Source organism: Glycine soja, chromosome 15 (assembly GCF_004193775.1).
Source record: "Glycine soja cultivar W05 chromosome 15, ASM419377v2, whole genome shotgun sequence".
Lineage (NCBI taxonomy): Eukaryota > Viridiplantae > Streptophyta > Magnoliopsida > Fabales > Fabaceae > Glycine > Glycine soja.
Genome location: NC_041016.1, coordinates 10,762,468 through 10,884,430, shown reverse-complemented (window position 1 = coordinate 10,884,430; position 121,963 = coordinate 10,762,468). Strand labels below are relative to the sequence as shown.

The following is a 121,963-nucleotide window of genomic DNA, read 5'->3' as shown; positions in this document are numbered from 1 at the left end:
GATTCAGTCACAGAGTGAATAAAGAACAAACCTCTAAATCAATAATCAAATAAAGTTTTAACAACAGGCAGCTAGATTGACAGACATGATGGCATAGTTCAAAACAGAGCTAGCAAACGAAACTATTGACACACACACGCTACTCCCTATTCTTCAACATTGGTTTGCTTTGCTTTAACAGAGGAAATAAGAAATGAAACAGACAAGAAAGAAAAGAACATTCCCAGAATAAATAGACAACAGTGAGGGGTGGGCATGGTTTTTGGGTTTATGAAGATCCAAACAAAAACAACATTTATATCCATAAACAAAAAAAAATGATTGTTTTTTAATAGGAAAGAAAGAAGGTACTATAATATTCAAAATTCGAATAAAATATGTGAGTAAGCAGAAATACAATTATAACCAACTTCTCTGTAAAGCGAAAAAAAAAACACTATGGAAGCCGTCGCGCACAACCACCGTGATTCTGAGTTCGATACTCACATTCGTGAAACCTCGACCGTTCAACGCCGCTGCTCCACCACCATCCGCCGGACCGAAGGCCGCCGGAGATGAATTTAATCGGATGCGTTGGGGAGCGTGAGAGGGGGATAGGTTTTTTTGTTTTGGGAGCGCTGGATGCGGTGATTGGACTCCCCGGCGACGATGCGGTAGAGAATGTTGCCCAAAAGGCTGTAGTGATGTAGAGAATCTGAGTTCACTCCCATTGATGAGGAAAGTTCATTTCTAGTTCATTAGGAGAATTTTTTTCTTCTTCTAATAAGGCTAAAATATATGTTGAGGACTAAATTATTCTGTTTTAAAAGTTTAAAAATGATTATCTAAAGAATTTTTTAGTAATAATTTCATCTTTTTGTTAGTTTTAACTGGAACAGCGTTAAACTTGCGTCACTCGCCATTGCGGCTCCTCCGCCTCCCATGGCGATGCAATTTGAGGTTATGATTCCATAATCATGGAGAGGTTATAAATGTCGACGAGGTTCACATCGAATAAATTCGGTTCATCGGCATCATTCAGGGTGATCTCCACCAACGTGGGCGGTGGGACACTATTACCAATATATCGTTCCATGGCAAAAGAGCCGTAATTGACTAGCTGGTTAAGTGGGTTTAGCACCATTTGGATTAAAACTAACAGAAGGACAAATGTGTTACTTAATTTTTTTTTGGATTGCTTTTGGATGGACAAATGTGTTTCTAAATTTTTTTGATTGCTTTTGGACGAGGGATTTTAGAATTTTAAGAATTTCAATTGTTTTAATTTAAATTTTTTCATTTCTAAATTTTATTATTTGAGTAAGAAAATTAAATTCTTTCATTTTCAAAATCTTGTGTTAGGATTAAACAATTAAATTTCTAAAATTTCTTTTTTGATAAAATGATAAAAAGAAATTCTAAAAATTTTATTCGAATAAAACAATTAAAATTTTCATTTATAAAATCTTTTACCCATACTAAAATAATATTTTTTTTCACTTACAAATTTTAGCATGTATTCTTCTCCAATTATATATTAAAAATAAAAACTTAGAACTACATAAAAAAGGTATATTTTCCATCAAGAAAGAAAAAATATATTTTTCCATCATTAGTTTCATTTTAAAAATAAAAAATGAAAAATGCTCAAATATGTGAACATGAAATCCAACTCATTTCTAATATTCATTATTCATAAACTTTCATGTAACTATAATTTCATGATAAACAATCAAAAACTAGTTTGAATATCAATTATATAATCAAAATAAGAGACAATTTTGAAAGCTAAACTAAAGTTTTTAACTGACACACCGTTATATATAGATGTCCTACATACCTACACAATAACACAATTGTAGGTAACACTACACTTCTTCAATATTAAACCAAGACGTTGACACCAGCCTAAATGGGACGCCTAGACCGTCTCTAAGCAGTCACAGTTACCAATTCCCAATAAAGGTTTATTTCCCCTCTTTTTTCTGGATTTGATTTCTCTGCTGTCTCTTTTTCAGTTGCCCTTGTGTTGTCCCTTCGAAAATTGTGTTCATGAATTTTAAAATTCAATCACAACCCTCCAACTTGACTTAATGTTTTCTTTACATTTTAGTCGATGAATCTATAACTTGCACGCAGCCTCGCAGCTCGACTTCTCTCTTCACAGATAAATGAGTTATTCCCGCCTGGATCTGGCTTTCCGCCTAAATCAAAGCATCAAAGCAAGCGTCTTCTTCCACAAGCTAAATGAAGTGTGTATGCAAGAGTGGATTCAATTGAAATCAAAGGAAAACTTACTAAAACTTTTTATCTTTGTCCACACAAGGTAATTCTCTGAAACAATGGTTTTGTAGGTTCTTTCCAAAACCTTGTTTTTTCACTGTCATTCTAATTCTAGAAATGTAGATTTTGGGATTATTGTTTTACATTGGATAACGTTAATTGTTAGTCTTTGATTTGGGATTTTTCTTTTGCTTATTATTGTTTTACATTAATTTTTGTCATTTCTTTTGTTATCTCTTCAGCTTGTAAATTTTTGTAATAAAGCTTACTCAAAATTTATCTAAACAGGGTTAGGACTTTGGAGTTCCTAGAGCACAATCACAGTGGTTCCCATAGATTATATATATGTTTCCTAATTATATGATACTTAATTATTTTTTTATTGGAGTTAATTGATGGATCCAAAGGAATTGACTATCAAACTTGGTCTTGAATTCAATAGTTTGGAAGAGGCATAACTATTTTGGACGGATTATGGAGACATGAAAGGCTTTGGAGTTAGAAAAAAGAATTCAAGCAAGAGTAAGAAAGATGGTTCCATTACTCATTATAAATATGTTTGTTGTAAGGAGGGTGTACGTCAATCTAATAAAAGAGATCCTAAAACGACCAATCCAAAAGCTGAGACAAGAACAGGGTGTATGGCAAGTATGAAAGTTAAAAAATTCAATGAGAAATATAAAGTGATTGAATTTTTTGATGATCATAATCACCCACTCCATCCACCAGAAATTGTGCATATGTTAGCTTGTCAACGAAGAATAACTGAAAATCAAGCATATGAACTTGAAGTGGCAAAAGATGCAGGGATTCAACAAAAAGCCTCATTTGATTTGATGAGTAAATATGTAGGAGGTAGAGAGAATCTAGGGTATACCAGGCAAGATGCAAAGAATTATTTGAATTCTAAGAGGCAGTGACATATGACTTATGGTGAAGCTGGGTGTTTGCTACAATATTTCCAACAACAACTCATAGATAATCCCTCATTTTTCCATGCATACCAAATTGATTCAGAAGAGCAAATAATAAATATCTTTTGAGCCGATGCAAGAATGTTATTTGACTATCAATGCTTTGGTGATGTGATTTCTTTGGATACCACTTATTATACAAATGGAGATCATCGACCCCTTGCAATTTTCTCGGGCTTTAACCATTACAGAGGAAGGGTGATATTTGGGGTTGCATTATTGTATGATGAGACAATTGACTCCTTTAAATGGCTTCTTGAAACATTTTTGCAGGCACATATAAAAAAAAGACCACAAACTATTTTCATTGATCAAGACCAAGCCATGGCAAGAGCATTGTGGGAGGTTATATCAGAGACAGAGCATGGTTTGTGCACGTGGCATATAATGAAAAATGGAATTAAACATCTTGGCAATTTAATGAAAGATGGACCAAATTTCTTATCTAATTTCAAGAAGTGTATGTATGATAATGAGGAAGAAACTAATGTTGAAGCCTCATGGAGAACCTTATTATTGAAATACAATGTAGAAGAAAACACGTGGTTGAACTCCACCTACCAAATCAAAGAGAAATGGGCAGCGTGTTATATGAAGTATGCTTTTACGCTTGGTATGCGTAGTACACAACTAAGTGAAAGCATTAATTCAGATATAAAGAGTTGCACAAGGCCTAATTTGAACATCAAGCAATTTGAAAGGATTGTCAAAGAAAAACGGTATAGTGAGTTAAAGCAAGATTATGAGATGCGTCAGAAGTTGCCAAGAATGATCATACAAAGTTCACCTATGATTAGAAAACTTTCTCAAGAGTACACTCCTCCCATGTTCAATTTGTTTCAAAGGGAGTGGGATCTAATAGCTGCCACAAATATCTACAAAAAAAAAATGGAAGCTAATGGTGAATATGTGATAACAATGGTGGATGAAAATGGAGAGTGGAGAGTTAGTTATGAATCCCAAATTGAGAATGGAGAATTGACAATCACTTGTAGTTGTAGGAAGTTTGAAAAATGGGGAATATTGTGTTGTCACTTATTGAGAATATTATTCCGCAAGGATGTCAAGCTTCTTCCAAACAAATATATATTGAAGTGGTATACACGACAAGCAAGATGTGATACATACAATGATAATAGTGGGAGGTAAATTGATGTTGATCCTAGGTTGGAGAGTTCAAATCGATATAAGCAATTATGTGCAATGCTTATGAGATTGGCCGATGAGGCATCTGACTATCCGGAAGCATGTTCTTTAGTTTATCAAGGGGTGTTAGAGCTTAGCAAGAAAGTGGCTGAAATTCGATTAAACCAATCACCACATGGTCCTCATGATTCCACATGTGAAGCCACAAGGTATGCTATTGAGCCTTTGGCATCCAAAGGAATTGGATTTAAGAAGAGAGATGGTAAAAGGATAAAAAAAATAACCCTCTGAGAAGTTGGACTGATAATCTAAGGCGAAAAAGAAGAAAAGTGAAATCCATGCAACCATCAATTGTTAATGTTTATTTTAAGCATTTCTTTATTCTTTATTTCTTTTGTTGATCAAATTTAATAGTATGTTTGTAGTGTGGTATGTTAATTCAAAAACTATGATATATCAAGAAAGTCAAGTCTTGTTGGAAGCATCAAATTCAAACTCGTTGATAGGATTTGCTCATTTAAATCAACTATCATTACAAGAACCAACTTCTATTCTTCCGAAAGCATATACTCATTTAGTGTCTTTTCCACCTCAACCAAGTCAAATGAGTTTTACTAGAATGCTTGTGGTATGTATATCAATTTTAGATTACTACAGTTAAATATCAATTCTAAATTTTACTCACTTTTATTCTATTCAATTTAGGCTCAAGATGAAGACAACATTCCATCACCAAATTGGTTTCTCTGTTGTCCTACAACAGAGAAGCCAGGTCCCATTCCATCACTTGAAGCATTGGACTTTAGTCAAATAATCTCTAATGATAGAATTTGTCGAAGCCAGATCCGAATTTGTCATGGTCAATGAAGCTTTACCATATATTACCTTAGTCAATGCATTTCTCATTTTGTATGTTAGAAGTATGCAAGTAAGTATTTTGGAGATGTACATGGTGAAAAACATTTTTTTGTGTGTTATAAGTAAGCAAGTTAGTATATTGGAGATGTACAGGTCCTTTTTTTGTCTATGGTTGTGAAGCCAAGTCGGGCTGCGAGGCTGGGTGCTGCACAAATACATTGCACAAATATTTATGTGTGTTGTTCATAATTGGCTTCTAAAAATGTTTCAATTTAAAAAAAATCTACTTATTTTAATAAGTAAATCCTAACTTGGCTGCAAAAATATTTCTACGTGCTGCAAGTGAAAGAAACCATAAGTAAGCAAGTTATAGATTCAACGGCTGAGATTAAGTCAAATTGGAGCTTTTTTTGTCCATGGCTGCGAAGCCAAGTCGGGCTGCGAGGCTGGATGCTGCACAAATACACTAAAAAACTATTTTTGCACAAATATTTCTACGTGCTGTCCATAATTGGCTTCTAAAAATATTTTTGTTTTAAAAAAAATTCTACTTATTTTAATAAGTAAATCCTAACTTGGCTGCAAAAAATAATTTTGCGTGCTGCAAGTGAAAGAATCCATAAGTAAGCAAGTTACAGATTCAACGAATGAGATTAACTCAAGTTGGAGGGTTGTGATTTAATTTTAAAATTCATGAATACAGTTTTCGAAGGGACAACACAGGTACAGCTGGAAAAGGGACAACAAAAAAGTCAAATCTCTTTCTTCTCCTCTTCATCTCTTATACGTTTTCTTGAAACAATTGAAGCCGTTAACACTCTTAACTACTATATCAGAAAACACCCAATTTTCAATGTATAAATAATGTTGTGTGTAAAGTATATACACCCAATTTTCAAAGTAAAAGCAAGTTGAATGTATGATAGAAAACAGGCAAGTTGAATGTATGATCAGAACTTATTGATCAAAGCTCAAAAAGTGTTAACAATACTAACAACCCTAGAATGTTTTACCCAGATATTTCATTGACCTATTATGCTTAATTTAATAAATAAGCATGAGACAGAGCAAGAACAAAACCACCCTTGAAGAACCTAATGGCATAAATGCTTCAATGTAAGTCGTCTTATGTTCTCACATCGGTGTTCCAGAATATTTATCCTGGACGATATACAATCCCTCAAGCATTGAGTCTAATGACATAAATAGTGGTGGACCTATGTCTTTGTGAGGATGGATAAATGCACCTCCTCATTTTAATAAAATCACAAATATTTGTCTTAAAATTTTATATTCTACACTCCCTAATGTTTGAATTCTGTGATCCATTTTCATGTAAAGCTAAGCAAATACACCCCTCATATTTTAATAAAATCATAAATATATATCTCAAAATTTTAATTTTAAATCTCTTATTTTTATTTGTTTGAACTTATTATCCTTTTTTTTATCTTCTTATATCTTTATTTGTCTTTTTATCTTTATATATTTGATGACTATTATTAAATTTATTTTTGTAAATAGTTTGCTTCCACTGACACAAAGTCCTAAATCTGCCACTAGACGTAAATACTTGAGTGTAAGGTTGATATCCCGGGATATTCATGCCAGATGGGGTACAATATTCATTCACTCATCTTTGAGCCAACCAAAGGAAAGATGGTGAATTCAGGATTGCGTAGCTAGCTCATCTTCTACTTGTAAATTCAATTGAACAATTGTTGATAAAGTTATACAAGAGATTTTGTACGTTAAAATCGACCTTTGTAAGAATCAAGAATGACGACTATGAATAAGAATAAACTAACAATCGTGCTGGAATTTCTCTCATAGCATGAGTACGTAAGGAAAATCATTTATTATTTTGTATTTTAATGCAGTATCCAAGAGTTTCCAGAAGCACATCATTATCACTTGAATGGCAGCTAGCATGATAAGTTGATAACCTTTTAAGAAGAGTAGAGACAAGAAAAATGAGGGGGCAGGTGAGAGAAAAAAAGAAGTTAAGATATTAAGTGTAAAAAATAAGAAGAAATCATTTGAAGTTATTGTAACAAAGATGAAGAGGATTTTTTTTGTCTAACCGAAAACGTAGATGATGCGAACTTAGAGATGAACACATGGAGTGATGGAGGAACTTTTTGGTGTGAACGAGAGAAGAACACATGGGAGTGATGGAGGATTTTTGTTTGATCTGAACTCGAGAATTGACTAACACATGGAGGTTTACAATCCTATGTTGTTTGTAGTTTTAACTTGAGAGGGACTAGTAATGAGAAGTATTTTCACCTTTATAATAATTTTTTTTGTAGCTTATAATAATGTTGCTTATTAGACAAAAGCATTATCCTTAATTTATTGAGACAATTTTTTTTTGTCTTATGCTTTATCTCTCTTTGAATTGTACCTTTTTTCTGACTATTTTTAAAATTAAACGAACAATAATAATTTTTGTGTTATATATCCGATTTTTGCCTTTTGCAAATTGAATGAATCCTGTATTTGTAAGCAGTCGATAATATCAAGGGTCCTTGCTCTTGCATGTGATTTATTTACTGTTTTTATGACTTGAAGAGAATTATCTGCATGGCGCATTGATAAAGTATCTTAATACTAAAATTTGTAAAAAAAATACAAGACAAAAAGGAAAGGGATTAGAAATTTAGTTGAAAGAAATTAATAGCCTTTCTAAGAATTATAACAAGTATAGACTACAGACTGTGTTTTTTTTTCTTCTCAACTCATTATATGTTTTGATCAATATATTTTTTTGTATTTCTTTTTTCATAATCAAACTCAATTAATGTGTTTTTTTCAGCAACATATGTCAGTACTCAATATTTATTACCTTATTTCAAAAGAGAAATGATTTATACTCAATTTTTCAAAAACCATTTTTCCAGCATGTCCTTGAAGGCACTTAAAAATGGTACTGTGCAGCAGTTGCAAAACCAAATTTGAACCCGAAAGGTTTTTCTCCCAATTGCTCTTGCTAGAGACTTTGCAAGACCTCCAGTTCTATTGCAAAGCCCTCCGGAGTTAAAGTTGTCCTTGTCCAATTTGGTGGACGTTTTAATAATGCATTTGTTTCATGTAGAGCGGTCCATACGGGTGTTGCTACGTGTACTCAGTAAAATTATTGGTACACCTAACAATTACATAACTTTCCTGTTTTGTCCTTTTGTAAAATGGATACGGATTAACTAATCTGTAAGTCTTATTCGGATTAGCTAATCTATATCCCTTTTACTGAAGGATAAAATGGGAAAATTGCACAATTGTTGGGTGTAACAACAATTTTACTAAGTGCATGTAGCAACGTTGGTCCATACGCATCAACCTTAATCCTTCATAGATAAAAGTAAACGAGTTTCTATTGGTCATGCCAACGTTGCTATTGACTCCCATCAACATTCAAAAATTCTAAATATATCCTTCCTCATTTGGTATAGCGGAAACACACTTCTGCTGCACTAGTGAGAGCGCAAAAAATATTATGCAATGGAAGTGTGATTATATTGTATAATGCATGATAGAATCACACTTTCATTACTTTTGTTGTACAATGTATAATGGAATCACACTTTCGTTGTGTATCTTTTTTGCACCCCACTAGTGCAATAGAAAGTGTGTTTGTGTTATGCATCTGAGGTTGTTTATTGCACACCATAATCATGATTTTGTTGTGCAAATGAGGTAAAAAAAATGTTCAACAAAAACATAATTTTATTGCACACTATGCAATGAAATTGCAACACAACATAACAACAAAATCGCAAATTTATAACACAATAAAGTCATGATTTCATTGTGAGACGAATTCTATAACACAATGGAATCGTGGTTCTGCCAAGTTGTCCAAAAACTCAAAAATAAAATCACAATTTCATTGTACAAATTATAAAATGGAATTGTGATTTCGTTGTATTGACAAAAAAAAATACCGTGCACAAGAAAGAGCTTTGTGAGGTGAGGGAAATGACAGGGAAAGAGGAAAGGAATGGAAGAATGAAAAAAGGGAAAGAAGAAACAAAGGAAGGAAGGAAGAAAGGGTGGTGGGAAAGAGTGAGTGTCCATAAGGATTTTTTAGTTTTTGTCATGGGCTGGTAAACATTACATAGACTTAAATAAGTCCAAGGTCTTCTTCGTTTGAAAAAACAAAATCATTGTTGTTCACAAACTTATCCTTTAGGCTTTTGTTTGTAGTCCATGGTATTATGTGTGTGTGTTGTGTGTGTGTCATAAATTTTTCAGAGGATCTCCCTAAAAGGGATTATCCAAAAAAAAAAAAATAGCCTAAGGAGATTCTCATCTTTATTCACCACAATTACCCCTCCACTTATCACATTCTCTCTCGTCTATAATGATGACGTGTTTTTAAGTGTAGTTTTTAATCTAATAAAATAAACATTAACTCAGGTTTTGCACTTAATTAAGGACATAATCCACTTGCAACACCAAATTGTTTAAATATAAGATGAGTCAATCAACAGTGAATTTCTGCAACACCCCATGGGTATTCATATAGTCACTCGAATTGAAGATTAGGCACATTTTGAGGTGCCTCAGCGTGGCACATTAGCTTCATGAACTATTTGGCCTTCTGAAATTATGTCCAATTGGGGGTCGGATCCAATGAATAGGAGATGTATCTGGATACTGTGAAGAAACAAATGGTCTTGAGATGAATGATAGAAGCTGAATATGAGAGGTTGACTTGTGTGGCAGGTGAATTAAGATGTTGGACTTAGGTAGTCAAGTTAAGTGAACATCAAAGTTTCAATCACTGTACGGAGTCCAATATGTGAGTGGAGTGCAGCTAGCTTTTGACTGCATACACTCCATAGGACAAGGCTAGAATGTAATCGGTTGATGTACTTAGACACTAACGCGTCATAGGAAAAAAGATTCCTCCACCCGAGTTTGAGGGAGGGTGTTTCATATTAGCTTGTCAAATTAATTGCATAATTGTCGGCAAATTAATTCACTACTTATAATATAATTATAAATATGCCTCAAGATGATATTATTGAGATACTTCAACAAGACAACAACCAAATCCTCTACAATTTCTTTTACGTCACTTTCCAAGTCACGCATGTGGAGAAGATTGATGCCTCTTAAGTCAATTTTGACCCCATTAATTTCACTCAGTGTAACAGAAAATATCTATTTTGATTGTTTAAAATAAGAGCCGACACTATTGTCTAATTCCTATTATTCTTTATGGTGAGAGTTTTTATTGGCTATCCTGTGTTGCTTTTCCAAATGTCAAACATTTTAAGTGACTGAAGAGACTTGCGAGGGCCACCAACATTATAAAGTATGCCAACTTTTTGCAATTGTATGAATAATCAATGATCAAGGATCATTAAAATTGAACAACTTTGACATAATCATCATCTCATTCAAAATCGTATATATTATTTTCTCAAATTGATGAGCCAATCAATCAATATTGAATTATATTAGCTTTTGAGATTTTTCCATATTGTTGTCAATTAGTTTGTAATACCATCTTTTATTCTTTTTTAATATACAAAATCGATCATTACAATGACAGATGGAACGATGAGGTGCATTGATCCTGAAAATATGATATAGAATACGGAGTTGAACTTGAACAAACAACCAAAACAGCAGATATTTTATTTTATAAGTGTAGATTTGATTTTGGTATTTGAAAAACAAAACGAGCACCGACTAATAATGTCCTGTCAAAATGTTTCACCCTAAGATTTCTGAAAGAAATGTGTTGGTCGTGCAGAGTCCAACGCCCATTAGTGTGTTTTAGATTTTGGTCGACAAAGTTATAAATATAGTTTGAAATAAAGTTAATTACAAAACGACTCACTGAGTTAATTGAGTAAGATGTTTAAATATTATAAATTTTTTAATATAATTTTTAATTTTTATTGATAAAAAAGTTAATTTATATAATTTCACATCAATTTTGTGATTTTTTTAAAGGTCATATTTAATGAAAAATTATTCTATCTATAGTAACATAGTACATTCTAAAGAATAAAATATTGTTAATTTAAAAAGTGTTAAAATTATAATAAAATATATATGAACATATATATTATATGATGTACTCATACTTTTTTTAGTATGAGTATAATAACAACCAACACCAAAAATTATTAGACAAAAAAAATCCAATTATTTCTTTTATTTTAAGCAGTTTCATTAATTAAGAGTATTATAGTAATTAATTGATTTAAAACAAAACAAAAAACTCTCTTCCCTCCCCTCCCCAATCTCGCGTAACACTCCACGAACATCCTCTTTGATGATTTGTCTTCAAACTTCATGGACTCTGATGAGGTGCTTATAAAGTATGATTTCATATAATTAAATCCATGATCATTGTAACTGGAAGCATGCACGAAAGTCCTTTTATTTGCACCAGTCATGCCTTTTTAATGGACTCACTTTCCAGTTCTTAGAATTCTCTATCTAAGCTTCATTATTTTTTATTCCATTCTAATCCTGTTATGGATCCAATTCTTACAAATTGTTGCTTGAAGAAATGAGTAATTTGTTCCTATAGCTTCACGAACCATGAATACTGTGTAATGGAACATGTTGAATGATTTACTAAGAACAATTTAGTACAGTTTATGTACTTTAGAAAAATAATTAAGAAAATGAATGTTGTCTTTTTTTAGCCGGCCATTTCGATCGAAGCAAAAAAAAAATTATCATTGAGAAATAAAAAACAGAACAAGGAGTCAATAGGACTACAACTTTTTTTTTTTATCGAAGCCAATTAATACGACTATTTTTTTAACACATTTAAGTAAATCATTAAGCCAATTAATCTAGTTTAATGGTTTTGGACCCCATTCAAGTGAAAAATTACGATTTTCATGACATAAAAAAGTGGTTCTTGAATTCTAATATGTAAAAGAAAAAAATCTAAAACAACGAAATAGTAGTTTTTTTTATACATATAACAACATACTCATTATTTCCAAATCATTCTGATGAGATATACAATCAGGTGGATTATTGTAATATTGGTGATCATAATGAGAATCTGCTACCCATACAAAGCAAACCCTAAGATTCGGTAACTCTTGAAGTAAATTATGACAAGAGAAATAATAGCTCCAAATTTTGAACTGTCAAGTCGATTACTGACAGTAATTGTTCATTACCTGCTGACAATCGTAAAATAATGTGTTTTCTCTTGTTTAAAAAAGTGTTTTTCCCTTTTTTTTTTATCGTAAGTAATTTTAAGCATATTTGTTGGGTTTTTTATGTGCAAAACAAAAAATGCTTGGACTCAGATTTTGGAGAAATATTTTATCTTAGGGACAACAAGATTGTATATTGCCCAATTCGGACAAAAAACACAATGTCTTAAAGACAATAACTATTGTTACTCATCCTTATTTTTGGTTCATGTTAATTTATTTGACATTTGTAATAATAATATTTTAGGTAGGAATGTTGATGTTTCAATTGAGCACAAAAGATTGCATCAAATTGAATTGAAAATAGTTTGTTTAATTGGACTGAACTGAAAAATGATTTCGTTTAATTCGACGGATTTGAAAAATGGTTTGTCCAAATTAAACCAGACTATTTATTAAAATATAATTAATAGATTAATATATATAATATCTATAAAAATATATTAGTAAATTAAAATTATGAAAAAAGGTATGACAGATTTCTCGTAGGTTTTTTAGAATTCAATAAAATTTGATAAGTATTAAAATTTTAAAGTTGCATATTTTAAATTCAAACTTAAATTTCCACATCTTTTAGAAGGATGAGAAAATGAAGAATCAAACATGTTCTTAACTTTTTCTATTGTCATCCTAATTGATTGATAATCTTATCCGTTAAATATGAAGTTAAAGATTTCATTTTCATTTTTGTGTATGAAAAATCATAATCAAAAGAAGTAAACTTCTTAAATAATATCAAGGTTAACCTTGATAGAGTAATTCTTGATTCTCTATCCAGAAATACCTTAAATTGATCAATACATTGGTTAATAATGGTAAAAATCCAGATCTAGATAGATAAGGATTGGAAAAGCTTTTTTTTTTTTGTATTTCATGTAATGAATCCTTTGCATTCTTTAAATCAAATACTAAACAAAATAAATCTCTCTCTCTCTCTCTCTCTCTCTCTCTCTCTCTCTCTCTCTCTCTCTCTCTCTCTCTCTCTCTCTCTCTCTCTCTCTCTCTCTCTCTCTCTCTCTCTCTCTCTCTCTCTCTCAATATAAGCTTTAATAACAAACAATCTTTCTATGCGACTACGATTTTAATTCACAACCTTTTTTGAAGAGGTTTGAATTCACAACCTGTTATAACAAACTCACAACTACGGTTTCTAACTCGCATACAAAGAAGAGAGACATAACGAGACTTAAAAGCTAGCCACACAGAGGTTTTATGTCCTTATGTTTATGGCTTGATTAATTGTTCCAATTTTTGTTTCTTGGCACTACATATGGTCCATTAGATCGTAATCTGTATGTGGTCGTTCTGTTTCGTCAAAATTGACGCTTGACAATGAATGAGATTTTGCAATTGGATTTGAACTATTGGGAACTTGTTTCATTGTTTCCACTTTAGGGAACACAACAAGATAATGTGATCACTCTCCTCCTGGGTCCCTTTTCTCCCAATGATGTTGCGAGCATCAATGCACCAGAACAGTGTGATGGAATAACACAACGCCAGAAGATACAGACGCTGCCTTCATATCTATAATGCCTTCGATTCTCTAAAAAATATTGGCTCAAGTTACTGAGACCAAGTGTTAGCACTTAGCACCTACCTTTTCTTGTCCACACATAAAAATAGATTTTCGGGTGATATATATATATATATATATATATATATATATATATATATATATATATATATATATATATATATAGCTGCGTGCTCTTAATTTGTCTACACCATACTTCTATACACTTGTTTTCTTTCATGAAATGAAGCTGTAAGATATGTGTAGGTAACAACCATATATAATAAAGAAATGCTAAGGGTGGACACACTTGTCTGGAAGATCAGCATGCTAACTCGATTGGTAGCTCCAAAGATTTTAAATTGTGATAAATGATTATCGCAATTTATTCTATTTTTTATATTAATTGTGAGAAATTATAGACAAATATAATTGATTTATCATAATTCTTTTTAGTGCTATGACCACCATTCAAATTATCTTGATGGAGTTAAAATCACAAGTTTGCATACCATATTTTAAAACCTTGGTAGTGTGTAACAAATGAGAGAAACAAGTATATCCATTGACAAGCCTGAATTTGTAGAAAAGAACCTGAATTCAATTCCCACTCAATACATTGTTGGAGAAAGTTAATAAATTTTAAGTCTAACTGAGTTTTAGAATGAAAATTATTCTCATAACTAGTTGAAATGATCGAAACTTATAAGATATCAAGCATCCCATAAAAGAATTAAAGCTTCTAATTATAACTATTAAAAAAATTAAAAAAAATAAGTATTTATTAAATATCTGTTAGAAATACTTTAATCATAGAAAACATTTTATAAATACTAAAAGAATTATTGAGTCAAGGTAAATAATAGAAAAATACCAAAAGAAATTGAATTTCGAGCGGTATAAAATGTATGGCACCATAAATTAGTATGCGAATAATGCGATTTGATTTGATGGTTCTGATAAAATAGGATGAGATATATAGATTGAATCTTGCTGGAAATAATTATTTCAGGGGAAGGGGAAAAGTCATGTGTAGTGTAGTGTGGGAATCCTAGATGAGGCTTACTGTATAAGGTGGACAATTGTATCGTTATTTGATTATTTCCACAAGTGCTAGTGGTACACTCAAGTTATAATACCATTCAATTGTGCTTTTCAAAAAAATAAAATAGAAAAAAATCATATAAGTTATTTTTATTCTTTTTATGATTTTAGATAATTTTATAAGTTATATTAGTTGCACACCAATTGCAACTCACTTAACTCATCCATTATTAAAGTGGAAGGGGGCACTAAATTTTAATTTTCGATGACCAAAATAGAAGAAAGATATAAAAAATGAAAGGAAAGTAAAGATGGGATTTATGCTAAGTTATATATTTAGGTGGTGTTTTTAGCCTAGATTTTTTCTTGTTTATAAGCTACTTTTAAGTGGGGGAAACTACCCCAAACACTTTTTCATAAAAGCTCTTAAAAAAGTTAAAGAGCTTATTTTTAACAAAGAAAAGAAAAAATAAGGAGCTTGAAAAAAAGCTCCATTCCTTAATTTTTTTAAAGCAAAAGAGCCCTACATATTTCCAAGTAATATGTCACATTTTTTAAAATGCATTCCTCTTAATGTATAATTTAATTTAACAAATTATTTTTTATAAAATTAAATTAATTTTTATAAGTGTATTTTTTATTGAAAGAGATAAGTAGTTTTAAATAAAACTAAAAAATTTAATTTTTTATCAAACAACTTTTCATTTTAAATGAGTTTTTAAGCTAATAAAAATGAAAAAAAAAAGACAAACAGATTATACATTTTATTTTAATTTCTTATTTTTAGCTTAAATTTTAAAGTACTTATAAGTAAACAAAATGGGCTAAACATACCCTTAGTATATAAACATTCTATTTCTTATTTACACTAATTACTATAAAATATTATTTTATGTGTTCTATTTTTAAATATTAAATAAGATTTGATTTTTTTTACCTTTTTTGTTATTTTTATTGCTTATACAAATATTTGGAATTAAAAAATAAAGTGAAAATATCGATCAAAATTGTTTTTTAAGGATAGAATATATAAGAGGGAATGTTATGTACAATTGTACATTTTTTGTTATTGAGATGTATAATTGTAAATTGTGCCTAACGCTCGAATAAAAAAAAGATAAAATATGTTTTTTGTTATTATAAATATTGAAATGTTTAAAATTCATTACTTTTAAATATGTTTTTTGTCCTCGTAAAATAAAAAGTTATGCTTGAAGTTGGATTCAGAAAATCCAATCCTCCACGTCAATGTTAGTGGGTTAATATGTCAAGTTCTAGTTGACAAGTGATAAGGACTTGATATTGACATGTAGGATTAGATCTCTCAAATTCAACTTCGAATCAAAATATTACTTATTTACAAAATCTTATTTGATTAAAATGTCATATTTGGGTTATTTAAAAAGTCTTTTAGACCTAATAAGTCACTCTATTTAAATAAATTAAATAATAAATTTTTATTAGTATATATTATTATTATATGAATTTTTTATAATGTTTATTAAAATCATATATTTATTAAATATTAAACAGTTTGACCTATATACAAAGTCATACAAATAAATTTGTTGAAGAATAAATTGATTTCTCGTGTAAGAGTCTTACTGTAAAATTGACATTTAAATTAGTTACACTGACATTTGGATTAGATCTTAAAAAAAAGCTCATATCATATAAACAAATTATACTTTTTTATTTTATTTTAGAGCAACAAAGTTAACTCCATTCATTCATAATATAAGAGAAAATACAGTGTGGTATATTCTGGTGTGTATGAAGACCGACGAAAGATATGACAACTCTAGGAAAAGAGTGAGCAACCATATTAGTCTCTCTTGTGACAAATTACAAGAAACGTTTGAAAAAGATAAGAGAAGGTTCTTACAATAAGAAACTATGGTCATGGTTCCTACCTCTGAAACATCAGTAGAGAACTCAAAAATCCTATTCACAAGATTTTTACCTTATGTTTGGATCAGTAATTTCAAAATTTCAAGAAATTTGAAATGCCTAGAATTTGAATTGTTTTTATTTTAATTTCCTTCATTTTTCAAATGATATGTTTGGATAAATCAATTTAAATTTCTTCCATTTTAAATTCTTTATTTGGATGAGGCAATTCAATTTCTTCCATATGCAAAATTTCAATTTTATATTTTAAATAGATGAAATTTTAATATTAAACTTTATAGAAAATAAACACAATCTAATTTTGAAATATTAATTATAAAATATTTTCAATTTTTAATAATTTATAAATACAAAATATTGATAATTTTAACTATGATTGTTTTGTCTGACAACAACCAGTGATGTTTTTGAACCGACATCAACCAAGGTTATTTTTCGGTCGACCTCAAATAGGTTTTTATTTTTTGTCAAAGTATGTCGGAAATATTTGTCAGCTGACGTCAGTTGGGGCTATTTTTTTACTAACGTTGGTTGAGTCTATTTTTAAGCTGATGTTGACTAGATTTTTTTACCAACGTCGGTTAGGGTTTGTTTGGCCGACACCGGCTAGGGTCTTTTCGAACGACATTGACCAAGACTATTTTTAGTCAATGTCATCCTAAAAAATCCTAGCAGGCGTTGAAAAAAAAATCTACCCAATATCGGTTAAAAAATAGTTTGGTCAATGTCGACCAATAGAACCTACCTGATGTCGGCTGAAAAATAGCCTTGATCAATGTTGGACAAAAAACTCTACCCATCATCGGCTATAAAATAGCTTTGGCTGATGTTGGCTCAAAAATAGCTCTGACCGATGTCGACTGAAAAAATTCTAGTGGATGTCGACTATAAGAACCTAGTCGATGTCGACTAAAAATAGTCATGTCCGATGTTGGTCAAAAATATCTAGCTAGTGTTAGCAGAAAAAACCCTAGCCAACATCAACAAAAAAATCTAGTTAATGTGATTAAGAAATAGCTCTGGCTAATGTCAGTCAGAAAACCCTAGTTAATGTTAGCAAAAAAATCCTAACCGATGTCGGCTAAGAAAATCTAGTTGACATCAACCAAAACACCTTAACTAACATCAGCTAAAAAATAACTCTAGCCGATATTGGCTAAAAAATAGCTTTGGCTAATGTTGGCTAAATAAACCTAACTGACATCGACTAAAAAATCCTAACAGGTGTCTACTCAAAAGTTAGTCATTACTAATGTCAATAGAAAAAATCTAGCCAATGTTGGCCAAAAAAATCATTGGTCAACATCAACTGAAAAAAACTGGATGACAACGACCAAAAAAATCATTGGCCGACGTTAGCAAAAATTTCCCATGACTGACGTCAGTCAGAAAATAACCCTAATCAACATCATCTAAAAAAAATCTTAGCCGATATCGACAAAAAAATAGCTTTGGTTGACATCATACAAAAAAATTCTGACCGAAAAAACCTCGGCCAACATCAGTGAAAAATAACTTATGTCGATATCAGCCGTAAAAACTTTGGTCACCCGTAGTTGTAAGGGTTGAGCGAGAAAGAATCGCGAGCAAGAACATGAGTTAGAGTGGGTATCTCCGAAAAAAGAATTTCAAATTCTATATTTTTTGAGAAAATTTGAAATCCATCTATTTTTTTAATCAATTAAAATGATTCATAAAAATACCAAAAATTAAATCTCCTTTCAAATACTCTATCCAAACAAGTTATTTTATCATGAACCATTTTAAATTCCTTAAAAAAAAAATTCTCATATTAAATTGCTCCATCCAAACACAGAGTCCACCTCAAAATGACATGAATCATGTCCCAGTCAACAGCCCATTGAATAGCTTGGAAAAGACCAAAAGTTTCACCCCATTGAATAGCTTGAAAAAGATCAAAAGTCTCACCCGCAAGGACAACATGTGTACAACCTACCCATTTTCACATGGTTTATATATATATATATATATATATATATATATATATATATATATATAAGTGACAATTATTTTATTAGTTAGCAATTTGTTTAACATATAGTTTTATCAGATTGGCTTATTAGCTTAGTATCCTATCTAGAGATGGGTCAGTCTATTTCAAAATCTTAATATAAAATATGCCTTTAAACAAGTCACAAAGCCGACTGTTATTTTTTACATTTTCACTATTGTTTTTTGTATTTTTTATTATATTTTGAAAAATTCATTCTAAAATGCGGAATGCGAAAAAAAGAAAGAAAAAGAGTGAAGTCTTCATCTCCAATAATTACAAGGTATGCACAAAGCAAGTCTGAACCAAATTTCAAAAGATACGTTAAATCCCAATAGTTACACATTTAGAAATGAACCCCCCAAAAGCCTTGTGATGCAACTAACACATTGTTCTCTTTGGGCACCTGACATAATTTGATATTTCACCCAAACCATGTGACATTTGACCAATATCTCCAAACATCATCTCCAGAAGCTAAATGACACTCATCTACCCTCCACGGGAGTCTTTATCTCTTAGTTATATAATTTGTAGCACAAATAGCATCTCGTAATTTTTTACATGAGTTTAATGGGTATAACGTTTTTATATGGTTAACCAAATCATGTTTAATATGACTTTTAAATTAGTTATCACCAAAGTTAACAAACTTATTATTATTGTAGATAAGTGATTGGATGACAATATAAATATAAATATTCTATTATTGTGATGAATAGCCACCAAAAAAGACACATGATATCAAATTAATCTTTCAATTATATATTTTTGCTTCCAAATTTATTTTGGGCCAATAGCCTAATCCAACCCAAACATAGGTCTGGACCAAGACCTATTTTCTGGCAGGAGGGACCCAACTAATAGAAATATGAAAAATCATAATCCATCTTGAATAAATATATATGTCCTAATAATATATTCATAAGAAAATATGTGCGTAACATACCTCTGAATACACAGGACTACGAAGATATCCTCATGAAATTGCATTAACCAGTGGCCAGTGCCCACTTTATAGCGAAATCCTAACAAAAATAGGAAATTGGGAAAGGCCTCAATCAAAATGCAACTTTACAGCCTCAAACTATACTTTAGTGAATTGATAGTGCGGAGTCTTTTGGACCATCATACAAATTTCTTCCTAGTTCCAACCATGTGGGAAGGAAGATGAAACAGTGAATCATCTTCACGAGCAACACTGATTCAAAATTTTCAAATTAAACTCACGTCAAAGATGAATATAGATAATAAGCAGCATATATAGAAAAGTTAATTGGACTATATGGTGCAACTCCACAAACATTTTGAGCTTTATACACTGTTTTTTTTCTCAAAAGGAGCATAAAAATAATAAGGGGATTTTTGAGGATTTTTATGATGTCCACTCTTGCTCCTGTTTCCTTATAGTCGTAAAGCTAATAACACATGATCGCTGAGAAGGATCAGAAAATATTTCCTTTCTTCCTCTAAATGCTAAACTTTTAAACTTTCAAATCATGGAAGTTAACTTGATAGGATTCTAGACACTTATTCAATTAAAAATTGTGAATGAGTACAAAATAGCCACAGAAGACTCCCACGGTACTGAGATATATGAATATGCAAATGCATCTTTCGCAATTTATTGACACCCCAAGTAGTGTAGACACTCAAAATAGAAAGAGAGAAAAAAAGTGATTAATGAAATTAATCTTAATATGACAAGAAAAGGATAAAAGATATTTAGTGCGTATTACAAGATTAAGGTGTTAGCAAATCATCATTTGCTAGAGGACCACTAAGAGACACACAAATAATCACAACAAAAAGAATTAAGAAAAATGGTAATTTTTCTAGGTTTTTTTTATGTATCTTCCAACAAAAAAACTATTCCCTCCATTTCCTACGTTATTTTGTATAGACCAAAAAAACTTATAAATAGATAAAATAAAATAGTAGTTTTACAAAATCAACCTTAATAAATAGATAAAAGAGATTATTATTATTATATTTAAAAACTAAAGTGATATTTATTAAGAATATTGGTGAAAAAGAGTAATTAATATTACATTAAAAAGATAAATACCATTAAACAATTTTTTTGGATAATTTTTTTCTCAAATGTAATACTTATTTTAAAACTAAGGAGTATCTAACTTAGGATAAGTAAAAATAAGATTAAACAATTTTATAGAAAATAATTGGTTTAATTAAGAGTTGGTACAATATATTAATTACACCAATAATTTTCTACGAAGTTGTTTAATTCATCTTTATTTATTTGAGATAAGTTAGACAACGGGTGAAGATATAATTATTTATCAGCATTTGGTTTTTAGAGCAGAACTTATTTAGTAAATATTTTTTAGAAATATTAATATCTTGCATGATACGTTAAAGATTTATTAATTACTAAAGTCCACAATAAATAAAAATTAATAAAAAAATGTTTATCAATATCACTTTGTTAAAAACAGAGCTAGCTAGTGGAATGATTCCACATACACAGTATACACTGATTTGTTGTCATTAGGTACAGAACAGAACAAAATATGGGAAAAGAAAGCCGGCCACCTCTATGTCTATGTTCTATAACTTTACACAAGTTCATTTCAGCCACTCACTGCTGCCATAAAATTCCCTTTATTTGTTTATTTTCCTATCTCTCTCTCTCCACATACCAAACCCCAAGATCACTTATAAATACACAGAAAGAGAGTGAGGAAGTTGCCCCAGTTGAGTAGTAAGTGATGATGGAGATGGATTCCATGTGTATGTGGGTGGTCCTTGTGGCCATTGCTGGTGCTCTTTTAGTCCTAAGATCTATGCTCAAGAATGTAAATTGGTGGCTCTATGAATCCAAATTGGGTGTGAAACAGTACTCTTTGCCCCCAGGTGACATGGGATGGCCCTTCATTGGCAACATGTGGTCCTTCCTCAGAGCTTTCAAGTCCAAGGACCCTGATTCCTTCATCTCCTCCTTTGTCTCCAGGTAATTTAATTACTACTACTAATTATTGTCATCATCATCATACATCAGTTATCACACCCTCTTTATAATAACATATATAGCTTTTTCATAACCCAATAAACTTGTTGTTATTCTAAATTGTAACTTGTGAAGAGTCTCAAAGGCCAAAGTTTCTATCTAGCCTAATAGTTCCCATGATCCTCCTCACCTCAGGCCATTGACACCACCTCTCAGGGTCAGTTTGGTGGAGTTAAAAGAAATAAAAAGAAATGAATTCAGATGAAAATTTAAAATTAAAATAAAATATAAAAATATAGGTCTCACATTATTTTTCTATTAATTTCTATTTTTTTCCACTCTTTGATCAAAGCTGCTACTGTTAGTGGTCCAAGATAATGTGCTTTTTCTACTTTATATCTAGTTTGTTAGAAAAAGTTGGTTAGCCTTTGTCAAAGTGAAATTACTATAATGCTACCTTTCTAGCTTTTGGAATTGAAGCATGATGGATCCTTTTCCAAATGGTAACAAAACAAAACAATTCAGAGAGAATCAGAGAAAGAGCTGCACCTGTTTGTCATTTTCACTGTACTTACTTAACCACCCTTTCAGTTTCTCTCTCACACAACACAACACAGTCTATGTGGCAGTGGCGCAGAAGCCACAATTTGTTGTGGACAGTGTGCTACTCCAACTTTCGTTGTTTACGCTTTCTACCCGTTATTTAATTAATTAGTTAATCAATTATTTGACTATTTTTTTTATAGAAAAAGAATTACATTTTCAAAAACTTTAGCTTGAATTTTTAATATGAAAAAAAATAGTTCTTTGATTTTTTTCCGTTTAATTTAATTGTTAGAATTTTACATCCCTGTTTATATTGTTTGTTAAATTAAAAATATATATTTTTATTTAAAAGATAAAAATATGCTCAAACTTTATTTTAAGGTCAAAGAAAATAGTTTTGGTAATAATACTGATAAGCAATTTTGAGTTTTTTTTTTGTGTGTGTGTGGGCGGGACTTAATGTAACTAGCAGCTAATGTTAAGTGCTTTTATTCGCATAATTTAAAATTTTGAGAAATAAAATTTTAAACACCTATGAGTGTTTGAGAGTTTTATTTGAATTTTTTATAAAATTTTCAAAATTACTACTAATGACATGATAGTTTGCAAAAAGAAAAAAGAATGCTTTGGGTGACTTGTCAACCTTAAAACAAACAAAATAAAGTTAATATTTACAATGTAAAAATGAGAACTTTTTCAAAATAAAAAACAATTTGAACATTTGATCACGTAAGAATGAAATTTACGTTAAAAAATTATCATACAATACGTGCAATATATAAGTTTTGATGTCCGGACACGTACGTCATGATGTTCAGTCCTTGTCAGCGAGGGCCCTCCGTAATTAAGCTGGTCTATAACGTATTATATAGTACATTTTTGGAATTTCTTAAACATGAATTTAAGATAAAATCGAATATCTAAATTGATAATGCTGCTTATATTATATGGCAAAGTATTGTCGCCTAGTATTATTGGCTTATCTTCTAGGAATAAAGTGGAAGTGTTATCAGTGAAAGTTCCGAGGAGAGAAATAGTTATCACAGTAACTATTGGCATTAATATTAATTCCAACTGTTTCAAATTTGATTCTCATTCTCTCAAATCCAAGCGTGACTTTTAGTCTTGGTCATGCGTGTTTTGTCAAATTAAATATATTACTAATATACTTCTCGTTTTTTATTTGTGTGTTGGATTAATTTTATGGTGAGAAATAAGTAATTACTTTTTTATGTAAAGGTAAAATAACAAGTAATTACATCTATCTTGTTTTTAGTATGACCATGATTGTGTAGGATAAAATTTAATCTAGTGCGTCATCCAAACACAAATTGTGATTTTTTTTTTCTTTTTTATTTTGTTAAGAACGAAAATTGATCAAAGAAGTTTCATTGGTTCCTTATGGTTTTTTTTTTTAAAAAAAAAAGCAAATTAAAACGCTGCTGAATACGAGGGAGGGACAAACGATGATGGAGACACTTGATGTCATTTAGCAAGTTTAACAAAATATTTAATTCGTAGCATAGATAGGTTGTATTACGCTGTGTATTTCATGAATGATTATATATTATAGGTGCTAGGCAAACACATCAAATGTCGTTATAAAATTTTAAATTATTTAATTTTGTGTCTATTTTTGTCAGTTTAGCATATAGTTTAACGAAAAGTTAAAGTTTCACCATTGATCGTGCCATGTTTCATGCAGATACTTTTGTCATTTATGAAATACAGACACATATGCATTTGCTTCGCTTACTAATATTGGATACGTGTTTCATACTTGCTCTTGGATACTTCCAAATGTATCTGCGGTGTAGACGTGTAGTATTCAGTGTTAGACACCACCAACTACATAAAGATTAATTATAAAGTGTGGATCACTTTTTTATGATATTTTGTTGTCAATAGGTGTGAGACAATCATATTCTTTTAACGAATCAAACATGAAAGTTGTCCCCTTTAGGAGGGAATAGAATAAAATTGATACTATTTCTGTTTTTAGGCCATCGATAATGATTTATGTCCGCAATGGTTTATAATTTCTATGTTACTCTTAGTAATGCCAGAAGTACATTAGTTTAGATTTGTAGACTTATAATTATATTTCTAGAGTTTAACATGCATATATTGAAAGTTTTAAAAATTTATACATTTTCAATTAATCAGAAATTATCGTTAACATCAATTTTAAATTTTAAAGTAATTATTATTATAGTGAACAAAATTATCATAAAAATATCAGTACATGCATTACTTCATATATTTATTATTTTATAAACTTTATATACATATCTATCATGTTTATGTATCCTAAACATGTGAAATATTTGATACGTATATCATATTTGTGCATCATATAGTTGATGATACTAACGTTTTTGATTCAATCAACAAATCATGAAGATATGGAAGAACTGGAATGTACAAGACCTTGATGTTTGGAAATCCAAGTGTAATTGTGACAACACCTGAAACATGCAAAAGGGTGCTTACAGACGATGATAAATTCACAACTGGTTGGCCTCAATCTACTATAGAGCTCATTGGAAAGAGGTCATTTATTTCAATGTCTTATGAAGAACATAAACGCCTTAGGCGTTTGACATCCTCTTCAATCAATGGCATGGAATCACTGTCCCTCTACTTGACATATATTGAAGAAAATGTGAAAAATTCATTGGAGAAATGGGCCAACATGGGACAAATTGAGTTCTTAACTGAGATCAGGAAGCTTACTTTCAAAATCATCATGCATATTTTCCTTAGCTCAGAAAGTGAACCTGTTATGGAGGCTTTGGAGAGGGAATACACAGCACTTAATCATGGAGTTAGAGCCATGTGTATTAATATTCCCGGATTTGCATACCACAAAGCATTCAAGGTAACTTTAGCGTAAAGTGTGTGGAAGGACAAAACTTAGATAAAGTTCCTTATATCCTTATCATCAAGTTTTCAAATCAAATAATGACATGCAAATACCTTTTTTTAGGTCAGCATTATATTCTTTTGGGGAGCTACGTAATGTTGGTAAAAACATCCATATGTGGTTGTTTGAGTTGAAAACTTGATGACAAGGACTTGTATGAAAAAAACCGTAAAATGTTTATTAGCATTTATTTGCTTTTAATTTGAATGAAAGAGTAGTGTTTTTCTTGCAGCATTACCCTCAAAGTATGAGGTGGTTAATGGTAAAAACTAAAGTTACCTGTCATTACTTGAGGAAAAGCTTTGACATTCTTATCCTTTACTTGTTTGATTGTGATCACATGCTTTGTAGTTTATGCAAGGTTGAAACCATTTTAGGTAAATGCAATCAATCTCTATCTATCTACTAAAGGCATGTGTTGGTGTACAAGTTCACCTGAGATCTTAGGTGTTATAGGACGGTTATTTGCCATGGTGCTGAAGTGCTGCAGATATTTCAATATCTTCACAATCCATTTGAAATTAGAGCATATGTTAACAAAGCTAATTTGAAACTGAGTAAAGCCTAAATTCTCTAGCTGAGTCAAGATAATTTGCTTAAATATATAAAGAAAATGGAACTTCATGTCTTCGGACAAGGTCTTTTGCTCAGTCTTAGAAGTACAACAAATTTTCTCTTTCTTTAATTTTGGTCCTCAATCAAGCATATTCAAGGATAACTATATCATTAATGACATTGTCACATTATTGTGTATGTTCTTCTAATGAATCAGTAGTCCCTTTCAGTCAGACTCAAGATTACAACATGAAGGAACAGGATATAGCCTATGCAAATTTTGTAGTTATTTAGGTACAACATCTTATCACTTTATGCTTTCATTTCAGGCAAGGAAAAATCTAGTGGCCATATTTCAATCTATTGTGGATGAGAGAAGAAACTTAAGGAAGGGATATCTGCCAGGAAAAGCCAAAGATATGATGGATGCTCTGATAGATGTTGAAGATGATGATGGAAGAAAGTTGAGTGATGAGGACATCATTGACATTATGTTGATGTACTTGAATGCGGGCCATGAGTCTTCAGGACATATTACCATGTGGGCAACCTTTTTCCTGCAGAAGCACCCAGAATATCTCCAAAAGGCTAAGGTATCAAGTTATTTAATTATCATAGTCCATCTAAATTTGCAATTACTAAGGGACAATAAACATGCATTTTAATCACTTCATCTTGGAAAGTGTCTTCGTGTCCTACCCTGTGTAACAATGTAACACCAAAATTTAACTTGTACTTCCTAATATGGTTTACTCCTTGAATAGGCAGAACAAGAAGAAATAATAAGGAGAAGGCCTCCAACACAGAAAGGGTTAACACTTAAGGAAGTCCGGGAGATGGATTTTCTTTACAAGGTATGCATCTGTTGATCTGAAGTTAATATCAACTGATATTGGATCGACTATGCTTATACTTTTTTTCCATTTTCCACATTCCTTAGGTGATTGATGAAACATTGCGTGTGATTACATTCTCACTAGTGGTCTTTCGGGAGGCAAAATCTGATGTCAATATCAATGGTTAGTCCATGTTCTGCCTATTTATTTCTAGTCAATATCAGAATATTCTATATACCAGGATTTTTTAAGACATTATTGCATCGCAAATATCATAATATTCTATCAGTTTGACCTTGCTTGGTAGATATGATAAAAGAAATAAACAAAGCTATCCTCTTCTTTCTTTTGAACTTAGTTTTGGATAGTGTACAAATGATGGCTACTTACTAGTATGGTTTTTGTTCACTACATAAATGTTACGAGAATATCATGATGTGGCATGAACTGTAATGTTTCATTCATGTTACAAAAGTACTAACTGCATATGGGGTGATACAGGATACACAATTCCAAAAGGTTGGAAAGCGCTTGTGTGGTTCAGATCAGTTCACCTTGATCCTGAAATATATCCTAATCCAAAGGAATTTAACCCTTATAGATGGAATGTAAGTTGCCAAGATTCATTTTTAACTAATTTGAATCGGGTCCATGTATTCTGCACTTGCATATATTCTTTATCATTTAATTTTCAATTTGGTGATGTTGATTCATAGAAAGAACACAAGGCCGGAGAATTCCTTCCCTTTGGAGGAGGAAGTAGATTGTGTCCGGGGAACGATCTTGCCAAGATGGAAATAGCAGTTTTTCTTCACCATTTCCTTCTGAATTACCGGTGAGCAGCATTGCTTAAATTTCTTTTCCAGAATAAATTATACTTATCCATAGTTTATAAGTTCTATGATTGGACCTAAGTCTACATCTCAATATATTGAATTCGTTTTGAGATGTATAAAATCCAATGGACAGAGAGGGAATACGTACCTACTAGGATTAGTAATATCATTTATGATCTTTTGCATGTCTTATTTTTTTTTTTTTTGCATTTCATGCACGTTCTAACAGTAACAGTTTGCTAAATCGAACTGTTACATTAGGTAGCTGATCATGCATGTATCAAAAGGAAAAAAGAAAGATATGTAGCAATTTATTGATTCTAACAAGCATTTTATTAACAATGCTATTTCTTGATTGCACAGATTTGAACAGCATAATCCTAATTGCCCTGTGAGATACTTACCACATACAAGGCCCATGGACAATTGCTTGGGAAGGGTCAGGAAATGTTCATCTACAACAACCTAAGAGCACATGTCTATGGCTATTTTTAATTTGAAAATCCATCTCCATGTTTTCCCTCAGCTAAATGCTTCCAGGTCCACTTTGAGCTACGTTGGCATAGCTTCAACAAAATGGACAAAAAAAGGAAAAAAAAAAGTTTTTCACAGCACATACAAATAAGTATAATTTCGAAAGCTCCATCTACCACCCTCTTTAAGCACTAGCTAGTAAGTCTTCCATCTGGTCCATATGTTCTGAAAAATGGACAAAAATAACTTTGTTTCATTAGGTATTTGTTTAAAGGAAAGAATCTAGTTTCTATTTCTTGTGCTTCAGGAGAATTTACTAATGTGTGCGTCTACAGATCGGGCTAAGTATAATTGCTGTATATACCGCACACAGTTTTTGTGTATTAAACCAATTAAAATTAAATAATTGTATGATTGGACGGAACCTACATCAATATTACATTTTGAAATAATGATGTTCCAATTCAGAATAACCAAGTAAATGAAAGTGATCAATATATCATATTATCAGTACAAGTCATGCCACTAGATGGCCTTCATCCACATCATAGTGATAATTTTTGTCTTCCAAATTGTAATGTCAATTGGTGAGTGCTAAATGCAATTGGTTAGTTCGGATGAAAATAAATTCCATTTCCTAATTAAAATCACATGATGTCTAATTAAAAGTGAGCACCCTTAGGAGTAATGCGTGTGCATAGAAGACTAACAAACATGCCCAAGATATAAGATAAGTTTGATGGTTAAGTGAGAAGAAAAAAAAAAGAAGAAAAATCACATATTTAATCTTCTCTACTAACAAACTGAAAAGTAATATTTGCTCATAAAAAATAAAAAAAAGCATGCTAAATTTCCACTCTATAAACCTAAAACCTTCACAACAAAATTTAAAAGGTCAGTGGGCCTTTTTAAGTGTTGATCAAGCAATTGATCTCCCTCTCCTAGACTTCTCATTGTGATTAATTGGAGACACCTATAATAATTGCTAATTTTCTCAAGAGCCTTACATACACTAAACTGAAAACCGAATACATAACAAAACTCAATGAATTAAAACCTAAGGCAGTGATTTGATTGAAGCCTAGAAAGGGTGAACTGAAATGGCCATACCTAAGTCGAGATTTGCAACTACAAAAGTGTCATTTAAATTAAGCAGGGACACGTGAGTATATTTCTTTGCTACCTTCATCAAAAAAACAAAGATGTTGTAAATCTATGGAGAAGAGAAAGGAAGTATTATTAAACTCAATGAATTTTAATGAATTTTAATAATATATAGATATAATTCCAATAGTTATATTAAACTCAATGAATTTTAATGATATATGGATATAATTTCAATAGTTAGATTAATAAAAATCATATTTTATATTAAGTTATAAAAATTATAAAAATTACACGGTGTAATTTTATTTCTCATCTTGGTGTATAAATATTAGTAATAGTGCATTAGCAACCAATGCAATAAATTTTGTAATAAAAAAAATCCATCATCTCTTCACTAGTAATTAATTTATTGTAAGAACATATTAGTAATTTAATACAATTTTTTTAAACAATAAAAAAAACGAAGAAATGCTCTCATATTTCTGTCACCTTTTCAGATTCCAAGAAACAATTACGAGCTTACTTTTATCTTCTTTAACCCACCACCACATCATGGGGGAAAAGTGCATGAAGATGGTACTATGGGTTCTGGTGGTGTTCAAGGAAGATGGTGATAGATGGTGCGGTGTTGTCATGGAGACAACAGTGGCTTGTGGTTCACAGAGGGCATTGTGGTTTTGTCGATGGTCGTTCATTGGTTGCGGGTGTGCTGGTTCGAGTTTAAAGCAAAATTGTTGGTTGCCACTTTGTCAAATTGTTGTATTTCTAAAGGAACTAGATTAATTAATAAGCATTTTTTGGTTGGTTTTGGAGGCCTGAATATATATTTGTTTCTTCATTTGAACAAGAATAATAATAGCCAAGGCAACAATTGTAATGGAGCTTGGTATTCTAACAGATAAACCAATAGAATTCATCAATCATGATGCAATGAAACTAACTAATACATAGTTATATGTATATGGAATTAGCATTAATTATTTTTGTTATTTTAGCCATTGAATGTCTTTCCTACTTAAGTTGCAATGTCCTTCTAAAAGAGCACTCCTTAATTTGTTCCTTTTTAAGTTCAACTATGCCATGAACAAACCTTTCACTACACACACAAGGTGATAATACTGTACCGACAATAAGCAGAAACAAGGGGTATAGTTTGGTTCGAAGACAACCTGTAGTTGCTATTCACTTTGAGTTGCTTCGGATTTTCATATGGATAAAGTGGGTTAGCCTGTAAAAGACTTGAATTTTCAGAGTTTGAATTATGAACGATGATTATTACCAACATGAGAGAAGAAAGAAAAAGAGAAGAGAGAAGTGAGTCGTGAGCACTTTTATGATCCTTTTTATGGTTTTTAAAACATTGATATTAAATTAATAATGTATCCTTATTGCAAGTGAAGAGATGGATGTTTTTTGTGAGTGTATGCACGCATTAGCATTTGGACTAAAAATCCAAAAAAAAAAAAATTGTTTTCTAAAATTTAATTTAAGGATGTTTTTGTATTTTATTATTTAATTCAAAAAAAAGAGTCAATGATTTTTTAGTCTAAATTTTTTAATATTGAATGTTAATGCACATCAACTAGGATAGTTGACGAATATTAGCATTCTTATATTTATATATATATATATATATATATATATATATATATATATATATATGAAATTAGTTTTGATATTTAATTATAGTCATTTAAACAGTTTAGTTAATATTATTTTATACTAGTTTAGTTGATATTAAAAGCACAGGAAGATATATTAGATATATATTAAGAGCAATGAAATGAAAGCATAGATAAACTTATACATTTATATATGGGATAAAAAATTGAATAAGTGAGCCACGTGCTCTTTCTTTTCACCGTTGGTTTATTTTTTTTTCTAATTGTTGTTTTCTTATTGCTTGTTCAATTGAAGTCAATGAGTATTTTTTTTCTATCGATGGATGTTGATCGAAACTATATTTTGACTAACATTAGATAAAAAATAACCTAGATGGATGTCAATCAAAAATTAATCTTGACCGAGGTTCACCAAAGATAGTCATGTCTAACGGCAATTACAATTTTTATTATTTTAAAAGTATTACAAAAAACATTTAAATTTTATAATGTTCTTTTTTTGAATGTATCTATCCATGAAAAAAATGTTAATTGATCTATCGGATTAGATTTTTATCAAATGGATAAAAAATTTAAAATGAATTTTTAATGGATCAAAATGAATCAATGAATTATTTTAATCCAATCTATTGATATCCAAATTATTATTGATCCAATCCATCTATTTTGTCCCTCCTAACGTTTTTGAAATTATTTTATAAAATAGTTCTTAAAAACTAAAAACAAAAACACAATCAAAGACACCCTTAAGTTTTTCTTCCGCTTAAAGTCTTTATAGATAAACTTGTCTCCATATACAATTTAACGAAAAGAAAATAAAAATAAATAAATAAAACTTCTCTCAAAAATTAAAATTTACTTGTACACTTCAACTTTTGTAAAAAATACTCTCATTTAATTTCTCTAAAAAATTGTATACACAAGTTAATTTTAACTATAGGAAAAACTTAGTTTATTTTACCTTTCTAAAAATGCATACGAAGTCTGCACAAATACAACATAAGTCTAGAAATCAAAAAGCACCGGGTTCCAACGCACGACGTAACACTTCCAACACTTAAAAACGCTCTCTAACACGTGAAAATGCACTGATAAAGCTGCAAGTTTCAGAAGGAATTTGAACGAATTCCCATTCATCTAAACATCTACTTTCTATAAACAAAGTACATGGACAGAGTGCTAAGGTAACGACAGCACTAAAGAAATTACAATAAAGATTCAAACAATGGTTCTATCTACAAGAAGGATATTCCAAGATCCAAAAATATAGAATTAATCTCCTAATAAAGGTGAAACCAGCATAGTCACAAGAGCCTCCAATATTATATGCAAAATATATAGACAATGCCAGCAAATGATATTTAGCTGGCTGGCTGTCCTACTCAATGCCATGGTTCATCTCTCCTCATGTCTAATTCTTCAAACTTCCATTAAGTATGGATCTACACATTTAAAAATGCCAAAAAGTTAGATTACTACATTATTTGATAGAGATAACAGGGAATCAATAAGCAGCCAAATGGAATGTCTCCAAAATTTTACTTAGCACATTTAAAATTCACATTTCCTTAGCATATTTAAAGATAAACCTCTGGTTTTGTCATTTTACTTCTAAGTTGCATAAAAAAATAAAAAAATTGTCTTCTACGGATGTATTATAGTATCATGAATGGAAAAAGAGGGGAAAAGAAGATTTTTACCCTCTTTGGGGATTTTCTCCCTTTCGCTGATTTCGTTGTAGCATCTGCAAAAGCTTGTGCAGCCTCCGCATCAGCTTCTGCTGCCTCAGCCTCCTTTGCTGCCTCCTCTGCTTCTGCAATGGCGGCTTCTGCTTCAGCAACTGCTCGGGCAGCAAATGCAGCTGCCTCTTGTGGAGTCATAGACCTTATCTTTTCTAACTCTAAATCTATCTGAGATCTAGTAAGGATGTTGGTCTCATCCCTGTCAATTTTCATAGAGGCTTTCTGCCTCCCTTTCAAATATAGCATGGATGAGTTTCTTCTTCTGTCAGAATATGCTGCTATAGGTGCAATTCTATACTTGCGATTTACCTGAAATATTGAAGTCAACCCTAAAGCAAAATCTCTAATAGAAACAACTTAATATAACTGCCACAAAATGAGAACAACATCCAGAATACTTGTCAAGCTCAAATTAAACCAAATGTATAAAAACATTAAATCAAGACAATGGATTCCTAGAAATTATATCATAAAAAATTGTTTATAGTTCATACCAAAACACACAAACTTTGTGCAAGTCTATGCATGAGTTTGCAGTTAAACAATGCCTAGCTGTATAATCCTTACCAATTAGTTACCCGTAACCAACATCTCTACGTAAGCAACAGTGAATAACATAAAGCATGAGTAATAACAATGTTTTAAATCCCAGATACCAAAGCATAACAGACACCCTCAAAAAGGCAATAGTAAGATAGTGGATAGTCGCTATTTTGAAATTTTTTGTATAATTTACAAGAGTAATTACATAAAAAAATCTCAAAAATGATAAAAAAAATAATGACATTCATAGTTAACAATAAAAAGTCATAGATGTCTTAAACAAGTAAATATCAACAAAAGTCAAATGCAAAGTTCCATAGATAGGAATCATCAATTATCAATCACTACCTTCTAAATCCAAGTCTTCTTTATCATTTTCACTACTGTTACAGTCATAGATATCATTTTTTAAAATTGAAATCCCTAAAATACCTCACCCCAAACCCCTAATGTCACATTCAAAGGGGTTTTTTGGAATCACCAAATAGCGCTGCTATGGCCGCCATTTAGCCTGCTATAGGCTGTTATTTAAAACCCTGAGTAATACCAGCAACAACAACAACAATGAACAACCTGAATAAAATGTTGATTAGAGAGTTGTTTCTTACCATTTTAGTTGTCAAAAATCACTACTTACAATTGTTTCACCTACATCTCTACTTATTCCTTTCAGCCATCTCCCCTAACCCTCTTGTCCTGGCATAAAACCCAACTTGCACCCCACACACTTCGTCATAGTCTTATAATGAGTAACTGTAGAGTTTGCCTAGGAGTTTCATTTCTCACAATGAGACGCGACATAATTAAACATGTAGAAATATACCTTGATCAGTTTTCCACTTGCTGTCAAAAACTTTAATTTTGCAGACAACATACTTTTTAAGCCTGGCAGTGCCCAATATTGGTCCTACAGATTTCAAAGCAATGAAATTCAACTGATGTTGAATGCAGAAACAATATAACTTATAACATATGAAATCTGAAGCAGAGCAGTACTTTACCAAATGGAAATTTCACCAGTAATAAGCAGATGCAATGTCATTCCTTGACCATAAAAGTTTTGGTTATTTGAAAGTTAGAACATCATCACATTTTTAAGCATCATTACTGTCATATGAAGTATATTCATGTTTAGAGGTGGGGGACAAGATCATTCGGCCAAGGAAAGATCATAGAATAGACCAAATGTACACTCAAGATTCAAGATAGTGATCTTGACATTACATGAAAGCAGTGAAGTTGCACCTCTATTGATTGGGCTTAAATAGGTCACCTCATTGTTGGATAAATCAAGATATGACTAGGAATCAGGAGGGGGTGAAAGATCATAAATCAAAAGATTGTAACACAGACTGTAAAATCCTACCAAAAGACGCAAAGTTATACATAAAGATACACATGATTAAAAATAAAAACAAAGATAAGGAAAATATCTTGTAAATCATAACAAGATAAACTTAAACTGAAAATTCAAATTCATAGATTTATAATTATAACTCAATTGATAGGTCCAAAATAACTCATAATCAGTCACATAAAAGACAAAACATAAGCTTTTCATAAGTCAATCATAATCAGCTAGCCTAAATCCCTAAAGCAAATCATACAAGCATCTCCAATCAGGTGCATGGACATATTTTGTTCAGAAAACTAGAGATGAACTGAGAAAGAACAGAGGCGGAAGAAGAAAAATGTCCCAGCACAGCCAGCACAACAAATGTCCAAGGAAGAACTACAACCATCACAGAAGGAAAAACAGAATCCCAGCAGCCCAACTAGAAAAGAGGAGATGAAGAAGATGAGGTAGACAAAGCGCAACAATGATATAGCTTAGAGCCTGAGATTGAGAGATAGGATTTGAACCGGAGAAGAGAGTTGTGCAAATGAGAGGCAGAAGAAGACAGAGGGATATGGAAAAAACGATTTTAGGGTTTCTAAACAGGTTGAAGTCTCTAAGCTCTAGATGAACTGGGTTGTGAAACCCGACCCAGAGAAACAATCTCCAAGATCAGAATGGCACAGCAATCCCTCAATTACACAAGGAAGATCACAATCTCGCTGCTATCTCACTTTTTCCCGATCATATGTCCAATTCAGTATGCTATTAAGGGAGAAAATCATATGATTGTGCAATCCTACAATCTTCATCGTGATCTTGACAACAGTGGGTCGCCCCACCTTGGAACTTTTAAACCAATAGGAGGGCAACTAATGTATCTCTCAACACTTATATGCTTTTCTTTGACTTTAACCTTGAGGGGCTTTTCTTTTTAGAAAGTCATACATTTTATCCCTACAAATCTAAACTAAAAGGCCTTCTATGGTTCCATAAGCAAATTTTATGTAGATTGGACAATTTTATTTTATTATTTTATCAATTTATCTGGGGAAAGCAGAACAAACAAAATTTAGGCTTAGCACCTCATACCTCTATAAAAGCTGCAATAGCTGTCTTATTAGAACCACCATTCTCCTTCAAGCTAGTGATTGCTTCCATTATAAGCTTATCCAAACTGTATAAAGTAAACAGGGAAAAACATATACTGTCAAGATATACATAAATCAATTACACCAAAAAAACAACAAAGACAGACAGAATTTCAAGGAAATGAAAGCTTTTTAGGATGCATGCAAGAAAAAAAAAAGAAATCCGGCAAACATGCCAGCAATTAGATCAATGATCTTAACACTTGGTAACCAGTAAGAATTCCTTGCTGGGAAACAATTGCAAATAGCACCACTGAAGAATCACTTTTTCAGCAAACCAGGTAGCTGATATAATACCATATCAAACAAAACAAAGAGTCCAACCTTAAATTAGACCTCTTTGGACCAGGAATATGCACAATATCTCTAGAAACTTGAAGAGGCTTAACATCAACAATCTCTTCGTCACTTGGAACAACAGGAGTGATAGCCATGGAGTTCTCATCCTGTCTCGGGACCTGATGCACCCTTCTGACTGATAACCTAGATTTTTCCCTAGAGCTCCATCCATTTGCCATCACGCTCAGATTTCTCCATTTATCCTATCCAACACCTCATATCAGAACCACACAAACAAGTTATGCATAGTAATATAGATGGACCAACACTAATTCATTACAATGTAAGGAAAATGAAATAATGAACCTGCACAAAACAAAACATCAACAAACGCAACTACCAAGATAACCAGACCTTGAGATCCACATTTGACCGCAGGTATAAGACACCACTAAACTCTGGATCCTTCAGTATGGTGCGCCATTTACCAACACCGTGCTTGACAACTCCAGCTTTAAGTGCTTGTTCCTCTTCTGCAGTCCATTTCTGCTTCGGAGCACCCATCGCGTGTAGATCAAAAACACTCTCAGCTGGCGAGCAATAGTAAATTAAATAAGCATTGAGTTTAGCTCTAAATACACAATCACAAATTTTGCAGTCATAACACATTAGAAGCTCTTCCAATTACTTTAAATTATATCCCTTTAAATATTGAATTTTACAAATTCTTGACTCAAGATTCATAATCAAAATATCTAAGAAAATTTCAACTTTGGGCTTGAGTTGATTTTTAATGACAGCATACAATCCAATAACTGTACAAATCACGCCACTCATGTTATTAAAAATTGTTCAATTCACTACTTCCATTGTTAATCCATTGATTCCAGACACCAGATAGTTCAAGGATGTGTTTATAAGGTCACACATAGCACAAAAACTAGAGATTCAACGGAGGAAGCTGATCGGGAGCGTGCAAAGAAAACCCACAAATCCATTCTTAACTTGAACTAAGGGAACAGAAGCTACAGAAACATGCAAACCACTGTCCAATCAAATAACAAAACTATGGAATTCAACATCAACAGAAAACCTAATCAAAATTGTTCATCCAAAATAAAATAGAAAATACCGATACCAAAATCGGACCTAAAACAATTGAATTTTGGTTTGTTCTACGAAACCCTAAGAGCGGAATTTGTGAGATATCGGCGAGGAAATAGTGAGAAAAGAGAGAGAGAGAACGAAAAAGAGGAAGAAACCTTAATTGGAATTGGAGGAAAATGAATTGATTGGGATTGGATTGGTGATTTAAGGTCCCAGATTTGTTTGCATCCCGCGCCAAATGCCCTAACCGGACCAGAGACCCAACAGCATGTGCATTCAACAGATACATGAAAAGGAACAGAAATAAATAAATAAATAAATAAAATTATCGCCTTAACTAAGACTAAGAAATAAATTATGAGCCTTAATTAAAACTAATTTTTGACCCGATGCATAGAATAAACAGTTTATTTGTGTAATTGTAAGATGATTTTGTATTAATTAATATAGTTTCTTGACGTTAAAAAAATCAAGTTTTTTTATTCAATTGTTTGTTTTAACATATAATAAGTAAAACAATGGAAAAATAATTCCAACTAATAAGTAAAACCATGAAAAATAATATAACATGTATTAATGTTAACTAAGTAATAATTGTAGTTACAAAGTGTTATAAATGTATTTGAATTGTTGAAATAGATATGTAATTATTTTATTATTCTTTACATGTTCGAAACACTTTATGAAAGAAAATAAACATAATAATAATAATTCAATAACATATTATTTTATATACAAGAATATTAAATAAAGTATATTTTAAATTTTAACAAAAATGAAAAACTCGTTATAGTATGTTTTTGATAGGAAATATGTTTAAGCTTTAATGTCATATTATATTTTCCTGTGAATTTAAACCCATAAATTAATGTTAAAAGTTACACAAAATAAGAAATAAATATAAAATTGTAATATATATTGAAGTAGTATTTGAATTATCTTCATATTTATTATATATAAGAATATTTTATCTTTCACATGTTGTAATCTTATATATTTTCATACAATTATCCATGTGAAAAAATTGGTATTGGAAGATAAATTTTAACTTTTTTTAGTCATTGTCCTTGACTTTTGTTGATTGTCATTTAAGGAAACAATTACAGAAAATTGTTTATACTAAAACTGAAATGGAATTATAAGATCATGTGAAATCAATATTAATCTTGGAATAAAAATCTCTTCTCCAAGGTTGAAATGACTTTTGCTTCCAAAACATGATTTACCGTTTACGTGACAATGAGGCTAGTGTCATTATAAAAATCAAAAGATTGGTCTATATTTCTTAATAGCATCATGGGAAGATCAATTTTAAGCTTTAATTTATGGTTGGAAAGTCCAAATGCAACAATTATATTAAAAAACTCAAGAGAATGTATAACATGAGTCTATTCACATTTTCATTGATTGAACATAGGGCATTCAAACTTAAGTAAGTTTTGACTTCACCTGGAATCAATAACATAATGTATTCATTCAACTCATAAATAGTGTTAATGGGTATGTGTTGTTGAAAATATCTCAAATGGTATGTTAATGGTAGTATTTTCATCATTAATTTCATCAATTGTATCATTTTCAATACTCAATACCCAATTTGAAAATTGTTTTAGCTGAGTAACATCTTCACTTGAAATTCTAGATTGAAGTCTCATATTTTTTAGTAAGGTCAGACCTTTACATAAAGACCAAAGATACAAAAAATTAATACTTGCATGAACAACATATTGTTTTGTTCCCTTTAGTATGATAGGAAGTATTTGTCTACAATTTCCTCCCAAAACTACAACTTTTACTCTAAATGGAATATATGATTTTTTCCTATTAGAAAATCTTAATATATCCTTGAAAGTTCTATCAACAACTTCAAAACAATTATGAGTCCTAGGAGTTTCATCTCAAATTATGAGTTTGGTCATTGATATTAACTCAACCAAAGGACTAACTTGCTTTGTGACACAAGCATAATCTTTATTAACATTGATTGGAATATCAAATATAAAATTAGTTGTTCTTCTACCTGGAATCAACAAAGTTGTTATTTTGCTAGATGCAACCGTTAAAACAATTTCCCCTTTAGACATAAGTGCTGCAAAAATAGCTCTCTAAAGAAAAGTTTTACCTATCCCTCCATAACCATAAAGAAAAAATAATCCTCTAGTATTTGAATATGCGCTAACCATGATTGCATCTTATAAGTTTTGTTGCTCAACAATCATTGTGGACAACAATTGATTGTTCATTTTGAAGCAACTTCATGTTGTTGTTCAATTCGTCGTAAATTATGTTTAATTAAAAATACAATTTATTTTTTCTTAATTTTAATATAATTTTATTTAATATGATACTAAATATTTTTTAAAAATAATAAATTTATTTATTCACATACATATTTTAAATGATACTAAATACAAATAATACTAACTAGAACTTAAAAAATTTATAATTTAATCAAACTCATGCATCATACAAGTATAAAATCGAATATTAAAGAATTGATACTTTACTTCAAAGATAGAAATTGATAAAGTGGGGGGAGAAAATTGACAAGATACTATATGAAAAAGTTTTACAATTTCATCACAAATAAAAAATTATTGATTACCTTGGTTGGAGTGAAAAAACCTTAAACAAATAATATATATATATATATATATATATATATATATATATATATATATATATAAAGAAAGGGAGTAGTAATAATAACTATCTAAAAAAATAATTGAAAAATATAAAATAACAAAAAATAATCATATTTATATGATATTTTATATAAATTTTAGTTTTATTTTATGGATAAAAATATATTTGGAGGTGATATAATTTTAATTTTTAATTAATTTTAAACTCTTGAAAATATTATTTATAGAAAAATTATTTTCATTGCATTTTTAGCTTCAATTGTTACAATTTTTTCATATTATGTATTCTATTAGTAATCGTATATTATATTTTAAAATATTTTAATCCAGTTTAAAATATAGTGAAAAAATATACACTTAAGTAACCATTATACTTCAAAAAAAGTAGACATTATACTTATATTACATTAATTAACGTAATAATTAAAATAAATCATCTAATTTTTTTTGACAGTTAAATCATTTAATATAAAATTATTAAAAAATAATAGAAAATAAATTTAATATTTATCATTGTCATTTTTATGAAGTATAATGTTAAAATAATAAATTAAATATTATAAATAGTATAATGATTAAAATAGATAGTGTAATATAAAAAATGTGTAGGAGGAATGAGTGAGAAAAAATAACAAATAATTTTTTTTATATTTAAAATGATAATAAGGAAATTTAATAATTATTTTAAGGATAAAAAACGAATAAAATATATATAAAAAAAGTTAGAAGCTAATAGATTGCTTCGAGTAGTATTTCGAAAACAATAGATGATTTATATCTTAGAATAATTCAAAATTTAAATATATACAAATATTTATAACCATTTTCAAATAAATATTTATAACTGTTTTTCCAAGGGTTGTTGCTCCTGCATTCACATAAATATATCGTATTACCTTCCTAATCCCAGAGACAAATAGATAGAAGGTTCCCAAAATTCAAAATTTTCAAGAGGGAAAGAGGGAGAAAACATGAAGAGATTCTACAGGCAGAGAAAAAGTACTACTAACAAGTCGTCTTCTAAATCAAGAAAGAAATCTAAAGTTGTTGAGAAATGTCCCGGTAATTAATGGTCTCTATAGCTCTAATTTGTAATCATTCATTTGATCTTATTATCCTCTCATGGAATGAAACCTTGAAAAATCAAATACAAGATTACTATTATTATTATTATTATTTGTTGACTTTATATTAGTGTTTATTTTTCAATTTTTTCTCCACAGAAGATTATAGTTCAGAAGAACATGTTTTGCGGATGTTTGACATGAATATGAAGTATGGACCTTGCCTTGGATTGACAAGATTACAACGTTGGGAGCGTGCACACAAGATGAGTTTGAACCCTCCTGAGCAAATTAAGTGCCTTTTGGAAGGTGACAAAGCTCAATTAAAATGTCTGTGGCATAAGTTAAGCATCCATGGAGGAACTCTTACCATTAAAGAAACACGGGAAGGAACTTCTTTTATTGAAAGAATAGATTACTAATATTAATATATGGTTTTAGTCTCTGCTTTTACTAATAGGGTTTAAGAATCAGATTTAACTTACTCTTTGTTGCTTATTGTTGGAATGGACTTTCTTTTATTAAAAGAAAAGATTCTTGATACCTAACCATAGTGTTAGTCTGTTTATACTATTAGAGTTTAGTTTAGGATTCATATTTCCTGTTTTTATATGAAAGATGTTCTTGTTTTGATAATTCCAATTTCATGATTGTTGATGAATCATTTAAATGTCATTTTAATGTTTCCGTGAAGGTTCATTCACTATTTTTGGAGTATATATAATGTTTCTTTGTTTTCAATTTTATTTTGATTCGATGTCACCCTCAAAACAAATCCAGAACAGTTAAAATCTGGATATCTATCAAGATATTTTTAAATTTATTGGTAGTTTCTTTTTTAAACTAAAGCAGGAGGTAGTTTTAGGAGATTTTAAAGGGATGGTGATTTAAAATTGAATCGAATGAATAGTTATAATAATATTAAGATTAATTATTTTTTAACTTCTTAAAATTTGAATTATGTGTGGTTTTGATTCCTTAATTTTTTCAACTGATTAAATCTTTCTATTTTTAATGTTAAATGAATTTAATTCTTCTTAAAATAATATTAATAGCTTAATTTAATAATTTATTTTTCATAAATTACCTCAAGTAACTTATTTTGATATATGAAGAATAAGTTGGCTTACTAGCTAATAATTTTTTTTGTTCTCAATTTTATACATTAGTTTATTTGAAATTTTGTTTTATCCTTTTATTTAATTTAAAAACCTTTTTATCTTTTTTTTATTGTTTGAAAAACTCCTCTTATCAATTTTATAATTATTTGTTGAATTATTTTGTTTTTTTAATTGTATGACCTAATTTAAATAGAATTTCAAATATATATGATTAGTTTTAAATAAATAATCTAATTTGTATCATATTTTATAGTCATGCAAGTGAGAGACTTGTATATCCAAGTTATTTTTGTATAAATTAAAAAATAAATGTTTAAGAAAATTATAAAGAAAAACACTTTTTTTAAACTAATATTATTAATTAAGTATTTAAATGTCAAAAATAACTTTAAACAACATAATTATAATAAATTTTATTTCATTTAATTTTACGTTTTTTATATAAAAAAAAAAGTTGAGTTTAAAAAATATGAGTAAAGTCACCAAATCTTTATCATTTTTTTATAATAAAAAATTTAAAAATTATTATCCTATTTTTTAAAATTAAAAGTTTTTAAAAATAAATTTAAATGTAAAAAATATTAAATATACTCTTTTATATTATTTGAGAATTTAACAGTTAATTTTATCAAATATTTTCAATTAATTTCTAACTTTTTAACTCTAAACTTATGCTTTATAATCTTTCGGCCATCTTATCTATAGTCAATATAGACTCAACTTAGTTGACAATAGTTTTAAATATAATAAATGTATAATAATTATTGTAGTTTATATCAGATTTAGCATTAACCTAATCAACACTAAATTTGAATCATATTTTAAAGGGATCTTCTCGTAGGTAACGTGGAACTTTGTTCCATTTGAGAAGTTGAACTTTTGGAATATACCCAACGCATATTTCAAAGGATTTAAAGAAGAAAATTTGAAACGATTACTTAAATTAACATTATGTTGCTAAATGTGTCATTTGGACCATGAATTAGACCTTGACAGATATAGCTTGCAATGTTTCAGCTCTTGCTTTAAACGCATAGGGATCTTGATAACAAGTATAAGGATTTAAAAGAGAAAAGTTTTTATTGTAAATGATGTGAGAGTGCATTTAAAAATTAGAAGAGAGCATATTCTTTTGTATCATAAATTTTTTTCCCTTTTACTTATTTAAATCGTGCCCTAATGATACTTGTTAGCGTTTGTCTATAATCAATACTAGTATTTATTTCCCACTAAAAAAAACCAATTTATTATCACGACCAAATCCATTTTTTTAGACAAAATTGCACCCTTTTGTTCGAGTTTCCCATTTGGCCCCCTTATAATTTAATTCACAAATTTGATTCCTATTTTTATAAATCTCTGCAATGTTGGTCCGGGACGTCTCAATTAGACGTTGACTGTTAGCTTCAGACGTTGACTGTCACGTATCAACGTCTAATAGGTTCCCTCGAAAGGCTTGATTTTTTTTACCCTGCTGTGATGTGGCAAAAATTTGTTTATGTCGAGGATTTAACCTAACCCTAAATGAAAACCCTAAAACATCAGTTACGCTGAGGATTTTACTCTCAAAGAAACCCTAAAACAGGACAGTCATTCTAACCCCATACCCACCGTCGTCGGCACGCATCACAACCACCTTCACCAATTCCGCTTGCGACCCCTAACCCTTATACCCACCAACAGCTATGAACACAAGAACAACAATGAACACAAAACATAGCCACAAAGGTTGCAAAAACCATGAACAATTGAAGTTCAAATGAGAATGTGCATGGGAGAAAAGCTCGGATTTGAAACAGAGAAACTCAAATTTGAAAAAAAAAATATTTAGATCTGAACAAAAAAAAAAATAGATCTTGTGCATGTTGGTTGCTTGTTGCTTCATCTGGCAGCTGAGGATGTGTTGTCGCAAACGAGTCGAGTTAAGATCCGTGGGCTTGCCGGGTCGAACTCGGCGACGATGAAGTGGAAGAACACGTTTTCCGGGCACGAGGAGTGGCAGAGGACGAAGTGCACTGCAACGATGGAGCCGCGGAGGTTGACGAAACGGGCAACCTGCCCCGTTTCGGTACTCCGACGCCTCGATGTAGTGGAAGAATGCGCTGTCGTCTGTGGTAGTCAGGAAAGAGCGGATTCCGAGACAGAGCAATGGTTGGAAGAAGAAGCAGAGAATGAGGGAGGAAACGACGACGCTTTGGCGGAGGAGAGGAAGTTCCAGAGCGAGAAAGAGAGAGAGCTGGAGTTCCGAGAGTAAAAAAAAAATTACTACTAAGGTTAAAAATCGCAAATTATTTCACGTGTCTATTAGACGTTGACATGTGATAGTGTTTGAGGATAACGATCAACGTCCAATTGAGACGTCGTTGACCAACATTGTAGGAATTTATAAAAATGAAGGATCAAATTTGTGAATTAAATTATCATGAGACTAAATGCGAAATTGAAACAAAAATGGGAGATCAAAAGTACAATTTTATCTTTTTTTTAATACTGGAATGCGCTGGTAATAAGTAGCAACGAGATGGCATTATTAGTACAACCAACTAGTATGTCCATGTAGTAACGCACCCTAATGAGCTAGATCCTCCCTTAGTACACAGCAAGTGGTTCTATGATATGAAAGAAAATTCTAAAGGCAATAATTTGCATAGTGATATACACAAGTATCTGCTCATTATCAACATAGATAACATGTGAGAGAAATATTAACTAGAAATTAGAGTGTGTACGGCTGATTTTGGCATTACTCCACCATGAATTCGAATTCTGTCAGCTCAAGTAATATTCAAAATTCTGAATAGAGGAAAATAGTGTAAAGTATACAAAATCCTAGTACATAGTAAAGAATACTTTTCAAATGATTAGAGGGAAGGCGAGATTGAGGTAGAGGTCTGAATTACAGATTTTTTGTCCTTTTAATTACCGATTCCTCGTATACCAAAAATGAGTATATAATGATATTTCCCAATTGCACATTTTTTGTTCTTTTAATTTTGATGCAGAAGTAGCCAAGCACAAAGAAAGTGGTGTCCTTAAAGTCTAATACTACACATTTAACATGATTAGAATTTCACCAAAATCGGATTAGATATTTGAAAAAGGCTCTGCTTACATGGCTCATTCCGTTTGGCATGATCTATGAATGACGCTCGCTGCTTCTATATCAACTAATAAAAACATTCAAAATACAAAATCCATCCAAAATATAACAAATGAAAAGGGAAGAGCTTATCCACATAACATTGATATTCAATCTAAGACAAAAGCACTACTTGAACGAACATGATCATCACATGGTCACACTATACCTTTACACCCTATCACTTATTAATATTTGGTATAAAAAATCTACAAAACCAACTGATATAGCTTGTATCTGCCAGCTGATGCATGAAGGCAATGAAATTAACAGAATCAATCACTTGAGCATCATACCTCTATTTCCTTGAATCACATTATTTTATTATATCTCTAAAAGCTAATAAATTAGTCTTTCCTCTTGGCTTTTGTTTCTACCTTATCAGGTATGCATGATGACCAAAAAGTTGGCAAGAGAGTGCATGTAGCTTGTATCAGAAGTCCAAGTGGAAGTCCTGAAAAGTCACTTGCTGTTACCTTAATACATGATGCAAGTGCAACACCAAGGTATCCACTCACAATTAATGCCAGGGCTACACAAGACATAAGAAATGCCATTATAGAACCTTCACATCCTGGTGGACACATCTGTGCTATTAGGACACTGAATGGCAGAATCTTAAAGAAAAATAGAACCTCCAAGAATCCTGAGAAAATCACAACATAGAGCGAGTCCGGCACACCCATTTGTCGATAAAAACCTCGCACGAACAAGAAATCTGAAATCATTAAGAATGCCATCATTGCTTGAATGGCTGATATCAGTTTCCTTGGTGGGACAGATTTGAAGTATTGATTATATATGATGCCCCATAAGAGCATTGTTGCCTGGCCAAACACCTTGGAGATACCCAATACTGATGAGTCTATTTTCAAATACTGTGTCTGGTAAAAGAACATGGTCCCAGTAAGTGCAGGAATAATGGCGTAAGATGCTGTAAACCATGATATTGAATATGAGATTTCAGGCTTTCTTAGAGCAACCAATAGCTGTGAAAGCTGTTTCCTTATTCCACCAGATGGACTCTTTGGGAGCCCAAGAGAACTCTCACGAACTGAGATGGTTATAAAAAATTGGAGGGCAAGGAGAAGGCCAAAATATAAAAACATGGATTGTGGGGAGAACCGGCCAATAAAAATGCCACCAAGAAGGTTTCCAAGGACTCCTCCTGCAGAGGAAGCTATCCAAACAAATGATTGGAGGTTGCCTGAGGAGGATGGATGGGGGTGCTTGGTTGAGGAAGGAGTCTGTTTAGCCATCTCTGCAACAATGGCATCATTTGCAACCTCAGCTATAGAAGCACCTAGGTTACTAAGAAGGAGGTATATGGAGATAGTGAAAATAGACATGTTTGATGGAGAGATTGCTATGACCAGCCATGACAGTGCCTGCAAGAAAGCTGCAAAGACAGATTCAAGGAAATATTTTAGGAATTAGTTATATCAACGTCGAAATTAGAAATGCAATAAAACTATGAACATTGGTATCACAAACCAATTATCCCAAAGGCTTAACCTAATAGGTGAAGGCCAATGAGTGTTTTTATATTATATCTCTAATATGTCCCTTCACACAAGAGCCCTATGGCTTGAAGCCCGTATTGTGCACAAGCTCACCTACCTTGTGCTATAATTCAAATTTTTATCAGAAGAGAATGGGGAGAGACAAGGATTGAACTCTGACCACTTGGTCACAGAGGCTTTGATACCATGTCATAAAACAACTATCCAAAAGCTTAAGTTATTAAATGAAAACTGCTGAATGGTTTTATATTATATCTCTAACAACTAGAATGGTTTTAAATTTCATAAAAGATGTGATTCTCTTTAAAGTTTTAGTTGATGACTTCTGCTCAATATAATTAAAAACTATCAAGTTCCAAGAATGAGTCTGCTTGCCAAAAAAAAATGCCGATGATAAAAAAAAAGAAGAAGAAATGACTATGTTCCAAAGTCCAATAGACATGGAAGGAGTAGGTTTAGTTACTTCAATCTTTTATGTTAAATGAAACGGATGATGTACAGGTACCAACTGGAGTGCATCATAACTCATAAGGATATATAATTATGTATAGGCAATAATTGAATGAAATAAAATCAAACAGTAGATTCAAGTCTCAGATGACAATGATAAGTTCACAATCCTAATCCACATATTTTTAGGTACAACAGATGAATCAGAATAAACTGACAATGGGACTCCAGTTAGCAGTTGTCGCAGTAAAGCAAGCAACCCTTCAAATAAACAAATTCAGAATGAAGAGACTAAAGTGCAGTAAAACACCAAATTTGGGTTTTTCACTCTTTGTTTCTCATTTTGTTTAGGAGTGATAACTGGCCAAAATCCTGGAGATCCCTGCCTTAGGCTTGATACAAGGAAAAATAGATAATATATTACCACTTTGCCAGCTATAATCTAACGAATTTAAAGAATCTATAAACAGAAAACATGGGACTTAAGAGATTATTACATCAAATAGTTTCCAACAAAAGCAAAAAGAAGTAAGATACTATCTCATTACTTTCAAGTCCAGAATCTCAATCCTACTTTTTCTTCATTCCTTTTTCTTTATGCTTTTCTTTTTCCGATTAAAGCATCCCACACTGAAGAAGCAACTTCTTTTACTCACAATTATACACACAAAGGATCAATTCATTCATTCATCAATTCTCTTGTCCATTTCGAATAAGGAACAACAAATTCTCAATTTCCATATCCCCACATCACGGAACCAACAACAAACTGTTGCAATGTTGCAAAAGTGTGCAACTTGGCTCTAACATGATCAAATCAGAGAGAGAAAGCAAAAGGGTACATAGAGACAGCAAAAAGAGTGAAGATTAGCGTACCTCCAAGGGCGATGTAGGGAACTCGGTGCTGGCCAGAGATGTAGACAGAGTCTGAAACGAGGCCATAGAGGGGCTTCCCAACCATTGGAAGATTAGCGGAACTCTGAAGAATTTGAAGAATGGAAGGGTCCACATTGAGACCATCTTTGAGGTAGAAACTCACTACCAACCATGGAAAACACCTGAATCCTTGCACCCAATACCCCAAACCCAGAACTTTCTTCGTCAATTTCCCACCACCGCCACCGTCTGATGCCACCATTTTCTGTTTCACTTTCGTAACCGTTAAGGAAGAGAGAGAAAGTATATGTCTAGTTTGAGACCAAGCAGAGTTTTAATTTTTAACAAAGGAAAGTTGCAAAGAGTTTCGGGCTTTTTAAGGAAAAAAGCAGAGTCAGGTGCTGTTCTATGATCTGTGTTTTCCCATGACTAAGATTTGCACTCATAAGTGACATTTGTTGTTAGTTGTTACTGTCTTTGAAGTTTGAACCGCATTGTTTGGTTAATGGGTGACACGTGCTGCCATTCTGTGGTCACACCTTTCTTTCTTTTCTCGTTGCATTGCATCCCTTTAACTTTTTTCTTTCTACAATAAAAACAAATAATTTTGTGTCCCCACAATGCTATTAATACAAAATATTATTAAAAATTGATTAATTTTTGTTAAAGAGCGTGAAGACAGATAAAATAAGTATTTTTTTAATATAATTTATTTCATTTTTAAAAAATCTTAAATTATTTGATTAACATACATAAGTCATAATCATTTTTGTGAAGGTAAATAGATTTATATTTACATGTATATTTTGTTTTTCGCAGCTGTTCTTTCATAATAATCCTTGTTCCTGTCACAATCAGATTCTCTGGAATATTCCTGTAGTAGATCTGATCTGGGACGATTGTTTTTATTTTCTTTTCATTTTTGGTTATGCGTACGACACACTGAAAGGTATGCCAGCAAGTTTGTGTACGTGGAAGCTCTGTAATTTTTTTACACAATTTTTATTACCAAATTAAGTTTTATGTGAATATTATTAAAAAATCAATATATATTTTAGTAAACTCATAAAATTTTATTTAATAAAAAAACGCATCACTTTCATTTTTGTGTACAATGGAAAAAATCATAATTTCAGTGTTAATAAAACAAGCAGAGATCTCCAAAGATGTGTCCCACCAATTTTGGACTGGGAAAGTTAGAGAAGAGTGTGACTTTTTTACCAATTTAGTATAACTTTCATAAGTATTAAATTAGTTTAGTTTTTTTAAATATTAATATAAAATAAGCAATACTTTATAAGTAAGGCATTTAGGGGCTTCAAAAAAAAATGTGGCATTTAGGTTTGTGACAGTATATAACCGTCAGAAACTAGTATTATAGACTACCACAAATTACACACATGAAATACAACTTATATTACATTCGTAAATAAAAAAATAAATTACACTATACCGAAACTGTCCTCCGAATTATTTGTAAATTGGACATAATCGGAGGCTAATTCATATGCTACTTTAATTTTTGTCATTATCATCCATGTCATATTATATATTTTGAACTGCTTTTGCTAAATAAAGAATCTGATATCATAGTATACAAACAAAGGGGAACATGATATCATAACCATCGTCGTTATGCACACGCTAATGAGGAGATAATTTGAATTATTCCTTTCAGTTGATTACACAAATGTCAAAAAAATAAAATATTAAGTTATAACGTTTGTGCACCATGATAATTAGTTCATACGAAAGAACCATGATAATAAAAAAAATAAAAATGACTGTGCACCACGTCATACCCAAATTTCATATAGTGTTTGGATAACACATAAAAATCAATTTTAGTCCACAAAATCATGGTGACAACATGAAAAAAAGTAAAAACAACTATTGTTTTATCTTTACCATAAAAATTTAATTGATTATTTTGCACCATGAATCTAATCCATCTATAAACCAATACGTGATGGACTAATTAAAAACATCTATTACCGACTCATATACTAATCACAATATGCATGGCGAAGTCACAGCCATTCTAATCATCATACTGTTCTGTATCCTTAAAGAAACTAAGAACTAACCGCAAAAAGACATTGATTTTTAGAACAAGGATGACATCTAAATTAATAGACTATAAATCTATAAAAGGAGGCACAATACTTCATAAGAGGTCCACCAGGCACCAGTCCAAAGAAGACCACCAAGTTTAGTATATCAAGCACAGGAATCTCAAATAACTAAAAGAAATTCCATAAAGTAATTTTCCCTATGATCCCAGAAATATTTCACTCTGGAAGAAAATATTTGAGCAGAGGATAGGCAAAACGAGTGTTACAAATGTCAAACCAACACAGCAGTTCTAAGTGATACAGTAATTAACCAGAAAACTCAACTAAGAAAAAATTGATTCAAATAGATTATTCAACAATTGGTTATTAACCCTTAAATCTGCTTCGTGCCTTTATAATTTTCTTCCAACAGTCATTCACCACGCGTATGGCAACTTAAAAACATATTGGAAATGAAGAATTGTGATCTCAACCAACAATCAAAATTCTACTCCATGACTGCAACTCCTCCAGCAGCTTTTATTTTTTCTATTATTTCATTTGCCTCCTCTTTTGTGACTCCTTGTTTTAGCACAACTGGAACCTTTTCAACAAGATCTTTGGCCTCTTTCAATCCTAGGTTGGTAAATGCTCTTACCTCCTTAATCACCTTGATCTTTGCAGCAGCATCAAATTTCTCCAACTTCACATCAAAAGCTGTTTTCTCTGCCTTTTTCTCCTCAACCTTCAGTCCAGCAGCACCACCACCTTCTGTACCCATGTCCATGCCATCTGTGGAAATTGGCTGCAACTTTGGAAGCTTTAATCTTTCTGACAAAGTGGGCATAATTTGACCACGTTCTTCTTCTGATAGTGCTTCAATTTGTTCTGCAAGCTGAACGATTTTTTCTGAGGGTGGAGGTCTGGGGCCATAGGGATCATAGAATTGAGGAATTTTGTACTTTATTGGCTTAGCCTGAGGATCTTTAAGAACAGAATCAGTCTGTAAGGCACGAGATTGCAAAGGCCCATGTGTATAATGACGAGGGAGACGGAAAATTAATCTGGAAAGGGGCATAAATCTCATCTCTTGTTCAATCAAAATAGTGACTCATGAAATCAAGAGGTTGAAAAAAGATGCTCTTTCAACAAACTAGTAGCACCACCCCTGAAACAAATTCCCAACATGCTAAGGTTGAGCTGTGTACCACATGACATATAACATACATGATAACAAATACAACTTAAGATATTCATCCGCATTCTCACCCAAGTCCATTCGAACAGAAGAGATCACCACAAAAGAAGGCAGAAAATGCTAAACACATAAAGCATCAACTTCTAACACTTCCAATTTCAATAACAGCAATGATATGTGAACACCCAGTACACCCACGTTTCTCTATCTTTCTTCCTATTACATCATATTATCACCTATCATACCTAAACTTGTCTTTCTTTATCTGTCTAAGTGTCAATTAGCATTTGGGTGTCTACTCATCATTTTCCTTCCAATAAACATCACAAAATCAGCTAATGAATTGGGAAGCTATCTAAACTAGAATCCAGATATTCCTGTAGAATATCTCAAGACACTCTTGTTACAATCCAAATCAAAACATCAAATGCTCATCTCATATATTTCTGCCCCAGATACTGAAATATGCATATTTTACAATTCACACACAACAAAACAGGAACCATAATTGAATCACAACCAACTCCCAACAAAAGAAAAAGCTAGTAAGCAAATAGAACTTAATGGTAGCCAATAGAACGAAACACAAAACACTTTATAAATTTGATACTCCTGCAATCAGCAAAGGAGAAAAGGGGGGTGCAAGGCCATTCGTTCAGAGGATTAAATCAAATTTTCAAGTTGATAGTACATTAATTGGAATTTTTCATGCCGCTGAGAAGAACCACTTAACAACAATAGTGAGGGTGATTAGCTAGTTGAATTTGTCGGCTCCATCTATCTAATGAAACAGAGCATTTCCTTCGATTGAAAAGAAAAAAACGAAAGTAAGAAAGCAAGCATGCGTTACCTGCACGAAGTGAGTGTCGTTGGACTTGAAATTTTCGCTAACTGGTGAGGTGAAATGGTGAACGAAGGGAAAATGTGGAATTAGGGATTGTGGTGCTGCGAGTGAACGAACCAGATTGTGGATGTGGGCTTGCAACTTTGGGCCAGGTTAACCCATCAAAAAATTTCAATGGACTCTCTTTCAATTTAATATAAATATAAAAAAAAACAAAAATTGACCAAATATAAATATAAAATTATGATCTATAAAAATTTTGACCAAATATAAACAAAATTATAATATGTAAAAAAGTATGACAAGTATGTTCTGTGTATAATTTAATAACAAATGAACTCCTAAAATTTATAATTTAATATCAAATTGATCTTGAATATTGTATTTTAATGACAAAATAGTCTTAGAAACTTAACGGTCATATGTAATTATTATAATTTTTTGACATATTCAAGGATTAAATCATAATTTGTATTCTTTCAAATATTAAATTGTCCTTTAGGATTTTGCCTCGACCAATGTTAAGCTAAAGATTCTCTGACATAGGTTGAGCCAACATTGCCTTGGTCTAGGCCAAACTAAAGATGTCCTAGAGGAGATAGAGTTGAAGATGTCATGGTCTAGGCTGAGTTGAAAATGCCCTGGCCATGATCGAAGTGAAGATACTCTAACTAAGGTCAAAATGAAGATACTTTGGCTAAGATCCAATTGAAGATACTCTAATTAAGACCGAGTTGATGTCTTAATCAATTAAGACTACGTTAAAAATGATTTGATTGAGGTTAAGTTAAAAATACTTTAGTTGAAATTACTCTAAGTGAGGTCAAGATGAAACTATTTTGGCCAAGGAATAAGGATGGGTTAAAATTGCTCTAGTTGAGTTCACGATGAAAATATTTTTTTCATTTTAGATTTGAACAAAATATTATTTTTTTTAAATAGTCATGACTTATGGGTGGACCCTCCTTGAGCCCTAGCCTCCATTAAGTGTTGTGCTGTAGAAGATATATGTGTGATAGGTGATCTACATAGAAGAAAGAGAAGAAAAAAATAGGTGAATACATCATATAATATATGAATGTAATTATTTAACTTTACAAGTAATATTTTTTTTAAATGTTATTTAGAATATATATATATATATATATATATATATATAGTGAAAAAAATAGAATAAAAAACATATAGAGAAAAGTATTTTTTTAAGCATTTTAGTGAAAAGTATTAGTAATACTTTTAAATAAATTAAGAGAATAAAAATATAAACGAGAAAGAAAAAAAAACTCTAGGGATGGTAAATACCACAAGGACTATATTCGATCCCAATACAAAAACTTGTATTTGATAGTGTTTTTTGTTTTTTAGTGAAAATAATTTTTCAAAAATATTTTTAGATAGTAAAAAGAAATAAATAACTAAAAATAGAAAATCAAAACAACTTAAACATATGATTTGATATTTTTGGTTTTAAAAATGAAAATGATATATTACTTTTGGAAATAATTTTTAAACACTACACTTGCCAACTTTTTTTATTTCTTATTTATATGAAACAAAAAATAATAATTTTCAAGAATAAGCATCTTTCACACAAAAAAAAAGTTCTACAAGTAGAGAATATTCTTCAAACAAAAAACAAACGACTAAATGACTTTTTTTTTTCAAAACCTAAAGTTGTACACACACAAAAACAAATAATTATATAAATTATATTTAACAACACATTTCAGTTAATTTTTAATTTTTTTTATTAGTCAAAATTTTGTAATTATTAAATAAATAATTTTTTTAGTAACTTTTAATGTTTACTTAAAATAACATTTTTTAAAATACTAATAGCTTTTATATATTTTTTTCATTTTTATCTTTAATATATTTATCTAATTTCTTAATTATCTTTTTAAAATAAATCATAATTTTATTATTTTTTGTTATTTTATATTTTTCAACTACTTTAACAATTATCTTTATCTAACACTCATAATTTAATTAATTAACTTTCAACTTTAAACTAATTTTTCGGCTAATTTTGTATAACATAGACATAAATAAATTTGTAACAACACCCCTCACATTCATCAGCCAAGGTCTATTTTAACCGTTTACAAAGTTATTACAACATATTGTTCGATATCGATAAACAAGACTCCATGCACTCAAACAGAAACATAACAAAGTAATTAAACAAGTCAAGCATACATTAAAGTCCTCTAAGGTCTAGATGTGCCCTCGTCATAGTGCATGTGTAGCACTTGGTAATTGCATCATCTTCCAATCGGTCTGTGATTCTTGGAACCGAATGATAAGAACTGACCCTGCTGATAAAATCAAAAAGAACCTTTTCTTATATGACGTCAAGAAATACCTCCAGAAGAAAGAAAGAAATTAAAGAATTAGAATTCGATGGAATAGTTCTTCTTTATCTTATCCCCTTTCATATATATGACACTACTTATAACAACTTCCAAAAGGAAAAACCATCATAGCAGGAAATAACAAACCCAAAAGCAAATCAACAAACCCCATAATAATGTGTCAAGATATATGTATCCAATACAACAAGTATCTGATATGCTAACAAAAAAAGAACATATATTTGATACCATTATTCTAACATATATAGGATATGATATGCGTGAAATACATGTCAAGATATAGATATGTATAAATATTGATAAAATATAATAAATATATAATTGTTAATTATTACCAAATATTCCAAATTAACAACATTACTAACAGCAAAATAAAATTTATAGATCATTGTCCTTATAAATCACTCCACTGTGTCTACAAATGTTTCTATGTTTCTGTTTGGATTAATTTTTAAAACATTTTTAAAGACTGACACTTGATAGATATATATGAGTGAAGTATTCATGAATATCGGTTGCTATTAGGGATAAAAATCGTCCAATCCAGCAGGGCGATTCCTGATCCTTTTGGGCCTCCCGTTTGGTGTTGGATCGTTTATTAGCTCATTCTTTTGTTCACTAACAACCTTAAATGCACCACTCACAGTAGTAATCAGAAACTGCAATTTGATCTGTCCATTACAAGAAGACCACATCTCAATTGGAATGTGTAAAACGGTTGCTAAAGAAAACTCAAACTTCAGTTCTTGAGTGCTCTCCACAAAAGTTTAACGCAATAGAAGTGCACCATAAAACTTTGCCCTAACTTCATAATCAAACTCAGGGATCCACGAGTCAGGCCCAACATGAAAAAGAATCAATGGATTTTCCTTCTCCCTCTCATCATTGCTGATCACAAACAATTTTCCATCACTTACAGCTTGAAGAACACGAGTCGTCGGGTGTCGCGCCTCAGCGACACATAAAAAAACTCTCCGTATTTAAATGATATTCTCTTGTAGAAATGCTTCACATTGAAATGTTGCCCTAATTCGTTGGAATTGGAAATCCAATCGCAACGTGGCTGGGGACATAAACACGGTACAAAGATGCATGTCTTCTCATGCTCACGTTTCTCACTGTACCTCACAATTGCATTACAACCATGTTTTGCATTACAGCACACGGTTTTCAATGATTCCATCACGGTCTCAATGGCTTGGCAACGCTTGTCCCCGATGAACATTGAGCAAAAGGGACACTTGTGCCATACTTGCTACAGCAGGGAGAACAAAAAATTATGTGCCCTTTGATGCACTGAATTTGAAGTCACACAAAAAAATATTAAGTGATTATGTGAATGTATGAGAAACAAAAAAAGTTTAAGAAATAGTTGAAACTCTAAACAAGAATTAATCTAGCTAGAAACATGATAAACAAAAGAAATAAAAAATTGAATAAGATGGTATGCATAAAATGTCAAGCAGAACAAAATATAAACATTTGGGGTGCTATATTTGCTACAAATTCCGCCACATATATATCCTCTCCTTCAGTTCTCATATTTGTTATCATTTTGTTAATAATACATATTGTATGTGGTTTGAACTTGAATGGCATGTTTGTTATGATGTTTTTTCAACAGAATTTGTCAAAGTTAATGAAAAGAAAATTTATTTGCCAACATATATACATTTACACATTGCCTTTTGAGACTTGAGTTCATCAAGAATGTATAAGAAACAAGAGGTTAAAGAGATATTACTGCTCGTTCTAATTAGTTCTAATTAAGAACAGAAAAAAGTGAAACTTCTCTATATATAATTCAACAATAAGATACTAGATCACCTAATAAATTCTAATCACACATATAGATCCACGCATTGCATGAATTGTTGTAAAAAAAACTTGATTAATAAGATATTATTTGGCAAGCACAACATGGACAAAGTTGAAGGATAGTCCTAACCCTATTGGAGCTGGTGAGGATGGAGGATTGATTAATTTTAATTGAAACAATAAGAGAGCGACTCGAGGGAAGAAGAAGAGAATTGATTGTCTAGAAAATTATAGTGGTCAACTTAATTACCCATTCTAATGTCAATCATCATAAGAGAAAAACCATCATGTAGAGATAGGTAACTACAGGTTGTTTCGTATGAGAAAATGCTTTTTTGTTTTTATTTTGTACAATATACAGTGAAAATAGAAATGAATAATCATAATAATAACAAATTCACTATTTTTATGTAAACTTTTTTTAAAAAAGAAACAAAATGAAAATAAATAGTTTTATAATTAAAAGTATAAAAATAAATAAATCAAACCAAATAACTCTTCAGTGTTTCTTTGATAAGCAAAATAAGGAAAAATAAGATAATTAAGATGAAATATTCTATCTTATTTAATCCATCAGTTATTAATGTATGAAAGGAAGGGCTAGGAGCTAGGAGTGGGGTAATTTTAATGATGAAGTATGAAATAGATCGATTGAAAGACACTACAAAAGAGAATCCTAAAGACAGTTAATAAGTCAATGAATGTAATTGGTAAAAAAAAAAGTCAATGAATGTAATTATAGAGATAATAAAAGAAAATTAAGAAAATTTAGATTTTACTAATGTGATCTATAAATAAGATATTATCAATCAGTTAATGAAAAAGAACTCATGGGAAAGCTTCACAACTTAGATATAAACAAGTTGAGATCAAGGTTCTCTAAAGTATATGCAATTTTTTTTTATAAAGAATCTTTAATAATTTGTTACATGAAATGTTTAATCAGAAAACAGGCTAAAAAAATATAAGCTCGTTAGATCTTTAAATGCATGCATCATTTGTTGTTCTTTATTGAACTACTTATGATTTGGATTTAAACAAGAAATCAAGTTATCAATTAAGTATAAAGATTAATATGCTGAAAGTTACAATTGAATTGTTAAGTAATACTCAAATTTAATTCTTGATGAAAATAATTTTTATTCAAACTTTATTTACACTTAAAAACGAATATTATGAGATTTATAAAAACTCAAATATTCCACCTAATCAACTGAATTATATCACTTAATATATATAGTAGATTATTATAAGTAAAGAGCAAACAACAATAACCACAGGATTAACAATTTTTTTGTTAAATTATAATCAAGGTGATATTTGAGCTTATGAGTGTAAACAAGATTAGTATAATACTAACATTGCCTTGACCTGAAAAAAATTGTTTGAGAGTTTGATTAATCTATTTAAACAAGCTAAGTTTAGATTCTGAATTTGATTATTTGTTTTTAAAACATGAAGTTGAGTTATTCAATATTTTTTTAACTTTATAATTTTTCGTTATAAATTTATTATTTAACATATAGCATGATGTTAATAGGTGATGTAAAAATAGAAAAAAAAATTATATAAAAAAATAACTTTTAATTTTTATTATTTTTATTTGTTTTAGTTGTTGTCGTTAATCTATTTCATTAAGCATAATGATGATGACATCATCATGATATCATGATTTGCCAAGTTAACAAATGTCATTAAAGACTAAATTCAAAATGTGACATATTTGTCCAAACTACAAAATAAAAAGGATACAATCTGTTTTCATCCTTAAAAAATTGGTTAAAAAATTGGTAAAATTTGATTTTCGTCCCTATAAAATTTCTATTCTTGTAAAATTATAACGTCATATTTTGATCCAGATCAATAATCGGATAAATTCAAACAAATGCGATGATTTTTGAAGATTAAAATTATCACAAATAACAAAATGGTCGGCACAATTTACAGAGTAAAAAATTTTTAAAAAAATGTAATTTCTGTATTTTGTTTACATTTTGTGATGTTTTTTTTTACAATTTGTAATAGTTTTTAATCTCACATTTAAAACCTCCACAAATTGTTACGTATAGGTTCGAAATGTGACATTATAATTTTATAAGAATGAAAAATGAATAAATTATTTTACAAAAACAAAATATAAACATTATTAATATAATAAGAACCAAAAACATATTTTAATCAAATAAAAAGTTATATAATTGTTGGGACAAAAATAAATAAAAAACTAACATATTTACATGGACTAAAATAAAGTGACATTTTCAAAAATTAAAAACAAAAGGTAACATAACTGTGTGAACTAAAATAAAAGGTCACATATTTGTGGAGACTAAAAATAAAATAGAAAATTACATATTTGAAGTAGCTAAAAACAAAAAAAAAAAATGTACAAAGAGTAAAGCAAAAAAGTTACGTATTTTAAAAAAGAAAAATATTTAAGCATTAAACTATGGATAGCTGAGATTGATGACCGGCCAATATGAAAGATTTAAGGATTTGGAAAAGACTAAGAATCGCAAAGTAGATTTTAGTTAGAAGAAAACCCAAATTTGGCTATGGTGAGTCTATCCAAATCCTAGCAAACTGTCCCCAAGCTTGTATAGTAGTAACCCTAGTCCACCTTAAGCATAACTCCCAAAGTTGAACCTACCATTTGAAGAAAATCATCATTAATTGAATGGATCAATTGGAATTTCTGACATCTGAATCCACACATAATGCAGCTAATCTTCTACCAACATTATAATGATTTACCATGTTTGCACTAAAATATAATGATTCGCCACCATCTATGGTCCCTCCGAAAAGGCCAAATTATAGTGTTCATCAAAAGTAAAAAAAACTTGATAATAATCCCTTGATACATTAATATTTTTTATAGAGCCCTTTTTGGTCACTCCTTAATGAGTTTGGCTTCCAAAAGCCGAAAAGCCACTTTCTTCCCCAAAACGAAAACTACAAGAGAACTCTTCTATGTCTTACACCAATTCTAAAATTCTTCATCTGATATATGAATCTCTTTATATCGTTTCAAAACCACCTTAGAAATAGGAGCATGAATTTCTTCTTTAGGGACTCCAAAGCATCGTCCATCAACAGAAAAAGGAAAAGGTCCTTCCCTAGAAAACAATTTATCTTTATAGGGAGACTTGTATCAGCATCACCACTACTTTTATCCACTTCCATCTCCAACGAATCATTAACTACATATTTCTTTTGTAGCCTCACTTGAAATACTAGTAGAGGTTTCCACCATAACTTTATATATATATATATATATATATATATATATATATATATATATATATATATATATATATATATATTTTAAGAGTTTAATGTTTATACTATCATTCAATTATTAATTTAAAAAACAATAAATTTATCATATATATATATATATATATTAAATTATGATTAAATGATTATTTAAATTTTTTTATATTATTAGTGTATAACATTTTTTCCTTTTGTAACATGTCACTCATTACTTTTAATCTTTAGACTTTTTTTATTTTTAGTTCTTGTAAATATTTTTTTTTTGTTTTCATCCCCTAAAATATATGACATTTTTATATTTATTTTAATCTTTAAAAATATGTCACTTTTTAATTCCAATAATATCATTACGATGACATAATACTTTTTGTGATATAATCATTTATTCACATGAAATTTTTTATAACGTTAATAAAATTATTATATTATCATTTGACATGACATAAGGATAATATCATCATTATTAAAAATGTAAGCATTCAAAGTAATTCACTAAGGATGGAAACAAAAGTAAAATAAAAAATTAAATTTTTATAAGGATTAAATTAAAAAAATAAAAAATTTACAGCAACAAAAGGTTAAGTTTTTTTTTAAAAAAAAATAATATTCGGACGTGTTTACTCTGCCTTTGTCCCACCCACCTTTCAGTGAGAGAATACTTATTGGGCCGGGTCGTAAAGGATAAGATGGCCCACCATCCTTTATTTTACATTCGAAATCTGAAAGACTGAAACAAACGCATTCAAGTTTTTGAAATCACTGTCTTCGAGTCTCTCTAACGACGAAAAATTCGACCGTTGCAACTTGCAATTCTCTCGCTATTCAGAATTTTGTCGCTTCTTCCAAATTCAAATTCTTCACTCAGTCACTCACTCACGCTTTTCTCTGAATTTCACGATGCGCAATTCCAGAAAAGCAGAACCCTCCAACGACGTCGTTTCTTCGGAACGCAGAAACTGGAGCAACATCTTCAAATCGCTGGTTCAGATGGTGCGCAGTCAGCAGAACCAGCTTCACTCCTTCGCGAGCCGCCACAAGTTTCTCGAAGACCGCCTTCGAATGCAGCACGAAGGGTGGGTCTCTGATGTTCGATGTCACAAGGATCAAATTTCTCAGGTAATTGTTCTTTTTCTCTCTTTTAGGGTTTCCCTAAAATTTAAAATAAAAGTTGGTTTTTTTTGTACTTATTTTATTAATGCTTTCATTGCCACTGTTTGTGTAGATGAATGGGATGTTGACGTCTGAGGAGAAGAAACGGTCGCTCGAGGTGGCAAAGGCGGATTTTGCGCTGGGTTTGAAGCACAGAGAGGCCGCTATGTTAAAATGGATTTTGGGTCAGTCATTTTTCTTTGATTTCTTGTAAAAAAATTTAATTTTGTCCTAATTTTAGGGGGGGGGGGAATGTTCGGTTTTGGTTCTTGGTGTAAGATTCTGAATTTGATGTTTTATTCCTGAATGTTTTGCCTTCAAGGAGTAGAGAGTTGGTTTTGTTGTTTTTTCTATCAAGGAAGGAGATTGGAGTGAACTTTTTGTTATGGATAGTTTCTTGATATGTTGTAGATTTTTGTTATTTCAAGTGCCTGAGTTGAGTTTTGGGGGACACTAGAGAACATGCATTCTCTTTGACCCCAGACTGGAATTATTTGCATAGAAGAAGAGTTGCATTAATAATTTCTTAAATGCGAACAATGTTATCTAATATGTGACTGGAAGAAATGGCTAATAAGGTGACTTTCTACTGTCATCTTGGAAAAGGTCCTGGATGTAACATGGTTCATGATACTTAGATTGGGATTATTTGCATTTCCCTGATGTAAGTAACTTTACATGACTGTAAGGGTTTGCTTAGGTGGTTAAATTATGGATTGGGGAACCCATTTTGAAAGTTCCTGGTCCTGGATGTTTTTTAGTTTCATTTTTTGGATAAGATGCTTTAAATTATCAATATCTTTTATTTTTTATACTCAAGGGAAGGTTTTGTCAATTGTTCAAATATAGGGGTTTGAATTATTATTTGAAATTGTTCTAACTGCATTTATTGACTTGTATTCATTTATCTTTTGATTGCAGAGCATACAGAGGATGAGTTGGCAGATTTTAAAGCATGGTTTGAAATCCTTTCTCGTAAATCCTCTAATGGAGAAGTATGTTATTTGTTGTCAGCCTTGCATATTTGTTGAGTTTTTTTTTTTTTTTTTTATTTCTTATGCTTTACATTATGCTGAGCAGTCACTTTTAACAGGATCAAGGAACATCATCTAAGGATACTGACTTGAAGAAGAAAGGAAGCACAAACAGAGGGAACAAGCCCACTAGGAATAATACTGCAGAAAAAGAGAAGTATTCCAGTGAAATCAAAGATGAATTTAGTAGGTTAAAAGGTGAGTATGATAAGCTTGCTTTAGAAAAATATTCGGAGGTGACGGCACTCTTGGCAGAAAAGAAATTTGTGTGGAATCAATATAACATAATGGAGAATGATTACGCTGATAAATTAAGGACTAAAGAAGCTGAAGTAGAAAAAGCAAATGAAAAGATAAAGGTACTTGTTTCTAGCATGGAGCAGCTACAGTCTGAAAAATATGAAAAGGATAGTAAAATATCAGAATTACAAAGTAAAATGGCTGAGATGGAAGCTGAGACAAAAAGATTAAACAAAGAAATATCTGGACTTTCAGTGGAGTTGGAATCTTTAAGAAAGTTCAGGAACAACCAAGTTACACCACCTGTTTTAAATCATTGCACACAAGGAACTAAAGCACCTGAGTCAGGAGTTGTTAAGAGCAACAGAAGTAGAAGAAATATGACTTCCAAAAAAGAAATATGTACTCCCAATGCACCGGTTCCAGCCAAATCCTCTGAAACGGTATGGCCTGCTCTTTTACTAATTGCTTATCTTCCTATATTGTCTAGTTAATTTTGTCTGCTTTGTATCATTCATGTTCTTTGCTGGTGGTACCATTGGTTACTGTTGGGCGTTGGCTTTCATGGATCATTAGAGTCCAGGATTTTGTTCTTGGAACATGGTGTATGTTAGTGGTAGCCTGCTTTCAAAATCCAAATGGTAGAATTTTCTACTAAAGTATGACAACATAATATATTCATTTCAATTGAAAATGTGTGCTCATTGTATGAGTTCCCCCCAACCACGATTTGTCTTTTGTTGTCTGCAAATACTTTTTTCTTCTTTATTAGCAATCCATTTCTAAATTTGCAACTTCATGCATTCCACAATAATTTGTCAACCTGATACAGTCAGTTTAGCATATTTATTGCTTATTGAGCTGCCTTATATTGGCTATATGATACGAAATTTTAGATTTATATAAAACTTCCCATCATTATGTCATGTTCTAGTAGTGTGGATGGTATTCTCCAATATCACTTCTTGATACTTCCTGTATGTCATGTTGAGAGTGATAGTTTTAAATTTATATAACTTCTTGATTTTGTTTTATAATTGAGAAAAAGAATGCGTTACGTATTTGTTTTTGCTTCCTGAATCTTAATGTTCAGGGGACAAAAACAAAAAGCATGAAGAGGAAAGAGGCTCCAGTTATTCCCACCTCTGATACTCCAAAGCTGTTCTCTTCCAGCTTCAAGGTTCCAAAACTGAAGTCCTCTGTAAGGGTCACATGACACCTTTCCGATAACTTTAGTGAGTTACTTAGGATATGTCAGTCTTGTATACATGGCTTTTGTATTATATGCTCCTTGTGTAAACTATGTATTATGTATGAGCTTTCTGTTAGGTATTGATTCATTCTTGGCCCTTCTAATTAGAAATATTTGGTGTAATGCAAGTTTGGAATAGATTCCAATTTTTAGGTTAATTAAGTAACAACCTTTAATTTGGACAAGTTCCATTCGTAAATCTTATAACGAAACTGGTAGATTGTTAATATTGTTACCATTCTAAATTTCTAATGAAGTAAATAATTTCTAACAACTAGTTTATCAAATTGCTCAAGTAACAATAGTAATGAGTAAAGTCACCTACGCAAAGACATTGCGATATTTGGGTAATTAACACTAAATTTGGTAGACTATGAAAGTTTGGATGATGAATTGACTAAATTTAAAAACAAGTGCATAAATTAAAAAAGATTAAAAGTAAGAAAGTTAATTGTGGAATTTTGTCGAACACCTGGTATGCATAATGAATTGGGTTATATCAATGGTGAAAAATTGTTGGAGTTTAAATTCGTTGAATCAACCTATTATGTATCATTAATTATCCTTGTTCAATTAAGTCTATGTTATCACCAACCTAACAATTATTCTAATGAGGGTTTAATGGCAAGTAATGACTTTTATCCTATCCCTAGACAGAAAATTTGTTGGTTATTTCTCTTTAGTTCGTAGTTCGATTAAATTTCTCAACTACAATCAAATAAAAAGAATTATGCATTCAGATGATCAAACCAAGAGCAAGCAACAAGTATGGAAAAGAAACTAACAATACTTTATTGATTAAAAATAATGTAGGAATCACATAGGAGATTTAATTACATCAAACCCCAACAAGGATGAAATTAGCTAGTCATAGTCATATAGAAAAGAGAAACTAATAGAAAGCCAAGGAAAGATGAATACATAAGCATGGAAGTCACCACCCAAATGTCTTTGACCTCTTTGCCTCCATAATTACAAGATTTGGAAACCTCTCTTTATGTTTTTAGGTTCCCTTTTATATGTCAAGGGAGTCTAGTTCAATTAGTTAAACAAAGGTGTGTGAATTGTTGTAAATTTTCTCATAATGTCTTCGATTTTCATAGATAAAAAATGGTGCCCCTTTATATAGTTTCATAGATAAAAAAATGGTCCCCTTTATATAGTGATTGAGTTTCTCTACTTGGGCTTATCAGATTAGCTAGCTTAAGATGGACAATTTATTGACTGGCTTAAGCTAGCATAGAAAGTATTAATTTTCCTTTAAGGTGACTTGCTTAAGCTAGTACAGAAAGATAGTAAATGCTCCCAGAGGCAACTAGCTTTAAGTTGACCAATTTTTTTTGACAAGTTTAAGCTAGCACAAGATTTTCATCAACATTAAAAATAAATCCTACAAATGTAATGGTGATGTTTCGAAAAAATTTCTAAAGCATCTCTCAAGAATGGATCACTACAAAATAAACAAAAAGGACCAAGATCACGAAAGAAAAAACAAGAAAATTAGATTTTCAACTATGAAGAGTATTTTTTATTGGTCAACTATCAAGAGTATATTATGTGAAAAAAAACTATCAAGATTATTTATTTAACAAGTAACTAAATAAGACACAAACAAAGTTAAAAAATATAAGAGATATCAAGTAATTACACAAAAAATACTGCTAAAAAGCAAGTGTAGAGGCATTTAATATCAAGAATATATTATCTGTGATAAAATCTCTATATAATAATTTTTTTAAAATAATAGAAAATTCTTTAATCTCTAATTACAGGAAATAATTCTTGGTCACTACAATAATATTTAAATATGTTTACTCATTCTAGCTCGCAATTATCAAATTTCTCTCTTTTCCGTTTACTAAAACATTAGATTGAATACAAATCATTATACAAATTATTCAATATGATTATAATCCCAAAACATATCCATTTTAAACAACAAATCATTATATAAATTAACTACTAAACTTTTTTCAACAGAAAATCAAATAAAAATCATTTGGTCTAACTCATTACTACCCTACCCTACACACAACACCAATTATTTGTCGTAGACTTTCTCTTTAGGCATTACTAAAAAATGGGGTGTTAATCACTTAGATCAATTAGACTAACACAATTGGAACTAAATTTATTAAATTAGTTTGGATTTTTTTTATTGAGTTGAACCTAAAGAACCAATTAAAATTAAATATTAATTGATTCAGTATCAAATATATATTTTTCAAATTTCTTTTGAATCTTTTCATTATGTTACTTTAAGATCAATGTTTTTCTTTAATTTATTTTAAGATCGATGTTGGATAATTTAATTTATTAATATATAGATGGAGTTTCATAATTTAATCATGTGTTATTTTTTATGATTTATGTTATTATTTAGTTATTTATAAGTCAATAAAATTTAAATATTTTTTTAAGTAAAACATTAAAATATGTTGTTTATATTGTATTATGACATATTTTTTTGTCAAAATGGAAATAAAATTATGTTATTTTTAATTTTTTTTAAATTATTTTTTTAAGAAAAAAATTAATCAATAGTATCGGATGATTCAAATCAAATCACCCATTTATTATGAGTTTGGTTTACAATTTCTTTTTAGAATCCGAATCAAACTAATAAATTAAAATCAACTAATTTGGAATTTCTTTTCCCTTAAATACAGCCAAATCCAGTCACGAACACCTAAAGCCTTAAACCAAAACGGCAAACCCTCTCTGCCACTCTTCCACTCACAGACGTCAGAAACCATGAAGCCCTGTTAGAGAAACACGCAAAACAAAAAAACTCTGCAATAAAGGAACAAGAAAGAAGCATGCGTCTTCGTTATCCCCACACTCTACTTCCCTTGTTCACCTCCTTAAAACTCACCACCATGAACACTCAAACCCTCTTCCACTCTTCTCCATTCCCAAACCTCAAAAACACGTTTTTCTCTCAAAGGCGCCGTTTTCCCTCTCACAGACCCTTCTTCACTGTGTTTTGTTCCAAACCCATTTCAAGGAACCCTCCATCGCCACTCAGAACCAATGGCTACCACGGTTCCTCTCATGCCAGCATCCCTAGACCAGGTATGGTGCCCTTTACTGTTGGGGATAGGACAACCTTAAACGTTTGTAAAGTTGCTAACTCTTTGTGTTGCTGGTTTTGTTTTCCCAAGTTCAATTGGAGAGCCCTATGGAGAAGAGTGTGGAGTTTCAGTTAAATATTTTGAAAAAGAAGTTGGAGGCTATTGGAATGGAAACTGGAATGTGTGAGCCAGGGCAGTACAATCACTTGCTCTGTCCAGAGGTGTGTCTTTTGCCTTTCTTCAAAGTTGAATGCTTTTTTGAAAGTAGGACTTCTCAACTGTGATGTTTTAATGCTTTGGAAAGTTTTGCAGTTTTGTTAGACCTTGTCTGTCCCCAAATAGCTGTTACACTCGAGACTTAAAAAAAGTGTCTTTGTTATTGATCATGTTTCAGGTGTGGGGCTGTGTGAAAATTTTATTTTTTGGTATGGAATAGGAAGTTTGGCATAAGGTGATTATTTGAAGGGGAAGCTTTAATTTTTGTGTTGAGGGAGTAGATTATACTATTAAAAATGACAATCCCCGAAAGCGTGAATTGAAGAGTGTTTCAAACCAATGTATTTAACTTGTTTGTTTTTAATCTCCATTTTGCTCTGGGATAGTGGGACTATGCAGTGAGAGTAGTTCATTCTCCTTACATGGATCAACATTTCATACATCCCAGTGGGATTTGAACGTGATTTTTGCATTAGGTAGATGTACCATTAATATTATTCTTTTTGTTAGTGCCTAGGTGGCGATCAGGAAGAAAGGAGCTTATCTCTTTACATTGCACCAGATGGGTATGATATTTATCATTTTTCTCATAAACTTATTTGACTCTATTTCATAGCTGATTGGACATCTACTTTGTTTTAATTTTGGCAAATTTTGAGTTTTAGGGGATCTGCTGCATGGAATTGCTTTCGTGGAAAGTGTGGGTGGAAAGGCAGTACACAGGTTAGATATTGTCATTTTCCAGCAGGTCAGGTCCTGATTAACACAGGCAGATGTGGTATTTGGTTCATTTTTCTACCTTCTGCTGTAGGCCTTTGCTGGTAGCAGTTCTGCAAGAACTCAAGTAGACCCGGTTAAAAAGATAAGAAAAATTACAGAGGAGGAATTGGAACTAGAACCACTTTGTGATGAGGTTACTAGATTTTACCTTATGTAATTTTGTCCCTGGGCTTTATGATTTTTGGGTGAGCTATACTAGTAATCTGAGGGGCAGATATTGCTCATGACAAAATCCTGTCCTCCATTGCTTAGTGTATGTTTGGGTGAGTGTTGCTTGATTTTAGATGATTTTGTGAAATGATTTTGGTTAAAATTTATTTTCAAGTGAAGTGGTTTATGTTTGGAAGCTTTTGTTCAAAAGTATCAAAAGAGGTTTGTATTCCTGACCCAAATTTAAAAGCTACATCAAAATTGCCTTTTGCTAGAAACAGAGTTGGAAACGTTTTCACATTTGAGATAATAGCAAAATGTGAAACTGAATGTGTGAAAAACACATTTAGTGTTTAAATGAAGTGGTGCAAGAAGTATCTACTAGTTTTTAAATTGTACAAAATTTTGTGGACTTGATATATTTCATGAGAACTTTTAATGCTATGGTTGGATTTATAAAATTAATGTTTGTAAAAAGTTATTAAAAGGTTTAATTTTGCTAAGTTTGACACTCAGCGTCAATTGAATTTGATCCTGTCCCATTACAATTGTATATATGCTAATATTTATTGCTAATTTCTGTCCCTGCTATGCTATTGAGTGCTTTATGTCTTGGCAGCAGAGTCGTTGTTTTATCATATTGTTTCTCTTTTCTGTATTTAGTTATGGCCTATTTGTTCTGTATATGCATGAAACTAATTATTGAAAGTAACAAACACAAAGTGGTGGGTTGTTGTTCACTAAAAACAGAAATACAAACAAGCCATTAATGATTAGAATTGATGCCTGATGTGTCAGGCTTTGTATGTTTTATTTATCTAATAGTTAGTTTTTCAATTTCCAATCAATGTGGTGAATGCGAGTTTGTTTGCCCTCTTTCAGCTGGTTGTGTACTTTTCAGAGCGCTTGATTTCAAAACAGACTCTGGAGAGAAATGGTGTCAAGCAGAGAAAATATGACGATCAGGTGCAGTTTACCGCCAAATTATGAGCTTAATTTGAGTGACATAGAATATTTACATTTTAAGATAATAATGATCCATTTAGTAAACAATGTAAGTTTGATGGTACTGTTACCAAGACAGAACAGATTTTACGTACTTTTTTAAATGATTAAAGAATTAGGGATATAATATTCTGAATATGAATATGTATCTTCCATGTATGATAGTTCCTCTACGTTAAAATTCCTTATGATTGTCTAGTTTCTTTAATTGAAAAAGAGATCCAAAAAACATTTGAGGTTGGTTTTGGTTTCATTTATGAGAAAATACCCGATGGTGTATATGTAGTAACTTTGACTTTGATATGACTGATATCAGTTACACTTACACCTACTAGTTCATTGAAAAAGCAGTTTTAAAAATGACAGTTTTCTATTTAATATTACTTTTCAGTTTTCAACAACATTTATTGATTAATTAGGCAAGGATTTCCATCGATATTTATTTAACGAACATGATACCTTGAAAGTTCAACTATTTCCAAGGGTAATATATAAGCATTTACTTTCTTAATGCTGCTACTGTTCTATTCCCACTCTTTTGTTACAAGTGACTGACCTGTTACTGACTGTTTCTGTGACATGTTTGGTAGATTGTGATTGCATTCCCGTATCGTCGAAATGGAGGGCTTATTAGTTGCAAGTATCGAGACATCAACAAAATGTTTTGGCAGGTATAGCAATTACTGATGATGCTGAGAATTAATTAGTATTGAAAGTTAAAACAACAGAGATGGAAAACATCTTTCCATATTTTGGTGAGCATAATTAAAATAACATCTCTCCTACTAATTACGTGAACATGGAAGTTTTTTGTTTAGATTATTAGTGTTGTTGCCTTTTAGTTATAGGCATGTGCACTGAGCTCTTCCTCTCATGGCCTTGTAACCTCAATTTATGTATTTAAATTCAGATACTGCCATATGGGAGATTCTAGTAATTTTGATTAATGCCTCCACCATCTTTGTTTCCACATTCTCTCCCTCTCTCTCCCTCTCTTTTTTGGATTAAGAGCTTCACAGTTAGTGGTAGTTGGTGAAGACATAACTGATGCACAACACAATGGGAGAGCAATTTATGGCCTGGTAACAGAAAATTAGTTCTGTTTTCCCAATAGTTTCCTGTATCTTTATGGATGAATATTAGTAATGATGGACGGTGGATGCGGACTATTGTAGAACCACAAAAGCATGGTGGCTGTAATAATGAAGAATAATTTATATGCATACTAAACAAACTGCAGAGCAAACAGAAAAGTGAGAACCACTGAGCAGAGATCAGAGAGGTGGACAGAGATTCAGAGAACATAGAGGAAATGAGGGATTGTTAGTCTGTGGGATGCATATAACAGGAATAGAGAGAGAGACTCATAAAACAGGAACAAAGAGAGATTCAGAGGATATAGACAAATAGAGAGATTGGAGAAGGAAATAGATGAAAGCATTAGAGTAAAAGACTGAAACAAAGAAACAGGCCAAGGAACAGAGAGGTTACTCGTGAAAACAAAGATATTCATTCTCCAGAAATGGGTTGTTAACTGGAGGTTGTCTCCTACGCCAGAGATGGCGGTGTTCAGTCAAATAGGTTTCGGTCCAGCTTCGGGTTTGAGTTTGCAGAAGACACGAGCTGAGCATGTTTGGATTTTCCATGTTTAAACACGTCCAGTGTGCGTGGAATGGTATCCCAACAGTCAGATTCATGGATTTTTTCCCTAAAGTCCATAGAAAAAGATAACTGCTGCTTTTTCTGCCTTACCCTTAGTCACTGCCATAACCTTTATGGAAGTCCTAGGCATTAAGTTTGTAGATGAGTAGATATTTCCTTTATGCCCATCATGCCTTTTTTCAGGTCAATGAAAACTATGTAGATCTTTTTTTGTTTTCTCTGGTATCGTTGAACTTCACTAAAGGTATATTGTATTTATAGTTGACCTCCCTATGAATCAAACTGTTTCTCTGAAATGCGAGTCTTTAGTCTTAATCTCCATTCAATTCTCTTAGAGTGTGGCTTGTGAGCTTAATTCTTTGTTGTTTTCACAATTTTGGATGTCTGCTTTGTTCTTATAAACAGGGGCTAAAGTGCTTTTCCTCCTTCATCTGACATTTTCTTAGACTTGGTTATCTCATTAAACAATTTTGTAGGTTAGGTTGTGCCTCCCTTTGTGACTTCTATTCATAGAAGGGTTAACTAAGTTTTTAGTCCCTGAAGTTTTTTAAAATTTGGTTTTTAGTCCCTAAACTTTTGTTTGACCGGTCAAGGTCCTTCAACTATTTTTCTATTAAGGTTTTTATGTTTGACTAGTCATTGTCTGTCAACTTTTTCATTAAGGTTTAGTCCCTAAACTTTTGAAAAATTCAGTTTTTAGTCCTTGAAATCTCATTAAATAAATAAAAATAATGGGTTCAAACTTTTATTCAAGGACTAAAAACTGAAATTTCTAAAAGTTTAGGGACCTTGACCAGTCAAACAAAAGTTTAGGGACTAAAAACTTCAATGGAAGAAAGTTGAGGGACCTTGAGTAGTCAAACAAAAGTTTAGGGATTAAAAACCAAATTTTGAAAAAGTTTAGGACTAAAAACTTAGTTAACCCTTCATAGAAATAGCTGAGGATCCAAGTTCTTTGTTCTCTTATTATATTAGCATGTCTTTTTACTAAATTAATAGATAGTATGTAGTTATAAATATAATCAATCAAATCAAATAAAATAAATCTAGATAATTATTCCCAACTTTATCTTTCTGCTCTCATCATCATCATCATTGTTATTAGTTAGCTGTCCAATAGGTACAGAGCCATTGTTTTGCTTTCCATATTCTCTTCTACTTTTTTTCTTTCCTTCATCCTCTTTAGTTTTAAATTGTTGTGTTCATTGTATACGTCATGACAACCAGCTATCACCAAGGCCTCGAATGTTAGGTGAAGACACATGAATGATTTTGTTACATTTCTAACATGCTCCCTGACATGAGCCCTTTGGGTTTGACATGTGGGTAATGCAAAGCTCTACCTCCCATGTGCTGAAATTCTTTTTATTACTAGTGGGGGGAACAAGGATCAAACTCTAGACCATTTTGTGATAGAGTCTTTGATACCATGCCATGAACTAACTATCCCAAAAGCTTAAATCGTTAGATGAAGACATATGAATGGCTTTATATTATGTCTGACATAATAATTAGATTATGCTGGAAGCCTGGAAGATATTTTTTCATATTATCTTAAATCTTAACATATGTTTTCTGTCAGTTGTCAAATTTGTTTTTATGTACATATTTATATTTGTCTGATTTTATGACAATTACATCTTTCCCATAATGATTATATCCTTTTATTTCAGGAAGCAAATACTGAAAAGATTTTTTATGGATTGGATGACATTGTGGGACACAGTGATATAATCATTGTATGTATTCTGTTCTCTGTAGAAATTATGTGAAGGTTAAAGTTTTTTGCTTTATGCTTAGTATATTCGTTTAACGCTGTAGGTTGAAGGTGAAATGGACAAGCTGGCAATGGAAGAAGCTGGCTTCTTAAATTGCGTCAGTGTCCCTGATGGTGCACCTCCATCAATCTCCTCAAAAGAGTTGCCACCTCAGGACAAGGTCTTTTTTTATTCTTAGTATAATGTATCTGTAATATTATCTGTGTAATTTTTCATTTTCTTATCTGTTGTTGGTCTTTACTGTGGTTACATTTGTAATCTAATGCTCTTTTCATATTTCTAATTCTGTAAAGCTAGGACAAAAAGTATCAGTATCTGTGGAACTGTAAAGATGAACTAAAGAAGGTTTGTTAATTATTATTTCTTTCTTTTGAATGTGCAGAAAGAAACAGCTTCCATAAACTTTCCTCATTTTTTTTTCTCAATGTTTATATTGATAGGCAACTCGGGTTATACTTGCCACTGATGGGGATCCACCTGGTCAAGCCTTGGCTGAGGAGCTTGCACGCCGCATTGGAAAAGAAAAGTTAGAATGTTTTTGTCTTGATTTTATTACTATATAAATTCTCATAATCATTGATCTATTTGAGAAAATCTCATGCAGTTATGCTTTCAATTAGCTGATGATGTCAATAATTTTTTGGTTGTAGTTTCATTTTACTTTGTTTGTGCTGTGTATTCATTGTATTTGGGTGAGTAATTTTGAAGCAAGAAAGTGGCCAAAATATTGTATGGGTAAACTATTTTTTAGTTGCTTTTGCATGTTTTGTTCAAAAGAATTGTTTGTCAAGAAAAAAGGGTGTTCCTGTAAATCTTTTTATGTGATGTTGATAGTTATTGTTTCAAAATCTTCATGGATAGACAAGACAGAATAGCTCTTTTCACTGTTCTATGCATTTAGTTTATTCATTTTTTTTCCATTTTTAAAAAAAAATATGGGAGGATTGTTTTCCTCTTTTCATGCTTGTTTCACATTTTCTTTAACCTTTCTCTCTTGGGTGGTTGCAGATGTTGGCGGGTAAGGTGGCCTAGAAAATCGAGGTCTGACAATTGCAAAGATGCAAATGAGGTCAGATATCAATTTGCATGCACAAGTCCCCCTTCACCTGCAACTTTCCTTACTGTGTCCCCTAAAAAATTAAAACCCAAAATATCGAATAGAAATGATGCTTTTGTAACTTTTCTGTAGACAACTCTTATTTCGGTTCACTGAATAATGTCAACTGACAATGAACTATGAATGAAGATGCATGTAACAGAGAGAACTGTAATGGTTACTCTTAACCAGCTACATGTTTCCATGCATTGTCTGTGAATTTATTATTCATCAATACATGGCTTGTTATTGTTAATGTTTATATTAGTAGGCTAGATTGGAAAGTTGGAAACTAAGGACTGCAAACTCAAGGTTATAATTATACATTTTACTGGCTGGTGTATGCTATTCATGTTGGTCTAGTGTGCTTGATTTTATTGGCATACCTGTTTGGATTAGCTTATATATATACATATATATATTTCTGATAGATTTTTATTTCCTATTGTGTTTCCAAACACCTACTTAATTGTCCCCCCTTGCCTGGTTTATGTATGTCACTTATCATGCGGAGTTGTTTGTATGTAATTCTGCTTCTTTGATAACTGTAGCAACCTTATAACTTATTCACAGGTTCTCATGTATTTGGGCCCTGATGCACTCAAGGAAGTGATTGAGAATGCAGAATTATATCCAATACGTGGATTGTTTAACTTCAGAGATTACTTTGATGAGATTGATGCATATTACCACCGAACCTTAGGATATGACATTGGTATCTCAACCGGGTGGAATAATCTGAATGACTTATACAATGTAAGGACAGTTTATTACATGGCTATATTTTCTTAATATGATAAACATTTTGTTTATTTGTTTTTTTTGTTTATTTATTTATTTACAGATAATAGTATATCAAACAACATAAGGGAGCCTCTGAATGCAGGTTGTCCTATTAATGTGACTAGATTAACACCCATGTAATAAAGAGAAAAAATTTAAAATATAAAAATTCAAGATATTAATGAATATCTCTATCCAAGATATTAGGGTCTGTCTGGATGTTAGAATTGGAATTGAAACAGTTGATTTTAATTTCAATTCCAATTCTTTTAGAGTTTGAATTGGTTTAGAATATTGTTTTGTGTACTTACCAAATAATTAGGATGTCAGCATGACGTAATTCTGTTATATTTAAGTTTTTTCTGTTGTTGTATTCTGACTGGTAAGTGGATTTATTAAACTGTTCAATGTCACTAGGCATCAGAGGAAAGGTCTAATATGTTATGAGTTGTGATTATATTATGTGAAAAAGAACAATGATTTTGAGTTTGTATTTAGTGGGATATTGGAATCATGTATCGGTCCTTTAATTGTAAGATACATATTTTCAGTTCCTTGCTCATTTTTGGCACACCATTTGCAATAGTTGTTGATGGAATTTTATATGAAATAATTAATTGATTTGAAATTAATGTTTGTGATTCTATATCATACTTTTAAATGTACCCTTGACTGCTTCATATCTGTGATTTGATCTGCTAACAAAAAATGACAAAACATTCCCATGAGGTTGTGATTTTATCTATTCATCAATTTTTTCTTAACAAAACTTATGTTACTTGGTATATAGTAACAATACAACCCTTTTTCTGTGTATGGAATTGTAGATCCTGATATTGTTGTATTAAATTACTTTTATCAGGTTGTACCAGGAGAACTGACCATAGTAACTGGAGTTCCTAATTCCGGGAAGAGTGAGTGGATTGATGCTCTTCTATGCAATCTTAATGAAATTGTCGGCTGGAAATTTGCACTTTGTTCTATGGAGAACAAGGTTAGATTGTTCATTGATGACTTTCAAAATTATGTTTCTATTCACCAAAAAATGTTTGCATTTGCTATTTGCAACTGGAACAAGAATCATGCCTTTCTGTCCTTGATCAGGATATTTTTTGCACACTTTAAGTGATTATGGAATAGTAGATCAGGTTGGACCCATGTCAAAAATATGTTTTGTTTTGTTTCTCTGAAGTTACTGCTGGTTGAACCTGTGCTAAATTCTGTCATTTTCTCTAATTTTATCCATTATGTGTCTGGTTGTAACATATTTGCTATGCCGACAATAATCCCTGTTTTTAAATCATTGCCTCTGACGTTCCAGTCAGAAGTTTTGCATTTTTTCTTATTCTTTTTTTACTGCCCTATATATAGGTTAGAGAACATGCTCGAAAACTTTTGGAGAAACACTTGAAGAAGCCTTTCTTTAACGAACGGTGAGCTTTGCATATTATATTTATGATTTATACTGTTGGTCATCTTTTTGTCAGGCCTTTGTTATTTATTGCTTTATTACAATAACCATAGCCTTATTCCACTAGGTGAGATTGATTACATGGATTACATGACATCATTAGGCTCAATTAAAAATTAAATTCTCATATTATTTACCATGAGATCCCTTTCAATAATTTTCTCCTATGTCCTTAGTCTCCCTCTACTCCTTTTTACAAAGTTAAAAGCCATGTGATCTACACTCCTTACTAGTGCATCCAGCCTTTGCATATGTCCAGACCATCTTGTAACCAATTTTCTGCCATCTTTTCCTTTATAGATGTCACATCAATATCTCTACATATATATTTGTATCTTGTGTTTTCTTGTACTATCATATATCTATTTTAACATTCTCATTTTTGTTACTCCCACTTTTTCTTGTCCCTTTAATGCCTAACATTCACTTCCATAGAGTATAACTAGTTGCATTGTAGTGCGATAAAACTTTCATTTGAGTTTAGTAGTTAATTTGCAGTCACAAATATCCCATAGTGCTTTTCTCAATTTTAACCTCAAATGTATTTTGTGCTTGATGTCTTTATTAATTTCCCTATCATTTTGTAATATTGATCTTAGATACTTGGAAACAGGTGGTATGACGTCTCTAATTTTTACAATCATTTTCCTTTGCTTCCTGCTAAAATTGCAATATATAGGAGCGATGTTACTCCAAGAGTAACTTGAAAAGAGTTACTCTTCATTACAACCCTTTATTTTCTGTTAATCTATTGGTTATAATGAGTAACTTGGCTTTAACCATTCGATTAAGAAAATTTAAGGATTGGGAATGGGATGTGGAGTAACTTGATCCCTCCTTATATATATGTGTGTTGGGGGGGGGAGGGATCGAGTTACTCCAAGAGTAACTATAAAAGAGTTACTTTCCATTCTCATCATTCATTTTTTTTTAATTTAATGGTTAAGTTTAGTTACTCATTAGAACCATTAGATGTTAAGAAAATGAATGGTGAGGATGAGGAGAGTTACTCTTGAAGTAAATTTATCTAATTATATATATATATTATTGTGATTGTTATTATGCATATTTATTTGATTATCTTAATTGACTTGTTTATCTAATGATAGTTACGGCGAAAGTGTTGAACGGATGAGTGTGGAGGAATTTGAACAGGGCAAGCTCTGGTTAAGTGATACTTTCTCTCTCATAAGGTAAGTCCATTACAAGTAGCTCAGCTTGTTGCTATAACTTGTGGAATACCGTATTCAATCATTTGTACACCTTTTCCATACATTTTTAGCTTGATGCTTGTTATGATTAGTGGCACAGTTGAAGCAGGCTGTAGCAATAAAATTCACTGCATTTTGCTTGTATATTAGAACTGAATTTTTCTTTAGTTGTACCATACTACCATTAACTTAAATATTTGTTCCCTTAATATTGGGTATTGGGGTTTTAAATTGTGGTTATAGTTGTGTGGGTCAATGTACTTGAGGTGGGGGCCACAACATACATGATGCATGCACATAAAATAATCACTGAGATTTTAATCCTTGGGTACCAATGTTGATGCAGAAATTTTCAGCTCTCCTTAATTTATTCTTCTAAGCCTCTGAAATGGTTTCATAGAAATGTATGACGAGGGATCCTTACATGAACCTTTTGATCTTGGCTTTATGTTTGAATTATGTCAAAATTGCCTTAGCAGTTTTTATGTAGACTGTCTAATACCTACATTTGGTTACATTGGTATTTTAAATCAGTAATTTAACTTGTACTGATGAAATTTAGTGCTTGGACTACTTGGCTGCTGATACTAGGTGTGAAGATGACTCACTTCCAAATATAAGTTGGGTTCTTGATCTTGCAAAAGCTGCTGTATTAAGGCATGGGGTGCGTGGACTTGTAATTGATCCTTACAATGAGCTTGATCATCAACGGCCTCCTAACCAGTAATTCTCTCAAGAGCTTATTCTAAACTTGGATTTTGATTTGCTTTTGTTTAAGTTGTACTTGAACTCTTTAGAATACTGGGAACTGCCTAGAGAATTCCTTTCATCCCCTATGAATTTATATTAGTGAATTACTCTTGAAATTATAGAACAAGAAATATATCTGAATGTTGTGTGATTGGAATCTGAGGCTTCCATCTCGTCATATATTATCTATGATTCTATGATAACTAACATTTATTTTCAAATGGGTCTGTTTGGGTAAGCTTATCCAGAAGTACTTTTAAGATAAAAAAATGAAATTAGCTTCTCCATAAATTAAAATTAGCTTATGTATAAGCTAATTTGTAGAAGCTCTCTCATATAGCTTCTCTAAAAGATGAGAGAGCTTCTACAAGTTAGTATGTTCATAAGTTTATTTGAGCTTATGCAAAAACTCATTTAAATTTTTTCTTCTTATTTTTTTTACCTGGAAGTACTTCTGGATAAGCTTACCTAGACAGATTGTATTCGATTTCACCATGCATTTGCTCCTTTCTTCACAAAAAGTGGGGTGGGGGGATAATGGTCTGTAGAAAACACTGCTTCATGTTTTGCATTTGTGCTAAAATCAATCTCTCTACAAGAACATGCTGTGTTACCCTGATTATTCTTTCTGTTGCCAGCTGCCTTTAGTGTTTTCTAGATAATGGATGGCTAATTGATGTTAATTTATTTGTTGCAAAAACGTGCAGGACTGAAACAGAATATGTGAGCCAGATGCTTACCTTAATCAAACGTTTTGCTCAACATCATGGATGCCATGTTTGGTTTGTAGCGCATCCTAGGCAGGTTGGTAACAAACATCTATGGTTTCATCCTTTGTCATTTTACTCTTTCTGATATTCTTCATTTAATAGCTGCATAATTGGGTTGGGGGTCCTCCCAATCTCTATGATATAAGTGGAAGTGCACACTTCATAAATAAGTGTGACAATGGAATTGTTATTCACCGTAATCGGGATCCGGAAGCTGGGCCTATTGATCAAGTACAGGTGAGTGTGTTAGCATAATTGTGCTTATTTTGGTTTCATACTAAACAAAATATACTAACTTTGGCTTGCTTCAGGTTTGTGTTCGAAAGGTACGGAATAAGGTTGCAGGGACAATAGGTGAAGCCATATTGTTGTATAATAGGTAAATATATTTTTTGCCCTGATTATTGTGCTAACACGCATTCAACTATTAGTATAAAGATCAGGGTTTATGATGAAACTTATCTTAATCTCTTCATTCTTATTATGAATATCATGTGTAAAGTCAGTTTTTCTAATCTCATAGTATGTTCATGCTTTCTAGTTTCTAGTGAGTCATCGCCACTTGCACCTATGTTAATGCTTTCTAGTTTCTAGTGAGTCATCGCCACTTGCACCGTGACATAAACAGCACCTCTCATCATAGGTTTTCTTCTGTGAATACTTGCAAAGATTTTATCCTCACAAACCCCTCACACAGTCATCCTGTGGTACTCAAATGAACCACTCAGAAAACTAGAAAAAGTCATATTGGGATTAAGGTGTTATCCAATTACTTCATTGACTTGGGGTTTGGGGGTCTGTTTGTGCAAGCAATTTTCCTCCTGTTTGGTACTTTTTTGAAAAAAAAGAGAAGTGCTAGCAACAAACCCTCTAACACACTTTTTTCTAGTACACTCTTTACCATTGGTTTAAATTTATTAAAAACTACAAAATTGGGATAGAGGTTCATTAAATACTAACATAGACCCGGAAAAATTTGTAATTTTCAATAAATTACAACTAATAGTAGATAGTATGTTCAAAAGAATATGTTAGAGAGTCTGTTGCTAGTATTTCTAAAAACAAATCCGGGGCTATTAGTGTTTGTTTAAAGTAACCTATGGTAACTGATTTTCTTTGGCAAATGGCAGGGTTACTGGTGAGTACACGCCATCTGATAACAACAGACCAGCTGATAGAAAGAGATAGCAGTGAGACAAATAATTTTTTGGTAGGCTTGTATAGTGGTCACTGGCCAGGTCGAGATCAACAACAATGCTGGATAACATCTTGGGCTGTGAAGATCTTGTTTCCTATAGGCATCCTTTTGTACGTGTTAGGATTACATCTTAGTTTAGTTTTGAAGTACTGCATTTTGATCCTTGTATAGATATAGAAAGATCTATTTGTTGCAACCCCTTGGATCTATATTGGACGAGCTATAATTGTTTTTAAAGGCTGTTTACAATTTTGCAAGTCCTATTTTAGTCCATGTAGTTCTTGACTTTGGAAAACACATTTTAATTCTTGATTTTATAAAAGTTATTTGCTTTAGTCTTTTTTTATTTATTTATACGTAATGATAGTAGATAACGTGTAAAATGATCGAAATGAGTGACAATTTGCAAATGAGTGACAATTAAAATAGATTTTATGAAATCAGAGAATCTCAGACACTAGATTGAAGATTTACTTGAATTGTATATGGTCTTTAGTTTTAGAACTTATTGTCACTGCTAATTTTGTATGTTGGGTAATTTTGAGTTAATGATAGTTGATGGTTATTTTTCCTTAGCGTTGCAGCACGTGGTCATGTAACCAAATGATCATCTCCTTTTGTTTAGTTGTTGGAATATATATTCTACCAATATTTTTAAAATTGGATCAATTGTTGAATTAGTGTAGGTATTAGTTCAAAGTTTAATAATTTAATTGTAGTTGAATTTGTAATAAATCTTCATACATATTACATAAAAATAACAGTTAAAAATTATAGGTATGAATAACTTTTGGTCTCCATAAAATAGAATGTTTTATTTATTTATTTTATTTTAGTTGTTTAAAGAAGGACTTCAACCACCTATTTTTCCTGACAAAGTTGGAGAAGTAACCAATGGCTGGTATTTTAGAGCTTGATAAAATTATTGGATTTAAGCTCTGTTGATTGCTTAAAATTTTGAGCTACAATTTTTATTGCACTTCAGAATTGTGACAATGCCATAAGAGATATCAGGACATAGTTAACTTCAGAACCAAATTATATAACTGGGAAGATCACAGTCCTATCAGGAAGAAAAAATATTATAAATTAAATAAAATCATTTTAAAATTATTATTTTTTATTTTCTGTTTTTTAAATCTCCTTCCCTTTGTGGTGCTCTTCTCTTCCGTTTTGATCTCGCCGGCAACTCCCACCACCACCACCCCTAACCTCCTTTCTCCGTCGTTAATGTCCGGCATGGGAAGCAACACGACCACCGTGGAGACCAACTGACCGTCGTCGGTTTCTTTCTCCCATCCTTTTTCGTTTTTTTTTTTCCTTAGATCTAGGATTTGGTCCTCCCTCCACGCCTCAACCTTGTCCGCAACCCCGTATGGGAAGAACCACTACAGTGCTCAGTGTTTTCCTCGCCTCGTTGCCCACAAAGTGTTGTTCTTCGATTTTCACATGAATCTTGTTTGTGGGCTCTGAACAAAGTTGTAATTTTTTAAAATTTTAATTGTTTGTTTTATTTTCCAATTTGGTTTTTGTAATTGTTACTTATTTCGCAATTTCTAGAATTAAAACACCACTTGTAGTGTTGAAATTTTTGCTTTATATCTGGAAACTGAAGAGATCCAGTGCAAGCTTGATGTTTTTATTTCTGTATGATAAAGCTGTGTTGCCATTAATGGTAGTTTTTTTTGTTTTTTTCTATATGATTTACAGTACTATGGTAGGACTTAGGAGCCTTTGTCAAAACATCTCATGTAGGGAGTAGCTCTTTGTCGGATCCTCTTGAGTTTCTTGCGAAAATGATGAAGCAAACACAAGATGATGAAACAAATTTTAAATTTGGGATCAAATTGACTACTTCGGATTTAGGTTTTGTAGCAGAAGAGTGGTGGTAGGAAGGATGAGTTGAAGAAATAAAATAAAAATATTTTATAAAAAATTCAAAATCAAATAAATTAAAAACCTGTTAATTGAGTTACCCTTCTTTAATCTCAGCCATTGAATATTTTATAAATATATCCAATGGTAATAATCAATGCTTCATGGGTGAGGGAGGAATATTAGTACTTCACCTTAGAATCCACCTCAAGTAAGACCTATGATGCTTTTGAAAATGTTTCTATTTAGAATTGGACTTTGGAGTAGACTTAATTCTATGAAAATGATCCTCACAAGGTCGTTAGGTCATCGGTCTAACATATTTATTTGACATGACAATTATGTTAGACTCTCTGGTTTAGAGGATTAGAAACCTCCCAAAAAGAAGAAGACATTTAGGAAAACTCAAGTAATTTCATTGCTTTTGTCTTATTACATTGATAATCTATTTATAAGTTTTTCTAAACCAATTTAAGTCATCATAGCTATACCGTCCAATTCATCAACATAAAAATAGTGGGAGTGAATATTGTTGGTATCAAATAATCTCATTTAGAATGCAAAAATATACCTCATAAACTTTTAGAGTGCATATATTTATAAGTTTTAGGCCATGATTTTAAAGCTATTTTATATCAATTGATATCATGAAAGTTGTATCCTTGCCTTCATCGACATGAAAATAATGCAAATAATATATTATTTGGACGAAATAACCTCATTCACAAGTAAAAAAAAAAATACAAAAACAAATCATTAGAAAACTATTAAAGTGCAAAACATATATTTTTTTAGTTTTGAGATACCTTTTTTAAGTCTTTTTTAAACCGATTTAAAGTGTGAAACTTATAATATTAGATTCATCTGCATAAAAACTATCTAACTTAACTAATTTTTGAACTATAAAACATCAAAAATATATATAAAAAAACCCGAAAAGTCACCTCCATAAATAACATTAAAACTAAAATTTTAATTACTTCACTAAGTAAAATTTCACAATTAAAAAATCAAAATGAATATTTTAAATTGTATAAGAGAAAAAAATAAAGGAAAAAGTAATTTTCCTAATTAAAAATATTTTTTAAATAACTAAATAAGTGAAAAACGACAAAAAGAATCTGTTAAGAATTCAGTTATGGAAAAACAGAATTCTCAACGTGTGTTGACTGTTCCACGTAAACATGTATTAAAGGGACAATCTAATGATATTTAAGAGGTAATGTCTCTTTAGAAGTTTCCAAACACTTTACATTCCATTGTGTTTGTCACACCAAGTACTATGAGAAGGCAATAGGAATAGGATCAGTTCTGGTTGTTGATCCTATAACCAATAATTAATAACATCCTAACACTTTAATTCGTGCATTTCACATTGAGATGCAGTTGCTAATTGGTATCAATCTGTTGGGGTTGGCAATTGTCACCGCTCTCAACTATAAATACTATGATTCCCTTCTCATGCAAATATATTCTATCTATTTATATTGTTACTCTACCAAATCTCTCTTAAATGTTCAAGATTTTGTGGGTGCAACCACTTGTTTTGGTCATGTTTTGTTGTGTTTCACCACTACTATATCAATAAGATTGTTATTAACCTTTCTAACAATCTTTCAACATAGATTAGGAAAATAGTTAGACGTCAAAATAATCATTTTCACTGAGTAGGTCAAACAGAAAACCACTTACCTAGTTTTCGATTGAACTTGTGTGTGTGAGAGAGAGAGGTTATTTTTCACCATAACATTTACAACAAACAGTAGTCAAAACTAAGTACTTCAAACTATTTAATCTTGGAAGAAATCCTGTTTTTTTGGTGTCCATTGTAGACCAACACGAACATGGTATTTTTGTATGGTTTTGTGTTTTTTTTTTTTTTGTGTGTGCGCATACGATACATCTAATATTCAGCTATAATTAGAATCTTGATCCACTGAATCAAATCAAATTTAATATAAATCAGAAATAGTTGCTTGAACAGAACAAAAATGGAGATTAAGAACAAAATGGTAGGCTCGCTATTAAAAGTAGAAATTAAAATCCCCTTTTAAAGTTTAGTCCATATATTAACTTCAATAATGGTTAGTACGTAGCTATGCACTCCAAAATATGAGAAAAGGGAGAAATAATCTGATCATTATATGGTTACTCATAAGCTACTCGTAATTTGAGGGAATATATATATTAATGAGTCATCCTTGTATGTATTAATATATTTGTTCGTATATTTCCAACCGTCCAATCACATAGGTCACAGTGAACAACTAATTGATGTCTAGACGAATATTTGCCATATTTTTGCAGAGATTCTGCAGAAGTCCTAACACAATCTAATCTTTTGTTTTCCTTTTCTTTTTGTACCAAATCACAACTCACATAGCCAAAGAAGAAAAAAGCAAGAAGGAAAAAAAAAAAAAAACAGCTCCTTCCAGCTTTGATGCATGGTTGACTATGTCCCAAAACTAACATGAATGAATGATTCCAAACTGGAATTTGATAAATGGAGTGCAATAATTCAGAGTGAAATACTATTAAAAATATTTTTGTCTTGAAATATTAAAATATTGTTCTCTCAAACAAATCGAATCCATCCATATCTGTGACATTCAGGGACAAATCTACCACGTTATGGTTTGTCGTTGGCCAACTAAGCAAAGTGCTTAAAGACCAAGTTAAACTAAGGAGCAAATATTTTTGCTAATCATAAGGTACCACGTTTCAAGATTATACAACGAACGGGAACTCTTGGTAGGCGTGGAATTAGTCATAGACCTGATTTAAAAAAAAAGACTTAATCAGTATTCCGCATAGATTATTTAGATAATTTTTTTTCTTCTCAATTTTGCCTTCAAAATTTATACTCATGACGTTACATTGTGAGTGAAATTTACAGTCTATAATTTACTTTCACCTATTGAGTACCTATACCTGAACTTTGGGCATAACAATATGATTACTCCAATTAACTTTTTATTTCCATGCAAAATGGCTATTGTTTATTTATATTATGATTTTCCTATCATATATATCAAGTTTATAGATTAAAGAGAGCAAATAATAAAAATTTTCTCATGTAGTGATTTTTTTTGTAATTTTGATATAATAATTTTTTAATGACAATTTTTCTATTTTTCACCTGTTTAACTTATGCATCAGGAGGTTTTTAATTTGTTTTTTTAATCACTAGTATTATTATACCAAGGGATTAGAAAAAGTGGCCATTTGACTTGAAATGCCTAAAAGAGATGGAAACTAATTAGTCATGGCCGGTTTTATTATTTTTTTAAAAGGCAAAGTTGTATTATATATGATTGCAGCAAAAGCTACATGCAGAAGGTGTACATATACAAAAGATCTAACAATCTAAGTTAGATTACCTCAATTCTCCTTCTCCTAGCACAAAACTCTACTTACATCAGAAGGTTTTCACAGACAACAAGTCATGCACATGCATAATCGGATTTAAGTACCAATTTTGATTGTTATGTTTTTACTTTAACTTCTCTTTGTTAATGTACGTGTTTATTATTATTGCTAAAAATACATGGGAAATTATTTGTCTTCTTTTAATTTGCATTTGTTTCTTTCAGCATTTGGAATACCAAATTTATCAAAAGTCCTTTTCCCAACACTCCAGGTTAAATTTAGGCATGAAATGAAAGTACACCTCACATGTGACATTTCAGCTCAAACCAGAGAACGAACTTTCACATGGTGAAAGGAATAAATTATAAGCTAAAGCAACAATTAAAGCACCTGTTCATTATAAACTCAGTTTTAATTGTAGACACAAGCATATTTCTATTTGTACGTTCACAGTCATAGTGAGTGTGCTCTTGTGCCTATGCTTTTATACCTCTTGCAAATCACCCAGGAAATCAAGGATTCGTTCTTTTGATTGCCACAGTCAATTTAAATAAACTTTTTAACTAACGCTAGTAAGAGAATTAGTTAAAAAACTTTTACACCTTATTTAAAAATTCCTTTTTTAACTTCTTTATAGGTATTCATAAACTCAATAAAGTTAGATGTTTTTACTTTAAAAAGAAAATTTAAAATAAAGTGTTAACTTTTTAATTTTAAATTTATTGTATCACAAAAATATATATAAATAAATTAATATAAAACATTGAAACGTTACATGAAAATTATTTATAATTACTCTTTTCATTCATTGTGAACTTCAAACAAGTAAACCTGAAATGCAATAAGAAAAAATAAACTCATTTTCTTGTGTTAAATTCTTGATTCAAATAACAATGATGACTGTCTGATTCAACTAACTTGATGTTATATTTTGAATTAAATATTTGGAGGAAAAATTTATTTTCCATATTACTATCCTGCTCAAACAAAAATGATTACTTTCAATAAAAAAATATAGATGATGAAGACACAAAAATTCTGGAATTCAAATAGTATGAAAGTTTTGCACAATATTATCTAATGACATATTATTATACATTATAAGTTTATTTATATTTATAATATTTTTGAAAATCGACTTAAAAATAATTTCCTTTTAATTAATAAGTTAAATTTTTTTATATTGATAATATATCAAAATTAATCTCATATACAAATTAAATTCTACAAAATTGAATATTCAGAGAGAGAGAGAAATAACCTGAGACAAAAAAAAATACTAGTAAAGAAAGAGTATGATTGTGATTGCTGTCCCTAAAAGCATAGTTAGTTATAAAAGTGGTGGGCCCAAATTGATGGCTTCCAGAGCAGCAAAACAAAACAACATCTCGGGAAAAAGAATCCCCAACGGCTCCTCTGTGTTGGATCCACTTATGTTACCGTTGGTGGGCCCCATCCCTTTTCCTTTTCTCACATTTCAAATTATATATTACCCTCACAAGTCACAACTCATCACTCTTACAAACATAACACATTCAGATACTCACTCACCTGTTTTTAGTAGTTTCTTCCCTATTTTCTGTTCATAACTCAGGTTTGTGTGTAACGTGTTTCCTTGATAAAAGCTCTTTTCATTCGTTTACACCCCTTTTTAAGGTTCTGGTTTGTCTCAAGTCAAGTTTTCATTTTGTTTTTGTTTTTGTTTGTGTTTTTGTTTTTGTTTTCAGTTTGTAACTATGACTGCTGAGGTTATGGCTCAAGAGGAGACACAAGCAGCTGAGGTTGTTGTTGCTGTTGAGCCCCTGAAAGAGGAGAAGGTTGCTGAAGAAAATGTGAAACCAAGAGAGTCATCAGTGGAAGCATCCAAACCCAAAATGGTGGAGAAAAGCTCTTCTTACAAGGAAGAAAGCAACTACCTTTCTGATCTCAAGGAGTTTGAAAGAAAGGCTTTGAGTGAACTCAAGTCAAAGCTTGAGGAAGCTATCTTGGGGAACACCCTTTTTGAGCCAAAGAAGGAGGCTTTGCTAGAGAATGAAGAGAAGAAAAATGAAGGTGAAGAGAAGGAAGAAGAGGAGGAGAAAAAGGTTGACGTAGAGGAGAATGATGTGTCTCTTTGGGGGGTGCCTCTTTTGCCAAGCAAAGGTGCAGAAGGTGTTGATGTGGTTCTGTTGAAGTTTTTGAGGGCTAGGGAATTTAAAGTTAATGATGCATTTGAGATGCTGAAGAAGACCCTTAAGTGGAGGAAGGAATCAAAGATTGATTCTGCTGTGGATGAGGATTTTGGCTCTGACTTGGCCTCTGCTGCTTACATGAATGGTGTTGACCACGAGGGGCACCCTGTGTGCTACAACATCTTTGGTGCATTTGAAAGTGAAGAGCTTTACCAGAAGACTTTTGGGACCGAGGAGAAGCGCAGTGAGTTCTTGAGGTGGAGGTGCCAGTTGATGGAGAAGGGTATTCAGAAGCTCAATTTGAAGCCAGGTGGTGTGTCTTCATTGCTTCAAATCAATGACCTTAAGAACTCCCCTGGTCCTTCAAAGCTTAGGGTTGCCACAAAACAAACTCTTGCAATGTTGCAGGACAATTATCCAGAAATGGTGGCAAAAAATGTAAGTTCTTTGCCTTTAATGCTCCTTTTTGAATTGATTGTTTGTTTAAACTGAATTGGTCATATAATGTGATGCTATTTTGATGTTCTAATTTTGATAAATGTGTTTGTGTTTCATTGTAGATTTTCATCAATGTTCCTTTCTGGTATTATGCTCTCAATGCCCTTTTATCCCCCTTCTTAACCCAAAGAACAAAGAGCAAATTTGTGGTTGCTCGTCCTAACAAGGTCACTGAAACATTGACCAAGTATGTTATTCCATCCCATCCATAATTTAACCATTTTTGTCCATTGGCTATTTCAATAGCATTCGATTAATTATGTTAATTTCTTTGTATGAAAAAGGTACATTCCAATTGAGGAGATCCCACTTCACTATGGTGGTTTCAAGAGGGAAAATGATTCTGAGTTCTCTTCCCAAGATGGTGCTGTTTCAGAACTCATTCTCAAGGCTGGATCAACTGCAACCATTGAGGTTCCTGCATTGGAGGTGCCAACTAATTTCTTAGATGTTTTTGGTGTAGTTCTCTGACCAAAATTGGAGTTTTACAGTGATAATAACATTTAATGCTGCAAACCTTTCTTATGTGGATTATCAAAATTAAAACTTCAATTTTGATTTGAAAACAATGACATTTAATGCTGCAAACCTTTCTTATGTGGATTATCAAAATTAAAACTTTAATTTTGATTTGAAAACAATGACAAAAATATATAAAGAACTACATTTTTGTAATCCTATTCGTTGTTAAGCTTTATAAATAAGAGTGTTGGACTCAAAAGGTTGTTACTTGTTGCATCATCTCAACAGGTTGGAAACTCTTTGTGCTGGGATTTGACTGTTCTCGGTTGGGAGGTGAGTTACAAGGAGGAGTTTGTTCCAACTGATGAGGGCTCTTACACGGTTATTGTTCAAAAAGGGAAGAAAATGGGTTCACAAGAATGGCCTCTTAGGAACACTTTTATGAACAGTGAACCAGGGAAAGTTGTCCTCACAATAGAGAACACTTCAAACAAGAAGAAGAGGGTACTGTACCGTTACAAGACCATCAAGAGCTCCTTCTGAGAACACAATTCAGAAGTTGCTTATAGTTAAATTGTGTTTTGCTAAATTGTGAGAACACTTTTGTTAAATTGGGTTTTGCTTATAGTTTTGGAGGTGGGTGAGTAGTTGTGTGAAGACTGAAAAACAAGAGCTATTCTTTCATTGTTATTGATATACCATTTTTTTTTCCCGAAATGAAATTGATTGAAAGTTCATTCATTTTTCCTGTGCCAATAATGTACCTAAATCTACTTAAATGATTTCTTCTGGGTTTCCTTGAAAGTGTGTTCTTTTTAGTCACCAAATAAATTTTTTTATCTTTTATTTCTCAAATTCAAAAAATACTCTTTTTAATTCTCTTCTCAAATGAAAGTTTGTATTTTCTAGTTTCTCAAATTCTTAGAAGAAGGGAACTTGTAACATTTGTTGCATACGTGTTAATTATCCAAATAAAATATTACTAAATTAGTTTTCAAAAATCTAAAATAAAATGTTATTATACTTGCATTTTTTAAAAAAATACTAAAGTAAATGTCAAATAATTTTAATGAAACTAATTTAATGACTTTTAAAATATTTTTTTATTTGTGTGTCATTTTCTATTTTTTTCTCGATTATACCCTTATGAAGATTAATTATTTTTATATACTCTCAAGTTAGATAATAAATTGGATAAATAGTTACTTTTGTAACTGAATGTGTAATTCGCTGATAATTACATTCCTAAAAGATGAAAATAACTTATGTGACACAAAAAGATGAATTTGTCACTGAAATAATTACCAATGTGGTCATACTGACTAGATTGGATGAAAATATCAGCAAGATATCATTTTTGTTGGATGAATAATATCAATATTTTTTTTATCGAAGAAAAATGTCAATAATTTGTTTTGGACCTAAATGTCAGAATGCTTCATAGACCAAAATATCAATAAGTTATAATTATTGGATGAAAATGTTCCTAATTTTTTATTGAAAATAAATATCAGTATGTTTTTATTGAACTAATTTGTTAGACCAAATATTTTGTTTCATCTAAGGATAAAAATATAATTTTAGGATAAATTTTTGTCATTTTTTATCGTTACAAACATAATATTACAATAATCACTTAAAAAATATATTGACAAACATAATTTAAAATAAACATAATAATAATGATAATATTAATTACCAATCATAATTTGTCCGTCACAATATAAATTATCCAAATAAATATTATAACAGTGTATGAATCATTACAATTTTTTTTCAAATTATAGTAATTAGTCACAATTTACTATAAATAAAAGATAAATATATCTTATATTTTACTTTTTCGAATCTTGACTATTTTATTAACGGTGACGGATGGAAGTTAACGTTCAGATATATTTGTTTGTCGCACCTTTTACACCTTTGAGGACTAGATGTTGTATTTTTATTTTTTAGGGATGCATTTGTAAGCGGAGTGGAAAAATGAAAAGTTAAGAAAATATTATATAACAAATATGCCCCTATGTTGACAATTGGAGATGGTCATGTTGACAATCTTTCATTGACAAATTTGTCTCTCTCTGTCAAGTAGACTATTTTATTAACGATGACGGATGAAAGTTAACGGCCGAATATATTTATCATACTTTTTTACACTTTCAGAGACTAAATTTTATATTTTCAAATTACACATAGACAAAAATGAGGATTTACCCTAATAAATACTATTACGTTGAGAAATTAAACAAAACTTTGCATCTACTACCAAAATAGTAAAATTAATTTCCAAATAAGAGAAAATTTATTAGTGTTCTTTTAGTCACCCAATATTTTTTTTTATATTTTAGTTCTCAAATTCAAAAAATACTGTTTTTAATTCTACTCAAATAAAAATTTGTATTTATTAGTTTCTCAATTCTTACAAGGAACTTATAACATTCTTTGCATATGTGTGTGATAATTATCCAAGAAATAAATTGCTAAATTAGTTTTCAAAAATCTAAAATAAAAATTTATTATACTTGTCTTTATAAAAAAACTACTAAAGTAAATGCCATATATATTTTTTTTAAGAAACTAATTTAATGATGAATTCAATTTTTGCGAGAATAATTTATTACTCCTTTCGTTTCTTTTTAACAGTCAAATTTTTGAAATATTTTATTTCTATTTATTTGTCATTTTTAGAGCTCAAGGTGATATTAATTTTTTTAATTATACCCTTGTCTCTATTTTTATATACTCCCAAGTTAGATAATAAATACATTTTTACGTTGAGGTGTTAAACAACACTTTACATCTACTTCCAAAACAGAAAACTTAATTCCCAATAAGAGAAAATTCATTACTCTCATCATCCTAAAATAAGTATCGTTATGCATTATTTTACACGGACAAAAAAAAGTTAATAAATACATAAAAAAGAATTGTATTTTATAAAACTAAGTTTATTAAATAGATAAAATAAAGTAGTATTAATAATAGAATAAAAAACTAAAGTAACATTGATTAAGGGCATCGATGAAAAATAATAATTAATGTTACAATTAAAAATCAAATGCGTCATTTATTTTGGAATATTTTTTTTTCAAATATGATAGTTTTTTTGAAACGGAAGTAGTGTTTTTTTATGAAATAGAGTAGTATTAATAATAAAATAAAAAACTAAAGTGATATTGATTAAGAATATAAATAAAAAAGAGCAATTAATGTTATATTGAAAAATTAAATGTGACACTTATTTTGTGATATTTTTTTTTTAAATGCAGCACTTTTTTTGAGACCGAAGAAGTAGTATTTTTGTTTTATTTTATTTTATGAATCTCAATCTTAATTTAGAAGGAAAAGCTTCATATGATAACAACAACTGATGAAATTTTAGTATTTCTCTCAAATACATAATTGGAAATGTTAAATGTGGAAGAAAGAATTAATGGCATTTACTCCTTGAATTTAGTGTAAAACATAGAATTGAAAAGGATAAAATAGGAAGTATATTTACAAATTTCCTTCAAGTAAAAAACATCCTTGGTTATCTCAATTCAACCTTAAACAACTCTTAACAAAAAATAAAAATATTTTTTTTAAAGAGTAAGACCATGTCTAATATATAAAAAGTTTGTAGGTATAAATCCTCACTCATCTATTTAGAAAAATAGAAATAAATGTATGTAAAATTGAAGTTTGAATTAAAATTGTAAATTTTTTAAAATAGGGAATCAAAATTGTAAAAATAAAAACTTGGAGACCAAAATTGTGAATTAGAAATTATTGAAAGATTAAAATTACAAATTTTCCTAAAACTTATAATGAATATCTTTTGATATATAAATTTAACTTAAATATTCATTTAGTCCCTATAAAATAAGTGATTTTAATTTTAGTCCTTTAAAGTTATTTTTTAAATTAATCCCAAAAATTTCATTTTTATTTTATTTTAGTTTACGTGATTAATGGATTTCGTTAACCATTAACTCTGGCTAACAATAAGCACATCATGATTGTGCCATGACAACAAATGATGTCATTATCATTTGATGATGACATAAAAAATATTTAGTCAACAAATCATGATCTCATTAAAATTGTCATGTTATCATGATGACATCATTAGGGACTAAAATAAAAAGAAAATTTGAAATATTTTCAGGGATAAATAAAAAAAGGACATTTACAAGGATTAAAGACAAAATAATGTATTACTAAAGCAAAAAGTGTCATATTTGCAAGAAAGATATTTAAGCATTAAGTTAAATTTAATTGATAAATAAAGACAGAAAACTTGAAAAAAAAAAAAATTGGATTGATTTGATTGAAGATATTGATTATACTGTGATTTTTTTTTCTCTTTCTATTTATATCGTATAATCAACTTCAACAAGTTTTTGATATGTTAACTACTCACTACTTTTTTTAGGAGCCCATGACAATATGATAATTTGACTTGAAAAATTGCTTCCAACTACATCCCATGTGTAGGCTTTGCTTCCTGCTTTGACTTCTTCCAAATTGGTCTTGATTGTAGGTCACCTTAGGTTTATTTGTGTTAGGCCCCAATTAATTCTCTAGAAAATGACTTAATCAATCTTTAAATCTTGCATTTGTATCCTTAAATTCCATAACCAAAACCTCTTTTGTCTCTAATTCCAAAACCAAGTTACTTTGTCGACCATTAGCTATCCATCAATGATCAATAGTTGTCAAATTATAGTTGTTGAATATTGACAATTAATCATAAGTTATCAATTAAGTGTTAATTTAATATTTAAATATCCTTTTATAAATATGACACTTATTTACTTTAATCTTTGTAACTTTTTTTGTTTTTAGTACTTGCAAATATCTTTTTGTTTTTGTTTTTAATCCTTAAAAATATAACACTTTTTTTAGTCACTTAAATTATGCCCTTTTTTTTTATTCTTTTAATTTGTTATGATACTATGACAATAACATTATCATTTATTGACTAAATATATTCTGATGATGCCATCACGTCATCATCATTTGTTAATATGACACAATGATGATATCATCAATGTTAATCATTAGACACTTAACAAAATTCACCAATGACAAAAACTAAATAAAATAAAATAATATGCTACGAGGTCTAAATTAAAAGTAAAATTAAAGAATTAAAATAAAACTCCTTATTTTTGGAGAGACAAAAAGATTATTTAACATTTAAGCCTATAATCTTTTTTCTAGATTTACAATGAAAAATTTAGATTATGATAAAAGGTTATTTTTAACTATCGACATTCTTTTTTTTTTACATTAGATTTTATTTAAAAATAGAAATAGAAAAAGTAATTAAAAGAGATAGGCAATTAAGAAAATTAAATATTCTTGAAAAGGCAAAAAAAAAATAGTTTGAGATGGTTAAACGAATTTTCTTTTGACTAGTTGCATTATAAATAGTTGTAAAATGCATACCAGAAAATTATTGAAAAAGAAAGGAGAATGGGAATATTATCCTCTAATTTTTTTTTTTGAAGTACATGAAAGAGGACTAAACTCCAGAGAACAAAATGTGAGCTCACTTAGCTATCAAAATATCAGAAATACATCCGGGAGCATATTCAAAACACATGGAAACTGCTAGTAGTATCTAAACCTTCTTTATCCAAAACATCAGCTTCATTATTAACTTCTTGGACAATTAAATTCCAAGAAATACCGCTTGTGTTGTCATAATGTTGTGTTTTTTAGTTTTGAAAGGATATTTTAAAATATAAAATCCCACGTGACTTTAAAGCATATGTATACGAGTTCATAATATATATATAGTACTATATTTTCAATACCGTCTGAAAGGCGATTGAAGATTTTAATTAATAAATATAACCTCAAAAATGACTTAAAAGTTAATTATACGAAGTGCATATATACATACAAGACACAATCATATTGAGATAATACTGTTGTTACATGACGTGTTTAATGAAGTCAACTTTCGTAATTAATAAAGATATTGATCTGCTCAGCACCTTCACCACAAAAGCCGTAGACAAATAGCAGAGTTTCATTAAACTTAATATATACACAGTAGGCTCTGACTCTGACCAATTCTAATATGTATCATAAGTCCACGTACTAATTAAGTTTTCCGCGCACATAAAAATTCAATTGTTCAAAGTTGATTTGTGTGTGTAATGAATGAATAATTCGATTATCCCTGAAAAAGTTATTTGACCAATGAAAATTGGAGCATCTTCAGAAATTCCACCAGCTGATTTGAATTAAAAAAATTTAAATTTGATCATTGACTCAGATCGTGACCAACGAATCTAAAATAATAAAGACACATAATCTAATCCTTATCTTTATGATTAGCCCTTCTTTCTACAGTACTAGCCATCCAGAATTAAAACAAAAAAGAAAAAGAAATAGTTTTCTATTTGTATAAGTTGTAGGAAGAAGTTGTGAAATCCACGCAGGGTTTAAAAAATAATTAGAACGTACCTAAAAGTAGTAATTGTGAAATGTTCTCATAAAGATGAGAAGAGTTTGATTTCAGGCCAAGGTCAATTGGTGAGTGCTGAAATGTGAAGATGATGATTATCTAATTGCCTCTTTGGATAAACTTTTATGCGAGCATTTTAAGAGAAGACAACAATTAAGAAGAATAAATGAAATGAACTTGTCAACTAAAATGAGTTATCTTAGTTAATTATTAGTTAAAATATAAAAGGCTTTTCATATAATTTTTTAAAAAATGAGAAAAAATTAAAAATTAATTCATGATTAGCTAATAAAAAGTTAATTTTAACTTATTAAAAAAATTATTTCACTTTTTTATCTTATTTTTTAAAAAAATTACTTCTAAAAAAATTTACCCAAATAAATCACAAAACTTCTTTCGTTTGGCAATAGGCCATAGTGTTGTTTGGGCCAAATGGTAGACGTGGCAGACGACAACTGGCCCAACTATTCGGTGTGTTGGCTTAATAATTGAATTAAAATACTACCTAAATATCTTAGATTAAATATCGACTAATCCAATTGAATGCCATTTTTTAATTAACATTTTATACATGTAAAGAGATTATTTTAGCTTAATTAATAATATTAAGTGTAAGGCTTGGATATGCAATTTCAGTCGGCTCAATAAAAATTATCTTACACCAAAATATTATATAAAATATTTATCAATTTTATTAATAACTAATTCTTTCTAAACAAAAAACTTAAATGATCACCTATATTGAATTCTTCCCTCATATTTATCATTTACAAAACGTAAAACTTTACTTAAAAAAATTTAATCCAATTTCACTCGTATCAAAGAATTCTTGGCAAGCCAATTGAATGTGATCACAATGCCAGGAGGTACGATTTGTAAGGTTTGTTTTAAAATATTTATTGCTGAAGATAAAAATACCTAAAGTCAAGTTTTATCTTAAATAATGTATTTCTTTGACTAGAACTTATTTATTCAACATGAATTATTTTTAAGACACGTTTAGTTTTTTTAGAAATTGCATTTGACAAATCTTATTTTTAATACATAACCTCAAAGATATTTAATTATATTAGCGTGTCATATTAAATTTCATGTGCTAATTGTTGACATGATCTCTGTTAGCCACATAAGCAGTTTCATTAATGCCGTTAGTATTTTCGAGATTAAAAATGTATATTTTTTTTTCAAATTTAAAACACTAAAATGATATTTTTAAAATTCGGAGGAGCAAAACTGGATTTACCCTAGTGAGTTAACGATCACTCATGCATAATATTTAATTAATTAGCTAGACTTTCTTAATAAAATAATATTTTTGGGATTGCGTATAAGTAACTTTGTTTGACAAATTTTTAGTTTGAATTAATATGTATTTTTAAGCTATAGTGCTATTTTTTTCAAAAGAAAATCTTTATGAAATTTGGCAATGGGTAATCTTAAATTTACTTAAGAAACACTTTTTTTTATTTTTAAACCGGGAGGTATTTGTTAATTTTATTTGACTCTCGATTCATCTCTCTTATGCTAGATTTGTTGATTTTGGGATAAAATGATACGTCTAATTGTGATTTTAAGTTTAAGTTTAAGATTGAACCCTAGACCTTTATTAAGTGATATGTGTTGAATTACTTGCTTGTCAATGGTTTTTATTATTGAGAAACACTTTAAAAGATAAAAGATAAGATTATAATTATTTTTTATACGTGTTAGAAGAGGGAAATCGGGTAAACTCCTACAAATAAATTTTCTGCTAATTAACTACAATAATTAGTGCCCATTACATTTTGAAAATTTAATGGTTTCCCCGTGATTAAGAATGTATACTTCCTGCTGTAAAAAAAATGTGTACATCCTACTTTAGGAATATATATTCAGATATAGAAGTTAAGAGGTCATTGATAAAATATAAAATTATTCTATTTGGACTGATAAAATCGATTAAAATAATTACAGGGAAACACTTTCAAAGTCAAAATATTTTTTTTTTCATATTTGTTAAGAGTGAAGTCGGGCAATGTCCAACAAATAAATTTGCTGCTATAACTACAATAATTAATTAGTGCCACAATATTTTGAAAATTTAATGGTCATCTAATTGAGAATTTATACTTCCTAATCAATTTAATAAAAATGTACATATTCTGATAAAATATTCTGTTTGGACTGATAAAAAGGAATAAAATGAATGAATTAATTTAAAGTGAAAACAATATAGATTAAAAATATTTCATTTTATTTTATTAAATATTTTTATTTGTTCTTCAACTTGGGACATATGAGATAAAATAATTTTTTTTAAAGTTTAATGATTATGCACTAATAATATAAAATAATTTTATACTATTATCTTAATTTATCGTTAATATGACTTTAAAAGTAAAATACAACTAATTTATTATATATAGTAATTTGTGATTGAATGACAATGTAAAACTAATATATAATATATTTTCCTTAATTTTTGCATAATTTTGTTCACTTCTTAAATATTAAAATTATTTTTTATTCTACCATAAATATTCAAATAATAGTATACATGCTTCACCACATTCCATATCATATGACTTTGTCAATTTTATTTCATTCAAGATTGAATATCTAAACATAATATGGAAAATAATAAAATATTAAGTTATGCAAAATTATCATATTGAAATAAAAATAAAAACGAAGTGTCAATGGGTGTTCCCAGCAAATTTACTTTCATTAAAATTGGAGTCTGCATAAAAGTCAATAGCATATAAAATTGTAAAAATTATCCCGTGATAAAATGTTACTTTTTGCACTAGTTGATTCTTTCTTTTCCATCTAATTTTCATTTTGAATCTTAAATTAATTGTTTTTTCAAGTAAACATTTGGTTTATTAATTTATTTAATCATAATTGTTTTGCATCATTATACTGTTTGTTTTTTTTTTCTTAGCCAACATCATTATCACAACGATACTTCCTCCGTTCCAAAATATTTAATTATCATCATAAGTTGTTGTTTTATACATATAAAGAAAACTTAGACGTAAGTGGAGAGAATTTAGCCTCTTGGTAGACTAAAAGTTGAAGAGTTGAGACCCCGTCTAGCCATTGATACTCTGCATTTTCACGGAAAATTCAATTTCACTACCTTAGGACACTTAGAATTATTGCTGCCATTTACTGAGACTTCCATTCAAACGTTAGGAGAGCACCCCTTCTCTCCAACTCACGTACAGGCCATTTTGCTTCTTAAATGGTAAGATCTTTCAGCAAGAACACAAGAAGAAGAATGGTTAATCCCTATCATCTTGACTTATTTTAATTTCTCTATTATTTCAAGAAAATCGAGTTGAGAATAATAAAGAGACGAAAGAGAATAATAATTTTATAAAACTAATTTTATATTATTATTAATTTATTTATAGATTTTGTTTCCATCATTCATATTATAAGAAATATAATTATAGAAATGTTACGCTAAAAAGTTAAAAATGATAATTATTTTAAAATAATTTTTTTTGTTATCCAATAATTATAATGAAACACACTAAATAATAATCCTTCCGTGGTAATGACTGTTGTTTACTTTATCAATTATCGTCATATCTATCTTCATTATTGGAAGCATATTTGGCCATCTTTTTCACTTCTCAATATAACTTTCATGCATTATTATGGGCAACAATTATATATACCGCACTCTCAGTCTCTCACATTGTTGAATGACAAGAATATAATATTTGTAACTTTTCTTTTGGTGTGAAGCATAATAGTAATATTAGTATAATAAATTTGTTAAATTAAGATATGATTTGGATATTTTTGTAAAATTAAAAGATAAAATAAACAAAAAATAGCAGAAATAAATCATATTTATTTTATAAATTAAAACCTAATATATATATATATATATATATATATATATATATATATATATATATATATATATACATATATATATGTATAGTATATTCTCTTATGATAAATTATTTTCATAAACTTTATCCTACGCTTACATAAGTACTTATCTTTTATACAATAAAGAAAATAGGTTTTGGCTTAATTTTTTCCGCTCAAATAAGTAGTATTTTAGATATTTTTTATAATTATTTTATTTCTTATTTATTTAATACATTATATTAATTACTACGACATTTAATATATATTTATTTTTAATACGCATTTTATACAATTAATATTTTATTTTTAATTTACTACTATATTAAAAAGTTAAATAAAAAATATTTTGATTTTATTCTTTTAATTTTGAATATGATTATAGTAAAAACAAAACATTATTTTAATCATTAAGTTAAAAAAAATGATACTAGGGACACCAACATTTTATTCTTAATTATTGCATTCTCATTTATTCAATAAATTGTACTGTATTAATTATCATGATAGTTTTTCGGGTTTATCATTTTTTAGATAAACACGATGGAGTGCAAAAGCATCATTGTAGAACCACTTTTTTTTTGGGTTTATTATCATTAAATCATTCAATAGATAATGGATTTTTAATGTATTTTTTATAAATATTTTATTTTTCAGTTTTGTCATTGTCTTGGAGGAAGAATAATAAATGTTAATGATTTTAATATTTTTATAATTGAATTCATGTTTTCATTTTGTAGTTTTTATGTTTTTATCACCATAATAATGGTGAGAATTACATAATTTTGTTGATGGCTAATTTTTATAAAAAAAACATGACTAATAATTATTTTTGATGAAACTTTTTAAGTGATTTGACTTGATGTAACAATATGGTATTTATTAGTTTTTATATATTTAGTTATTATATTTATATATTTTTAAAATAGAGATATCATATACAAAGAGAAAATAAATGAAAAATTTTATTTTCACTATTCTAACTTTTAATTTTGAAATAAATAAAATCAAATAAGGGACGTTTTAGGTAATAAGTAGTACTTTCTTAATCATTTTATTTTTATTTATTTGAAAATTATATTAATTACTAGAGTATTTAATATACACTGAATTGTTAATTAACACTTTATAAAATATATTATTTTTAAATTTATAATAATTTGAAATTAGGAAACATATATTGTGTTTGATTGATTTATTACTAAGTATTTAAATTTGCGCTTTGTTTTTATTCATTTATTTATTATATTTATTATTTATGAGTTTTTGAAATACAAATATCAGATGCAAAATGTAAATAAAAATATTTTGTTTTCACTTTTTATTTTTTAATTTTGAAAATAATTAAAGTGAAAATAAAAATAATTACAGATGTTTAATTTTGTTATTCATTTGTTATATTTATGAATTTTATTTTTTAAATAACAATTTTATATTAAAAAAAAGAAAACTATTTTTTTAATTTAAAAAATTAATAAAGTTAAAATAAAATAGTATTTTTATCATTAAATGTAAAAAAAGTTCCCCAAATTAGGGACACTTTAGACATTTTATTCTTTATTATTGTATTTCTCCTTTATTTAATAAATTTTATCAATTATCAAGACATTTTTTTGCTGTACCATCACTAAGTCAAGTCACTTAATATATAATGAGTTTTTAATGTGCATTTATATATTTTTCATTTCTTTATTATTGAGTATTGGGGGAAGTATAATGGAAACTAATGATTTAATATTTGTTTATTTGAATTCAAGCATTTATTTATTAGTTATTATGCATGTTTTTTTTATAATTTTTAAATTTTATTTTTCAAATAATGATATCATTTTAAAAAAATAAATTAAATGGAATATTTTACTTTCTATTTTTGTAATTTTTAAAATAATTAAACTCAAAATATTTTTACAATTAAAAATATTTGAATAGGCACATTCATTTATTATATTTATATATGATTCTTATGAGCAGATTTAGGGACACCTTCCTTTCAAATTTTGCAATTTTTTTATAGACATTAGTGGAATTGATTAATTCATTATATAACTATAATTTTTGTACACTATAATTTTTCTATTTAATAATTATATTTATTTCTTATTAATATAACACATTTTTATTGTGTGAGAAATACTTTTACTTGATTAAAAATAATCTTTGAATTTATATATATGCACTGATATTTTATACTGTCATTCAATTATAAATTATTATTTAAATTAATTTAAGATAATTAATTTAAAAATCAACAAACTTATTATATATAATATGTTATGATGGTATGACTTTTGTAAAAAAAATTTATGGTTAGTGCATGACCCATTTTCTCTATATTATATTATATTTTACCATAACCATGTAAAAGTAAAACTAGCATCTGAGTCAACCTATTACGCATCCTGTATTTACTAGCATTTATGTTATTAGTCATAAAAGGGTATTTTCTTATGCAATATATAACAAATAAATATGAGCACTTTTGTTAAAACTAGCATTTGAGTCAACCTATATATTAATCTGCATGCAGGGCCGTGTCTAGAATTATTTAGGCCTTAGACAAATTTTATATTTAAAAAATTGTTAGTTAAAATTTAATAATTAAGCAATTTAAACATCTCATTCAATAGGAATTCTTTTAACCAACATCTTTGCAATATAATTTATCTCAAGTTAATTTTTTTTAAAAATATTTTCTTTCAAAAATGGTAACAATTACTAGTATTATTAATAATATTATGTATTACATGCATGTAAAATGAACTAAATTTTTAAGATATAATTTAATATTTTTAATAAAACATTAATTGATTTTTTTTTGCTTGTAATTTTTTGATTATATTTGTTTCACAAAATAATTTACGGCAACTAATATCAAATTCACGTTTATTAAAATTTTCAAGATTAATTTACGGCAACTAATATCAACTATTATAAACTAAGAGCTTGGAAGGGACCCAAGGCAATGTTGTCATTGGCCATGAAATAGCCACGGCTCAATCTGCATCCTCGCTTAAGGGATATTTCCAGAAATAAAAAAATGCACAATTAAGGTCAAAGAATGATTGAGTTACGTTATCTATTTCCTTTGGGGAAATATTTTGGTCAATTAGGGAGGTAACCTAAACCATCTTCTCATTTATCTTTGACAATTTCTGCCTCCAAGGGATCCTTATAAATTGCATCACAGATCAAGCCAAATAGACTCACTAAAAATCCTCTTTTCTTTTTTATATTGATAACATCTCATCATTGGGATAAGCCAAAATGGGAGTCCTTTCTTCTCATAGAATACAACTATTATTATTTCCCATTGTTGTGTTGCTTTGGTCAGCTTCAGCTGCAAATTCAGCTAACAACACTTTTCTTCATTGCCTCGTGAACCATTCTGAGCCTTCTCACCCCATAACTTCAGCAATTTTCACACCAAACAACACCTCATTCTCTTCAGTATTGGAAGCCTACATTAGAAACCTTCGTTTCAACACCTCCACAACCCGTAAGCCATTCCTCATAATAACTGCACTTCATGTATCCCACATACAAGCATCCATTATTTGTGCTCAAAAACACAACTTGCAAATGAAAATCCGAAGTGGTGGCCATGACTATGAGGGTGTGTCTTACGTGGCAGAGGTTCCATTCTTCATCCTTGACATGTTCAATCTAAGAACCATTGAGGTTGACATAGGCACTGAAACCGCTTGGGTCCAAGCTGGTGCAACACTTGGTGAAGTTTATTATAGAATTGCTGAGAAGAGTAAAACCCATGCTTTCCCAGCAGGGGTTTGTCACACAGTTGGGGTGGGAGGACACATAAGTGGTGGTGGCTATGGCAACATGATGAGAAAATATGGTCTCTCAGTGGATAATGTTATTGATGCACAAATGGTTGATGTTCAAGGTAGATTGCTTGATAGAAAATCCATGGGTGAAGATCTCTTTTGGGCCATCACAGGTGGTGGTGGAGCTAGCTTTGGTGTTGTTCTTGCCTACAAAATAAAGCTAGTTCGAGTTCCAGAAATTGTCACTGTTTTCCAAGTTGGGAGAACCTTAGAGCAAAATGCCACTGATATAGTTTACAATTGGCAGCATGTTGCACCAACTATCGACAACGATCTTTTCCTTAGGGTTATCTTGGACGTTGTGAACGGTACACGAAATGGAACAAAGACTGTAAGAGCTAGGTTCATAGCTCTATTCCTTGGTGACTCCAAAAGCCTTGTTTCTCTCTTGAATGACAAGTTTCCTCAATTGGGTTTGAAGCAATCTGATTGCATCGAAACGAGCTGGCTTCGATCTGTGCTGTTTTGGGACAACATAGACATTGCATCCTCACTTGACATTTTGCTTGAGAGACAACCACGATCACTCAACTACTTGAAAAGGAAATCTGACTATGTGAAGAAACCGATTTCCATAGAGGGTTTTGAAGGGATTTGGAAGAAGATGATTGAGTTGGAGGATACACTATTTCAATTCAATCCTTATGGCGGAAGAATGGCTGAGATTCCTTCAACAGCATCTCCTTTCCCTCATCGAGCTGGGAACCTATGGAAGATCCAATACCAAGCGAATTGGAATAAGCCAGGGAAAGAGGTAGCAGATCACTACATAAACTTGACAAGAAAACTTCACAAGTTCATGACTCCTTTTGTCTCCAAGAACCCTAGAGAGGCTTTCTACAATTATAAGGACCTTGACTTGGGGATTAACCACAATGGTAAAAACAGCTACGCTGAAGGGAGAGTTTATGGAGTGGAGTATTTCAAGGATAACTTCGACAGGTTGGTTCAAATAAAGACCAAGGTTGATCCCCATAATTTCTTTAGGAACGAACAAAGCATCCCTACGCTGTCATATAGGAAGGGTTAGAATAATGGTGACTAATATTTTCTTTTTCTTTTTTGTATTCAAAGATTAGTTTTTTCTATGGTTTGTTGTTGCTTTGTTTGTCTGTAATAAATTGGATTGTGGAAATAAATAACTTGGTGTTAAAGCTTGTTAGATGTAAGTTCAACTAGATATGGCTCCATGCCATGCGTGGGTAAATAAAAAAATTACTTAAATTAAGGATGATAAAAAGACGGTTAGAATTCAGTAAAACAAATTATTAAATATATTATTTTATTGGCTTAAATATATAATTGATTTTTCAATTATTAAAGAGTTAAATTAGATCCTTCAATTGCTTAAAAATATTTTAATTTGATTCCTTAATTTTAAAAAGTTGAATTACATCATTCAATTATTTAAAAACACTATCGTACTTTTTTGTCAACTCTATTATTTTGATTGATAAAAATAAATATTTTTACATCAATTTTCAATATAATTGACATAAACAAGAATTTTTTTACTTTGCTTATCAATACAATCCATGTAAAAACAAAGTACTTATTAAGATCTTTCATCGATGTGAATAGATATATTTTTTACATCAATAATCAATACAATTGATATAAAAATGTTTATTTATAAAACTTTTGTCGATCAAACTAAAGAATTTATGGTATGATTCTAGTTTTCTGATTAAAAATTTTAATAATTGAGAGACTCAATTGAAGAATTTATAAACAATCAAACAATCTAATTGAATTTTTTAATAATTAAAAGACCCAATTGAATTTTTAATTTAATTAAGGAATTAATTATATAATTAAGCCTATTTTATTAGTTTATGTGTTACTTTTAATTATAATGTGATTTCTTCGAACCATGTAATGTAAGCTTATTACTGTAATTTTTTGGTCTTTACATTGAAAAATATTTAGAATCTTTGAAAATAACGTATCAAAAAAATCTAAAAATATTAATTACTATACTATTTATTAACTTTCTGTAACTAAAACTTTAATCAAATTAAATCTGTTAATTAATTTTAAATTAATATAATCATTCATATATAAATACTAATTAAATACAATTTCAAATTATCAGCTTCTGAATCCTTTATTAATTAGTAAAGATTTGTTTTTATTTTTATTTCATTCTAATTTATTTTTTAGATATCCAGTCATCTAAGCAAATAAAAATGAAACCTCACAAACTAGATAGATAATTAAAATTTCTTCTAAATTTGTGAGGGACAATTCCGTCCCAAACAATGAGAGATTTGAACCCTCACAAATTTAAAGGAACAAATTTTCTCATTAAGAACAAGAAATCTAAAAATTCCTTTTGTTTGTGACAAATTTTGTTCTTTGTAAATTTGAGGGATTTATAATCTATCATAAATAGCGATGGATATATATATATATATATATATAAATGTTTCCTTTATTATCAGTTTATAGTGATGAAATTTGTATATTTGTGACGGGTATATTTAGTCACAGTTTGCGACAGATTATAAAATATCCCATGATAAAATTTTGCAATGTTAATTTTTGTGACAGAAATGATATTCATCACAAATTACGTCACAGACTACGTTAGTGACGGATTTTTGATATTTTTAGTGATGAAATTTACCCTCATTAGTAATCATTTTTCGAGTAATGTATCCCAAAAAAACTTCTAAGGACAAGCGTTCATATGCATAATTTTCCTTTTTACAAAAATCAAATTTTTTGTTACTAGCATGATTATATATTTGTAGTATAAATGTGTTTCAAATGTTTTTTTTTTACATTTAATTATTAATTTTAATGTATGTATTTTGTTGAAAAACGACTTGTTTGACTTGATTTCTTGACTTGTTGATGCTACCAGATTTTGTATGATTACACATGGGTGAAGGACTATTGTAAGATGTAGACACATGTGGTTTCTACCCAAAATTTAATTTTGGCACACTTTTGGAATTTCCATAAGTTATTATTTGTGATTTTAGACTCTTGGTGGGCTTCTAGTTGGTGGTATATGTGGAAGTTCTTCACTTGAAGGAAAATTTAAGAAATCGGAAGGTTTAGGAAGTTAATAGAATGAAATAAATTAATTTAATGATTAAAATTTTAATCAATGGTGCAATTAACAAGGAGTCCTGCCACTTTTAATAGCAAACTAGCTTTTAATTTGTTGCAAATGGAGGATAAATCAAGCGCCTTTTTGTTACCAATATGTTCCTCATCTGTAATTAATGTATATGCACAATAATTCAATAATCACAAGCATAAATCCAGAATTTTTGTTAAGGAAGTGTCATGTGAAGAGTTGTAAATACATTACTATAACCTTTAATAAAATTTTTTTGTCTGATATCTAATAAAAGTATTACTATTTTTTTACAATATTTTAAAAAAATGGTCAAATATAGATAAATGTTACTAGTATACTTTTGAGATATTTTATCAAATATTAGGTATACATCTTGATAGACTATACATAACATCTAATAAAATGTCATAAAAATATATTAGTAATTTTTTTCTGTTCTTTAGTTAACATGTTACTCTTCACTCCTCACATATAATTATTATGCATAATGGCACCTAACCATTATGAAACGAAATGGAAACCTTGCTTTGCTGCATTTTACGTATTTCTTGTGCTATTAACATGTATCCAAGAGTATCATGTTAACTAAAGAACAGCTTTCTCCTTTGACTTGTTTTTGCATTTCATGTTAGCTTTTGACACACCTCTCAACATGCGTGTCTACGTTAAGGGCCCCACACCTCTCAAATCTGTTGTACATGTAACAAGGGTGCGATCACGTGAGGAAGGGTAATTCTGGAAAGAATATTTATATTTTAAATGTTAAATTAAATGAATATTTATTAGTAAAATTAGAGACAGGTATAAATTTTTTATTGCGTCAGAAGGTTTCTGGCGGAGGATATATATAGCATTTCTCCTTCTAAAAACAACCTTTATTTAGTTAGTGACTAAATTCGGAGATAGCTAGATCGCAAATAATAAGTATCATCATCAACATATCGTAGAAAATACATCTCACTTAATTACTCCTCCCACCTTAAAACCAGAAATATTTCCAATCTCCATTACCCTTTTCATTTAATCACTTAGTCAAAAGGAGCAACGGCATCACACTATCTTAGACCTTTTGAGTTTTGACAACGATATTTCATTAGATGAGTTGCCTTTAACCATGATAGAAACAAAAGCAGCCAACCCCTCCATTTTTGACAAAAACCAAGCCTAGTCATCATATAATTTAAGAAATCTCAATTCTCAACTCACAAATTGTAAGATTTTTTAAAGTTGACCTTTAAAATCAAACAATATTAACACCTTCATTAATTACCAAAATAAAATTTGCTTATTACAAAGTAAGACAAATTGCCAGCAGGAAGAGATTTTTGAGGCCAACACTTTATTAATACCTCCGTTTATCTCTCTCACTCTTTTTTCTTCTTCTTTTCTCTCTCTCTACCTTCCTTTTTCACTCGTACATCCAAAAACAATTGAGATGTACCTTGTACCATTTTCCTTTCAGAAATAAAAAAAGTGCATTTGCAAGGTCAAAGAATAACTGAGTTAAGTTACCTATTTTGTTTCTCCGACTGTAACCCTAAGCCACCTTCTCATTTATGATTTATCTTTGACATTTCTGCCCGATCCTTATAAAATCCAATACCGATCAAGCCAAATAGACTCACTAGGAATCCTCTTTTCTTTGTTATTCTAACACCATCATTAATATAAGCAAAAATGGGAGTCCTTTCTCCTCATAGAATCCAACTATCATTCTTTTCCATTGTCGTGTTGCTTTCTATTCCTTGGTCAGCTTCAGCTGCAAATTCAGCTCCCAACACTTTTGTTCAATGCCTTCTAAACAACTCAGAGCCCTCTTACCCCATAACATCAGCAATTTTCACACCAAACAACTCCTTATTCTCTTCAGTCTTGGAAGCCTACATCAGAAACCTTCGTTTCAACACCTCCACAACCCGGAAGCCATTCCTTATAGTGACCCCTTCTCATGTTTCCCATGTGCAAGCAGCCATTGTTTGTGCAAAAAAGCACAAATTGCTGATGAAAATCCGAAGTGGTGGCCATGACTACGAAGGGTTGTCTTATGTGGCTTCACAGCCACTCTTCATCCTTGACATGTTCAATCTTCGATCCATTGAGATTGACATGAAAACCGAGACAGCGTGGGTCGAAGCCGGTGCAACGCTTGGTGAAGTTTATTACAGAATTGCTGAGAAGAGTAAAATTCATGCTTTCCCAGCAGGGGTTTGTCCCACTGTTGGGGTAGGAGGACACATAAGTGGTGGTGGCTATGGCAACATGATGAGAAAATATGGTCTCTCAGTGGATAATGTTATTGATGCACTAATGGTTGATGTTCAAGGTAGATTACTTGATAGAAAATCAATGGGTGAAGATCTCTTTTGGGCCATCACAGGTGGTGGTGGAGCTAGTTTTGGTGTGGTTCTTGCCTACAAAATAAAACTAGTTCGAGTTCCCGAAACAGTCACTGTTTTCCGGGTTCCGAAAACGCTGGAGCAAAATGCCACTGACATAGTTTATAATTGGCAGCATGTTGCACCAACCATCAACAACAACCTTTTCATTAGACTTGTCTTGAACGTTGTGAACGTTACACAAAATGAAACAAAGACTATAAGAGCAACCTTCGTAGCTCTATTCCTTGGTGACTCCAAAAGCCTTGTTTCTCTCTTGAATGACAAGTTCCCTCAATTGGGTTTGAAGCAATCCGATTGCATCGAAACAAGCTGGCTTGGTTCAGTGCTGTTTTGGACAAACATCAACATCACAGCTCCGGTTGAGGTTTTGCTTAATAGACAACCACAATCAGTCAACTACTTGAAAAGGAAATCTGATTATGTTAAGAAATCAATTTCCAAAGAGGGTTTGGAAGGGATTTGGAGGAAGATGATTGAGTTGGTGGATACATCACTGAATTTCAATCCTTATGGTGGAAGAATGGCTGAGATTCCTTCAACAACATCTCCTTTCCCTCATCGAGCTGGGAACCTATGGAAGATCCAATACCTAGCGAATTGGAATAAACCAGGGAAAGAGGTAGCAGATCACTACATAAACTTGACAAGAAAACTTCACAAGTACATGACTCCTTTTGTCTCCAAGAATCCTAGAGGGGCTTTCTTTAATTATAGGGACCTTGACTTAGGAAGTAATAACTACAATGGTAAAAATAGCTATGCTAAAGGGAGAGTTTATGGAGTGAAGTATTTCAAGGATAACTTCAACAAGTTGGTTCAAATAAAGACCAAGGTTGATCCTGATAATTTCTTTAGGAATGAACAAAGCATCCCTATGCTACCATATCATAAATTATTAGAGTAATAATTGGTACTCTTTACTCTAAACAATTAATTAACTCTTGTTAGTTCTTACTCACTGCTAGAAATGTATGAAGTGTTAATGAAAGTTACATGCAAGAATAAAAATTTAGAAAAGATATAGAGTGAGACAGAACTTGAGGTGCTCTATATGCTTCAGGCTTCAGTTTCTTTTGGTTGTTTAATTATTTTTCTGTCTATGGTAATATCAGGAAAGTGTAATACTACTAAGATATATAGTTATAGATTTAGTGCATGTTTGGACACTTCCAAACTCATGTATTTCAGGATTTTTACGTCAAATATAAAAAAATTCACACGCCTTTGTTTTTGCTAATGATTTAAGGTAATCTAAATCATTACTGTGGTGTTGAAATTTATTCTTTAAGTATGATGCAAAGGAAAAAGCTCTTGGCTAGAACCCAAAAGGCATGAATGTTCTTGTACACAAACTTCTAATTTCTAGAATTGCAAAAAATCATAGACCATATATCTGTCCAGCCACATGGCCACAAAACTGGCTTTGCCTCTTACCCAAGACGCAGTAATGTTTTGAAAATACAGTACCAGAATCAAGCATATTGATAACCGCTAGACATGGGCTATTTTTGATAATAAAAATATATTGAAAATATCTTTAAAAATATTTATTTAACAGTTATTTTTGACTTAAATGATATGAATTGATATTTTTTTATTTATGACTTGCAGATTTGAAAAAAAAAAAGATTAAAATAAAAAAATCCAAAAGATATCAAAAAGGGAAGATTTTTTGCAACAAGTTCAAGTCCACTCCAACACTTATAAAAAGAGAGTTAAGTCAAGAAGGAAACACACACATCGAGTCTCAAAACCTTCTAGTGCATAAATCCATATTCTAAGCCTCTCCCTTGGGGGAAATCTTCTTCTTAGCCATTCTCCCCCTGTTTTGGTTGGTTACTTGTCATCTATTACTTTCTTAGCCTTTGAATTGTAAAACCTCTCATGACTATGAGAGGTTAAACCCCCCTCAATTGGAGCTTGGTAGCCAAAAGCTCTTGTAATGTAACTGTTCTTCTTATCTATTAATGCAATTTCAGTTTCTATTGTTCTTGCTTGCTTTTATTGTTATTGTGTGGTTTGACCATCCATACATATGTTTTAGGGATTATTCATTGGGAAGTGATCATGTCTAAAAGAACTGGAAAAGAATATCTCAACATTAAATTGCTAGGGATAATTTGATTTTGTTGTGTCTTTGCATAACATCTTTTTACTTAATGTTGTTATTATTCTCTTTTTGCAAAGAGATTTGAGAGAAATAATATATAAATTAAGCTCTTCAGTGTGAGGGATTTGGATTGAGTATATTAGCAAATGTGAGGTAGAAATTGGAAAAACATTCAATAGAGAACATTATTAAAATTACATCAAGGTAGTTAGATATACTAGGTACTAACATCTCATTCTGAACAAACCCTTAACAGAAAAGTTATTACTTAATTTTCTTGTTATTTTCCCTTTTACCTTCTGTACTTCAAATTTCTTCTTATCTTATCTTTCTTTATCTTCTATCTTCTCTTATCTCTATTATCTTTTCATTCAAATATTTTCTATCTTCTATTTTTATCTTTAAATATTTATATTTTTTACTAAATCTTTATCTTATCTCTTGCTTTTAAATTGTATTTGTATCAATCTAAATATTACTTGTCATAAGATTGGTACACTTATCAATAAGTTAACATATATAATATAATGGTTTTTTTTTTAAAGAAAACAGTAGAATCAAATTAGATATAATGAATATTTTTGAAGGTGAGGACATTGAATTGATTGTCACTGCAGTAAATCATTAAATAAATGTGAATAATTGGAGGACTTATGTTCATTTGGAGGCCCGTAATATCCTTTTGACTTTTGAGCTTAAAATACAAAAAAAATAAAATTATGAATGTCAAATAAAGAAAAAGCCTTGTTTTCAATAGATAAAGAACAGTTTAAAGAGAAATATAAACAACTTTAAATATGATCAAATATCAAACTAAATATCAGTCTTAATTATATAGCCAGTTCAAAGGACTAAACTGTATAGGAATATTTTAAAATTCTACAAAGAAACTAAATACTCTAATAAGGTTAAAAAAACACTTTTATTTTAAACATTCATTGAATTATATGATTTTGTCCTGATATTTATATTAATTTTAATTAAAACACTCATTTTTGTCGGGATTAACATTTGCAAATTATAATCTGATCACCCTAGCATGCTATGAAAAAAAATGGTATCAATATGCAGCAAACATTGACTGATAGGATCAAGTTGAGTCATAGCTGCAGGTATAAATATGCAGCAAACATTGAACACAAATCAATACCATAGAATTTGGAAGACAAAGTTTACCCAAGAGCCAACTTAGGCACCTTTTTGTATGTATTAGGAAGTTATGGCAGGAAACATGGGGTGGGGTGTGATAGAAGAGGAGGGATGGAGGAAGGGACCTTGGACTTCTGAGGAGGACAGATTGCTCATTCTGTATGTCAAGTTCCATGGTGAGGGCAGATGGAACTCTGCTGCTAGGCTTGCAGGTCCCTACCAAACTTTATACACTATATATGTCTTGCTCCTTAATTCCTAACATAGTTTACACCTAAGTCTAATATCAATTGACTTTCACAATACAAGTGACACAGCAATTAAATTGCTTCCAACTTCAACTCAGTAAATTGACTACCCTTTACCATAAGTTTTTCTTTTGGCCTTTTGGGATCATGTTTTTTATTATTCTTAACTCTTGACTCTTGAGTATCATTCTTCATAATTGTTTTTATCATCTTTTTTTTTTGTCCAAATGATTGATCATTTATTATTCTCTTAACAGGACTAAAAAGAAATGGGAAGAGCTGCAGATTGAGATGGGTGAATTACCTGAGGCCAGACCTCGAGAAGGGTCAAATAACACCACAAGAAGAAAGCATAATTCTAGAGCTGCATGCTAGGTGGGGAAACAGGTAAAAAAAATGAATTCCAAATCTCTTTGAACTTGCATGTTTTTATAATAAATCTGCGAAGCTAAATCAAAATTAATCACTTCAGGTGGTCAACAATTGCAAGAAGCTTGCCAGGAAGAACTGACAATGAGATAAAGAATTATTGCAGGACTCACTTCAAGAAAAAGATAAGGGCTCACTTCAGCTAAAGATATGAAGAAGACTCCAGAATACAAGTGGACTATGATGTAGTTATTTCTGGTAATAAGTAGACAACTATCATTGCCTTGTGTACCCCTATAAACTGTCTACATTATATAGAATCATGATATAGAGTTTGGGACATCTAGTCTCCCCTGCCAATTAATCCAATCCTATGATTAGGAAACATGACAAAATTAATTAAAATCTATTCATCTAACCTACTCTAAATTGAGATGCAAAATTGTACTATAAAGGGCTAAATTTCAGGTATCTTCACAATTCATCCATAAAAATTGAGTATTTCAGTCCACTTGAACAAAATTTCAGAACATTCATCGATCCATAAAAGATCTGATTAAAGGTCTATGCCAGCACAGAACAAACAGAAGAGGTTGTGGAACTCTGAAATTCTGGAAATGAATTGCTTAGAAAGAATCAATTATGAAAGGAAATAAGGAATGTAAATATTGTAGAGGGTGCTATAGTGGAATGCGTTAAATTTATTCTTATTTTTTTTCCTGTTTTTTCCCATTTCATAATAGCAAGTTAATTTATTAACAGCAACAGTGAAGCCTAATCCAAAAAATCTACATGAAGGCAAACCATACAGAATTTACAGACACAACAAAGAACATATATTTAAGGCATATGATTCAAATGAAAAGGAAAATATGACACTATATCATGAATCACTGAAGAGAAACATCTCAAAATAAGGGGAAAATACAAGACAAGACTGGCCACATTTGTACTCATTCCAATCTTACAACATTTATTTAATATACAAACTTCATTTGCTCTGCTAAAATTAGCAAATATGTTTTGGGAATTACCTTAGTATGAGCTGGTCCCATTCCTTAAACCCAGCATTGATCAAATTATCAACAGTGACACTCCTGTGCCTTTCACTCCGTCCTGTCAGTAGAATAACCTTGAATCCCAGATTCAAAACATCTTCATAGAGCTTTAAACTGGGTTCAATGGCTGGAGCTACACCCTTCTCCACCCAATTGTTAAACTTCTCACGGTCAAAGACCTCAAGCCTACAAGCAAATGCAAACAAAGGTTCATGTTAGGAAGAAAGAAAAATAAGTCAAGTTAGCATGATAGATACAGAAGAATACTATCTAGAGTCATTCATTCCTAGAGGAATATTCACAGGAAGGAATAAGAAAACATCAAAACCTGATTAACCCCTCCAAATGTTCACACTACAGAACTTTTGGCCTAAAAGCTATTTTGGTGTAAAAGTAAACTCCAATTCAAGCTCCAACATTATCCAAACAAAACTAGGGGCAATTAAGCATGAATTTGGGGTTATTTAACTCTTTTTTTTTTAAACCAAAGAGTACAAAACAGAGTTCTTAAATCCCACAAAAGCATAAAATTCCCAACTCCAAATAGGATTACAGTATCTTCAATCTCTCTTGATTGTTAAACAATAATTTATAACACTTCTTATGTCCTTTCCGAATTACCCTATTTTTCAGCTTTCAGATGAAAGCAAACTAAATTTCAGCCAAAAAACTATCTTTACAACACCATTACAACACCATTAAAAGAAATTACATGGAACCCGTGACCTTTCTTCAACAGTACACGAACCAATTAACCTAAAACAAGGTTAAAATAAGCTTAACCTAACAAAGTTAGTAACTGACTAACCAATCTCTGTCTTCACGAAACTTCGAGCGGAGAAGTTGGAGCGATGAAGTCGAAGAGGTGAAGGAGCTTCAATGGAAGAAGGGGTAGAAGCTTCAATGGAAGAACAGGTGAAGGAGCTTCAATGGAAGAAGGAGCAAGCAGAAAGCGAAAATCAGTAGGGTTCATGCAAGCAGAAAGAGAAAATCAATAGGGTTCAAACACAAAGGTCTAGGATTCAAAGCAGAAAACGAAGGAGCAAGCACAAAGGTCTAGGGTTCAAAGCAGCACAATCTCGAAAGCTAGCAGAAACGTGCACACCCGTGAGGTCTAGGAGCAATTTCCCTTATTTGTTTTTACAACTACGACGGTTTTTTTTTAAAAACCGGCTTAAATTTTATAAAACATAACATTCTAAGGCGGTTTTCAATAACCGCCTTAGAAAGTGCGTCGTAAAATGAAATTTGTTACCCAATAATTACAAAAATGCCACCGCACCGCTTTCTAAAGCGGTTCCTCAAATAACCGTCGTAAATCGCGTGTCTTAAAAAGCCGTTTTTCTAGTAGTGGAAATTAAATTTCTGCACAGCATTAAGCAACCAAACTATATCCCGAGAAAATATAGCAAGGTCAACATAATTTAGCATGTGAGATATTGAAGAGAGAGAGAAGGAAATGAAGAGATAAATTATGAAATGAGGGAAAAAAGTTATTGACAGTCATATGTCTTTCCTTCGGATTGGGATGACTGGGACTTGAATACCAAAACTGCAGGAATCAGATTCTTGAAGTAGCAACAAATATTTTAGTATGTATATGTCCAAAATCAGTGCTGTAATTAAAACCTTAATTTGTTGGCATTATCAATAAGCAAAACTCTTCGTCAATTATAAACCTTCTATTAAATCATAGTACCTGATTGTTTGAGATCTGGCAGTTGAGGACAGTGTACATGTTAGTGATCACTTGGACTAGTATGCATCATTTACGTAGATAATGATAGAACATGAACACTTTATTAATTTATGCCTGTTAATTAATTTCATGCAGCTTTGCCTCATCAGAATTTTCAGTTTGAGCCAGATCCAAAGATTGAAAGCCATAATTGTTTGTTAGTGCATTCAGTATTTTTCATTTGCTTCCCATTTATAATCTTTTATGTGTGACTTGTAACTTGGTTGCATACCTTTATAGTTTGGATGGTTTGGCAACCCAAGTTCTATGGTTATTCTATGGTCTGGCTGAAGTAGACCAAGGTTTAATTAACAAAACTAAGCTTGGTGAAATTTCCTATAGTTATGGCAAACTATTGAAAAATTATCAGTATCTTTTTAAAGGATTAAAGGAGAATGGAGAACTCATAGTATTGTAGAATCCCACTCTACTGATCAAAGTTGAATATTTGTCAATAATTTTTTGTTGTGTTTCATTGTGCAACTTGGTCCCTACGTATTCTACTTTGGTTTTGCTACCTTTGCATGATGACAATAATCAAAAGTAAAAATGGAGGACACCAAAAGGAAATCACTTCATGAAATCGAAGATTGAATTTTTAAGATACGTGCATCATCGAAGGTGAACAATATAATTAAGGAGAAGCTCCGAGCACGCAAGACACTATTTTCGTGTATCTTCATTATGGGGGTAATTATATTTATATACTTACTTTTTCTTCTATTCTGTTTTTTATTCCTCTACTAATTATCCTATAGTATTTCTTGTTTCATTCTTGACTAAAGGTATATTTCATTGAAAATAATGATATTCGGGCCAAATAAATCTATTATGAACTTCAAAGTTTGATCCCTCTAAGTATTTATCACCCATGTATACGCTTAATTAGAACTTAATCTAAGACCACTACTTAAGAAGAAACAATTCCACACCAGATGGTTGGTTCACAGGCTCTTGATGGTGTCATATCACTTATTACATCTTTTGTTTTTGTTTCTATCAATTCAATTTATGTGATAATTTACTCAATAACGTTGTTCATGGGATAGTTTGGATCAAATTTGAAAAAAATAGTATCCGAACCAATCAATTAATTTTCATAAGTTTGAATTGGTTCAGATTGTCCAATATTTTTTTTGCACAACCCAAATCATCAAACAAACTTGATTAAGGACGGGTCAATTTAATTCCAATCAAATGGATCTCTTGCTATATACAAATATCAAAATTTCGTTTAGAGTAAAAAAATGAATCAGTGTTAAATCAATGGCTTTCATAAGTTGCCAAGATCACATAAATTGAATTGCTCGTCCATAATAGGTAGCACAAAATGGGAAACCACTATGTTGTCGCGAAGCTAAGTGGTGCGAGGACTGTGAGGGTTGTGTCGCTGCAAAGTGCAAAGGTGTTAGGTTTTAGGACGAATTAATATTTTTTATTGGTTTTGAGTAATTAAGAAAAAAAATTGTATATTTATGAGCTATTTTTTATAATAAAAATATATTGAAAATATCTTTAAAAATATTTAATTAGCAATCATTGTTTGCTACCACCCGAATCAATGTGACAAAAATATGAATAAGATAAGTGAGGTCCTGATCCAAGGAGGAGAAAGAGGACTGCAAAGGGTTGTTCTGTCTTAACTCGCATCACCGGGCAACATGATCATAACACAAATAATTGTCTTAACATATCCTCATCCAAAATATAATTGTTTAAGTATTTTATTGATAATGTAATATAATGTTCTTTTATAAATAAGTTGTTAAACAAAAAATCTTCTCATTTTTAATTAAATCTAATGACATAAATAAATTAATTTTATTTTGTAATATAATTATATTAAAAATAATTATATTAGAAAATTCAAATTTTGAGCAAAAATATTTACCTAAAAAATATTAAGTAAATTAAATAATAAAATAAAAATAATTATATTTAATAATATCATTTTCTTTAAAAAAATTTAGAAACAAAATTATTAAATTTAATTTAATAAATAAGTAACTTTGAAACTAATTAAAAAAATTATATAATATAATATTTATATTTTATAATATTTTAAATTATAAAAAACAAAAAAAAGAAAAAGTTCCAAATAATGTATATTGATAATTAAATTATAAAGTAACTAATAGAAAGATGATGTATTTACCGAAAAATAAAAACTGATCATGTTATATAATCATATTTTCAGACAAAAATTTAGGCTCATTATTTATTATTTTAATCTCATCTTTAGTTTATTTGATAAGACGAATCTTTATTTTTTTAGAAAGATTTGCGAAATTTTTTTGAAAACACAGCTCAACTCCATTATTATAAGTTCTTGTGTTATATATATATATATATATATATATATATATATATATATATATATATATATATATATATATATTTTTTTTTTTTTTTTATTTTTTTTTTATTTTTTTTATTTTTACAAATAAGTGAAAGAAAGAAAGAAAAAACATTTTGAAAAATGTTCTCAATATTTCTGATTCTGATGCGATGAGGTGTGTCTGAGTCCTTACCACACATCTCAAGATTCAATTATCACTATTTTTTGTACGGTGAACTGATGCATATTGCATAATGACAATAACCTTTTTACTTTTTCTGGGTCCAGATAATGCAAACAAAGAAACAACCAAGCTAGGACCACAACTCGTTGTACGCTTGTACGATAATGCACCAGAAACCCAACTGAATGACCAATCAATACATCGATCTCATAAAGAAATATTCTCCTCCCATCCTCTTTTTTAAATACTTATCACATCGTGTATTACATCTTTTTTTAAGGCAAATCTGGCCAGCAAAAGCAAATTTGAGTTAAATATTCCAACTATGTTATTCAGAAAGTAGACAAAATGATTGGAAAATTAGCATACAATAACTTTATTTATGTCACTAAATTAAAAAAAAGGAAAATTATTAGATAGAATGAAATAAAATAGATTCTAATAAATTTATTTTATTTTAAATCTTCCAAAAAATTTTAATCATTTAAGTCTTATGTTTTCTTACAGATATATTCATTGACAAAACTAACCCTGATGACGCTTTCTTTTGGTATGTTTGCTTTAATTTTTTTTGTAAAACTAATATTGAAATGAAAGTATTTTTTTTGGGAGGATTTATATTGGAAAATTAATTTATTTTGAAAGTATTATAAAACTAATCTTATTTAAACAGTAAAATAAAATCATTTTTATAATATTATATATTTTTAAAATTTTATGAATTCCAATTCCAAAATCCATTTTATTCTACATAAAAAATAAAAAAATTTACTTATTTCAAAATCGATTCCGTTCATTGTAAATTGGGATCTCTTGGATGATCACACATTGCAATCTCTTGTCCAGTGAATTGAAAGTAAAATCAACCTTATTTGGAGGGGGGGAAATTAAAATATATATTGATAGAGAAAAATTGATAAGAAAAATAAAATATTGAGTTAATGCTTGCTTAATTTTCTTCTAGTAGATTTTATCTTTAATTTTACACATAAATTTAATAAGAATTATTTTGTAAATTTTTTTATTTATTTACCAAATAATTATTTATTATAAGTTAAAAAATAGAATAATTATGTAAAAAAAAATTGCCCCCTTTAATTTTATATGTGCAAAGTTCAGACTACCGACATTTTTCAGTAAGCAAATCACGTTTCAGATAAGTGGACCGAATTATTTTATAAGAAAGTTTCGTTGGCTCCAAGTCTTATAGAAGCATGCTAGATAAGTGGAGCTGGTTGGTAGGTATCACAGTGTGTGAAAGCCTTTTTGCGAACGAGAGGTTGCAACATATTCCAGGTATCCAAATTTGCAACCTAAGATCTGTACCTTTATGGTAAAGGAATTGCATTGATGTTTGGTGCTTTTAATACCATAGTTGGTTGGTTAGTACTTAGTTCTAAGTTCTAACTTTCCATCAAGTACTAAGCAAATAGAAGAAAGTAAAAATGGGACTTTCTTCTACAACACTGCTTCCAATTGTTGTGCTGCTTTCTCTTCTTTGCACAGCCTGTGCCAGAAATTCAGCTGAAAACAACTTTGTTCACTGCCTTGTGAACCATTCTGAGCCCTCTCACCCCATATCTGCAGCAATTTTCACACAAAAGAGTTCCTCATTCTCTTCAGTCTTGCAAGCCTACATCAGAAACCTACGTTTCAACACCTCCACAACCCATAAGCCGTTCCTCATTGTGACCCCATTTCAAGTCTCTCATGTGCAAGCAGCCATTGTTTGTGCCAAAAAGCACAGCTTGCTGATGAAAATTCGAAGTGGCGGCCATGACTATGAAGGGGTGTCTTATGTGGCCTCACAGCCATTTTTCATCCTTGACATGTTCAATCTCCGATCCATTGAGATCGACATGGACACCGAAACCGCGTGGGTCCAAGCCGGTGCAACGCTTGGCGAAGTTTACTATAGAATTGCTGAGAAGAGTAAAACTCATGGTTTCCCTGCAGGGGTGTGTCCCACTGTTGGGGTGGGAGGTCACATTAGTGGTGGTGGATATGGCAATCTCATGAGAAAATATGGCACTTCAGTTGACAATGTTGTTGATGCACATATAGTGGATGCTCAAGGAAGGTTGCTTAATAGAAGAACCATGGGTGAAGATCTCTTTTGGGCTGTTAGAGGTGGTGGTGGAGGTAGCTTTGGTGTGGTTCTTGCCTACAAAATAAAGCTAGTTCGAGTTCCTGAAAAAGTCACTGTTTTCCAAGTTGGGAGAACCTTAGAGCAAAATGCCACAGACATAGTTTACAATTGGCAACATGTTGCGCCTAGCATTGACAATGATCTTTTCATTAGGCTCATCTTGGAGGTGGTAAATGGTACACAAACTGCAACAAAGACTGTGAGGGCTACCTTCATAGCACTCTTCCTTGGTGACTCCAAAAGCCTTGTTTCTCTCATGGATGAGAAGTTTCCTCAATTGGGTTTGAAGCAATTCGATTGCATTGAGACAACCTGGCTTCGATCGGTGCTGTTTTGGGACAACATAGACATTGCAACCCCAGTTGAGATTTTGCTTGAAAGACAACCTCAGTCTTTTAAGTACTTGAAAAGAAAATCTGACTATGTGAAGAAGCCAATTTCCAAGGAGGGTTGGGAGGGGATTTGGAACAAGATGATTGAATTGGAGAAGGCAATAATGTACTTCAATCCTTATGGTGGAAGAATGGCTGAGATTCCATCAACAGAAACCGCTTTCCCTCACCGTGCCGGGAACCTATGGAAGATCCAATACCAAGCAAATTGGTTTGAGGCAGGGGAAGAGGTAGCAGAATACCACATAAACTTGGTAAGAGAACTTCACAAATACATGACACCCTTTGTGTCCCAGAATCCAAGACAAGCTTTCATATGTTACAAAGACTTAGAATTGGGCATCAATCACCACGGTTACTATGGCTACTTTGAAGGGAGTGCTTATGGAGTTCAGTACTTCGATGATAACTTCAGAAGGTTGGTTCAAATAAAGACCAGGGTTGATCCCAGCAATTTCTTCAGGACTGAACAAAGCATCCCGGTACATAGCCATGTGGAATTTTTTAGAATGGTTACTGAAAAATCGTTGGTTTCTGTATTGTTCGGGTTGTTCGCATTAAATTGGATTCGGAACCTCAAGTAACATGTATTAGATTTCTCTTTGTAATTATTTAGTTTCCGTATCTATTTGTCTTATGACAAAATGTTGTGGTGTTAGTGAGTAACTTGGAACGGATTCCAATCTTATTCTTAATTAGTAATAAATTTGGTTTTGGAATGAAGACTTGATATTTAGAGCCAGTTTACATGTTTTAACTTTAATAACTAAGCCTTTGTGTGTAATTTATGAGATTAAACATATATTTAAGCCAAATTAACAATTTCAGTTATTAGTATCAGGCAACATTGAAAGGATAAATACTAACATATATTTAAGCCAAATGAACAATTTCAATTATTAGTATCAGACAACACTAGACTGAAAGAGTGAAAGGATAAATACTTAAAGTACTCGTACTTATATTAGGTAACTAATTCGTTAAACATAAGTAATTAATGTATTAAAATAAAATTTAATTTATTTGAATAACATTTGAGTTTAATCAAATAATTATTAATCAAATTTTATTTATTTTTTGATAAATTTAGATTAATTAGGTTTCTTTCCCTTGATAAATAAGAGAATTAAGAAAAAAATTTATTAATATTTTTTCATTTGTATTTCTTTTTGGAATTTATAATCTATACTTATAATAAAGAAAATATCTTCATTTGGTGTCCATATTTTATTGGACAGTTTTATTCTTAAATCACTTAAACTTTCAATTTTTTCTTCAAACCCACTTTAACCTCTGATTACTTTTATATTGTTAGCTTCTTTTATTCTATTTTTTTATTAACTACATTTAACTTCTGCTTTTTTTATTTATTATTTAAAAAATTTAGAAAAACACGCTCTTTCCCTAATTATTATAAAGGGAATAATTCTATTTAATGTCTACTTTTTTTTTATATTTTTATCCGCAACTATTAAAAATCATTAACCACTTCATTTTAATTTAGCTTTTTTTCTAATTATTTTAAAAAAAAATGACTACGTAAAATATAAAACTATACACATAGTTAAGTTGCAATTTCAGTCTAAGCACAAAATGCCTATTTTGTACTAGCTAGAATATGACGAAATGATGCACGGAGCCACATCCCTGTCTGAATTCATTGGGTTCCAACTTGCAATAATTTAGAGAACGATTGGTGTGGGCAGCACAAATAACGTGAATAGTAGTTAAATATTAACAAACTACGCCCAACAGATATGAGGTAAGATATGCGTGATTCATTAACTTCAATACATGTATTTGCACTGAACCTGTGTGGGCTGTGGCCCTTCTTTAGCCCTTGTGTTAAAACTTTCTTACACCCACAATTACTTTAATATCCGTCTTTTCCACGGGTGTTGAATTTATATTTTTATATGATTAATTATAAGGTTTTGATATATTTGTAATAGTTTTTGTAGTTTTTAAAAATAACTTTTAGTTAATATTATATATATATTTGTTAATTTATAAGCTCTTGTTATTTTTTAGTATGATTGCGTTAACAAACTTCTTGTTATTATTTTGATGGAGTGAGATTGTTTATAGGTATTTTGAGAATAATATGTCAATTTTTTGTATGTAAAAAAAAAGTTACAATTTGGAAATCATAAAATATAAAAAAATCAAACTTACAATTTCAAAAGTCATAAAATTTTAAAAAATAAATATACGACTTTAAAGTGATAAATAAATAAAATTTAAACTGAAATTGTAAAAAAACTTAAAAAAATTTATTACAACTTCTAAATCAGAGGTGACACTATATATTACTACTCATCCCATTTCAATAATAATTCAAAATCAACTCTCATATAAAAAAATCATAAAAAATTTACACCCATTTAATAAAAAAACGTATGTATCTTAGGCTAATATTTTTTAAGAAGGGCAGAACAAGAGAGATGAGCTGGACTTGGAGATAGCATGGACCACCAAGAATATGTATGGCAAAAACTAGAGATAGTGCCTTTTGGAACTATTGGCGTCAAGCAAATCGTTGAAGGAAAGGTGAAACACAAAAAGACAGAATTAGCTAATCCCGTATCAGGAGAAATTATTAGTAGACTAATTATTAAGTCTCTTGTATTATTATTTTTAAATTAAAAAACTCAAATATATATTTTACAAATATTAGTTAAAAATTTAAAATCTTCGTACTATCTAATAATTTTTCCTGTATCAGTAACATGCTGAAACTTGAAAAAGGTTTCCGGTTCGACCAAAAAAAATATGAATCTAGAGAAGAATGACAAGAGAGGGCAAGGCTGAAAGCCTGCAACGGCTCATGTGCTTTGTAAGAAAAGGAAACAGAGAAGAATAGAATAGAATAAGATAATAATTATAGTAACTAACAAAATTAATCCTAACAAATAAGGTAAATTATTTTATTTCATTTTTTTTTGTGAAAGGAGAAATTATTTTAATTGAATACAAACTAATTTTACGTTAATCAGGATCTCATGCTAGCATGCATGTTATTTACTTCAAGTACTAGCATAATTCATATTCGCAAAAAGCTTTTTTTTTTTTTTATAAAGAAAAAATTGAGCTGATTTCACGCATTAATTCTCTCCAACTGTAGTTTTTTTTTTTTTGAAATAAAATATTTGATAGACAGATGCATACTCACTAACATCTAGAGAGATGAAGAAATAAAAAAGAAAAATAGTGGACTTA

The 121,963-nt window shown here is 30.6% G+C and overlaps 11 protein-coding genes across 13 annotated transcripts; 8 read left to right on the top strand and 3 right to left on the bottom strand.

The window, feature by feature from the left end:
- Positions 1 to 21,485: 21,485 nt before the first annotated feature.
- On the top strand, positions 21,486 to 28,495 carry LOC114385768 (ent-kaurenoic acid oxidase 2-like). The gene is made up of 8 exons (XM_028345833.1): positions 21,486 to 21,901; positions 24,848 to 25,325; positions 26,255 to 26,518; positions 26,690 to 26,779; positions 26,866 to 26,944; positions 27,263 to 27,369; positions 27,478 to 27,596; positions 27,961 to 28,495. Exons 1-8 carry the CDS (start codon positions 21,660 to 21,662, stop codon positions 28,064 to 28,066), a joined length of 1,485 nt encoding a protein of 494 aa, XP_028201634.1. The 5' UTR covers positions 21,486 to 21,659; the 3' UTR covers positions 28,067 to 28,495.
- A 3,409-nt stretch (positions 28,496 to 31,904) lies between these two features.
- LOC114388352 (telomere repeat-binding factor 1-like) lies at positions 31,905 to 37,262 on the bottom strand. Of its 3 annotated transcripts, none has more exons than XM_028348780.1 (7): positions 37,114 to 37,262; positions 36,266 to 36,441; positions 35,897 to 36,114; positions 35,514 to 35,598; positions 33,909 to 33,992; positions 32,501 to 32,851; positions 31,905 to 32,242 (listed from the first exon to the last, which is right to left on the bottom strand). In XM_028348780.1, exons 2-7 carry the CDS (start codon positions 36,413 to 36,415, stop codon positions 32,231 to 32,233), a joined length of 900 nt encoding a protein of 299 aa, XP_028204581.1. In that variant the 5' UTR covers positions 36,416 to 36,441; positions 37,114 to 37,262; the 3' UTR covers positions 31,905 to 32,230. The 3 variants fall into 3 exon arrangements, with proteins under 3 accessions (XP_028204581.1, XP_028204580.1, XP_028204583.1); XM_028348779.1 differs by having other exon boundaries at positions 37,001 to 37,247; XM_028348782.1 differs by having other exon boundaries at positions 35,897 to 36,125; positions 37,001 to 37,124.
- A 7,651-nt stretch (positions 37,263 to 44,913) lies between these two features.
- On the bottom strand, positions 44,914 to 48,240 carry LOC114386758 (probable folate-biopterin transporter 7). Its single transcript, XM_028346799.1, has 2 exons — positions 47,777 to 48,240; positions 44,914 to 46,326 (listed from the first exon to the last, which is right to left on the bottom strand). The coding sequence occupies exons 1-2, from the start codon at positions 48,036 to 48,038 to the stop codon at positions 45,275 to 45,277; spliced, it is 1,314 nt and encodes a 437-aa protein (XP_028202600.1). The 5' UTR covers positions 48,039 to 48,240; the 3' UTR covers positions 44,914 to 45,274.
- Positions 48,241 to 49,922: 1,682 nt separating this feature from the next.
- LOC114385723 (50S ribosomal protein L7/L12-like) lies at positions 49,923 to 52,014 on the bottom strand. Its single transcript, XM_028345769.1, has 2 exons — positions 51,879 to 52,014; positions 49,923 to 50,998 (listed from the first exon to the last, which is right to left on the bottom strand). Exon 2 carries the CDS (start codon positions 50,915 to 50,917, stop codon positions 50,339 to 50,341), a length of 579 nt encoding a protein of 192 aa, XP_028201570.1. The 5' UTR covers positions 50,918 to 50,998; positions 51,879 to 52,014; the 3' UTR covers positions 49,923 to 50,338.
- An 8,052-nt stretch (positions 52,015 to 60,066) lies between these two features.
- On the top strand, positions 60,067 to 63,204 carry LOC114386898. The gene is made up of 5 exons (XM_028346963.1): positions 60,067 to 60,460; positions 60,567 to 60,678; positions 61,415 to 61,488; positions 61,587 to 62,210; positions 62,861 to 63,204. The coding sequence occupies exons 1-5, from the start codon at positions 60,242 to 60,244 to the stop codon at positions 62,981 to 62,983; spliced, it is 1,152 nt and encodes a 383-aa protein (XP_028202764.1). The 5' UTR covers positions 60,067 to 60,241; the 3' UTR covers positions 62,984 to 63,204.
- Positions 63,205 to 65,700: 2,496 nt separating this feature from the next.
- LOC114388458 (twinkle homolog protein, chloroplastic/mitochondrial-like) lies at positions 65,701 to 79,304 on the top strand. Its single transcript, XM_028348954.1, has 21 exons — positions 65,701 to 66,094; positions 66,184 to 66,314; positions 66,820 to 66,875; positions 66,975 to 67,032; positions 67,121 to 67,222; positions 68,122 to 68,205; positions 68,835 to 68,915; positions 71,580 to 71,645; positions 71,728 to 71,844; positions 71,982 to 72,029; positions 72,125 to 72,210; positions 72,693 to 72,753; positions 73,354 to 73,536; positions 74,426 to 74,557; positions 74,935 to 74,996; positions 76,144 to 76,227; positions 76,837 to 76,968; positions 77,703 to 77,799; positions 77,868 to 78,002; positions 78,077 to 78,144; positions 78,896 to 79,304. Exons 1-21 carry the CDS (start codon positions 65,839 to 65,841, stop codon positions 78,951 to 78,953), a joined length of 2,097 nt encoding a protein of 698 aa, XP_028204755.1. The 5' UTR covers positions 65,701 to 65,838; the 3' UTR covers positions 78,954 to 79,304.
- Positions 79,305 to 85,717: 6,413 nt separating this feature from the next.
- Positions 85,718 to 88,135, top strand: LOC114386319 (patellin-4-like). The gene is made up of 5 exons (XM_028346284.1): positions 85,718 to 85,801; positions 85,935 to 86,816; positions 86,939 to 87,063; positions 87,161 to 87,305; positions 87,627 to 88,135. The coding sequence occupies exons 2-5, from the start codon at positions 85,944 to 85,946 to the stop codon at positions 87,879 to 87,881; spliced, it is 1,398 nt and encodes a 465-aa protein (XP_028202085.1). The 5' UTR covers positions 85,718 to 85,801; positions 85,935 to 85,943; the 3' UTR covers positions 87,882 to 88,135.
- A 12,739-nt stretch (positions 88,136 to 100,874) lies between these two features.
- LOC114386732 (berberine bridge enzyme-like 8) lies at positions 100,875 to 102,678 on the top strand. Its single transcript, XM_028346767.1, has one exon. The coding sequence runs from the start codon at positions 100,939 to 100,941 to the stop codon at positions 102,544 to 102,546; it is 1,608 nt and encodes a 535-aa protein (XP_028202568.1). The 5' UTR covers positions 100,875 to 100,938; the 3' UTR covers positions 102,547 to 102,678.
- A 3,609-nt stretch (positions 102,679 to 106,287) lies between these two features.
- Positions 106,288 to 107,913, top strand: LOC114385825 (berberine bridge enzyme-like 8). The gene has a single exon (XM_028345889.1). It carries the CDS (start codon positions 106,288 to 106,290, stop codon positions 107,911 to 107,913), a length of 1,626 nt encoding a protein of 541 aa, XP_028201690.1.
- Positions 107,914 to 110,304: 2,391 nt separating this feature from the next.
- Positions 110,305 to 111,091, top strand: LOC114385824 (myb-related protein 305-like). The gene is made up of 3 exons (XM_028345888.1): positions 110,305 to 110,480; positions 110,774 to 110,903; positions 110,989 to 111,091. The coding sequence occupies exons 1-3, from the start codon at positions 110,339 to 110,341 to the stop codon at positions 111,089 to 111,091; spliced, it is 375 nt and encodes a 124-aa protein (XP_028201689.1). The 5' UTR covers positions 110,305 to 110,338.
- Positions 111,092 to 117,416: 6,325 nt separating this feature from the next.
- LOC114385680 (berberine bridge enzyme-like 8) lies at positions 117,417 to 119,480 on the top strand. The gene has a single exon (XM_028345699.1). It carries the CDS (start codon positions 117,649 to 117,651, stop codon positions 119,326 to 119,328), a length of 1,680 nt encoding a protein of 559 aa, XP_028201500.1. The 5' UTR covers positions 117,417 to 117,648; the 3' UTR covers positions 119,329 to 119,480.
- Positions 119,481 to 121,963: the final 2,483 nt, after the last annotated feature.

What these genes read in the sequence shown, in the direction of transcription:
- LOC114385723 (XM_028345769.1), bottom strand. Translation starts at nt 50,917, where the DNA reads ATGAGATTTATGCCCCTTTCCAGATTAATTTTCCGTCTCCCTCGTCAT.
- LOC114388458 (XM_028348954.1), top strand. Translation starts at nt 65,839, where the DNA reads ATGCGTCTTCGTTATCCCCACACTCTACTTCCCTTGTTCACCTCCTTA. An exon ending in GTAAAGATGAACTAAAGAAG is followed by an intron (nt 72,030 to 72,124) that starts GTTTGTTAATTA and finishes TTATATTGATAG; the next exon opens with GCAACTCGGGTTATACTTGC. An exon ending in GGCCTATTGATCAAGTACAG is followed by an intron (nt 78,003 to 78,076) that starts GTGAGTGTGTTA and finishes GGCTTGCTTCAG; the next exon opens with GTTTGTGTTCGAAAGGTACG.
- LOC114385825 (XM_028345889.1), top strand. Translation starts at nt 106,288, where the DNA reads ATGGGAGTCCTTTCTCCTCATAGAATCCAACTATCATTCTTTTCCATT.
- LOC114388352 (XM_028348779.1), bottom strand. Translation starts at nt 37,247, where the DNA reads ATGTATCTGTTGAATGCACATGCTGTTGGGTCTCTGGTCCGGTTAGGG. An exon ending in CCAAAATTCAATTGTTTTAG is followed by an intron (nt 36,442 to 37,000) that starts GTCCGATTTTGG and finishes ATTGCTCGCCAG; the next exon opens with CTGAGAGTGTTTTTGATCTA. An exon ending in CCAAAGAGGTCTAATTTAAG is followed by an intron (nt 35,599 to 35,896) that starts GTTGGACTCTTT and finishes TACTTTATACAG; the next exon opens with TTTGGATAAGCTTATAATGG.
- LOC114385768 (XM_028345833.1), top strand. Translation starts at nt 21,660, where the DNA reads ATGATGGAGATGGATTCCATGTGTATGTGGGTGGTCCTTGTGGCCATT. An exon ending in ATCTGATGTCAATATCAATG is followed by an intron (nt 26,945 to 27,262) that starts GTTAGTCCATGT and finishes GGGGTGATACAG; the next exon opens with GATACACAATTCCAAAAGGT. An exon ending in CATTTCCTTCTGAATTACCG is followed by an intron (nt 27,597 to 27,960) that starts GTGAGCAGCATT and finishes TTGATTGCACAG; the next exon opens with ATTTGAACAGCATAATCCTA.
- LOC114386898 (XM_028346963.1), top strand. Translation starts at nt 60,242, where the DNA reads ATGCGCAATTCCAGAAAAGCAGAACCCTCCAACGACGTCGTTTCTTCG. An exon ending in ACAAGGATCAAATTTCTCAG is followed by an intron (nt 60,461 to 60,566) that starts GTAATTGTTCTT and finishes CTGTTTGTGTAG; the next exon opens with ATGAATGGGATGTTGACGTC. An exon ending in GTAAATCCTCTAATGGAGAA is followed by an intron (nt 61,489 to 61,586) that starts GTATGTTATTTG and finishes CACTTTTAACAG; the next exon opens with GATCAAGGAACATCATCTAA.
- LOC114385824 (XM_028345888.1), top strand. Translation starts at nt 110,339, where the DNA reads ATGGCAGGAAACATGGGGTGGGGTGTGATAGAAGAGGAGGGATGGAGG. An exon ending in CTCTGCTGCTAGGCTTGCAG is followed by an intron (nt 110,481 to 110,773) that starts GTCCCTACCAAA and finishes TTCTCTTAACAG; the next exon opens with GACTAAAAAGAAATGGGAAG. An exon ending in CATGCTAGGTGGGGAAACAG is followed by an intron (nt 110,904 to 110,988) that starts GTAAAAAAAATG and finishes TAATCACTTCAG; the next exon opens with GTGGTCAACAATTGCAAGAA.
- LOC114386732 (XM_028346767.1), top strand. Translation starts at nt 100,939, where the DNA reads ATGGGAGTCCTTTCTTCTCATAGAATACAACTATTATTATTTCCCATT.
- LOC114386758 (XM_028346799.1), bottom strand. Translation starts at nt 48,038, where the DNA reads ATGGTGGCATCAGACGGTGGCGGTGGTGGGAAATTGACGAAGAAAGTT. An exon ending in TCCCTACATCGCCCTTGGAG is followed by an intron (nt 46,327 to 47,776) that starts GTACGCTAATCT and finishes CTGTCTTTGCAG; the next exon opens with CTTTCTTGCAGGCACTGTCA.
- LOC114385680 (XM_028345699.1), top strand. Translation starts at nt 117,649, where the DNA reads ATGGGACTTTCTTCTACAACACTGCTTCCAATTGTTGTGCTGCTTTCT.
- LOC114386319 (XM_028346284.1), top strand. Translation starts at nt 85,944, where the DNA reads ATGACTGCTGAGGTTATGGCTCAAGAGGAGACACAAGCAGCTGAGGTT. An exon ending in CAGAAATGGTGGCAAAAAAT is followed by an intron (nt 86,817 to 86,938) that starts GTAAGTTCTTTG and finishes GTTTCATTGTAG; the next exon opens with ATTTTCATCAATGTTCCTTT. An exon ending in GTCACTGAAACATTGACCAA is followed by an intron (nt 87,064 to 87,160) that starts GTATGTTATTCC and finishes TGTATGAAAAAG; the next exon opens with GTACATTCCAATTGAGGAGA.